Source organism: Galendromus occidentalis, unplaced genomic scaffold, assembly GCF_000255335.2.
Source record: "Galendromus occidentalis unplaced genomic scaffold, Mocc_1.1 scf7180000077501, whole genome shotgun sequence".
NCBI classification, from domain to species: Eukaryota; Metazoa; Arthropoda; class Arachnida; order Mesostigmata; family Phytoseiidae; genus Galendromus; species Galendromus occidentalis.
In genome coordinates, this window is record NW_003805489.1 from 503,045 (window position 1) to 641,871 (window position 138,827).

General features: G+C 51.8%; 7 protein-coding genes across 7 annotated transcripts; 3 read left to right on the forward strand and 4 right to left on the reverse strand.

Moving 5' to 3' along the window:
• The first annotated feature begins 3,745 nt into the window (after positions 1 to 3,745).
• Positions 3,746 to 6,195, forward strand: LOC100906859 (uncharacterized). The gene is made up of 7 exons (XM_003746752.3): positions 3,746 to 3,979; positions 4,119 to 4,232; positions 4,342 to 4,572; positions 4,683 to 4,868; positions 4,991 to 5,112; positions 5,272 to 5,428; positions 5,502 to 6,195. Exons 1-7 carry the CDS (start codon positions 3,746 to 3,748, stop codon positions 5,718 to 5,720), a joined length of 1,263 nt encoding a protein of 420 aa, XP_003746800.2. The 3' UTR covers positions 5,721 to 6,195.
• Positions 6,196 to 6,727: 532 nt separating this feature from the next.
• On the reverse strand, positions 6,728 to 13,515 carry LOC100907005 (collectin-11). Its single transcript, XM_018640818.2, has 8 exons — positions 13,501 to 13,515; positions 8,403 to 8,502; positions 8,066 to 8,262; positions 7,865 to 7,934; positions 7,612 to 7,776; positions 7,360 to 7,478; positions 7,107 to 7,223; positions 6,728 to 6,919 (listed from the first exon to the last, which is right to left on the reverse strand). Exons 1-8 carry the CDS (start codon positions 13,513 to 13,515, stop codon positions 6,728 to 6,730), a joined length of 975 nt encoding a protein of 324 aa, XP_018496334.2.
• Positions 13,516 to 20,232: 6,717 nt separating this feature from the next.
• Positions 20,233 to 20,691, forward strand: LOC108864687 (uncharacterized). Its single transcript, XM_018640795.1, has one exon. The coding sequence runs from the start codon at positions 20,233 to 20,235 to the stop codon at positions 20,689 to 20,691; it is 459 nt and encodes a 152-aa protein (XP_018496311.1).
• An 18,609-nt stretch (positions 20,692 to 39,300) lies between these two features.
• On the reverse strand, positions 39,301 to 77,326 carry LOC100907151 (potassium channel subfamily K member 18). Its single transcript, XM_029112441.1, has 8 exons — positions 76,894 to 77,326; positions 47,795 to 47,921; positions 46,670 to 46,817; positions 46,004 to 46,165; positions 45,829 to 45,858; positions 45,550 to 45,691; positions 41,464 to 41,600; positions 39,301 to 39,654 (listed from the first exon to the last, which is right to left on the reverse strand). Exons 1-8 carry the CDS (start codon positions 77,324 to 77,326, stop codon positions 39,466 to 39,468), a joined length of 1,368 nt encoding a protein of 455 aa, XP_028968274.1. The 3' UTR covers positions 39,301 to 39,465.
• A 19,853-nt stretch (positions 77,327 to 97,179) lies between these two features.
• On the reverse strand, positions 97,180 to 98,148 carry LOC100907292 (cAMP-dependent protein kinase catalytic subunit gamma-like). The gene has a single exon (XM_003746755.1). The coding sequence runs from the start codon at positions 98,146 to 98,148 to the stop codon at positions 97,180 to 97,182; it is 969 nt and encodes a 322-aa protein (XP_003746803.1).
• A 3,091-nt stretch (positions 98,149 to 101,239) lies between these two features.
• Positions 101,240 to 101,815, reverse strand: LOC100907435 (high mobility group protein DSP1-like). The gene has a single exon (XM_003746756.2). It carries the CDS (start codon positions 101,798 to 101,800, stop codon positions 101,240 to 101,242), a length of 561 nt encoding a protein of 186 aa, XP_003746804.1. The 5' UTR covers positions 101,801 to 101,815.
• A 34,277-nt stretch (positions 101,816 to 136,092) lies between these two features.
• Positions 136,093 to 137,798, forward strand: LOC100907580 (uncharacterized). Its single transcript, XM_003746757.1, has 3 exons — positions 136,093 to 136,242; positions 137,126 to 137,326; positions 137,588 to 137,798. Exons 1-3 carry the CDS (start codon positions 136,093 to 136,095, stop codon positions 137,735 to 137,737), a joined length of 501 nt encoding a protein of 166 aa, XP_003746805.1. The 3' UTR covers positions 137,738 to 137,798.
• Positions 137,799 to 138,827: the final 1,029 nt, after the last annotated feature.

The window sequence follows — 138,827 nt, forward strand, 5'->3', positions numbered from 1 at the left end:
ATCTCATCGTTCGCCGGTCTCATCCCAGCTTCTCCCTCCTCGGAGACCCCGACCGATCCGTCCGCTGACCTGTTGGTCGAGCTATCTCATCCTCGGATTTTCTCGATCGGCGATTCTCTGCGGGGGACCATTCGAATAATTCTTCCGTGCGATAGAATTATGGCTCCCCCAATGATCCCTGGAGGATTAAAGGAAGAGTAATATCGTCAGCAAGATGAGAACAAAAACAAGCGAGACTCGATGTTTTACGTGACCGCATTTAACTAGGATGCCGGCAATTAGTTCTGGCAGTCAATGCGGGTATTATGATTCTCCGTAGACGAGCTATTGATGAGAACGATCCGGACTTCTCTGTTGCCATGATGTTTTCCAATGTGCGCATCAAATACGTGGATCGGAGTCGAATGGGAACACATCGTCTTTCGACCGAACTCGTCTTCCTAGTCCGGTCCGACGGGACGGCCCAATATTGTTTACGGCTTGAGTTTCGAGGCGGCCGATCGAATAGATCCGAATGAGGGAAGAATTTCGATCGGAAGTCTAGAGAGCTTTTAATAGTTCGTATCAAGCATTCCTTGAGGGGGAACGTTTTTCCTCGCTTCGGCAAAAACACCGGTCATCAGTCCACGTTGTATTATTATTATTCAACGATCTATCATCCAGTCCTGCCAATAGGCAAAAGAATCGTTTTTGGATAGGAGACATGAATTCGATTATGAACGCTCGTGTCACGCTGGGACGGCACTGCCGACACCACTTTCTTCGCATTACGGGCCACGAACTACTTTCGAAGCTCATAGACCTGGTGGGAGGGTGGATATACATAGACAACAGAATCGGCGGTGCGCGCCCGAAAGCGTGAAGGAGGCCCTCGAAAGTCTCTGGCTCTCCGTGTATCGGACAAGTTACGCTCGGATCGGTCTGTCGGAAGGAAGGAAGCGAAGAGAAAAAGAAGGAAGAACAGGTTCGATTCAGCGAGGAGCGTTCTCTCTCAGCGGTGGCATCGCTTGGTCTCGGCCGGTCTCTCTAAATTATTGTGACACGCGACCGTCATGTGAGCCTCGAGCACAGGACGGAATGACTGCCGTAGTTGCTGGAGTTGTCACCACCGAGCTACCGTCACCGACGTCGTCATTGTTGTTGTTGTTGTTTTCATAGTCGATGTTGCCGTCGACGTAGCGACGTTCGACTGTTGTCACCCGATATCCCTCTCGGCGACCGCTACGTAGACGTCGTAGAATCGAGGAGGGCAACTCGATTGTGAGCGCTCCGTTAACCGGTTTTCCGTCTGCTGGAAGAGAACAGAAGAAGACAGTACAGGGTCTCTCGACCAATCGCCGAGTTTGTTCATTTTGTACGACGACGGAGTGACGCTCGCCCGGTGGTCGGGTTCAGCCCTTGAGCCATGGCGCCTACGATCACCTACAAAATAGGGTATGTTCTGCACCGATCCCGCATTTCAGGAGGCGGCAGACCAATCATCCGACAAAGTTCTCCTCTCGCGTGAGCGATGAATTCCGAATGTTCCGTGCGTTCGAGGACTTCCGATCTATCTAGAATCCGGTCTTGAGAGAAAATTCCTCGCTCCGGATCGAGCCGTGTCGATTTGGTTGCTCTCGGCCCGTGAATGTCAGCTGGCCGATCGATATCCGAGTCATTTCCCTCGGAGCGTATTACCTGCTACACGTGTTGGACGCTCGATCGGTTTGTTCAGGCTTCCTAAATCGTCGAAATCCATTCCTGGATCGACTCCCGAAATGGCCGATAGCATTCGTCTGACGGTCTGTCCCGGTCTCATATCGTGGGAATCCCGGAAGTTGTCTGGTTGGGGAGATCGACTTTGACTCGATCTTCACCTGTGGGAGAGACAAATTGCATGCTGCGAGCGCTTCCATCGAGTGTGACGGCAGCTCATCGAAAGTTGTCTAGATCTCGAAGATTCATAAATCGTCTGCAGAACGTTGACTCGCCGTCCGCAAGCGCTCTGAAGGTTGAAAGCTGGAACATTGTCGCACCGTTCAAGCCTGCTTATCTTTTTTGTTCGTGTTGTTCATATCTATCCTTGTTGCTCGCTAATGAGGCGGCAAGCCCTCTGCGGGCGACGTTATCGCTTGCTCTCTATGTGGCGCTTGGTGGGCGTCGCGGCGCTCGGATGACATAAAAGAGAATTAGGGTAGTTCATGATTGACCGATATGATTGGACGCGACTCGTTGTTATGGAGTGACGTGACAGCAAAGGCACGAAATGAATGGAATCGGCGATACTTGGGCGTTCCGTTTATTTCCATTCCAACTCGACCCTCATAGTGAGCAGAGTTTCCGACGGTAGATCCCGATGACCGATCCGTGAAGAAACAAATTCAAGCGGTCTCGATTCCTTCCAGCAATTGATTGCGCCGCGCCGTAAGCCAAACTACTCTTCTCCAGCCTTATCTTGAAAGTTTTCCGGCCGTGTTGTCTTGAGTTCGGAGTTGGCTTGTCGTTGGTTCTTGTCTGACTGAGAGCATCTTTCATTGTGGCTAAGACGCGTGACCTGGACTAAAAACTTAACGACATCGCCATAAAAACATTGCTCAACATCGCAACATCATATCAGGCTTCAGTACAAAAAATTGGATGAGTGGCCGGAGGCGATGAGCTATGCAGCTTCTTCATCTGCTAGGCTCCAGGAGCGTCTCCTAAGATGCATCGAATCCCTGGGGCTTTTTCAACCTCTCGATCATCATTGGCGAACTGATGAAAACCGTGCCGAAGAACTTGTCACACAGCCGGGGAAGCCGGGGAATCCACTTCTTACTCCTTCCGATGCGAACATCGTTCTGGATATCTCTTAGTTTTCTCGTCCGTCGTGGATCTCTGGTAAAGATTCTGTTGCCCCAGAGATCAGACTTCTCTCCAGCCCCAGACGGAGCGGAAGGACAGCACGCAGCTCGATGCCGTAAGATCCCGAGCGGCATCGATAAGAATCGGATGCGCTCGTTTCGCCCCGTAGTCAGGACTGGAAGATGTCGCTTCCGAAGAGAAGGAAGAGAAAGAGCGAGAGATTCCATCGAAACGAGAAAATGGAGTCGAAGTTCATGTCCTGAGTTCTGACGGAAGCTCTGCAGCGACGGAGACGACATTCGTAAACGGTCTTCTCTAGGTCCCGCGGCAGCATTTTTCTCAACGTGTTGAGAGCTTTTATGAGCGGCGCCAGTCGGACACGGACAGCGAAAGCTATAAAGATCTCGATGCTGAGTTCGTTGACCCCATAGACGAGGAATTCGGGAGATCAAACCATTCGAGGCAACATATCAGGCTCTTATACCATGCAGGCACCTCTAGGCCCTCTCGATCATCGTTGGGAAATTGAACTTCCAAACGCATTTCCTCTCCATTTTCACCCTCCGAGGACTCGGACTCGCATTGGCGGATCCCTCCCAGGGACGCCCCTGATCAGGGCTTCCTCTCTGAAGATCTAGGACCTATTCAGCGGGGGTCAGGATCTTCTCATCGAACGCAGCCCAATAATTTGAATCTTCGGCAGTTCGAGCAGTAAGCTATCGAAGGCAAAGTATGGATGACGCGCCTATGGAGCGTGAGCCCTCGCGAACGGGAAGCTGGAAAACTGCGTTCGCGACCCATGGGCTGCGAATCCTTAATCTGAGGTGCTCCGAGAGGATCTTCAATCTAAGGAGGGCTCCGCCGAAGCGAGACGACGCGACTTCGGAGGCCTCGCCGTCCTTCGTGAAGCGGAGTCATACTAATGATGATCAATCATTTATTAACGTCAATCATTCATTGCAGAGCGCGATCTGCGTCAGGATACGTTGATGACTACTATAGGGAACCAGATGAGCGATCGTTTGTCTGTTCGAAGCCTGGCTTCGTTTGCGCCGCCGCAGTCGTTTTCACCGTTTCCTTCATTGCCTTGGCTTTCTTCCTCGAATCCGGCACCGAATGGCCCGCCAAGGTTCCTGCAAACCGAAGTGACGACAGGGTGAGCTGCCAACTTCACATAAGAATCAAATTGCTTGAGTCAAATCATGCCAGTTCGTCCGCGAGGGAGCGCGGGCCGACTCGCTCCGGGAGTCGTGCTCAACCCCCATCTAGATTAATGAGATATATGAGGATTGCAGGTTGCGGGCGCCAGCGTGCTGCGCCCCCTCCTCGGGAAAAACGAAGCGCTTGGACCTTCGGGCCGGAGCACCGAGGAGCCAGGGTTGACGAGCAATCGCAGAGAACCAGAAGCCGTGAGTATTCATCCCGAGGTCTCTTGGGGGATTAGACCCGGAACGAATTCACGAAAGTTTTGAAAACCGAGTGCAAGCCAACCATATTCAAATCGTTTCTTTCATTCAGGAGGACGTCAGGGAACAGCCTCGAATACCGCCGAGTCCCGAAAAAATACCTCCGCGCAAGATTTCGGAACTCTCGGCCAGAGTTCCGAACGACACGCTCTTCATTTACGCGCCATTCGATGACAAGTCCTCGAAACAGAAGCGGATCCTCCGATTCCTCATGGACGCGCAACGATTCTCGTTGAACTGTTTCCCGAGTTTCACTTTCCAAGAAGTGGCTCAATTCCTTGAGGTCCGGGGTTTTCCGGGGCGTACCCTGAAGAATTTCCCCCCAAAAGCCCCTCATGATCGATCTCCGGAGCGGAAATTAAAAGCCTATCAATTCGTATTCTTTGTTTGCAGGTCGACCAGTCCTCCGAGAGCGAGGAGAAGAACATCCACGGCTGTGCGGATCTCAATGAAGAGACTTTCGCGGCCCTGAAAGATCATTTCAAGAATGATTTCCGCAAGAATTCGAAATATATTTTCGTCATACGGGACCCGAGATCGCTAATCCATCACGCATTCAACAAGCACGGAAACGAGTTGGTAAGGCAATGGATCGGAGACTGATGTGAGACTGTATCCGACACCACCTCTTGAGGTGTTGGAATAATTGTCGTTCTCGAGGGATGCTTAAACATTGATTCGGGAGGGCTGAATTCGCTCAGGAAAACTGCAGAGATAGTCCCTCTCATCGCTGTCTCTACAACGAAGAAATCATGAGCAACGCGAGGAAGACGGTCGAGAACTGGAATAGGACAACCACGGAAATGATTGAAGTCTGCAAAAAGTGAGTGTCTCTCAACATTCTTTCGCCTGCCGAGTCAGGAATCCGATTTTCTCGTTCACGAAAAATCAGCATCATTGATCGATTTGCCGAGAGCATACTGTCGTTGCAGACCTCTGCCTCGATTCCAGCTTGTCTCATACGTCTTCTATTGTATCGCAGGCTCAGGCGATCAACTTGTCGTCTCATCCTCATCGAACGTCTGATTCTGCGACAAACGGAGACTCTCGATGAGCTGGCGGAATTCCTCATGATGGATAAAAACAGAGACGTCTACCGGATGCTCCAAAAAATAATGCAAAAAGTGGATGACGGCAATGTAAGTTCCGTATATTGCCTCCAGATCGAATTCCGGCATGGCTCTCGTACTCACGGTATGTTCCTGTTCACAGGTTGAGAGCGAGACGCCAAAGAAAAGAGAAATAGTCGATCTCTTGACCTTCTTGCTGACGGACACGTCGAGCACGTGGCCGTGGAGTGGACAGTTACCGTTCAACGTTTTCGAAGATTTACCGAAATGGGCGCCCTTGATGGGGAAAATTGGTTACGGCTTCACTGCTGAAGTACCCGACATGAGCAAAGATTGGCTCGCCGAGTACGTGAAGATGTAGTGCCAAGACTTATTCCTCACTGGAATTTCACTCATGCCGTAACCTGATGCTAGGAACCTGGTTCCTTGATGGATCACTTGCGATATATGATACATCGAGTAATCAGATATTCCATTCGACTTGAAGAGGAGCTGGGGCGCGGGGGGCGATTTCGACAAGCCTACGCGGCACTTGCTCTCATTCTGGAAAAAAACGCGCTCGAACGATCGAGGTTTTTCTTCTTCTCCCTCTGCTCCTTCATGTTCTGTTCAATCTTTACCCCATTCTTTCACATCGCTCGGCGGGAGCCCGATCGGTCCGACATGGTGAAAAATTTCGTCCAGTGCCAAGTCGCATTTGAATAAATGAGGGCTATGAATGTATATTTCCGACGCACAGGCTGAACCACAACGACCATTGAACAGTGATTTATCAAAAGACTCTTCTGTAAATAGACTATGGGTACTTGTAAATAAGTAAGAGAAGAGGATGAACTTGTAATAAAGAAAGAAACAAGAAAGGTGATCATCGAATGAATCAGTCTAGTATTTAGCCTCCACGGAACCCTCGAACTACTCCAAGGTTGGCTGGACGCAGATACGTGGCGCGAGACTCCATTCATTTTTCCCCCCCGAGATCGACTGGGGGCTAGGAAGTTTTTCTCGGGCCCTCGGACCGAAATCTGTGACTATCTGTATCGCATGCAGCATGAGCTCATACTCGCAGCCTCAACAATCCATTCGAAGGCCCTCCCCGCCATTCTGGTCCGAGATCCCAGGCATCGAGATTCTTCATCAACTTCCGAAGTTTCTGTGAGTCCAGGTATGTGAACGTGAGGCACTAAGAGGGAACAGGCCATTCAACTTTGCTTTTTATTCAACAACTATTAACCAATCCCATAGGATCTCATGGAGGATCCACGCGAGAGGAGCTTAATGTGGATCGCTCATCGAGGATATATGGAGAATAGAATTTCCTACATTCAGAAGCGAATCCCGGCACCCGTGACGACGACACCCGACGGCTTCTCAATTGGTTTCATCTCGTTGACAGAAGAATTTCCCCGTTTTCTCGCACGGCACGTCATCCCAGCCGAAATCGATTTCATTCGTGATCATGGCACAATGCTCGATGTCGTTGAAATTATCTGGGGCTCCACTTTTCCAAAATTGCGCGGTTTTCAGCTTTTGGCCGGTGGAACTCCAAATCCAGTTGCCCTCCTTTTTCATTCCACATCGAAGATGAAAAAAGAACATTAGAACGCATACTGCCCTCCTGCGAAGCCCCGAATACTCGTGAGGGATTCCCGCCATACATACATATATGTCCCACGGCTCCTTCGCGTCACAATCGGAAACGATGAGAGCCGAACTCCGTTTCGACGAGCTTCTGCGGAAGTCATCTCACCTGAACTTGATCGGAGAGACCCAACCAGGCTGCTCGAACCTTGTTCTTCCGCATGTATTCTCTGAGGAACCGATTTGTTTCTCCATCTTCCGCGAATGCCAGATAGCCACCTTCCACCTACAAAATAGGGGCGCCCACTATATTGCGGACTTGGAAGACTATCTAGCATCCCTCGAGCCCATCGGACACCAATCGTGTCTATCGAAGGTCAGAGAGACCAATGGAGGGGGGGGAGTAATGAATGGCTTCTCACCGAGACACAGTGGTTGGATGCCTGCTCGAAGTCCAGATCGATCATTACAAGCTTGAAATAGAGACCCTTCTTGCTTTCCGACTTCAAGTTGGGGAAGATGTCGAATCCTTCCACATCCACTGAAAGAAAAATATGATCACGGCCCGCGCAGACCTGCGCCCACGTATTCTCATATATATTGTAATATCTGCGGAGCGGGAAGTCAGAATGAAGTCAGAATTTACGAAGTTTGAACCCGATAGAGGAACATACTTTTCAAGCACTGCTTCTCCTCGGATCCTGCCTTCTCAGCGATGTAGTAGCCTGTTTCACATTTACAGAGGTCCGGAGGCTTCCGACAAACGGAGTGAGGACCGATTCTCATCTGACACTCATAGTCCTCCGCGCAAATCTCATTCAGACGCGGCATGTACGCCCCTGCAGCAGTAAGAGTTTGATCGCCGATCCCTACATGTACTCTCCCAGTATCAATCGCATGCACGACCAAGGCATGCGCTCCACTCACAGGGTTCACACTCAGGGTTGCAGAAACCTTTCATTGTGCAGTAGGGGGTGCTGTACATAATTCCGCCGCGCTGGAAGAAAAGAATGTCTCGATCACCGTTGGCACAATCATCGGCGCGATAAGTCTGTATATCGGTCATTCCAAACAGCTTACGACCGAATCAATGGAACATCCTGCACCACAGGCGAGAAGTTGACCCACCTCGACAGCTGAGTCTTCGTATATGTCGTAGTAGCTGAAGGTATCACTGTGGTCAAGTTCGATCCCGGAATGATTGCACACATGGGCGCTCAGGAGTTCACAGACTCCATTGACGCTATCCAGGTTGAAGGCGGCGCACTTTGACTTCATCCTGATGCAATGCTCGAGACAGACGTATGGGCGCAGTCCGGAAAGACCTTGAATCCCAACTCTAGAGCTAGAATCTGTTCTCGAGTCTTGGGAACGGTGAAGCGAAGCGAACATTCGAAATCTTCGGCGACAAGGAGCTCCCGCGATGCCGAAATCGACTGTTTTCGAGAAGGAAATGTGCACATGCCTTTGATGACCTTGTTAACTGGGATTTGTGTGAGTCGTTTCTTCTTACGGAAGTCGTTGACAGCATATAAGGCCGGCTGGAGGATCCCTCGAGACGACGCCTGTAATCGTGCGGAGTCGTAATCAATCGAATCAAGCACTGATCAACCAACATCAAACATGAACCATCCATTCCATCCATCTGACGCCGCGTGTCCGAACCTCTACCAGCGCTCCACTTGAGGCTATGGAAGGATCAGAAAACAACGCTGCCAACCAGACACTCGTCAGGAACAACATGATGCCAGCCACAGTGGTTCACGACCGCACGATGACTGAATTCAACAAACCCCGGTTTAGGCCTAATCTGTGAGCAAGTGACTTATTTGTCCGCTTGCTTGGTCATTTATTTACTTACTTACCGAGTTGACCCATCTGCCGTTCTATGGGTTCCGCCAATTGCACATCAGACCGATGGGCTAATTCTGCCCTCCATGATCCGAATACTGCCGCGCTATGTATAGCAGTTTGTTTCCGATAAGCGATACATCTACGACGACAGTGATGGACGGGTACACCTCTTCGAATGCGGGGAGAGCTCGCGAGCAATGACTTTGATTCATACCGTGAACGTCCTTCAATATCGTCAGAGCATCGGAGAGCACTCGCTCTACAGACCATGCATCGGGCTTCCGATAACCACGGCTCAGAGGATACTGTTTTCACACAATTTTTCAGCTACATGACGAGCTCTTGGAAGGAGCTACCTAAATATGTACAATGTACAGTTCGCCGCGTGTGGCAATCTCCCAGGTGTGACACACAGCTCGAATCGAGGAGTACATCTGGTTCTTTTGAGACCGGAACACCTCGTGACTCCTCCATTGAATCATTGACAAATACCCTGACGGCTCAGAAAGTTTCTCTCGAGCGAAGGATTCAGAGCTCCCTTCCCTAACACAGCGCGACCTCACACTAGACTCCCCTCAACTTGAGTCCACCTCGTACTTGAGTCACCGATTTGTGTCTGACCCATGAAGAGCTCGATTCCGAGACCAGGCCGCGTCTCGAGCGGTAAATGGATCTTCATGAAGAGTACTTCGATGACCAATCATACTGGAGTCCGCTAAGGAACTTCCTTAAAAACCGAGAGCTCATCTTTCATAGTCTCGGATGTGGCTTACGGGGAAAAGGAGAGCCGAAGCGAGGGCGTGGACAGTCCTTCGGAAGCTGAGGGAATCGCTTTCCCTGATCGTAGAATCTCTATCCCAGTTCCGTGATATCATTCGCGATTCGCCACAGATGCCGCTTCACAAAGGAAAAGGGAATAGTCGAAGGCCCCCTTACTCCTCACTCCATTGGATTCGTGTGACTCTCCTCCGACTCAACAATTTTATCTCACAGTTTCCGTAAAATATAGTGGCTTTCCACACCTTGGCGTTCTACAAGCCAACACGGAAGTATCTCCCCCACGGAAATACTGGAGAAATCCTTTTTCGAGCAAGTGGGGGAACCCATCATCAACTCGAGTCGTTCCTCGACTTGAGTCCCAACGTAAGGCACCAATCATTGATTCAAGTTGAGGTCGCAACCTACCTCCTGATTTTTCGGCACTTCGATCTATCGCTTCCGACCGAGTCAATAGCGATCAATCGAGGCTACAATAGCGTCCGGGATCCGGTGTGGGATTGTGCGGGAGAGACGGTCCCTATTAAGGAGTATTTTCCAGAGGGCTTCGACCGGAATTCACGCCGTTGTGGTACGGGGGATATTCCGACGTCGGCCTCATTCAAGGAATGATTACGCAGGAGCTATCCGCGGGGGAAAGGATGACACGATATCCGGCAATCGTCCGGCGACTCATTCGACGTACATAACTGGACTTAATCTATTGGCTGGAAAAGGCATTCTAATGGTTTCGAATCGAGTGGCCTTGAGCCAGATGCTAGTGCTCTGTGAAGGATCGGGTCGGTATAGGACGAGTTTATCTGCAATCACTGAGGATCGAGCAGATTAGGGAAGCCGATGGAGCTGTGAGACGAAATTGTTCCCTTTGAGAATACGATGAATCTCGGGATTCCAAATGAATGCGGAACGAGGACCATCGGGTTGATGGCGTTAGTCATCACACTTATGTAAATATTAGCCTCCGTCATGAAATTCGTCACAAGATCGGACTACGCAGCTACGCCCCACATGGGGTTGGAGATTCCAGGCCAATGAAGCTAATGTCAGATTTATGTCCGTTCGATGCTCCTCGAACCGAGTTGTCCAGCCATTCGCTAGACATCAATCCAAGCCGCATGACACACGGTAGGAAGCGGAATTTCAGGCCGAATAGAACGGAGCTGCAGAACGAGTGGAGCAAAATCGACGTAGCCTACAGTGAGCGAGAAACTTGATGCGCCCGAGAAAATCTTAGCGCTGACTCGGTGCAGATATCGATTCCATCTCCCTGTCCTCCTGTGTCCACTATGCATACGCGTTGAACATCGAGTGCATCAATTTCGATACGGTACGACTCCTCGGTCTGACGCTCCTGTCCTTGAACTTCGCCCTCGATCGAGTCCCACAGATGGTCAACTCGGAGCTCCAGGAAACTAGCGACGCGACGGTCGACGCTGAGCTCGACAAGTCTGCACTATCAGTGGACCGACTGACGCCGGAGGTCTAGAATCAGGAACGCGAGGAGTAACGGAATGACCTTCGGAAACTCGAGGGCTGTCGTGTTTCCTAGTAGGCAGATCCAGAGGTTTTGCGGAGTCGATTGAGATGAACACGGAGGGCGGTATCCGTGCCTCGGGTCGGTTTCATGGGCTACGCATTCATCATCAAACTTCCGTCCGCATCGCTAAACGTGAAAGGAGGAGCCCTCGTGTAGTAGTCTGTCTGAAACGAGGCGGGGCCGGTGTTTGCGTGTTCTAATTGCATATCAATAGGTCATGCGAGTCAACGCCACAGAAGATCAAGAGTCGCCGGGAATCACCTGTCCTGGTGCTCGGCGTTTATCGTTTCCAGCTACGAGCTCTCAATCTCCCCGGGTATCAGAAGGAGAGCTGGGGGAAGCCCTCAGATCTGTTTTCCGGCTCAAAGAATGGAGTCTTTACAAAAAGCGGTTTGAATCGCTTGAGGGCTTTGTGGAATCGTCCGCACATATTCGCGAATACCGCTCAGGAATACATGATCCGGCTTAAGCTCTATAGGCAGAGTACCTACAAGAGGATTTTCGTCCAAGGTCTAGATGTTCCGCAATAATTATATCATCCCTTGCGGGAGGATCCCGCAAACTGGGTTTATCGAATCCCGCAAACTTCAGGCCCGTGTGTTTGCCGAGAGCGGAAGATCTGGATTCGAAATCACAAAAACTTCGAGTAAGCTTTCAGCATGCGTTGTCGCATCGTTATATTTAGAATCTCTCATGAGCTCATACTTGGGAACGCGAAACACATTCCATGCGGCCCTTCAGTACAGGTCTTCCAGATCCTTTCGAAATTCGAAACTAGGGGAAGGTAAGAAAGGAGAAAAGGTACATTGCGGTGAGCGTCGCTGCACGAAGAGTTCCTGTTTCCCGGAATAATCTCATCTTACAACTTCCCAGAGCGACGCGACGGTCGAAAAATGAGTTCGAGCCCGAGGAATAATCCGCGTGGGCGCCCTCGAGCCGACGTTTTACCCCGAGAGATGGCCGCGAGAGCTTTACGTAGGCAGATCGCTCGATCGAATCCTTACGAATTCCACCGTCGCGTCTCGGATCGATATAGAAGCTACCGATCAAATTACCTACAATTGAGATTGGCCGGTCGTAGTGTTCTCGAACCAATTCGATGCTCCAGCGGAACTTTCGACAAGCGCGCCTAAGACCTTGGAGGCGAGATTGATTAATTATTGACTAATCAGACTATCCTTCGGGGAGTTCTCATGAGCCAGGGAATTCCCTCTGCTTGATTCGACGGAGTTCACACCGTCCTTCTGCAAAGCGTCGACATCGAGCACGTCCTGTCGCTTTCTTTGCGACTTGTCCAATCCTGTTCGGACTCACGGAAAAGCCTTCCAGGGACTATCGATGCTTAAGGGTCCGTCGGACCAATTCCAGTCCTGACTTCAGCCCTGAAAGATTGTGAATTTGCTTTGGGGAGAGAGCGGCGAGGCTCACGGACTGGAAAGGAAGTGGCAGCTTTCCATCATCACGAATGAATTTCCGCGGTCTCATCCTCTCGAATTGTCGATGGAATTCCTTAGAAATTACAGCCACACAATCTCAAAGACGTAGACTGGGGACAGGATCGATGTTGGCGTGATTTTAGATCGGAATAGGTGTAGCGTTCCCGGCCCCGGATGCTGGTCCTTCCCAGGGAGCGAACCGTCACAGAGGAAAACTGACCACAGCCAGACAAGCGGTCCCGGTTTCAAGGGGAACCGAAGGCGACTCATGAGATGCTGTTCCATGCACACCGATGAGCCGATGGTACCGATTCTCGAACTCGCAGCCCGATTCTACTACCATGAAAACCCCCTCGCGGAAACCTTCCCGCTCGCCCCCATCTCAGAGGAACGGGGCGGGCATGAGTGATTCGTGACCCCGAAACCCCGGTCTGCGGTCGTTACATTCGAGCCCAGACCGTAGGAGCCGCCGGGGACTCCTGTTCTGAACTCCCTCTCGTTCTCTCGATAATTCCGTCGAGTTTGCGTCTGTTCCGCTGCCAGATTGGCTGAATCATGATGTCTGCTGAGCGAACTGTAGCCCTGAGCTATTTAGACTCACTCATTTTATGACATGTGTCTTATCTCGGAGAGGAGGACACGTTTCAGACGCTAATGGCCCTTGATGTCTGAGTCCGAGGGTATCCGTTCATCATGGACGTCTCGCATGGTTGTATTAACTTTATAACTCGATAAGACTTGGAAGTGCGAAGTAGAACAGAATATTCTGCCCAATAGGTGAGGGGCTCGGGGTAGCGAGTCCTTGGGTAGAGCCCAGATGTCCACTTGTGGGAGACCAGCACACGACGTTCGCTACGCATCCATGCATGGAATGCAGATATCGGCTTCGTTGCATCCAATGTTGTCGTGAAGGTCGTTGTTGTTGTCCAGCGACGGGTGAATCTTCTGCCAGTCCTTACCAGGCCTTCCAACATTATGCTTTATCTCTCGCGTTAGCTCCGCGCGTGGTCACTGTTAGCCGTCCGGCACTTCGCGCTTGGCCTCATCGTGCCTTGTATGCCCACGCTTGTTTACAGCCCGGTTGGCCGCGCCGCTGCTGTCCGACTGGACGGCTCGCTTGCATGCCATTATAAAGGCGTCACTCGCTATCGGCCCCTTTAAAAGGATATCGTACAGCGCCAAGGACTGTGCAAAGACAATGACAGGGACAACGTCGCTTCACTGAGGCTGAGTGTGCCATGAACAAGCCGAATCCCCCCACTCTCAGAGCTCAGCGACATGTGTTGACCGAATTCACGAGTATGTGTATTATGATCAATACGTTCTGGATGCTCAAGAATCAATATGTTCGCTGATGGATTCTGATCGTCGATCAGTGATCGATATGTTCTCTGATACACATATAATGATTAATGATCAATCACGCATTACGGGATTATGAGTACTATACTGATCACGAGTAATACACATAATACCAAGTGAGATAGTTTCTCGGATATACATAAGGTGTATAATGATCTAAAGGTTTTCTACCAGATTTGAAGAGTCACAGATTAGTCAGCCTGCGACATGAATTGAATTCATATACGGATCGGGTATATCAGCTTCATGCCGAGTCTCCGAGTACATTACTCAATTTCACGAGAACCGCAGAGTATACATACATCAGACTCCATGTACGGTGATCGGCCGCACGCTCTGTGTACTCAAGCTTCGCAATCCAATCGAGAGGCTCGGCTCACGATGAAGGTTTTCGAGGTTGACCTGAATCTACCGCGTCTGCAGCGAACCTCGCCAAAACCCACAGAATGCTGACGGCGCAATACTTTAGAACCGATATAAAACACGAGCGTAGATGCTCACGCCTGCTGAGCATCCAATTCTCCGGGAGAATGCTTTTGATTCCCTCAATTATTACCCTAGAACGCTCTAACTCCCCCAATCGAGGCGGTGCAACTCGTCCTCCCTAGCAATAGAGCTATTCAGGCGAACATTTGATCAATCCCGAGCCGGAGCAAAGGGAGCGAATCGCATGGCGTTCCTTAGTTTCTACTATTCATTTCCCTATCAGCTTGCGAGGCGGGTGTTTCCATCAGTGGAACGTGGAGGCGATAGGCGGCTAGTCGAGACAGCGGCGCTGTAAAAGTGTTCAGAGCCAACCCCCGAGAAGAGCCTGCGGGGCGCGAGCAAACAGACGGCTGCGTAAAAGAAGAATAGCACGATAGAGGAAACGTCGTGAGAGCTCGCAAGTGTATCGAAAGGCACGTCCGATCCGCGGACACCCAATGCCTACTCCGGGTCTTGGACCGCTGCACACAAGCCCATTCGCTTGCTCGTCCGCATCTACCAAGCAACTCTTCGGTGGAATCTTCCTACGTTACGACTTCGGAGCGGACCTTTTGAGTTTCCTTCCACCTGCTCGAAGCGATATCAAGTTTCTCAGGATCAAGGGATCCGAAAGCTGAAGAACTTCTTCGCATCAAACATCAAGTCAGACAATCAACTAGGTAATATCTTCTGTTCGAGCATTCAAAGCTATGGAAATGATCGTCGAAGGCGATATCAATTTCCCCATTAGGAGCACCGCATATCGAAGAATATACGACATTAATCGACGATTGACTTGAGCCAATGTGAACCGCGACGCGTCATAGCTAGGCTTTGCAGCGGTTACAAACCGCGGTTTTAAAACCGCGGTTAACCGCAATTTTCGGCGGTTAATAACCGCACGAAAACCGCAATTTTCGCGCGGTTTTCTGCGGTTAACCGCATCAGATGGCCTCCATGTTTCTCTGGAAAACTATCACAAATTCAGCTTCCTCTACGCAAGCGGAGCCCTCTCTGTCTTGACGAAAACGGGTGACGATTCCTTGGCGAGGAAGCGAAACCAGGGAAGTGCCAAAATTGAACTACCTATTTCGCGTTCGAATGATCTTTCGATTCCGCTTTCGAATTCGGCGCCGGAGAGCGCGCTATGACGAGATGAACGTCGCCGCGCGATATCAAAACGTGGGCTTAGGAGTTGCATCTACGCTTCATCTTTATCTACACATGTACATCCATTGTGTCGTTTTCAGAGGACAGAGCAGGGACTCTCTGAGAAAACAGGCTTTGTGAAACTCGCTCCTTGTTGTTGTATGTTCCGAAAGTCGGGGCATACGGATGAGCAGTATGTCTGGATTCCAAGGGTCGAAAAAACTGAAAAGCTGGGTCTGGAAGTGGTTCGAGAAGAAGCCCATCGGTTCCCAATGTTCTAGGTGTTCTCGAGTGAGTGAACGGCGAAATAGTTTTCCGCACTTCCAGCGGGCAGCATGGATCGACAGTATTCAGTGGTCTGATGTGTTCGTGTTTCTGTGTATATCTGACGATTCCTGCCATTGAGCCAGAGCGATGGCCTTATCCTGTCGTATTTGATGTCGTGGGGACCTTCCTTGCTTGTGGAATGCAAACTACGTAAGCTTCTTTGGCCTGTTGAGAACAATTAAGTGTTCTGTATTTCGTCGAAAAAATATCTGCATTTCGTAGTCGACCGACAACTTATCGAGATCAGCTTCTCAGACTCTGAAGAGCGACAGGACGACGGGTGCACTGATCACACATTTGAACAGACAGCACGGAATTTCCAAGAGCACGCCGATTCCCCGTCCAGGAGAAGAAGACACCGACGAATCGGAGATCGATGAAGCCTCTCGTATCAACTTCGACATGGACGAGGACGAGATGGAGACGCCTCCTTCGGTCCGAAAGAATCTCAGGGGAATGAATCCCGCAAAAAAGAGGAAGCAGCTAGCCTTGGATGAATTCTTCGTAGCTGAACATACTATCAAGAGTGAGGTGCTCAGCTTGATCTGCGAATCTAATCTGAGCATGAATCAAGTCGTGACTTCTGCTGCACTCAGGAGAACTCTGAGCCGAGCTTACCCAAAAGATCCACCGTTACCGAAATCGATCGCAAGCATAAGGAAGATTCTGACCGACGAGGCGAGCAGAGTCAGAAATCGTTTCCGGATGGAGCTCAGACGAGTCAGAGAGAAAGGTGAGGACTTTCCTCTAGAGCATTCTTTCGTTTCCCCCTATCACGGCGAGATATCTGGAGTCACTGGCTCATACTTACCCTCTCAGGCGTAAGACTGTCCCTCTCCTTCGATGAAGCGACACTCATCGGAACGGACAGATACGTAACCCTCAACGTTCACTGTTACGGCCTGATTTTCGGCGACTCGAACATTGCGCCCTTGGGCCTCATAAGGGTGAAAGAATCAGCTACAGGAGAATATTTGTGCCAAATCATCAGCGATCGACTTCGTATCTACGATCTATCCGACAAGGACATCGTGAGTGCGGGCACCGATGGAGCGAGTAACGTTCTGAAGGCCGTCAATCTTCTCGGTCTCAAGCAACAAAAGTGTTTCGCACATGGGCTGGATCTTGTCGTTAAGAAAGCTATTTACGGAGCTAGAGCGACAGCATTCGACGTGAGAATGCTCGACGAATTCGATTTGACTGATGAAGACGACGCTGACGGCTCCGACCCTGGCAACTCCGAGCAGGCGGCTCCGAAGCTCAATGCGACGCCGAAGGATATGTGACGGATGGAAGCGGAGACGGGTCCGACCAGAGCAATGCGGAAGACGACCAAGAATCGGATCAGGCTGACGAAGTCATCGATGGACCCCTTGCGGCAACTCTCGGAGGAACCCTTGAAAGCCTCCGGAAAGTGGCGCGAGATTTTCGAGAAAGCCGAATCTGATGGACGAGATAAGAAGAATACCGGCCAGACAAGAATACAACGGCAAATCTCTGAGCGTCATAATTGATTGCCGTACGCGCTGGTATTCGACGCTCGTGATGATAGAGCGAGCTCTCCAGATAATGCCGGCCATGAACAACGTACTCTCCCGCCATGGGACTCCGCTGAGTACGAACGATGTAAAGGCTCTGGAAAAAATCAAGCACGTCCTGTCGCCATTCAAGAGAGCAATTCTGATCCTCTGTAAAAACGAAGCCAACCTCTGGCACGCGGATAGGGTTTTCGCTTTGTTACTGGAGGACCTGGCGAAACTGAATACAGAGCTTGCGGACATCTTGCGAGAGAACCTGAAGGACGAGATCAAGAAGAGACGAACTACGCTGTCCAGTGTTCTGGCGGTACTCGAAGATCCGCGGTACGACTTCATCCTTGAATCCGCAATCGGACAGATCCGGCCGTCCGACGATCAAATCCTTGGAATACTTGAAGAGACGCTCGGTGCGGACGCGGAGGATTCTCCCGTAGAACATGTTTCTCTCGACGAGCCGGTCACTCAAGCATCGGTGCGTTCAACAGAAATTTATTCAATCCGGCTTTGGATGTTTCGTAGCGATGGTTCATACTTCTCCAACCAATAACTTTCAATTGCAGTCGGTGACTTGGGAGTCCGTCTTCAACGAAACGCCAGTTCCCCGCGACCTCAACAGTGCGTGCATGAGTAGAGGGGATTCTCAACGAAGCGAGGAACTAAGACGTGAATTCTGTTCCTTCAGAGCTGATGGGAGGCGCGGCCCCCTCCTCAGCATCTGTCTGGAGAGCTTGAGATCGACTCCCCCCCACTCAGTACAGCCTGAACGAGACTTCAGCGTAGTCCGTCACATGCTGGGAGAATGTCGAGCGAACATGAATCCAACAACCCTAAACGACATGTTCATAGTCCGTAAAGCCATCCAATACCGCTTATTTTAGTTTCATAAGTTAATATTGTGCGTGAACCCAGTCGGTTCTGCAAATATGTTCGGTAAGATCGGTTATCCCGTCATGGCTGTTAATATCGAGGTCATTGGTCATCTATCTCATACACAGCTTATATTGTAGTAAAGAGTTCCCTGACAAGAAAGATTTAGCATTTTTTAAATTGCGGTTAATAACCGCGAAATAACCGTAACCGCGGTTTTTTGCCCGCGAGTAACCGAAACCGCGGTTTTTCCAAAATGCGGTTATTTGCAAAGCCTAGTCATAGCAGTCCTTACGCCATTTATCTTGCATCCGTCCACATACAAGCCAGAGACTGAGCATAAGATCCCGCCGGGCAAAGGTCTTGGGGGTCTATCAAGAGAGAGCTCCCCTGCCCAGTCGCGTACGGAACTCTCAATGGAGCTCAACACGACAGGGAAGTCCGTGGCACTCTGGGAGAAACGAAACTCCAAAAACCGAATCGGTCAGATCCGGAAAACGCTTTGTCACCGCGATACTTGAGGGTGGGGGAAGGGCGGGGGAGAGTTTATCGGGAGCTCAGACAAAGACCTCTGATGATATGAGGAATTCGGGGACCGCTCGATAAGTCCCACGACACTTTGCGGATGACAAGCCGAGAGGCGGAAGGATCGATGTGGGCTACACTAGCCCTCGATAAGGTGCGGTGAATTCTCACAAGTCTCTCAGGAGAATTCGTCGGTCACGCCTCATCAGGCCATATGATCATCTTCTCAAAACGGGGAAATCGGCTTTCGACATTTCGGAATGACAGAGGCGGACGTGGCTAGGATACGCGGGATTCTACGCAAGAAGGCGAGAGAGGACAGATCGAGGTTTTCAATGAGAGAAGAAGTTTATTCCGTGAACTAGGAGTGGATCCGGGGTTCTATGCTATAACCTTTGAGCTTCGTGGGCTCGATGCGGGTTTCGATGGCTGGAATTCCCTGGGAGTGTACCCGGACGGAATCCCCGAAGGAAATCTGCTCCGGGCATCCAATGAATTCTCATAAGGAAATAAGGAGTATTTTCAAGAATGACCCTCCGTTACGTCAGACTCCAGGTCAATATGCCTCCGAGTGCCGAATCGCCCAAACCCATTCGATATTCGCCGATGGAATGGAAGTGTTCAGAGTCGGAAGCGTCGGAGAGTGTTCTGAAATTCTGCTGCGTCACATTTATGTCTTTTCTTCTGCGCCTCATTTCTGTTATGGATCCCACACAGTCACTTTCCGCCGGTTTCGACGCGGCAGCGGCACTCCAGCTCCTGGAATAAGTTATCAGGAACCATTCTCATTTGGGTACATTGTCCTTGCGATACTGGCACTCCCGGTGCTTAGAACGGGTATGGCTCCTCTAAAAGAGCTCCTCGAAAAAGGGGATGCCTAGAACCTCTCGGCCACTCACAATATCAACGATATTGTTTAGGCTGTTCGCGCGGATACTCTGCCGAGAAATCCAAAATTGGATGGAAGGGACGGAGGTAATCGGCGAAATGCAATATGGCTTCAGAAAAGACAGAAGAGGAGAAGATTGCATTTTTGCCATCGAATGTGCTAGTTAGGAGAACGCAGGTCCGATAACCTGCTTCTTGGACTGCACTCGTGCCCATGATCGGATTGACAGGGCATATTTCTGGGAAGTTCTGGAGGGGAGAGGCATGTCGGAACATATCATAGAAGTAATAAAACTTCTACATACTGATAACGGAGTAGCACTCCACTATAATGTGCACAAATCCAAGACTATACGAACAGAGAAAGGTCTACGACAGGGTTGCCCGTTGAGTCCGATCCTATTCATACTGTAGATATCCGAGCTCGAATCGAGGCTACAGCAAAGAGGAGTTGGATATAAGGTCACACTGCCGAGGAACTTGATTGACACCTAACGACAGAGCCATTTCCCTATCACGGGATTGAAATTCGCTGACGATTTGGTACTAATCTCACAGACCCGAAACGGGATGGTCGAATTACTAGAGGTCGTATCGGATTTCGGAGAACAAATGAATCTCCAATTCAATCCCATCAAAAGCGCCATAGTGGAGTTCGCGTCATGTAGAGACTCAGAAAGAAATTTCGAAATCCAAAACCTCCCGCTACGAATTCCAAACTCCTACAAGTACTTACGCATCACCTTATGTGATGGGAGAAACTACTCGGAGGAACAGCAGAAGATCTGGGAATCGAAAGCAGAAAAGGTTCTGCGACGGATGCACGCCAAATCACTTTGGAAATTCAACAGGTCCGAGGTGACTAAGATCCAGTGGAAGAGCAGGGCGGTACCGGGGCTGACATATGTTAACTCGGTAACTACGGTGTCCGCAGAATTGCAGCGGGGACTCGAAATCTTACAAGGAGAAGCTGGAAGATGGGCCCTGGGGGAACCCAACGCGAACACCGCTATAGAATTTATGGACTGAGATGGTCCACATTCGAAGCCAGAGAAGCAAAAAGTAAGCTCATTCACCAAGCCAGAATCAATGAGATGAGCGAGACGAGAAGGCCGAAGGCAATCCAGACAATGATGAAGATTGCGAATATCCCCGTTAAACTTCAGAAAAGGAGTCCAGAGCTGAAAAAGAAAGGATGTCAAAATATCTGATTGTGAGAAGTCCCAAGATGAACTCATAGAGTGAGTCTCGGTGTTGACAAGAAATACTAGAACGAAACAATAAAAAACAAAGTCGACCTAGATTGGGTCGGATGAATGTCCGAAAAGAAAACCCTTGAACGGCACAGGACTTTTAAAACGGCGCGAGGAAATATCGAGCATATCTATGACAATACTACTCGAATGCTGAGTGCATTATACGAAAGAGACTGGGCTTACACGAAGAAAGCACCCCGAAGATGATATTCGACACAAACGAAATGTTAGAAGAGTGGGAAAAGAGGAACATTGATAACCCCGACGGACAAGTCGCGAAACCGCATCCGCCAACGACCAGCTGAGCCATCGCCCCTTATACCGGGGTCTCACCCTATGTTTGAAATGTGAACACAGCTAGGGGAGGTCAATAAAAAATCAATCAATCAATCAGTTTTCAGGGTCGGAAGCGCCGGAGAGTGTTCTGAAATTCTGCTGCGTCACATTTACGTCTTTTCTTCTTCGCCTCATTTTCGCTATGGATCCCACACACTCATTTCCCACCGGCTTCGACGCGGCAGCGGCTCTCCAGCTCCTGGAATAAGTTATCAGAAACCATTCTCATTTGGGTACATTGTCCTTGCGATAGTGTCACTTCTGCTGCCGTCGTTCACGGATGAATGATATGCGCCCCGAAAGCAGTTATGAATACTGAAACCAAGCACCTGATAGTGGGCGTGTCTGGAGCTCCGGCGCGAAAGTCTCGGACGGGCCATTTTCGAACGATGGAACAGTCTTTCCAGGTTTGTATCGAGAAGGATCCCATCGGCTTCCGCGCTCACGATTTCCAGTCTGATTGCTCTCGCCACCCCGGCCGACTTCGAGCTGAGCTTATGTACGACGGGGCGAACTAATAGAAGCGGAAGTCGATAAACGCGATAGTGACGGGGATACGGTAAGTCTAACTTGTGATGAGTGGCCCCCAATAAATTGACATATGCAAATGCCCCATCGACGTCAACGTCCCAGGGAAACGCCATGGTTTGTAAGTTTCCCGAGAATTCCCCGGAGCTGCACGTAAATAGGCATATTGCAGCGTCAGACAGAGGAAGGCGATGCATGTGTTGGAAATCGGATCGAAATATCGACCGTCTGCAAATGAGTGGATTGTCAGGCCTCGTCATCCGATGTGGAGCTTCCGTTGCAGCAGAAGTCTTCATCCGATAAGTCTAATATTATTCGTTCTGTCGGTCCATCCCAGAGACTCGGTCCGTCACATCGAGAAGCTTCGAGCATCCTTACTAACTGAAATCTCGGACAGTTTCGGAAGGAGGGATGGATATCTCATTAAGAGCGGGGCTCTCACCTTACTAAGGGACCTCCTGGATGCCAATCTGCTAGTTTTCTTGTATGCAGCGAGGCCAAGGGCAGAGCGCATGCGACGCGACGCTTCGACAGCCCGTGGAAGTGAAATGGAAAAGCGTCGCGATTGTAGTCGTTCGGCAGAAGTTCAGGATCATCTCGCGGTGACCGAATTCGTTTGGAAGGAAGCGGAGGAGAGAATTAGGTCATGGATGGGGGACTCGCGGTTCGGCGAGGGAGCGCTTGATGAGATCTCCGATTCCATTCTCTTGAGATATTCGACGTTCGGAGTTGGTGGTTTCAGCGACCTACGCATATAAGAACTTTCGTAACAACTCCCGTTGAAAGTTTTAGTGATCAATGAGCGAATTATTGAGAAATTCTCGAAAGCTCCGAACTCCGCACTCGGGCATTATTGTCAGAGAGGTTGAGCGATTCAACAACGGCGAATTTCGGAGGCGAAATGAGCAGGTCTGAAATGTGCTCTGCACTATTCGGGAGGTCACTGAATTCGACAGAGGTTGAATGCAGCAAGCCATAAAGGCCCCGTGGAATGCCTTCTATGTAGAAGTCGACAAAACTCGCTTTGTCGGGACTCAACGACCACGAGGAAGACATCTCCTAGTCTCGCCGTTCGTTCGAGTAAGTATTAGTTTCGGCACAGCTCCCACTTCAATTTCCGTCCACCACTGACTTAGGGAGAGCTTTGTCTGGTCGACATCCTTTATCCGCTTCATTGTAGAGCCCGAAGGATTCTAGTCGCGAATATTATATGCTATTTTGATCCGTCTCTCTTTTTCAATCACATCATTTGTACCCTCGCCGATGATTGGGCGGCTGAAACCGAAAGTCGTGGGTAGCGTGTCCAGAACGTGCCATCCCCTATGAGAGCTCGTGGAGCTTATATATCTCCTCGACATTCCCCTCGCGGCTCGTTCGCTGGAGCGTTCAGAATACCTACTTAAAAATGGCGTGGAGGTGTTCGAGGCCCTACATGCAGAATCCCTCCGCGATCTTCTCGATTGTGTTTTCCTCTGTGTCTTTCTCCCTCGTCTCAGGAGCCACACACACTTCCCCAGCGTTCCCCGTTTTTATGAGACATCGTTCATCAAAGACACTGCGAGATGCCTACTATTTTTCTAAGGAGGGAACGGCGAGGGCTCGCCGCCCGTGTTGATTCTCGCCCCGTCTCTGTCTGCCAACAAACCATGCTCAGGAGTCGCACGCCTCAAGAAGGGGAGTGGAATCGTCGCTGCGGCGGAAAAAAGTCACTTTCTCCGCCACCCAATTTCGCAATTGTTCCGTCGCGGAGTCGCGCCGGCTCGCTCAATGAGGCCTCCGATCGCACATCTCGAGGTCTCGTGCTCTGGGAAATTCTCTCTGGGACTCAAACATTCTAGAGCTGATAAACCGAGATTGTCAAGACAGAAAATGAAGAAATTGATTGTCTTCTCTCCGGATCCTCTCGAACGGATACGTACCTGTTCGGGTCGCCTTGAAACCGGTCGCGTTGCATTCCTGAGGCTTTTCTACGTCCAACAAGACGGTCTACAATCCTTGAGCTCTCTCTTAGAGACTGAGTGTCGACATCATTTGTAAGGACTCCCGAATTTTTCGGTCACCCCGTGTCAACCGCGATATCTCACGCCTTGAATGAGACTTAGTGAGGTGTTTGTCACCGTCGTTCCGATGGGCGATGGGCTCCACCTACCTCCGGGTTTTCGGCATGGAGCATTTATCCCTTGAGAATCTTTATTTTCCGGAAAAATCGACGATACCATCACATTGATTGTCAACTCGATCCGCCGACGGTGACGCTCTGTTGCGCCTCTGACGGTGAGCTTGTCCCTCCATCGGTGAAGAAAATGTCTCTCTGCACGCTCGGACTTCGATACGATGTGACGAGGGAGGGCCTCACTTCGACTTCGCCCGCGAGCTAGTAGGGCCTTCGAGGAGAGCTCCGAGCTGTCCCGAGCCTCCAATTTCGGCCGATCAAAATTCTCGAGACTCGGAGCAATTATTTGCACCCGAACCGTGTCCCGATCCGCTCAGACACTTGACAAGTCCAACTACCCGCGGCAGTGGGAACTATCCACTGAATACGAATTATTGCGGCGACGGACGAGCTGTCCCTCTCTGATCGAATTGCTTCCGGAACTCGGGACGGACAATACAACGCAGCTCGGAGCTGAATGGTCCCGACTCCGTCCCTTTCTTGCACCGCCGCACCACGAAATGAAATATCCAACAGGCGTCTCTCTCGACGGAGTTCCGGAGTTCTAACCCTCGTCCGCGAACTTCGCGGGAAGACGACATGAATTTTGCAGCCTCCACGAATAGGCGGACAGGCGGATTGATAGATGGGTGGATAAATAGGGTCTTGCGAGGATGGTATATGGTTGGCTGGTCGACTGGCAAGTGAACTGCCGTGTTGACAGAAGCGACCCTTGGATCAACAGAGCGTTGTTTGTGCGTATCCCGGGCCTGCGGTGCGAGTCTGTGCGCGTAGCTGCGGTCGTTCTCCTATGTACGTCCGTACATTCGTACGGAGGTAGCTACTCGGAACGTCGGCTGCGCGGAGAGTCACAGGTCCTGCAGCCTCGTTTACGTCTACGCTCTCTGTTCACTTTGCGTCTGCATATCCCGTCTGCGAACGGCCACACATTGCCGCCTCGAGAGGGGAACCCGAGTCAAGTCTGAGCGGGGGAGTGAAGTCTACCCAAGCGAGCGTCCAAGCAAGCAAGCAAGTTAACGGTGGAGCGAGCGAGCGATCTCTCTAAAAGAGATCCACGCCTATTCTAGCGTATGGAACTCACGCGCGGCGAAACTTTCAGGCGGCGAAAGATGAAAAGCTCCGAGCCTGAACGTGGCGATGAGGGAACGAGCGGCGATTGATCCAGGTGGGGAACGATAGAGAAAAACTGTCGGAGGCTTTCCCCTGAGGGTTTTGCTTCGGCATAGGGAAGGCCGTCGATTGCGAACAAAGGAGCGCATTCCGCTGATTAATATTCTCGATAGAGAAATTCGAATTCCCTGTATTTCGAGAAGCTGAACATCCCGAACTTGTCGGTACTAAATTTAGCTCACCTCCAGAAGACACGAAGAGCAATCGAGCTTCGACGCCGGCGCCGAGGAGCTGAGGAACCGCCCAATGGAAGAGAGTTGTACTCGCGTGCGCGGATAAAGCCGTCGTAACAGAAATCCTGCTCCCTTTGGAAATCCTCCGCCTGCGCATCGATAGTATTTTGTATTCAACACGGAACATTCAAGGATTATATTATGCATCCGAAAAGGTCAAATTCGCTCCTCATTCTCCGGCGAGCCGCTTTCTGTGATAACAAGCAAACAGACTTCTTGACCAACTCCGCTCGTGTCAGAGCTCCCGCAAAGAATGTGGCAGAGTCTATTCTCGGGGGGACAGCTAGAATCGCAGGTTAGAGTCCGCGATATCCGGGAGCACGGGAGAAGGGAGTGAATTTTTCTGCGAAGTCTTGTCGCATTGTCATGAAGTGACCGGCCCGACGCACAGTGGTAGATTTCCACGGAAATTCAAAACTTTTGAACGGCTGGGCCGATTTTCCTGAAATTTTTTTTGGGAGTTCTGTGGACGGATAGGCAACTTTTGAGCATATTGGCAACTTTGAGCCTCGGCTCCTTCTTTCCGAAAATCGAAAATTTCCCCTTAAATCGACGATTGCGGCTAAACGGCTGAATGGATTTCGGACTGCTTGATGGCGTTGGAAAGCTCTCCCGATCCCGCATCTTTCGTTTGCTAGGCGTTTCACTCTAGGACGCCTCTTGAGGAGCTACAGGCCGATTTGTGAAAGTGCCGTTTGAGTATAGAGGCGAGAATTTTTTTCTCGAAGAAACTAGCCTTACCCGCGCTCAATAGACCCAACTCACATAAGTGAGTACTATTGGAACCATCCAGCCACAACGAATACCTTTAAAAATAAAAACATTCCGAAATTTCCATATTTTCCGAACTTTCCCATCTGAAGGTGCCGCCCTTTACGGCTCCTATTGGCACCAATGGTCTCAAGTGATGCTCCCGAGTCGTCCGCATTCTCCCAAGCTCACGGACCTTGCCGGAGACCTCCTCAGCGGGAATGAAACGGTCCAAAAACCACAATCTCCATTGAAATATTGATAATTTCACGCTTTGTTCCGCAAGAATCCGTTCATTCCACATAGAATGCTCTTGAGAAGACGAGAAGACACTAGGCTGTGCCCTCCATCCGAACTTCGCGCCAACGAAGCTATTTTGAACTCGGCGCGGCTGCAGAGGAGGAATCATCCAACAACGAGAATAGCCTATCATACATCATTATTCGGCTTTGAGAAGCCGCTTCACATCTTCGTGAATGTCCATATCCTGTGTGGATGGTTCCTTCCGTACAGTGTTCTGGAAAGGATCTGACTTAGCCATCATCCTGTGGAAGACATCGCGATTCGTGGTCTCACGATCCTTCTTCATTGCGTGAAACTGCCTGAGATTCTTGAATAGCTTGTTGTTGGCTTCCTGAGCTTCTCCGCTGAGAGCTCCCACAGGCTGGAGTGACTTCTCCACGATGATCGCGCCGTGTATCAGCAGCTTGTGGACTGTCACGGGCATGTGGTACCACGGATAGCGCATAACGAAAACGCGCAGTAGAGGCCGATGGCCTCACTATCCAATTCATGATGTGAATTCATGGCTTCTAAGATGACATGAAGTTTTTTAAATCAGCTCGTGATCCAAACGAGTAATTCGAGCAGTTGTGGTATGCTCCCTGAAGAATTTTCGGGCTGTATTGCCATCATTTGTTTTTTTGCCATCATTTGGCGGTTCTCGTTGGATGATTCCTCCTCTGCTGCCGCGCCGAGTTCAAAATGGTTTCGTTGGCGCGAAACTCGAATGGACAGCACAGCCTAGTGTCTTCTCGTCTTCTCAAGAGCATTTCATGTGGAATAAACGGATTCTTGCGGAACAAAGCGTGAAATTATCAATATTTCAATGGAGATTGTGGTTTTTTGACCGTTTCATTCCCGCTGAGGAGGTCTCCGGCAAGGTCTGTGAGCTTGGGAGAATGCGGACGACTCGGGAGCATCACTTGAGACCATTGGTGCCAATAGGAGCCGTAAAGGGCGGCACCTTCAGATGGGAAAGTTCGGAAAATATGGAAATTCCGGAATGTTTTTATTTTAAAGGTATTAGTTGTGGCTGGATGGTTTTAATAGTACTCACTTATGTGAGTTGGGTCTATTGAGACGCGGGTAAGGCTAGTTTCTTACGAGAAAAAAATTACTCGCCTCTATACTCAAACGGCACTTTCACAAATCGGCCTGTAGCTCCTCAACGAAGCGTCCTAGAGTGAAACGCCTAGCAAACGAAAGATGCGGGATCGGGAGAGCTTTCCAACGCCATCAAGCAGTCCGAAATCCATTCAGCCGTTTAGCCGCAATCGTCGATTTAAGGGGAAATTTTCGATTTTCGGAAAGAAGGAGCCGCGACTCAAAGTTGCCAATATGCTCAAAAGTTGCCTATCCGTCCACAGAACTCCCAAAAAAAATTTCAGGAAAATCGGCCCAGCCGTTCAAAAGTTATGAATTTCCGTGGAAATCTACCACTGTGCGACGGGTGTCCGCATGCTTCCCGTTCTCCCGACAGGCAGGTTCTTGTAAGTGAATGACTTATACAGGGAGTGCTTTCGAGCTCTTTTCCTCGCGCGCTCCACCGTGAGCTCCGGGTGCTCTCATTCCGGCTGAAACAACATCCCCCCATCCGTTGAGTGTATGACAAATGAGAAAAAAAACGCGCAGGCAGTATCGACGCAACTACCGTAATATTGCGTGAAAACGTCTATCCCTCATCCAACCTCGAAATCCTCGTATTTTCTACAGCTGACATCGAGAACATACCTTTAGTCTTCCGTGTTACCTTCGTGGGATTCGGTATTTCCGCGAACTGCTCCCCTCTCTTACCTACCGGGGGCTTCAGTGAAGTTTCATGCCGAAGGTCTCGACAGAACGCGGAGGATGATCGAAGTCTCACAGATTTCGGATAGAACAGCTTCAAAGTGTGGCCAGAGAGAGTAAATCCAAGCGGATTCTCGAGGAAACGAAATAGCCGACAGGAATGAGGATGCCTCCAGAGGTCGGAGACGCCCATGATCCGGACTTGGATTTGTATCCATTCGAGCGGGAGCGATTATATCGGAGCATTCGAGATGTTCAATGTTTATTGGTGAGGCCGCTCCGGAACTCCGCTGAATCGGCGGCTTGAAAAATCGGGGTATCGGGGTCGAAGCGACTCAATGGAAAGCTCCTCGCCAATAGCATCATCGATCGCGATCGCGAAATGTTCGTGAATCGCTTTTATGCGAAAGCTGAGCTCACGTTGTCCGTACATTCGAAAGGGAGCGATGCTGATTGTTCCTTGAGAGAGTCCCCCTCACTGACTCGGTAGGAATTCGAGATCGAAATAATCTCAGATACCGTGCATAGCGACTTTGATCTGATCTCCATCAATCTCAGGGAATTGCCCTCTTGATCGACTGGTCCAGCCCAATAAGTGTTATTCCACCGGCCGAGCCCATCTGAATCTTAGTAAATATATCTTAAAACTCAATATTTTCAGAGGAAATCCTGTAGTTATACACTGTCCGGGAGTATTCCAGGTGCATCCAGAATCGCTCCCGGGAACCTTCAAAACCGCCAGGCATAACCACGGAAATTGAATGGCAGATACCTCTGTAAATTCCCTTCCAATCGGTGCATTCAACAATTGGATCCGTTCTGAACAACATGAGTTATCGGGTCGCACAGTGCCTCAAATTTCGTTGCATGGAGGACGAAGTACATTGATTCTACCCCCTGAGAGAAATTAAAGACATTTCACGTCAAAACGTCACGTATGACGAATCCACCGAGGAATGGGTAACTCCGTCACGTTTCGACGGACCCTCCCGCAGAGTCCCGTTCGGGAGGGAGCTGACTTCGTTTTCGCGGGATGCCCCACAGAATTTTCGGAATCTTAACAGAGTTTCCACGGCCGATACTCCCTACGTATCCTGAAACCGCTAACCGGAATCGTACCGACGACATGTGATAACCACCCGCTTCATAAACAGGGAACGGATGGGAGATTCTAGAGGCTCAAGATTCACGAGGTTTTCGTCGCAGGGAGAGATATGAGGTCACCAGATTCCTAAACAGATGACGACGGCCGTTGCAGTGGCACGCAATTTTGAAGGGAGCGGACACGCGTAAACGTGCTGAACGTTTTGGGCACGTCGCATCCTTTCAGAGAGGCGTTCCCCTTTTCTCCTTCCCGTTTGGGCTCCTCTGGACGGAAGAAACACATTGACGACGTGAACTCATTCACAGCAAAGTAAGGCCACACCAGAGCAGCTATGGCGGAGCGAGCGGTCGAAGCTCGCCAACCAAAGTCGGGGGTCCAGCCGTTTTCTCTTGCTCCGTCGAGGCGACCTCATCATCACCCGGCAACCCGAGGCCATTCGCACTTTCGCAGCAACGGGAAAGCTCGCAGGATGGAGACTGAAGAGTCTTGGAGCGACGTCTGGCTGGCCGGCCGGAGGGAGGGAGGACCGAGTGGGTCACTCTACTTCGTCGGTTTTGCAAAAGACACCCGCAGGACCCTCTTTCCGTGTTCCGTCAGAAGGTCGGTGTTCCGCCGTGTGGACTGTCACGCTTCCGGAGATGCGATGGTTTGAGATACTATCGATGAGAGCGCCAATGAGATCATGATAATCAATGGGCGCGATGAGTGCGGATTCCCCTTCGGTCGCGCGCTAGATGTCCGCGTGGAGGCCGCGATTCCGTTTTCTGTTTCGTCCAACTCGAATTCTCGGCTGGACCTCGGGATGAGACTTCGGAGCCGGAGAAGAGTGGAGACTAGAGACAGAGAGATTCTCTCCCGGTTCCTCTCCGGGTACTTTGTGCTGTACTTTGTTGTTGAGCTTGCTCCGAAATTCGTTTTCTCTCGGGAGAACGATTGGCGAAGGGGAGGAACTAGAATGACGCAGGTTCCGGGCGGACCTTCGACCTTTTAGTTCATCGTTTATCGAATGAGTCGCTCAGTCGAGATCACTAGCAGATCAAATAAATGCCCTGGAATTGAGAACAGCACGAGCGTGACTGCGCACGACGGATTTCGCTCAGGATTGAACGCCGTGCCGTTCGTTCGGACGGTCGCTCTGATTCCTCATATCGAGCACTGCTGATCCGAATGGGATCATTACTTTCTGCTGCGGAGCCTGTATCGCGTGGAAACAGCTGATCGCGTCAGACCGAACGTGCGACGTCGCGGTCGTCCTTGCCAGAACCCAATCGGGCTCCAGTGTCAACATTGCCCGGGCGGTGTGAGGATTTTTTCTTCCTGAAGCCAATGCGACGGCATAATTCAGCGTTTTCTTGTAATTCTCGCCCGTCGGTGATGCCTTGTGAGTCTCGTCCAAGTATCATGGAGCGAGAGCATTGAATCCCAAGCGGTCGCGCGGCCATCGATCACAACAGGTGGATCCGGAACGGACGACTTTTCGCGAGATTCACCAGACTAAATTCGCGACGCATGGACACTGTTTTCTGTCGGTAGTGGAGAAAACAGAACGGGACTCCGGAGTGGCTATACGCGAAATGACCCATCACTTCTCGTTTCCCGGAATTTCCGCGAACGTGGAGTGGAATAATAGCTAATGGAAGAGACAAACCCCACGGATCGGCTACTCCGATTTGTCCTAACGCTGAAAGCCTGAGCGAGATCTTGTTGTATGTACACAAGACTCGTACGCACGAAACTTTGTACGTGTACGCCACGCATTCCTATTCATCTGCCTGCTCCTATGTGGACCGGGCAAACACGCCGAGTCGGACGAGCAGGCCGCCGAGCAAGTAGCGTTTGAATGAATGGACCGCTGCAGAGCTTCGATACCGTTCTGCTGGTCTCTCGTAGACGCTCATTCGCGCAAATACGATGAATTCCCTGATACTCGGCTCTCGCTCTGTATAGACAGCGCCGAGCGCTGCTGGCGATCATGGTGGGCGGAGGGCCGCTGAACCTTCCGGTATTGAGCGGAGCTGCAGAGCATAGTACAACGATGAATCTACGAAATGATCTTATATCTGAGATCACACGGTAAGTCTAGATCACCGATCCGCTAGGACTCTCGCGGGTTTCACTCCTACCAGAAAACCGCTCATCGGGTCGGCCTCCTTATAGAGTGCATCGAATCGAGCTTTCGATTGGCTTGAACCGAGGAATCGATCGCTGCTCGATAAGAATCATACATCTACCCCTCAGAGAAAGAAATATCTGGGGAATATTGAGCTGGAAAAAATTGTGCCTCGTGGAGAAAAACTCGTGCGCGAGCACTCGTTGAGAACACTTGTTCTCTGGATTTTTTTTCCTCCGGATCCTCCCGATGAGTCGCCACGAGAGACGGACCGCAGATCTTGATCCATCAACGACCAGTGCTTTAGAAGTCGCCGAAACATGCCCGCCGATCTCGAGGATCCCGAATTGAGAAGCGGGAGGATGCGAAAATTTTGAACCTGTTAAGGATCGCGAGTAATCAGAGCGTAACGGAGACGTCGGAGGGAGAAGGCTCCTACCCTCTTTTGAGCCGCTTTGACGCATAGAACGTTTTTTGGAAGGGATGATAGACGTCTTCTGCCCCGGGCACAGAGAGGGCCAAGCGTAGACGAGACTCATCTGCCCCGTTCTTCACTCCTTCTTCGGAGGCAGCGCCCTTTAGTAGATGACGCCGCGCGATTCCATCATCGTCCTTTATCTCTCATATCTTGTTCCAAGATAATAACATTAGTTCACTGCTGTTGGAAGAGTTTTTTCCCGTATTCCCCGGCCATGTCATCACCGAGATAGCGTCTGAATGTTGGAAGGAGCTCTCGAGATGACTTCAGAGACAATTTCTCGTGTAGTCTGAGAATGCAATCATCCGGTTGAGTCTCCGTCTGGTAGATGACGTTCATGCCCATTCCTGTCGAGATCCTCGCGAACAAATTCGATTGGAGTTCGACAGTTTTCGCCACGAGGCTATCAGAAAGCAAGACTGCATTCCCCTTCAGATTGTTCAAGATATTCCCTTTCGTATGGGAGGATCGAGCTCAGCGATTGGTCTCACCAAGGCCTGGACAATCCAAGGACGAAGTAATTGCCTCTCCTCGGAATCAACCCATAGATATGGGGTGTCGGACTTGAATTTTGGGCGGGCCACATTCAAGCACCGCGGGTGCCCGCGGGCCACATTAATAATTCACTTTCGTATAAGAGGAAAATATATGCCTATCGTCCATAAAAGTGTGCTTTTCCACCCTCCGGGGATCGACGAAAACTCGTCTGATCGGTCTTACGGAGGGATTCATTCCACCGATCTCATTCAATTTCCAAGTTGTCATTCGAAATGGTCGGGTTCGAGTACGTGGGGAAACAGTGGCGGGCCACAAAAAGAGACCTCGCGGGCCACGGATTTGACCCCCCGCCATAGGTTTATTCTCAGAGAATTCTGCGGCTTCTTCAGGTTATGTCTCCCTACCTCCCTGAGATGCCCCGCCCTCGGATGCTCATCTTGGCGAGGGTAATTTCATCCAGTCGATGGATCGGAGCCATTGGATTGATCAGTGATCTGTGGGCGTACCGATCTCCAGGCTGTTCGTCATCTCAGGCGTAGAGTGACGATTCCGGATCTGTGCGGTCTACTTCTAATCCTCGCCCGGGTCCCATCCTCTCTCCATCGGCAGAAGACCCACCGCCGATTAGCCCGGCTAGTTTGTCACGTCGTTTTCGCGGGCGTCCCGCTCCGAGAGCACCATCTCGGTCAGTTCTGCTCCTGACCTGGACCCGAGATTCGTTCGACTGCTCTGCAATGGAGACATCTCATCGCGCATATTCTCCGCAATTCGGCGAGCTGAAGGGAGTTGATTCTCAAAATTGTCTGCGACGTCCAACTATTTCCGAGTTGTCAATTCATCGAATCGAAGTCCGAGCCCGTTCCGGACAGGCGGAAACGGATTTCGCCCGCTGATGATCTCTCATTCGGTCATACGCCCCTGAGCTCACCGAGCTTAACCTGCTGGATGACGACTCCATTACCCCGGATCCAAAGTGGCCCCGATTTGTGCCTGTGGGGATTTGATGTTTCATGGACCGTCCTGTTCCATTTGTTCGCAGAGCTCTACCCTCTCGTTGTCGAAAGTGTCAATCGCTCGGCAGTGCCTTTCTTCCCTCCCTACAATGTAACACGTTCTCTGACAGCCTGTTCCAGAGCCACGTGTCAGAGCATAGGATGCATTCTGTTGGAGGTCGCATTCCAAGCTCGTCGTCAGAGAAATCTCGAATGTGCGACAGCTTTTACGGAGGGCGCCTGGGAGTGCAAAATTATTCCTCTGAAAAGTGAGGAAGAGGAGCATCTTCCGGGAGGGAGCGAGTTATCGTCGATCGGGGAGATATTTGATTACTCATCAGCAGGTATACTGGTGAAGATGCGGAGAGAATTCCTAGAGCCTCTTCCGGAAAATTCCACGAGATGATCGTCGTTGTGAGAGCCCTCAATGTTAGCCGAAAAATGCAAGTCGTAGAGTATTTTGAGCGTTTCTCCGATTCTTCTTGCAATCGATCGTCGGTTTCTCGCGCTGATTTGAGACTCTCTAATATTACGGAGGCGAGACTACAGCGGGCGACTGTCGAATCCTTGACCGGCTGCATGGCTCCCCATAATTTTCATGAGTCCCTCAGTCACTCGAATTCGAGGATTCGGATCCTGATCCGATGCTCAGGTGAAGATTGCAGACCTTATAAGAGGCATATAGCGACAAACAGAAAGAATCAGAAGTTCAAGTTTCACTCCAGCGTGTTTATCCCCGATAGTCGCTGTGATGGTGTGATTGTTCTTTTCGTGCGAAGTCCGAGCTTCAATGCTCCACGAGGCGAGGAGAACCCTATTCATTGTTCCCAAAAACGTGATTTGGGCTTACCGCGTGGCGTTACTCATTGTGTGACTCTTTGCGAAGTTTCGGCTCCAAGGTTAATAGACGACGCCCGTTACGAAGAGAATTCGGAGCGAAATTTGAGCAGACATGCAGTGTGAGCTCGAATAGCTCGTCCTGACTCGAAAATCCGAGCAAGTTTCCAAAATAGACCAGCGCATCTTTCGTCCATTACGCGGATCATAAACTCCGAGGATAATGATTAATAGAGAGACTTACCGCGGCGCTTTGGGGACTGACATACTTGTCTACTAAACCGTTGAGCTTCCCGTCTTTGTTTGAAACTTTCATCGTATCGTTCCCTTCCGAGCTAGGCTTTTTTTCGCAACTTTGTTGCCGCAATCCGTCCGATGCCTCCGCGGATACGCCAACGAAGGGATACGATTATCAGCTCGGGGGCTCCGAGTCTCGGTGTCGGGATGGCTCTGCCAGCATCGACAGAGCAACTGGATCCCTCGTCGACGCATCCGCCCCCTGCGGGTAGGTAATTAGACCAGTCCCCACGAGCACAAGCGTGTCGCTAAACTACAACGTCGCGAACAGCAAACGCAACTATCTCGAGCATAGACGCTTGTAGGCAGGGGCTGCGGGAAATCCGGGATGGAACTTTCTGTACACATGGTTATATTCCTGTTAAATGAAATAAAAAAGAACTTACTCAAGGCTCTCGAGGAATCCGCGGCCGCACCCGAGGCTATTCTCGGAATGAAGAAACCAAACAATACTCTCCGATATGCTCTCTCTAAATTTCTCTTGACAAAAGTTTTTCTCTGTCTGAACCTCGGATTGTGTACCATCGCCGTCCTTCTCCACGATTCTTATCTCCTCGGTCGGGACTGGACAAACATTTCCTAGACGCTGTTCACATTTCGGAGGATTCGTACGTTTACATTCAATCGATTCACCTCACATTCGCTTCCGGTATCCTGATTGTTTCAGCTTCGAGAGCGTACATCCTCCTGGACACACATCGATACATATGTGTATGCACCAACAGTCGATCCAGGTTAATCGGAGCTCGTCGGCAGCGGGCAATTCTGATCCGAGTGAGTTGGTGATCCAATCGGCATCATTTCATCCGCAAATTCTCTACCGGTTTGAGATGAAAGTCTCTTTTTCAGAGCCCTCAGGTTCTTCCTGTAAGAACTCCTGGGACTTCGATAATCACGACGCCGGCGGTCCAATCTAGGACTTGAATTGGCTTCGGAGGAAACTCTGGGACGCATAGAAGCGTGAGTGAGGGAATGAGGGAGAGTCGAAAAAAAGGAGTTCTGGCAGGACCTTGCGTCAGTTTCTGGTTGTTTCATTATTAGCACGACGGCGGCAGAACCTGCCCCGATGGAAAGGCCCAGTTCCCTCATGGGATTACTAGGTTGTGGGAGGGGAAACACAAGCATCATGGAAGGACTACTGAAAGTTTAGCAAAGTCACTGCTGTTAATCCAAATAGGAGCGATCGAGTAAATGGAGGGGGATCAGATGTGTCTGCCGTGTTCCACGAGCGATCTCGGATACTTCATAGATTGATTCGCCCCCTCGAATCTTGAAACAGAATTCACTGCAGACTCTGTGAGCGCGTGCACAGGTGCGGGACCAAATACCTACTTATGACCAGGTCTTCCATCGTGGGACGATGGGAAGGCAAACTATTCACATCCCCCCTCATCTAGCGAGTGAGAGGCTTCTTCAATCCCCTCGAGAACCTGACGGAGCTTATAAGTGAGTTCTTCACTTCTTTCATCTTTTTCATCCTAGGGTAGGAACCTTCTGCCCCAGCCTCACGACGATACCCCTGACAGTGCGCTCCAGTCGTTGAGAGGTGCCAGATGGTTTGCGTCCAACCAATAACGTCCCAAAATTGAGGTTCCTCTACATTTATCCGTCAGCGCTACCGTTCAGAGATTCTCGTTCATTTTCAAAATCTGATTCATATCTGCCCGGCGTCTTCTACCGCCCGGCTAGCGCTCCCTCCGTATCGAAGCAGTGTGTAGAGAAATGGAGGAAGGTGGAGTTTTGCTCTATTCCGATTAATTCAAACTTCTTGTCCGTTCGGACTTGACGGTCCCCCTCATTGGTAAGACGGCATGGTCAGTCTCATTTCTGGAAGATATGAGGATTCAAGACATTCTAATTATTCCGATCGGGAATCAGAGATCAGAATCGGGAACAGGAAGCATGCGGGGATTCTGCGTTACCTAATTGTTGGAGGTCATCATTGTATCCATGGAGTCTCGGGGCAAGCTTCATCGGTGATTGAAGTTAGTGAGTGAACTCTGGCGGGGGGAACGAGGGGTTGCTCCGGTTATAATTTTCCTGGACAACTCTCATCCCATAAACTCGGGCATTCTTCTCATCCCGAGGATGAGGCTAGAGGGATCGTGGTGGGATTTCTGCAGCGAGAGAGTGGAATTCATATGAAAGTCTCATGAGACAATTAAAAAATGGGGCCTGGGCTGTGGTTATATCGGTAGCCTCTGAGAGAGCTTATTCAGGAAGGAGCCAGTCCCGTGGTCTCAGACTCTGCTTCCTCGCCAACTGGAGTCCCGGCGAGGGGTGGACCGGTGTAGAGAAAGCGGCAGAGAAGGAACCGAGGCCGCCGCCTTTTGAGAGAATTCGAACCAAAGCTGCTCCTCTCTAAGAGAGCGTGCTAGCCTTCTCTTCTACATGCTCGGCCGCGTCAAGCGAGGCCTCCCTGCAAGTGACATTTTTTGGAATCTCAAGGTCTTGCATGGCGGATCTCTTTGCCTGGAAGCTGGTCTTGTTGAGCAGCTCTTTTCACTTCGTCCTCTCTGCATAATCATACCTTCTCAGTCACCATCATGCACTTGTAGCCGGTAGCCGGTAGCCGGTCATGCTTTCGGTCCGTGAATAATTGCTTCAGTGCACTGATTGCTCTCCGCCGTTTTCGCATTTTCTGCCCCAGGACTCGTGAGTCCTTTCCTCCTCGTTTTCTTTCAGTGAGTGGTCGTGATTGCGAGCGAAGGCCCGATATAGAGATCCATTCGCAGAGTGAAATATTTGGATTCGCAGTGTTTCACTCTGTCGGACTTCGCGTGCTCTGAGGGAAGAAAGTTGGGGGCGGATGATCCAGCTGCATTTTATTGACGGTCGAGAGATTCTCGATCGATAACCAATCGGCAATCTTCTTTCCTTCTTGGAGAGACGCTCCCAGGGAGCCAAAAGATTTCGTAAGCTCACAGTTCTCAGGCTCAGAGGAGGATCATACGCGGGAGCATCATCACAGTCGCAATATAATATATCATACGGGTAGGCAGCGATGCTGTCCTGGCCTGGTAACATTGCCTGGATGGGGCATTTCGATTGAGGACTCCCGAGCTCCAAAGAAGCAATTCACCAGAGTTGTTTATTCTGTCTTTCGAGTCTCACACGCTTCCTCTCCAGCTAATATCATCTCATTCAATATCAATTACCTCTCAACAATGACGCGAGAATTTCGGAGGCCGCACACTCCGATCTCCCCTACGCCTTTCCAAAGATTGAATGTTCCTCTCGAGATCCCTTACTAACGTCTTCTTTTTACAGTAACTTCTGACCCTCCAAGTCTATAACTGTCGAGAGCATGGGTTTCAATTAACGAATCGCTTTGCACCAAAATGTTTCCCCGAACCCTTTGGACGCCATTTTGCCCCTCACTCCCTGGCTCATACTTTCCTCCCCTTCGGTTCATCTATATTCACAATATTCGTTTATTTACATTGAATGTTGGGAGTGTTCCATCTTAAAGACACCGCAAGAGCCTCTTGCAGGTCCGGTTGATGCTGCAAGGCAGGCTGGAACCGCGACGCCCTCATGCACGTTATCAGCACGATCGATGTCTGTGCTGATCTCGCGCTGTATCATCTGCCGCTATCCGATAGAGATATTATATCGAAATCAGTATATTGGCCGCGGTCTCGTAGAAGCCGATGTGGCTTATTAGCGTAGGTTTGACAAGCTACCTTCAGGGAAGCTCCGTGTTCTCGTGCTTATCATTCGCGTGAGCCACCCGCATCCACCATCTGCTACACCTGCCTTGCTTACCCGTCTGCCTGCTTGCGTGTCGCCGCTCGTGCGGCGTGTCTGTCGAGCCACGTCTCGTACAGATGTAGGAGGAGAGCCAGTTGTGGAATATTTGCGACGCGGCAGACAGATGGGATCAACTTAGAGTCGACTCGATTCAAAACATTATTGAAACTTCTGCAATGCTCGGAAAGTCATCCGAGAAGACGGTCGATTGTGCGCAATGCTCTACGTCGGCGAACTCGTTGAGTTCTGGGCCGCTGGAAAGTCCCCGCATCCCGCGGGGCTCCTCATCGAAACGGCGTCCGTCTCTTCGATGCTCGTTTTGACATTCGGGTAGATTCTGCATGTAATTCCGGATGAGAGTATCCAGAGTCGGTCGATCATTCCATGGATAGATAGCCTGATGAACCAATTGATAGGTTCCCGTTTATTGAGCTGGATCCGACGATGGGCATCACAAACCGGCAAGAGAGATCGATACAATTTCAGACCCGGATAAAAAATAATTTCCCTCAGCCTGCCCATGATTGCTCGCGTCTGACCCTCTGTACCTAGGGGATGGCGTCGGGAGATATCCATTGGAGTGGACAGGTCGCAGTCGACGAACAGAAACACTTCATCTGATTGACTCGGCTTGTATCCAACTCGCTATCACGCAGGTTGCCGCACCGCGCGGTGGCTTCGGTGAAGAGACTTTCGCAACGACTACACATACAGATGCGGGACAGAGGTGCTGCACGATATCCCGGGTGCACGTAGAAGAGATTCCGTGGAATTCCTCAGACATTCCGTTCAGTATATACAACGGCATAGCTCCGGGAGAGCTCGTGACGGCAGTTGTCTCGCTCCGGATCTCAACCCTGCCGGATTTCCCGGTGAACCACGCTCTGGATGAAATTCGGAGCGGCTGATCTGTGCGTCATGCTCATTCCGGGATCGAACTCCCCGATGCCGAAGTGAGGGAAAGCCGGGAAACGAGGAATCCGGTTCAGGGGAGTGCGTCGCTTCTAAGGCTTCAATTCACCTCCGCAACAGTCTGTCGTTCTCATCCTTTAGCAGTAGCCGTATGAGACCTCCTGTTGGCTCTTGCATGCTCTTCTGGTCGCGTAGAACGTCAGCGGCGAGCGCGTAGCAGATGTGCAGCAGGTCTCTGAAGATCTCTAGCACAGATTTTCACAGCTGCCTGGTGCTAGTGAGCCTTTCCCGGGTTCAGCGGATGCTCACCAGGTGTAGTCGCTACCTGGTTCTCGCATCGGCGGGGGAATAGGCGCGGTGAGACCTGTGAGTTCTTGCAGATCCGCGTGCGGCAGCGGTGGAGGAGGTGGCGGGTAAACTTCGTGCAGCTGGTGACAGCTGCCGCAGCTGGTCTCCTTGCGGAACAGACCTAGACGCTTTCCAAGTCTGCGAACCTGCAACGAACGAGAAAACGAACATCAATCTCTGGTGGGTTCTGACCGCAAGGCTCGAGCCCTAGTTTGGAAAAAGTTTCAGCCCGCCGAATAAGTCTGAAGTGATGAATTCTCAGCTATACCGTTTCGTTCGTGCACTTCCAGTAAGCGATCAAGGGACTCTAGACTCCCCTGGCATAACTGCTTCAAAAAAGTCCTGAAGAGGTAGTGCTCAAGCACTACCGTTGGCGGGGCGTGAAAACGTCCCGGTTACGCAACAAACTCTTGGAAATCTGCGGAATAATTGTGTTGCTTATGAAGAAATAAACTCGCGGTGATCTAATGTGATTTATGCGGATTCTGTGATTTTTGAAGCCTTTCTGCTTCGGCATCGCCTGCCGCTTCACGGATGATTGTGTTTGTGGTTGTTGACAGTTGTCTTGTGCCGTTGTAATCTCGCACTTGGAGGTTCTGTAGAATGACTGCATCACCTTCTTTTCCATCTAATTTGCCGACAAACTCCGACCAGAGGCCAAGATTCACCATTTTCATACTGTCGTCGAGTACAGTAACCGTTTGTTTTTCGCGGTTGATACCATCTCGACTGTTGAAAGTTTGTGGTAGCCTCACGTCGAATACCACTACGAGGATATCGACCGTCGTGTTCACGGGCTTTGATAGCAGTTCAATAAGAACTGTGGTTTGCGCCTGAGTCTTCGGGAGATCGTTTCCCGCGATCGGAACGAGTTTACTCAGCTTGAGATAGAGATTTCGATTAAATGTGTCGGAAGTGTTGTGTCGCGCGCCCCCATACCTGCTCATACCTGGAGCATCGCACTATCTCCGGCTCCATTTCATGTGAAGCGCCGTGGCTTATGTCCTCAACAGATCCGAGACTCCATTCTCCCCATTGCGAGCATGGTTCGTAGCTTGAGAATGTAGCAATGAAGCCTCCCGAACTCCCGATGTCGCTTCCGATACAGAGCAGATCGCTCAGCTGCGCTCTTTGACTTCTTGGCTGGCCCACAAGCCAAACTTTGGGCTTTTCGCTTGAGACGCCTCCTACTAGCATTTTTCGGCCTCATCTGGACGGTCGCTTAATCGAAGTAGATCAGTATGCGAACGCAGGCACCGCGATGATCAAATCAGAAGGGATATCGCTGGATAACGAAGCCCGCATAAGATTTGATGAGTTCTGATGATCGCCTGAATTCTCCTGAAAATCTCTTTCGCGACGGCTCCTCAAAATGATATAAGTAGCGTCGGTGACGGCACACATCGTCGCCTTTGCCGGGCAAGCAATTCCGATCAATCCAGCGTCTGAGCACTGAGAAAAGCGATTATTTATGCAAGAATCGAGGTATCTCAGAGGGTTGCACGAATCACGCTGAACGGGAGCTCTGAGGACTCCAATCGGCTCCAAAATCGCGTGGAAGCTGGTGCCGTAAATTTTCGATACTATGGCACACACCGCGAAGATCTAGGTGTTCGGGGAACAAAGTTATGAAGCGTCAAAAGCGGATCACTTTCGTGACGCTGAGGACGAAGTACCCTTGGTCTGTATGCGCGATGAACTTAAAGACGTTTTCACGTCAAAAGGAAGCTCTAAAGTCGCTCGCATCGTCTGCCCACAGGTCCCACGTGAGCAACGTGAGCGAGCTCGCGGAACGGTGGAAATTGTCCTTTACGGATTCGATTCCCATCGAGAGCACTGACAGGAAGGAATTCATTCCATCCGGTGGACATCATCGGTAGTCTATCCAATTCCCAATGGGCTCTGCCTCCCGTCGGCGGGTTGAATGAACGCTAATTAGCGGGGGGTTCACTCACCTTATGTACCACCTCTTCCTGCATGAGCGTGAAGCACATGGCTATCAGAACCATGCCTACTAATAGATACAATGAACAGATGACGAGCTTCTCTTGACTGTCAGTGTCCGAGACTCCAGGAACAAAATCGCCAAACCCTAGAAATGGAAGCAGACCGGGTATTAGTTGGTCACGATGCGAGTTCGAGTTCCCCATCCCAAGCAACAGCGATGCAGGGGATTTCTCGCCAACACGAGTCGTATCCTGACGACGACCGGTCGGGTCACTGGGGCCCCTGTGCAACGAGGCGTCGTGGATAATAATCTTTCCGCCGATTTTTCTCGAGAGCTGAGTCCGTTTCCCATTCCGAGAACTCCGTCCGCATAGCCGTCCCCCAATCGTGAATCCTCAGCTCGTCGATCCGCAACTCGAGGATGCCTCCAAGCGGCCCGAATCAATCGAGTGGCCGAGCATGAACACGAGACCTGCCGCCGGGAACAACTTAGCGCCGCATACATTCTCGCACCGACAGACCTCTGGGCACAGACTCCCATCGAGGGAGGCCATCATTCTGACGTCAATGAACTCGTAGTCATGAGGGCGTCTGTCAGTGCGCGTGTCGTTGGAATATATGGGACGGCTCGCTGGTGAAAGTCCGGCGCCACTCGATGGTGAAAAAAGGGCCGCGTGGGATGTCAGTGCACGCGACACTTCGCACCAAGCCACGTCGAACGGGAATGATTGCAGGCTACGCTATGAGCACCTCATCGAGCGGAGCATCGACGTGTCTTCCATCGGGGAGAGCGTGCCGACTCCATGTATTCGGTCTCCGATTCCTAAATGTGACGGAGATGCTACCGATGAAGGCTTCAGATAGAATCGATACCCGAACCGTTAAAGCGTGGCAAATGGCTAAGAAGAAGCTTCATTCGGTTCCGTGCCTCTCGCTCGCGCTCGATTCCCGGGGTTAGACCTCGTGTCTCTCTCAGATAGTAGATATTGTTACTCGTGATTCTTCCGGCGTAACACTCCACTGAACACTTGAGAACGAGTGCCCCGGAGTATCAAGTTCGGGTCTTGAAGCGCTGTCTGGCCCGAGCTGCCCGGCCGCGCGAAGGAATGACGGACCCGGTTTTCATCTTCCTTCGAGGTCGAATTTCATATCCGGGGAGTCCGATAGCACTTATCGATTAATTCCACACACATTGGGAAATTCCCGGGGGAATAGGTTCACTGAGTGTTTTCGGTGACTTTGTTTCAATTAGAATCTGACGTGGAGACCAATGGACCGAGTCAGCTTGCCGGCAGCTAACCCTGAGGAGTGAAGGCCATCCGTACAGGAACGGAGTCGTTCAGAGATCACCTTGACGGAGGGTGTGTCTCCAAACCGCGAAGCGTAGCCATCTTTCACGGAGCTCCCGAAGTGAGCAAATGAGGTCTTCAGATGGATTAGGAGCAAATTAATCGCCTAATTGGGCAAAGTCGACGCGCGCATGGATGTCGGTCTAACGAGTCGTCTATTTGTTCGTTCGACCCCGGCTCGGCTAGTCAGGCCGGAACCTTTCGCGTGTTTCTTACTTCTCTGACGTCACCATGCACAATTAACGTCCACCGCCCCTCTACTCCCTCACCCCTAGAGCCTGATTGATCCGTCACCTCGTGCTCTGGAAACGATCGTGGTCAGATATTCTCCCTAGGAGAAGGTCGGCCACAGGGAATGAAGACGTTCATCTTCTGCTGCAGGACAACAGCATCCTTCTCTTCAAGTCCATATAAAATCATGGTTGTTGGAGGAAGGATGCTTCATGAACTAATCAAAAGCCATAGATATCCCGGCCCTCGAATATCGGCAGGAACGAGGCTTACGATGCAGCTGGGTTTCTCATGAGGTTTTTCGGTCAGCCTATTCGGAGGCGGCCCGAGCTCTCCAGATATCTTGATGGGGGTGCTCTGGAAGCGACCTTCATGCACATACACTGAACACGATATGGACGTCCCTCGGTTGACCTTGGACTCGTGATCGGAACGGGAGCGCGGGATGGCATTGAGAGGTATTGGGATCATGGGAAATTCGGAGTGACATCTTCAAAAATCGAGTGAGAGTTCCATCACACCATGATCAGAAAATGGTAAATTTCTTGAATTTTGAGAAGAGAGTGCGTGGAAAGACATTCATCTCGGATAAAGCCTGGGCCGATGCTCTGGCTAACTTCGTTCCATGGCGTATCTGAAAACTTGATACCACGTACCAGACCCTGGAGCGCTCGCTCTGAGTATCTCGATGATGATCGCATTTCGCCCTACCCGCTCATGAAACATCCCGCGAATAAGCCCCAACGCGACGCCTGCCATTAGTGGTTTCAGCGTCCTCGACACTTTCAACGGCAGGGTCGGCGGCGTAGGGGCGCACACCACCGCGTTCGCATATTGTATTTCGCGCACGTGCTGCTCGAGAGAAGCAGAGAAAACCCCTTCGGGATGATATTGAGCGAAGCGCCTGCTCGTTTTAGAATGCACAACGAGCGCATACGCGCGATGTACCAAGCAAACTGGCCTCAAATTCCGCTGCGGTGGACCCAATGCTGCCGCTTTCTCCTTTTTCCCCACCTTGTTAGGTGACGGATTCTTCGAACCGAAGATGGCTCCCCGAAGTTGCGGGAGAGCCGTTTTGAGGGTCCGCATGACAAGCAAAACCGACTCCATCCCCTTACAGCACAAGTTTTATCGCACCAACGGCGGAGGGACCGCGTCCCGAGCGGCGAGGAGCGATCCTGACATCACTCCCCGCCACTTCGGAAACAAGCCGACCTACACCGGCCAATCTCTGATACTGTTGAGCTCTGATATCTGTGCGAGTCTCACGTTGAATGCGTACGAGACTCATCGACTCCCTTATCGAGCATTAGGACAGTTCGCCTCAGGGAAGACATCAGGGAGCCCGCAGAGCTTTAAACTCGGCTGTTGAGGTAGTGGCGGCTCTCCGTTCTCGGCGTACTATTGTTCGTTGTCGAGGAGATGACGTACCCTGTAATTCCTGTGAAGCACAGCAGCCACGATCCTCGATGGCACAGATTGTTCAAAATCTGAGACATTTCATTTTCCTCCCACATAATACACGGTCCCCCGAATTCGTCCACGGGGACTTGAACCCTTAGATTTTGAACGATTTTTCTCAGCCAAATTTCCATAGGTGATTCCAAAGCTCTCTCCGCAGGAAAGTGGAGTTGTCGACTGAAGGTATAGTCGTGAGGGTCAATTCGATCGTCACACACTGCTCTGCATAGTCACGGTGACATTTTTCCGGAGGGAATTCGTGATGGCGCGGAGCCATTTCTGGCTTTCACATCCAGCGGAAAGCAAGGGTGAAATCCTATGGTCCCTTCACAGTTCTGACCCACAGCGCAGCGGTTCTTAGCACGGGTCAACGTCAATGAGCACGATGCTACCCTTGGAGCGACCGACGTTTGTACCGCCTCGCACGGTCATCCCCCTGATCATTCAATTCATGTGACAAACTCTGACAAGCTTGGAGAGTGTTTCCGAATGTATCGCACATCGCCACTTCTCCCGCTCGCACAGACGCCGGGCGGTCGTGCACAATTCCTTGCGGAATAATGGGGCCGCAGTGCGGTGACCCGGGCGAAGTCCCTCGTTTTGCATACAAATCTATCCGAACGTATTCCAAAACTTCTCGTCCTCGTAGCCAAGGAGTTAGCTGCTGGCAAGTGCCAGGGGAAGAAGTTTCAGAGATCATTGGGAACACGCCAATACTCGAGTGGTCACGCACTTCTGGAGGAGACGCGGCCCCCTCCGGCTGTCGATTCGACCGACGTCGAACTCGTTTATTTTCGCCGTCTTTTCTTCCTTCCTCGCAGTGAGGTTTCCGATGCCGGGCGATTCCACCGGGACTCGGACTCACCACGTCACTTTGTGTGTGCATCGGATATGCCCGATATAATTTTCATCGCCGACCGACGCGTCGCTTTCTCCTCATTGGGTGCCCAATATTTCATTACGCATCCTACTAGTTCAGCTGTTGTGCTCCAGATCCGATTGAGCTCCCAGATTTAATTCCTGAAACCCCAGAAAGCGGGCGAGGAAACTCACCGATTGTGGAGAGAGTGACGAAGCAGAAGTAGGCGGCTTCGAGGAAACCCCAATCTTCCCAGAGAGAAAACAGGACGGCGCCTCCTGAGATGTAAGCGATCATGATAAAGAGGCAGAGCGAGATCGGTATCGAGACGCGATCCATGCCAGATGGATTCGGATAACGGGTTGCGTTCAAGATTGCGTGTGAAAGAATCGGCGAAGAGAGAACAGGTCCGCTTCCTGCATTGGGAAAAAAGAAAACGAGGTCAGAATCATCAACACGCGACTCCTCTAGTGGTTTTCCTCAAACCGCACCGCAGCGGTGGACTGAGGCATCGATGGGAGAAAGCCAATACTTTTTTCTTCCGACTGGACTCCTCAAGCTCCGCGAGGTACTATACACTCCTCGGTCCATTTCACCTCGGGTCTCTTTGACGAGCTCTAAATTCTCCGGGAATTACTATCATCGAACCGGTCGGAGATGATCGAAGGCAGGGGAGCGGATGATGCACTTACTGATTCGGCATGTGTTCAAATCTTCCAAATCATCTATTTCAGCCTGCGTCAGGTTGAGGTCGAGGGGATGGAGACGTACATCTGATTTCTCAATGGGTGGTTCCGCCGAGTAATGATTCTGAAAAGCAGACAGAGATTATTATCGATTGCAACGATGTTTCCGTAGGCCGTATAAAGCTCTCTCTCTCTCCCCGTCCGGAGGAGCCCAGGCACGAAGACTAATGAAGATAGACGGGAAATCAATTCAGTCGGAAGTCTTCTGAGAAACTTTCGTGAGAATGATCTCGCCAGATAGCTGGGGTGAGATGTACGCTGGGAGAATGTTTTCTGAATGGGACAGCACAGGCAGGAAGACAATACTGCTAAAAGGAAGAGCAGAGAGGGACGCTCCATGCTCCCTGATATAAGCCATTAATCCTCTGTCTTTTCGGGTCCACCCTCATATAAGTGCTGGGGAAGGTGCTTGTCGAGGGAGGTGACCAGAGAGAATTGTGGTTTCGCTGACCTCCTTCCCGGTGGTTTTCCCCAACCTCGTCATTGGCTCGCTCGTAGAGCGTCCCGCAGAAGCCCGGGTGGAGAAAAATCAGGGGGGAAATCGTGGTGACATCCGATGGTTACTTACCATTCGGTACGAACTCGCGTAGTTGCTATTATGATTCATGCGGTGCAGAGAGCTCGAGTTGTGGGGTCCATAGCCGACGGCAGGCAGCGGAATGTCTTGTCGGTCGGGACTGCGTCGCGAACAGGTGCACATTTTTCCGTACGTGAACCTGGAAGATACGGCACTGCAATCAATGGGAAGTTTGCGCTCCGCCGAAACTTTTCCTCCAATCACGTATATTTCTACCGAGTTAGACCGCTTATTCCGCGGACAAGCAGCTAGAAGTCTGTTGCGGCGAGCGACGCGGGACTTCCCATCGATCTACCATGAGATTCTCTTCCGTCATTTCTCTTCCCCTGATTCGGACAACACAGAAAAAAAATCCAAATCGCAAACTCGGCGGAGTGAGAGGATTAATTTCGTGGAATTGCGAGAGAGTCCCAATCAGCTGGACGGCCAGCTCGCTCCTCGACAATGCACTTAAGATGCAAATATCCTGCGCGGCTCTTCTGAGTTCCCCCTCTTTTTTTCTTCTTTTCTGTTCCTCGAGTGTTGGGCAGTCCCCTCCGCGCGCCATGGCTGAAGGTGAAGCCGGCGTCGTTTCTACGGACGGTTTTTAAGCTCCGTGAATTCTAGGCGTTCCATTCATTGAGTAACTGAGGAGCTTCATCCGAAAAGCAACACCGGAAGGTGCATTAGGAATCCGTTCCCGAGAATGAGTTTCGCCTGAGTCCGTTGCGAATCTGATCACAGTCAGTCATTGATAATCATTATCATCAATTTCATTATTGTACCCTCGGATGTAAACCCGGCGGACGGGAATAGCCGCTGATGCCTCTGTCCAGAGAATCACAGATTCTCCGGCCGTGGAGCGGATTCCACCCCGTAACGAAATCCGGATAGTCTAGAATCTGGAGTGCATGGTCCGTGTCGGTTATCTCGTCGTATAACCTCAGAGAAATGCTACCGCCATTCTCGCGGATTCTGAGCATTGATTTGGCCTCGTTGCCAAGCCGTCGAAATCTGTCGGGAGATTGCGGTCAGTATGTGCGGCGCCGTCCGGCAAGGCAACACCGCCTGTCTCTCTGTACATGTACACTCAGATTCCCGCGAGAATATCATGCTTCGTCGGCGTCAGGAGCCCACCTGAATGCTCTGGCCAAGATGTCGCCGATATTCGCTAGGTAGAGCAGCATGAGCGGAATGCCAAAGATCGCGTAGAGTACGGTCACAACCTTGCCCAGTCCTGTGCGAGGAGCGATCTCTCCATAGCCTGCAAACAAGAAGGAAAAGATTAATGATACATTCATAGGACATCACTGGTATCATCATCGAATATAATCGCTTCATTAGACCGCTGAAGGCTCCGGGTCGTCGCCTTCAGGGAAACATGGTCAGGGGACCGCGAAGGCGTTCTCGTTGAGCGGCAGGGTCTGCGCTCAGCCGAACGGCTCCTGTTCGGCCGGACGGTCGGGACAGCTTCCGCCTTCTCGGGTTGTACCGATGCTCCCGCCGCCGCGCCGCTTAGACGGGTAGTGACGCTCAGATGAAGACCTTACTGTGTGTCGCTTATCGGCACGTCATCCTGAACGAAAGAAACCCCCAAAGGACGACAACGACGACGTCAGGCAGGACGACGCGGGCTGCCCGTCTCTCATATTCGTTATGTACCGCCGACGCTATATCTGTAGCGTGGCAGGACGGTATCACTGACAGCGTTGTTCAAGCTTGTACAGCGTCGGATATCTTTGGCGAGTTGAGAATTCACAACCCGCAGTAGCTCTACGTGAAAACTTCTCATTGAAGAGTTTGGGAGAGGGAGCATTCCCATAGAGATATGGCCCGTTCACAGCTCATCATCCCGTGAGTTTGTTGTAGAGCGTCAGGCCCGTGCTTTTTCTCAAATGAATTTTGAGAATCAAAGAATCTGAGAATCCTGAGCTTTTCTGCAGACGAATCTTCTCCCCTGATATTCACCGCGCGGATGTTCCGAGGGAGGGAATGATCTCTCCGATAACTGACAGTCGCTGGGTAGTTTATGAGAATAGCAGCCGGTAGCAGTAGGAAATAAGCAAAGGATTCCGAGATTACCTAGTTGGTCGAGATAAGAATCCGTTGGTCAATACAGTTATTGACGAAGAGCCGTGGAACGTGACGCGAATTCCGTATCATAGTCGGCGGACGAAAGAGCCTACATTGCTGCTGCAAACTTCACGTAGCGGAAGGATTACAAGGGCCCCAATTCCGCGCGCTCGACGGACATCTTAAATTGGGTTCTCGGTGTCTTCGTCGTCGGCGTCTCCCTTGTCCCGTCTTTCGACAGCTCGATGATTTCTGTGCGATCTCCGCCGAATCGTCTGCCTTCAGTATCCGCGCCGCCGGCGGCGCCGCCTTCATAAAGGAAGTCATCGTTTGCGATGGTCAAGTCGGTCGTCGTCGTCGTCCGGATGTGATGACGTTAATTTCCCCATCATCCTTCTCCTCAAATTCTCCGGGAATGGAAGAGGGGATGGATCGAAAGAGCCAAATGAGCGAGCCGAGGCTAAGGGGAAATACATTGGGACTGGCACGTTAGCGGCCCTTGGGCTTCTTGATCGTTAGGCTCTGGCGGCTCGATGATCTCCGTCAATAACCTCGTTAGAGTCCGATGGGGCTGTCGCGAGTTTCTGAAAGACTCTCCGACAATGATAGTGCTGATAACGTCTACCACGATATCGATGGTCGTGAGCGGCGCTCGACTGGCTTGCGATTCTTGCCCCCTGGGTCAGCAGAGGCAGGTTGCACTCTTTTTCATCGAAGTAGACACATAGACATTAATAGTGTGTTTCAAATATGGGAAAAAAATGGAAGGCGCTCGTCTCGAGGGGGTACTCCCGCTGGATAATATGACCGAAATATTATACGCTGTTCTGCTGAGCTCGACGGAGGAATATTTACGTCATCGCGTCCGAATTTATGAGAGGATTTCCATAAACCCCTCGGCCGAGCGGGAAGTCATCCTCCTGCGTAGGACGGCGCGGCGTGAGACAGGATCGATGAGTCGAAGAAAAGCGGAGGAGATATAGGGTCGCGGGGAATGAGGCGAACAAGTTTTCCAGAGGGATCCGAGTTGAGAGGAGATGGGCAGACGCGAAATAGGATGAATAATCGGAGGAAGAATAAATGAGATCATGTTTTCCGCTTCCTGCAAATACGAGCGATTGTCCAGCATGCGAGGAAGCCCGATTGCCCGAAGGGCCGTATAGATAAGCAGCGCTGATGAACAAGTAGGCGAAACGGTCAAGATAATTTCCATGGCCTGACCGATACCGTTAGAGGTTATAAATAGCCCGTCAGATCGGCTTCCGGGTCATCACGTAGACCCCCTCCCTTACGGAGTGATGAATGTGAGAGATGAGGTCAACGTGAGGAGAGGAGCTGAGAGGGGCGGCTAGAGGGTGCGACACTAGGAGCAGAGATCTGAAGAAGTAAATCTTGTCGTCCCTTCTTCGGGACACTATCTGTCCGGAGTTGGACATCTGAAGTGACATAAGGTGGAAATCAGAGAGAAAATCTCCGGCGCTGAAAGGATATCGCTCCGCGAGACCGGACGTTCCGGGTCTATTCCTCGATTCTCGTTCTTCTCCTTCTACTCCTTAAATTTCGACATCATCCTCCCCTTTTCCTTCAGATCTCTCGCTACTTATCGCCGGCCGACTTCCGAGCCCTCCTCTCGCCCCCAAACGCCACCGTTCTTTGTCGTTTCCCATTGACGACGACATGTCGACAGGAAGTGATGTCTCTGTTCAGCGGCTGTACAATGGAGGGAGGGAGATGGAGGACGAGAACGGAACTCTGTTCGAGAAGCTAAATTTCCAAGCCACATTTTAAGAGCTCTTTTCCAAAGCTCCGCATCTCTTTTTCCTGTCTCCGAGAGATCTCCGGCCTCGCCGTCTGGCAGTCTGTCGAGCAGCTCGATCCCACCGCCGTGCCGCTACATTCCGATACACTTACCTATACCTCCCGATTCTATTTCTCGCTCATGCGGACTCGTTGGGAGAATACATTGCGAGAATCCTCCAACTCCCGCTGGATACCCGAAAGATTGCTAAATCCTACAGAGCAACGTCGGTCGCTGAACTTCTCTCCGCTGATCGTCGTGGATTTATATCATGTCAACCAGGTCAGAGCTACTCGCATGGGCTCCCGGCCATCCGATTCTACTCCGGATGCTCCGAGAACAACTCATCTTACTCTTCCGGAAATCTCCGAAGCGATCGGTGGGGAACTCTCCGAGTCCGTCGTTCCGAACTCCTCGGTTTTACTCCGCTGGAAACGAAGGATCCGGGAGTTGATTCGCCAACAGACCGACGAAGCGTCAAAGGATGAACCAGGGAGCACTCGGGACTTTCGCGAGGAGCGTGCAAAGTTAATGACATCCCGTATTTGTCGTGAGCTCTATTCCCGCCAGTTGCAAGGGTGAAGAACAAACGAATCCATCATTCTTCCCATGGCTCGAAGATTTTGACGCGCGGGCGAAGTACGGGGAAAGACTACGAACCTTTCCGGAGTCGCATCCCGGTAATAGATGACGGGATATTTATCCTCCGAATTCGGATCCTCGATGTCACCCCATGTAGGGCAAGGAATCAGTCAGACGAGTGTAGGTATATATCGCTGGACCCTCCCTGAGCACTCCTTTCAGTAGCGGCGCGGCGCCTACTTGAGGTGTTTCTCGATAAGACAACCCAATACAAGCGGGTCGATGGCCCGATAAGGAAGTCGGATGGTCAGATGGTGCGAGATTTATTTGAAGGTTCGTCGAAAGCAGGAAGCCAGGATGCTCAGGAGAAGAAATGTCGTCGATGTAAAAGCTAACTCTCCAATACAGGCTCCTTGTCGTTACCTGTGGCGCCACAGGGTCCAGCTTTATTTGGGCTGTTGCACGAAAAGCTGATTATTATTTGTCCCGGGAGAAGGTCTCTATCGTCAGTACGTGCCCCGGAGACTGAGAGCGCGAATCCGCCTCAGATTCTGAAAGGACCGAACCGTCCCTCGGATCGGGGAAACATCTCACATCGTTGTAGGACATGCTTCCCTCCGAAAATTCAGTCGCACTGCTGCCGGGCAGAAAGGGACACGTAGGAGAGCAAATGCTTGATAAAAGCCTTCCGCCGACCGACCGACGACGGGAAGGACAGGAAGCTGGCTCTCGAGAACCGATGAATGACCGACGATTCGCTCTGCCACTTACGGATAGCAGCTCTGCGTCGCGCAGACTCTCATGACCTCCGAGCCGTTTGCGGCTCATTTCACATCAAGGTCAGTGGCTTTGCGGATCGGAAAAATAAAGTCGTTTGCAGAATTCCCCGCTTACCGACACCACGAAGTAAGAGCACTTTCTGAACCGTCGATCGAGCTCATTGAAGACGCGGGGCGGACCTCGACAAAAACAGAGACGAGACAACGTCTCGAATCGTAAAACCGTCGACCCGTTGATATCGACGCGAGTGGGAGCAAGGGTTCATCTCACGAATTTATAGACCCCGCCTCAGTCGGAATTGCGCGAGAGAAAATATCTCAAGAGGACGAAACTCCAACGTTTTATCCTCTCAAGGTACGCAGAGGAACTGAGTTCCAGAATGAGGTCGACTGACGAACTTTTGATTAATCCCCTTCGTAATTGCGCGATTGAAACATCCATTCGCAGAATAATGGATTCTCGGGAAGATCAGAGTGAACCCAGAACTTGATCTATGTAGACATCGCTCGAGGCGAAGCTTGTGAGAACTGTAGGAGTATCGTGAGCCTCTTGTTGCATATCCCCCCAATCCCCAATGCTGATTCATTTGTTCGCATCATTGCTCATCTATCCGTTTCCTTCATCCGAGGCCTGTCGAATAGCTGACGGTCCGTGAATGCTCGTCCGTACGCACGTACGTTAATACGAACGAGCGAGCGAGCCTCCAGACAATCTTAATTACGAGTCGCATTTATTCATTAGCGGCATTTCCGGCGAGTGCGGATGTCTCTCTTCGAGTATTTGCTTGTGTTCGTTCCTGACGTTGCAGAGGGCCAAGGCCCAGTCAGCAATGAAGATGCAATTTGCCACTCCCTTTGTTTCACGCTGTTCTTCGATGTGCCCCCCTCCAACCGACCTGAGATTCCACTCCTGATACTTATTTGCAACACTCTCTGTCCCCACTCGATATAATGTTTTTGCCATTGAGATCGATCGATCTTTCCGGCAAGAATTCATCTTACTGTCTCTCAGCTGCGGTGCAACGATCGACGTTCCATCAGTCGACGATCTTCTCTTTTTGTTCAACTTTTCCGAATGCAACAAACTCCCCCCCGACTGTGATCGCTCCCTCTATGAACAGTTCTTCCATGCTCCTCCCTTGCGGAGCCTCACGACCCCTTTATCTCAATTAAACCTCGTCTCTATGCACATGTGTCCGAGCAGTTCTCTCATTCGCAGAGTCTCGCTCTGCTTCACACTTTTGATAGTTCTTTTCCCCGCGCGCATCTCTCGCGTCCGAATCGTTTTCCTCTCAACTGTTTGCGATTCTCCATCAGAGCACTTTTCTCGCTCCTCTCACGGGAATCGCTTCCCTGGATATTTTTTTCCCGAAATATCCCAGGCTCTCTATGGGAAAAACAGTTTCATCCCTCTAATATTCCGGACTGTTCTCGGTGAGGGGACTCGATCCCCAATGTCGAAATTCCACTCCTCTGTCCGCAATTTTTCCGCTTTATCATCTCCGTCCGCGTTCCTCTACTGACTAGAAAGGAGCCGAACCCCGTGACCGATCACGGGCTCCCGTCTAGATGTGTTCCGCATTCGAAGTTCCGCAAAGTGAGCTCTTTTCTCCAATGGTGCTCCCTCTCCAGCTTCCACGCTGATCATTTGAAACGAGGGTAAAAAAGATCGCTCTTGCTTCCGATAATGATGGCCAGCGCTAAACCTCTATTGACCGAATGAGGTTTCCCCTTGCCAACCGATTCGTACGGAGGGTCAGAAATGAAAATTTCGACGCTTCGAGAGCTCATTCCCAGAGCTCTTCCGCAACGTTTCTTGCCGTTCCGATCATCGGCTTCAGCGATCCAATCGTCTCCGTCGATTTCTGAAGCCGCTAAGAAAGCCGAGGGGAGGAGAACAAGGATTCAGGCCGAGGGAGCGTTACCCGCAGGCTTTCTCGCTCGCTTTCCGTGTTCTCTTTCCTAATCTTCTTCGAGGCTCTCACTTCGTCTAATCATCAACAGAGTCTGAGCGAACTTAGCTTCGAAACTTTGGACCCCGTTTCCAGCTGACGACACGTTTCAAACTCAGCGAGCAACCCATCCGTGGATTTTTTTCCGACAGTCCATCCAACCACCGTCAAAAACGAGAAAGGAAGCCAGATAATGGCGAGAGGATCATAGTAGGGAAAAAGTCGACGAAGTTTTCGTCTCGGAATTCTTTCTGGAGGCATCATAAACAAACTCACATAATAAAATTGAATAATCACCCAGCGGAGGGAGTAGGGTCCCCTCTCGAACAGTGACGCGGCGCGGCGCGGCGTCATGAAGCTCGAGCCGTTTTTCCATTCCATACAGGAATGGAAAGGCTTAATCGTTCGAAACTTCAAGACGACTATCTGGTCGTCCCACGATTTTTTCGCGAGAAATTCTATCCCCACCGTCTCTCCTCCTCGTGTGTCCCTCTCCACTCAAATTCGTGCTCCTCGAAGAACATGTAGTACGTTTGTCCGCCGTCTATGTGTCTGTGAAGCACATCGCTATTCTCCGACACAGCAGCTATCGATAACAGACATGAGCCTCATGAGATGAAATTACACGGCTTGAATATGTATGAAGCCTTCGAAAGCGCTCCCCAGTGGGACCGCGTTCTGTTATTGTGCACTGCGGTGGTAGGAAAGCTGATTATACAGGAGGACCCCGGGCCAGCTAATACAGAGTGTTTTTGGCGACGACCATCTAAAGCAGCCGCCAGTTTTTAGATACAGGCAAAACGAGCAACTGTGGCAAGTTTTTCTTCCGTCTTCCCCGTCCTCCTTCCTCTCTTTTTTCTCACGCCGCGTGTAATCATCCGCTCCTCGAAACGGTCTTCGTAAGATGCCAGGTACTTCAGGGAGCCTGCGGCCGGTGGCGGCGTCACCGGCAAGCTGTTGACTCGCTTCTTAGCTCGGATCGATATGGAAAGTACTGGTCATTAACGAACTCAAAAACCGAGAGGGAGAGAAAGCACGCAAACAACTCTTCAGAGAGAGTCAACACACGCACACCCACCTGAAAGGACTTTGCTGGAATTGTCGCGTATCCAGTGCCCGCGGTTCGGTCTCAACTCGAGGCGAGCTGCCAGCTCGCAGCCCGTTCCTCGGGCCGTGGAGGACGTGAACTAATTTGGAGTTGGGCCCGGATTCTGAGCCGCTCCGATCTCAGCGGAATACTCGGAATCCATCTTAATAAATGCGCGAATGACGCGCGGAATCCATAACACTTAGCACTGCAGCTGAGAACCCGAGCACGGAGCTGTTCCTGGCGTGCCTACATATGGTCTCCGCTCCGGCTCGCGGGAAAAGAAGAATGAACGAGCGCCCTTCGGGGATCAAGCAGACTGAACATGAAGACGAATCTGAACAAGCGATCCGAGGGAAAAGTCGCGGGAAATCGCTGAGAATGTCTCCGCAGAGTGAGTCAAGTACGTCTACATTGCGTCGAGTGCGGTTCGGTCGAATCTTGTCGCGTTCTTTCACGGATCCATGCTATCCGAAATCCCCCGTGGGCATTCGCAGGGAAAATCTGTTTGGATACTGCCCTCCGATCTATGGACACGTAAACTCTTCTTGGATCTGGTTTGATCTCGACGAACGTGATATGAAATTAGGTGCTCGCCTATCTGTCGGATTTAGGGCTGGGAAGTCGAGCTTTGGACGCGATGTGGAAAACTGAGACATCAGCTCCGGATGAGCTCCTTTTGGTACCAGAGGTCTCGACAGTACCGGAAAGAAAAATCACCCTTGTCACGCCCTCGAGAAATTGCCCATCCGCCGCTCGTATGTAGAAGGTAATCAGAGTATATGTATACCCTGAGCGGGATTGAAAAGTTCTCAGCTATGATCCACGATCCCTGGACAACTGGAAACGACGGGGTTCCCTGATTGATTTCTGCCCTCGACGAGGAGTCCCAAGCTCCTCGGTTACAGAGCATCGGAATCCCATCGGCGCTGAACTCGTTTCGAGACAGATCCTCGCTGAATTTCCGGATATCGATCCTTCAGCAAGTTGGGTCGACACCGGACTCTCCCTCACTGCGGACAGGGTAAATTGGGCATACTGCCAATAGTAGTGTTATCCTAGATCGAATTCTGACATCGAGGCTCCTCAGAAAAATCCGCTTGTCGATATATTTCCATATCTCATTCATGGGAAGAGTCTGCCAGAAATCAAATTTCTCTACGGCGACGATGAAGCTTGCAACGTGGAGCTCATCAGGCCTACGACCGACGGCCCCGGGTATTGGGGGGCTGCCCAGGGCCTCTACCCCGCATTTATTCTGCTGTCGCCCCAGAAAGCTGCAGTTCGGAGCAAGATCCGAGAGCACATCCTGCAATCTCGAGCATCTTCGGAAAAGGTCGAGAATGATTTTAATGTCCTTCAGCCCTCAAGGGTAGTCGATGGAGCTTTCAATTCCTTCCGAACATATGTATGTACATACATCGGTCTGACTCGGAGCTGAGAGCTCCCCTTCCATTTCCTGGGGCTATTTTTCCACTCGCTGGCCGCAACTTGACAGATCGGTGTCACGGTGGAAGCCTTCTGCATTCTTCTCCCGACGGAAGTCAAAAGCGAAGAGTTTTTTTTTGTTTCTTCTGGATGCGTTCCCTCCCGTCCGTTGTGCCGACAAGTGCTAAGCATTGGGCTTGTTGTTTTCTCAGAAAACTCGGTTTGGTGTCTGCTCTTGGAATTTTTTTTATTCCCCTGTTCCCTATCGTTCCGCTGTCTTGTCTCCTTTATTGTCTGCTCCTCCTGATTCGCTGTCGCTAACAAAGCGAAACAGAAAGGAGCTCGACAGGCTCCACAAACCCTTGCAAGATACAGCGGCAAAATAGCATATATATTCGGCAGGCTAGATAAACGGGTACACAGGGAATTTTCGTATGCGGAACACGACGCAGTCGGTCGTCCAGCCGGCCAACCGACCAAGCAACCATACATCTATCCATCCATTCAGTCAGTCGCTTCATCCAGATTTGTCTCAATCTTTCCTGCCAGCAGTGCCGTTCCCCCCTCCTGCTGGAGGTGTCTTCCTCGGTGCCATCAGCTGATTGAGGCGATAGCCGATATGATTGCAGTCAGTTGCCGCAGTGTGCGTACACTGCGATGTCAGAAGACATATATTCGGTCATTTGGCACTCCAATGTTTCGGCGAAGCCTTCCCCGACGCTGTCGCTGGAACCATTTCACGTCCTGATAGAACGCACGCTTTCAAAGATTCGAGCCGCGGCTGCGCACACCTGTTCTTGTACCACGTCAAACTTCACACGCGCTCTCGAAACCGACTTGACGAAGAAACCTGCTCGGCCTCGTTTGCAATTCTCATCAAAATTAATTCGGGAACTCGTTTGAACTCCTTTCGAGAATTAGTACGGGCAAGCCCCGACAGATTCCGCGTGGAACGTCGCCTGAATAGTCGATAGAACCTTGAGGCTACCGCTTGTCCTAATCTGATCAGGCAAACCTATTGAGATTCCAGTCCAAACACGTTTGAGATTGCAGTCGTCTCACTCAGGGTCGTACGCGCACACAGATCATAATTGTAATTGCTCTCTCGGATGCAACGCCTCCAGTGCCGTGTTTGCTCGGTCAGAGACCGGGCCCGTGAGACGACCTGAATAATATCCGGGAGCGGAACCGATCGACAGGAATCGACGAAGAAATGGCTTGGCGAGATCGCATCGGGTTTGCACGTCTTCATACAGGCCATGCATCATCTACCTTTCGGATCTCGCCACGACCACGTTAGTGAAAGGCGGTCGCACGTCTCCGCGCGTTTTCGAGGAGATGATCAGTTTCGGGATCCGCGGCTCGCACGGCAAAGTATTGCTGGGAGGAACAGCCGGGCATTGATCACATGTCAACGATCCGATGCCACTATCTCGATGCTTGCAGCCTCAGCCACCTCGTCCGCTATCGATGGATGCTGCGGTTGCAACCTGCTGACGAAAGATCCCCATTTCCACCGAAATGTTTCGAAACTGATCAATCAACGACTTTGCGGCGAGGATCCGAGATGTCGCAGAGGCGGCAGGCGGAGCGTGCTCCCGAGCTCACTGCACCGCTCGGTGCGCGTGTTCATGAATTGGAAAATGCCCTGTGAACCTTTCAGTCAGATGATTGTCGCCTATATGTACGTGCGCGTTCCTCCAGATGATATCCTTGCGAATCCCTCTCGCGAATGCGTTCCCACACGGAGGGTGCCGAGCTTTCGAGCCTACGGGGCTCGATCAACAGGAAAAACGATCCCTCTACGCAGGATACGGACAGGACTGTCTTGATAGTCACGAGTCACCCATTTTTTTCGGTTAGTGTCGGTGGGGGGGGGGGGTATTTCTCGGGGGGTCGGCAACGAATTAATTGAACGCGATTCGTTGCTGGCAAAAGTGTTCACGAGGCGAGGGGAGCTGGCGATAGCATGTTTGAAAATTGGAATCGTATACCATGCTCGACGGCCCGTCGCTTTGCCGCCGCCGCCGCCGCTCCTGGGATCTCCGACCCGGGAAAACTGCGGCGCGGCGGCAGCGGGAATGACCCGTTCTTATTTGGGAGCAGGGAGAAGTGATTTCCACATTGGATTTTAAACGTACGCAGGAATGCTCTGCGATCCGTACAACCTCTTGTTGCCGATGTCGGAGCGTCGGAGCCTCTTCAATAATTCAGCAGTCAGACAGACACAGGTCGAGAGGAGAAAAGAGATTACGGCCGACGGGGTCCTCAAGCGGCACCCGGGGAGTCACCTGACAAAAGCTGTGACCGGCCCCGAGCACGATCTAATTTGTATTGAATAGCGACGGCTTCAGCCGGGAATGAGGGGGGGCTGTTGTGGGATTCTCCGAATTCCTATGAAGGTCTGAGCTTTCGAACGATTGTCGCGCCCCCCGCTCCCTTTGGCGCGCTGGACGAGGGTCACCGCTTCCCACGATTAGATGACTTTCGCCTCTCGGCCAATCCCTCGGCCGCCCGTCGGGAGGTTCCGAACTTCCGCGAGGATTGGATCATTTCTCCCGCTCTCCGTCGTTCCGAAGCTTCATTTTCTCTTCGACTCCATTTTCTGTGCGGAGCATCTTTCCGGAGCCTTCCCGAGCCACTAAGGAAGATCTTCCTCCCAATTTCTCTCTCTCCTTCCCATATCCTTCCCTTGATTGCCTCATTTCTGTGGTTGCGGCTCCTTGCAACTTTCTAGCGGTAGTAGTGGCCTCTCGCTCGGCGCCCGAGCCCCAGACAAATGGTGTCCTCTGTAGAGTTTCGGTGTGAAACTCTGATAGGAGCACGAGCAGAGGAGAAAAACGTCAGCTGCCGTGAAATCACGCGTGGAAAAAATCTCTGGCATTCTGTGGTTCAGAGAGAGAAAAAAAATGTAAGTGGGGAACACACGATGGATAGAATAGCGAAGAGCCCGGATGACACTATTTCTTGGCCGGGAAATTTATTGAACAAATTTTACATGTTTCTGCAGCGCACCAGCAAGCGGAAAGAACGAGTGAAGAAGTGAACAAATGAGCGTAGCCCGAAATGCGTTTCACGAGTCATGAGCTGTTGGATAAAAATGCTCAGGTCCTCGGAGAGACGGGGCAACGAAAGCCGCGAGACGACCGGGAGAGAGACAGGCGGCGGATCCCGGACCGCTGAACGGCTGTCGTCGGGGAGTGTACCAGATCCCGCGATTCCCCTCGATCGCCAATGGAGCGGACGGGACTCGGGCGCGCTCGAACAGAAATTACAGGATGCGCGTTTCTGAACTCGAAACCAATAACCGCTGGATTCGAATACGGCCGGATGGGCCCTCGACGGGAAGTCGCCATGGCTCAAAAAATTCCAAACAAACAATTTGCCCGCTCTCCAGGTACAGGGCAGCAGTGACGTAATCTGACGGAAGTAGGCTCGTCACGAGTCCCTCCGTTCGAGACATCGTTCGAGCGAGGTCCTGCTCCGCAAGGGAGGTTAGGAAACGCGTGTCGAAGTCTCGGTGTCCGAGCTTGCGCTTCTCATTAGGGAAAGTTTTAATCACCGATTTTGTCATCCCGAAGGCGATTCCCATCCTTCCTTTCCTGCATAACATTTCCATATCATATTACCCCTATTTTACCCTCGAACTCATCGAGCCCCAATCCCTATAAGCAGCAATCAAGAACGGAGATCCACTCTACTAGCTTCTCTTAGTCCTCGGAGCGAGAAAATCGAATTCCTCAATATTGGACCGAGTCGAGGAATGACGAATACCTAGCTAATTCATTCTCTGGATGAGACACCCTTGAAAATCAGCTGTTACGCTCAACGTGTTCCGCTAGTGCTATAGTAAACTCGATTTTGAGAATCGCAACGTGGAGCAGTCAAGGCTGGGAACCGGAGTCGAATCAACTGCCCCGCTGCATCTTGGTCATACTACTATAATGACGCCAGAGGGACTCCGAGTTCTACTCTCGGAAAGTTTGTTATCCCCAAAGCGAGCCGGCCGCGGTTGCGACTCGAGTCGACTCATCGCAAGCAGACCAGAGAACGTTTTGCGTTGAGAACATTAGCGCCTCCGGATTGTTAGACACACTCAAGAGGTCAGATGTCATTTGACGGTTTTCACTCATCTCGCTCGGTGACTCATGAAGACCGAGTTCAAATAGTTTCACTAGATGACCGTTTCGAAAGAAGAAGCGTTCTTCTCCCCGGCGACGCCACGGCCGCCGTTAACGCTCCAACAGAGCGCTTTTGGCCGTCGACGCAGTTTTCCTAATGGACTCACTAGGCGGCTGGCTCGCTGGTCTGTCGTCTGCCACCACCCTCTACCCGGTCTGTCGCTGGCTCGCGCGCGCCGGAAACTCTCTGTGGATTCGTCTGTCGTCGCAATCGTCTCTTTCGAGATCTCACATGAACCCAACATGGATGGAGTAGAGGGCTTCGGAGCGATTTCACTCCGTCAGCTTGTCGGTGCGCGTGTCGGTCCGTCAGCCAGCCAGCCAGCCAGCCAGCGAGTCAGTCAGCCCGCTTGAGCGTCGTCGCATGGTCGACGCCTTAGTCGTCACTTCATCCGCTGTTCTTCTTCCTTGCTGCTTCCATTTCCTTTGTGACTTTCTCCGCGCTCTTCCTTCCGCCTCCGTGAACCTCCGTACAAGCTTCCGAAGCTCCTGTCGCGCTCTTTGTACTCCTTTCCAACACCCCCACAGAGTTCTTGCAGAATCATTGCGCCCCATTGCCCTCATTAACTCCCCGGATTGTCTGGCTCCCAATTTTAGCTCCGATCGTACGATCCCGCTGGCAGCATCTGATCGTACACCTCAACTTCCGCAAGCGCTGTCGGAGCGTCGAGACTTGGCTCTTCACTTTCTCTCTGCGCTGAAGACCTTCCACTCTGGCGTCGCAGTCTCGCGGATACACGGGCTTACTCGAGTAAGAAGACCGGGTATTACTTTAACGCTCCGCCCTCGAAGTCAGTCCTTACACCCGCGATACTCTCGTGCAATCAATTATCACTCGTGTCCACTGTAACCTCTGAGAGAAGGATTAGGGAACGATTCATGATCCTCATCTCCTCTGCTTCATTTGACTTCGCCTGGGGACTCGATTCATCGATCCGGCGACTTCAATACCCTCCGGGAGGACGCTCAGGAAGCCGCCGAAAGGTCGACGCCGATGCCTCGATATGATTGAACCACTCGGTTGGGCCAATTCTCACCGCGCGGCGAACTATTATATCTGATCCCGTGTCTCCTGATTTCTCGCTCTTGAAAGATCAGATGTCGTTCTCCGTCACCGCGACGACGAGGATTTCCTGTAGCCTAGCTCGTAACGGAATGCTTTCAACGATTCGTACCGCAATGCATGCGCTTGTTCACGCAAACGTACGGAGGACTCGGCAATAAATTATTCTTCTGTGTTGCTCTCTGCGCGCAGAACGCCCGCAGAGGCTGAATGAGGATCGTCGACCGGTCGGCAACGAGTTAGCTCCAGGAGGAAAAAGTGGACCTCCGCTTGCCAAAAGCCGGACCCGCCATTCAAGCTTCGTACATAATTTGAAGACATTTACGAGGAACAATCCCGGATTTTTCAAGAGTGCCCCCGTTCAGCAGCAAGTTGGAGCAGCACGGACCGCGAGGTTTGTTCATATTGTTCCGGAGCTGTTCCAAAATCAAAGTCTGTGAATGGCGAGTTTCTCATTCTTTGTTAGTCGACCGCTAGTCAAACGCGGAGCTATCTCCCTTTTCACCGAGTTAAACGAAGCGTTCCATTCCGGTGCGAACAAAATGGACCGCTGTTATTTGGATGTCAGCGACGCAAGAATATAACGAATGGAGAGCAGAAGAGAATCGAGACATTTCCCCCCCGGTCGGGACCGGGACATCGTTCCGTCAGCGCGTTCCGAGCCGTACATATACACTCATGAGGAGAGTCCAATACGGAGTGGATACGATCCGGAAATCGTCCGTCTGAGTGCCGCATGCTCGATAAACTCGAACCAAGAAGTCAGGGTGTTGACGGCTTGCGGTCTTCCAGTCCCCACTTCCCGCCGAGTTCCGATCTTGATTATCGCTTTGGCCGGAGAGTCTCGGCTGCTTGTTCCAGTGATTACCCGGTCGTTGCAAAAATGTGTCTGTTATTTTTTCGTGACGACGGACGCCGACGCATAGGCGATGGTCGTTTTCTCGTTCGCTACTTCAAGCAAAACAGGGACGGCGGCCGGCGCGGTCCCGACCAAAGTTACTTGACCCTGCACTCTTCTTCAGATCGATTTTGCAGACGACTTGAAAGCGGGCGTTATCGGGATCGCGTTGCGGGCTCGCCCACAAGACGCGCCGAAAGCATCGATATCCGAGAGAGGAAAAGCATTTTAATCCTTTATGAGATTACTGCCCCACCGGAGCCCTCGAGTGGACGGAGCCGTCGTGCATTGCTGGCTCGCTGCGGCCTCGCTACGAAAAATGGAAGTCTTCATCATAAATTGAAATCGAAACCATTTGTTCTCGCTAATTGTTCCGTGTTTCTGTCAGCTCGAGGTCGTGTTCATTTTTTCACTCGCACTCTCGTGCGCCCACCACTTCTGTCATCTCGCTTCGTCATTGAGCTTATCGGGGGGCATCCTGCGGCGCGATGATGAGGTGATCCTTCCAGTTCATCTCCTCTCGATGATGAGTGATGAAGGGAATCACAGCGACCGCATACGACATCGATGAGACGATGTCTTCTATGACGTTTCCAGCGAAACGCGTCACGCCCGCGATTTACAATTAGGTACTCCCGCTCGGGAGAACTTCTCGGCAGGCTTTTTGAGGTCATTGATTTTTCCAGTCACGAACTGACCGAGATTCCGGGCTTGAGTCTGCCGCTCCGAACTTCCCGATCGAATTTCTCTTCCTCGTCTCCGACAACAATATCAAAAAACTTGTCGATGCTGAGATTGGCTCGAGAAGTTCGATTCGTGCAGTTCGGGCTTAGTTTTAAGTTTCGTATCAATCTGGGGCAAGAGCTTCCGAGGCACTTGAAGCAGTGCTCGAGGTTCGGGAGGAGAACAAAAGCCTCGAATGAGTATGATTGGAAACTCGCAACGGGATCCGTGCCTCTATTTGATCCTGAGGGATGGCGTTCTCGGAAGTTTTCAGTTTTCAAGAACGATCTTATCCGATTCGCGTTCCGGTTCCGCATGGAGTTCGAGGGCTGCGACGGCGGAAACTCCAGCGTGAATAGGGTCTGCTCCGAGTCGCGGGAATCCTTCGTAATTTCTCGGCATCCGGTGATATCGAGGCAGCAGCACGGGCGTGCGGGTGGCGATAAAGATCCCTCGAATCGATTCCCGTCCGCTTATTCCGAGCTGGAAATCCGTATCATCGGAACAATTCATCTCTCCTTCATTCCATTTCTTGGAAAATCCGGTTAAACACCGAGTATGGATCTAGGAACGCGGCCTTCGGAGCGATTGGGTTGCTGATTCGGTCTGAGGGCGGCTTTCCTATTATGAGCGCAAAAATGACGTTCGGCTTCGTAGAGGGAATTCGACTCGAGCAGAAACCGGAGGAAAAAAAGCGCTCTGCTTAAACTATTCCCCTCTTCCATTCGAAACAGTTGAACTCAGATGGATGACGACGGAGGAAGGAGCCGGAGCTGTCCCTCGGCTCATCCACTTCCTCGGCCTGACCGACTGGAACGAACGGACAAAAAACGCGTTGAGGTTTCGGATTTTTAGCAAATTACGCTAAATTAAAATTTTCCAGATCCCTCTCCCCTCCTCTTCGGGTCCATCGCATTTTCAGCGTATCGAGGTTTCCGCCGCCGGTGGCTACCCAGGTTCTTGTTCTCCACTTCTTCGCTCCTTCTCGGCTCCCTATTGCTCTCTCCTCCAGGTCCGGCTCCTTCACTGCCCCGGACGTAGAGACCTGCCCGCTCGCCTCGGAGTCTTCTCCAAGGCTCTTCCGCTTGCTCCCTGTTCTGTTTTTCCGAGGGCGTCGGTTTTCGACGATCTCCACCAGATTTTCCGCGAGCCCGACGGACGACCGAGGGGAGATGTGTTCACTTCTTTCACAGGAGGCGTAGTCTCTCCGAATTCATTGTATAATATCAAGTATAGGAATTGTCGTCACACCCTACTGCGAGACGATGTTGACCGCTCGTGCAGAGCTCTGGACACGCGAGTTTGAGTTTCCGGCGAATTCTGTTCGAGACTGGGAGGCCTCGCTTCCAGAGTATCCGCAAAGACGAGTACCCCTCATCGTCGTTGTTTAGACGTTATCCGAGCCGTAGGAATCAGAAATTCGATCTCCGCCTGAGCGTTGTGTCCCCACGAGTCATATTTCGCGAAATTGTCGAGTGCGAACGCACTCCAGGAAGGGTTCTCCCGGAGAGAATGAAAAAAAAATTCGCTCGACAATGAATGTCAGCTCGCCGAGAAGTAGGTAGGGGGGGGTCGAGAGGGGGAACAGGTTGGGTAGAGAGGAATTTAAGGATCGAGAAATGAAAAGACTTGGTGAACGTTTGTGGGAACACGCAGACGAAGAAGGCATAAAAAAGATAGGTGCATTTGATAGTGTGTCCGGAACGGCAGGTAATGGAGTAAGGATCAGTTTGCCAGGGAGATGAGCGAACGAATGTGAGAACTAAGAGTGAGCAGGAGAATCGGATGAGAGTGACTTACAGAGGGATAAAAATGGGCGTGTCCAACGTTTCGGAGTGCTGGATCTAATACGTAGTCCGGAAGACTAAACTTCCAGATATCCGTCCTCGAGGTCGCTACTGCGATATGGTAAAGGGCCTAAAGTCAAGGTATCCAGCCGATCGAGCGGTTCTCCTCGGACAAATTCCGCCTCGAGCAGGCGGCGTCATCCCGCGAGAAGAAAATTGTCTTAACAGGGAGCAGTCAACTCGTAAAGCGTCGAACAAACAGTTTCTGAAGGAGCACAGTCTCCCAGAGATGCGGTCCTTGAGTTTGTAGGAGAGACGCAACGCGCGCCAAGAGCTCCGTTTCTTGTCGGCTCAGTTAAAGCTAATAGACCCTGGAACTATCTGCACCATTCAGCTTCGAGATCGAGATCCGCTTGAGGCACAAAATTCGATGCCGACGACACCTCCCACAAGGAGCATGATGTAGTGATGCAGTGAATCGGGGCATATAACAAGGCATGAGGAAATGATCTCCAGTCTTTCGGATGACCGTGATTTCCCCTGAGATGCCAGGGAATTTAATTCCAACCATGCCCGGGTCAGTCTTCGCACATCGCCCGGGAGAATCTCGGCGGAATTGCTCGAAGACACTCAGCTGACAGTAGAGTGGACCCGAGACAGACGATGCGGATTCATCCACTTGTCGGGCAGAGCTCGCTAAGCAGTCCGACTCAGGTAACCTCCACTCGAGGAGAGATAGTGAAGTTCTCCAGCTTCCTTGAAGGCCGCTTAATTGACCTCAGGGGGTTCCCGTTCCCGTGTCCCATTCCTGCTATCCGTCGTTCCGATTGCCGCGCAAGAATATTCGCTTTTCCCTTTCCGATTCGAATCTTCGCCTGGCGTGACCGCACCCATCTGGTGATTCCGTGGACAAGTTGTACACAAGGGTCCGGGATCCCGCTACGGAGTGATCGCAGCTAGGTGAGCCGGTAAGAAACGCTCTGACTTGAGATAGGCAAGCATTTAACTCTCGACTATGGGAGGAGAAGGGAGCTGCGTAAGGAGAAGTGAAAGACCGTTGAGTTTGCCAAGTTCTCGCCTAGTAGACGAACCAACTGAACGGAGGCCATAACCGGTGATAGCCGGCCGAGGAGAGCCGTCCAGCTGCGAAGAACCCTCGAACCCGTCCTCTCTGAGGAAATACAACGAGGTCGGGAAAAATTACTGGTATGACGGCCAGCGCATGAGATGGCCAGTCAGTGACCATCTGACCGTACTGGGGAGCAAGTGCTCTGAACCAGGCCCGTGCGTGAGTGCAACCTTCGCCTCAACACCCGGGCACCCCTGTCCGTTTCATGATCCGAGCACTCCTGTTCGTTCCAAGCCTGCCTCCCCTTGCACTCCCTTTCGCACTCTTCCTCTCGAAATATCAGAACTGAGCTCCCTCCTCGCGAAGATCTCGAGCTTCACCCCCGATTGCTCTTGGATAGAGCTGCTCTAAATCGATTCGTTGGACACAAATGTCAGATGAGCGATGACGCTCCAACGGACAAATCAATGCGTGGCGGGAGCTTGTTTCCTATGTCTCGGACGACTGTGATGCTTGTTTGCTTTAGCCTGATTTCAGATTCTGTCTCGCTCCATTAAGGGAGCTGTTAAGCTGATCGTTGTGTCCTTCTATTTCCTCTTGTGTTCCCTCCTCGATGGGCATGCGAATGTCTCTTCGTAGAGTCGTCGGCTGTTGCCGTTCGCTTTGTTGCGCCGTCAAGCTGTCCGATGTTCCGCGGGTATGCCGAAGATTCTGTTCTGTTGCATTCAGTATCGGAACTCGCTGCTGTCCGGGGAGTTTCCGGAATCGAGCATTCCCTGGAAGCTCGAGCTCACCGCGACTGCACGAGCCGTTCTCTAATTCCTGTCTCTACGAAAGCGCTTTTTCCAGAGCCCTCGAGCGACATCTGAGTGCGGTCAGAACGACTCATTATCCGGAAAGCCGACAAGAAGTCGAAAGAATCTCTCGAGACCTCCCCTGCCTGAGGTGAAGCTCGGAGCGAACATGCTTCCTCTCGACTCGCGTCGGTGTTGCTCGCGCGCCTTTGTGGTTGGTCTCCGGAGATCATCCCGTTTCTACGAGACGACTCCGCTCTCTAACCACCTCGGAGTCCAGGTAGGTCGTCGCCCTCGGACACAACGGGAAATAGTGAGCTTTGAGCCTCAGAGTCCGAGTACGCTGTCGCCTTCGGACAAGAACGGGAAATAGCGAGCTTCCAGTCTTCGAATCCGGAACGATAATGCTTTCCATGAGCATCGATCGGACTTGAAGCTTGTCTCTTCCAAGAAAAGTCAAATGAATGTCATTCGTCGAAATTCCTCCCGTAGGAACTCTAACCTCGTGGCTCGGCTCCCGAGGAGCTCGCGAGCGCACCTTCGACCCCGCTCGTTGGAAGAAAGCGAAGGACAAGTGTGTTAATGAAATGAATTGCTAATCGGATAATGGTCGCATTGGTTCCTACGCTCGGTAAACACGACACCGCGATGATTCGGAGGTTCCGGTCGGGCGGATGAGAAATGCCGGAAGGTCTTCACCAGACGACTTCTAGATGGATAGCAAGACTTCATCTCGCCGGCGCCGTTGCGTCAGACGGAAAAAATCCCCGTTCCGAACTCCCGTATCCTTGGAACGGACTCCAGCTCCCTGCTCAACATTCGAAATCTCACAGGAGATCCTCCCACGCGCAATCTTTTCTTGTTGCCTTATCATCAATTCACCCCTCCCCTGCCGTGGCAAAGCCGGTCGGCCAGCCGCCCAGCCAGCCGAGGAGCTGTGTGAGGCAAATACATTCATGGATGCAGCCTGGACTTGAATGACGTAACGGGAACGAGAAAATGAACAGACAGTTAGTCAAAATGCCTCCGCTACCGCCGTACAGACGCACGACGTTGAAATATTGAAAAGTGCTTTGACGTATTGACATGATCGTTATTCGGAATATTCTGATGGTTCACAGCCCTTCCGCTGTTGCTCGTTGTCATCGAAAACAATTTTATCGTCAGTTGTTCCATTGTTGAGATGTGAAAACTTCTGATCGATCGACAAGTCTCTCTCCAGCCTTCCCCGAGCGATCATCGATCCGCCGAGTTTCGACTCGCGGTTTATTTCTAGCCACTCGGCAATCACGAGTTTCGGGGATGAACCAACGCTCGGATCCATGATTTTCATCATCCCTGATCGGTTCTCATTTCTTTTTTTCGTCTCGGATTCCTCGTGCATCTAGAACATTCGATTCACATCGTCATCCGCTTTGAATTCCATAATTCCGCCCGCTCCCCTCTCCCTAATGAGTTTTTCCGTGGTCCTCACCGATCTCAAGCCTCAACGCAAGAGGCTCTGCAGGCCTCTCGCGCAGGGTCTGGACGCCGAAGCTGCTTGGCCATCGCTCAAGGAATCTCATTCGGCATCCGGTCGGTCAAGGGCGGAGCCGGCCCGTTCCCCGCGAAATCTGAAGGAAACGGCGGACTGCCGTATTCGGCATCCTACGACGCGACGTAACGTCAAGGTAGTCAGCGCGAGTCCTTGTGAGAAGCTCACACCGCTCCAGACATACGGCGCGGCATTCCGAGAGATTCCGTGAGCCGGTGTCGAGCCCATCGCTGCGAGCGAAACGACGACGCGACGACGAAGGGGGTAACTCGTAACTCGATCCGTCAGAGGCGGCCGGAACGATCTCAGTGCGCTGCGAAAGCTCTAGGCGCAACTGTCGCTCGATGACCCTTATGTGGAGCTATCCGAGCGCGGAAACGGCAGCCTGCACGCCGTCAGGACTATACATTCAGACAGTCAGCAAGCAAACAATATAACTCAATTACCGTCGTAGAATCATGACCTCGCAGAGAGCAGAGGATGAAAAAAGACTGACTGACGGACTTCCCCGCCGGAGCGGGCGAAGGTGGAGCCGCGTCTTGGAAGCCAATTCTGAAGACTTTCAGCCGAATCCTGAGCCTCACCCTAACGTAGCACACCGCACTTTGAAGCGAAACCTAGACCGAGCAAAGTCATTTGTCGAGTAAAAACGACTTGCCCCCAGCGAGTCGGAATCGCTCGGCCGTACATAGCCGATATCGCCCCCTTATCTCCTCCCTCACGCTCTCGTGTACCTTTTCCGAATCTGTTTTTCCCCCGATGACTCATGTTCCGGGTGCGGGAGATACCTGGCCATTCACCATCGTCTAGCGGAGTCAGACTCACGCCCCGGCCTTTCTTAAGGAGATCAGGAAGGAGAAGTATACGCGTCTCATCCCATGCTGGGAAACTCTTCTCCGCTAATTCGACCGGCTTATTTCTGTGGCCCCGTCCCCGTGGTCATTTCCGTTCCTCGATTTCAACATTTCATGACGCCTCGTTCGTCTCTATGCTCCAATGCGAACGCTTAAACGTCAGGCCCGCGAAGGAGCTCGCGGGTCCAGTAGAGCGGCCACCCACAGTGCTTTCGATAGTCGTCCTTAGAGGCGTCTGTATGTTCGGGAATCCTCGCTCGAAGATTGGTAGTACTGGGAACTCTCGAACCCTCGTGAGTCTAACACACGGTACCCCGGGAAATGATCCTGCTAAAGCTCGTACACAACCGCGAGTTCTGGCTCTCGCGGCTAAACACTCGCTCGGGGGACCAGGATTGTTCTCTCAGGCAAGCGAGTCAAGGGGTAGAATGCGAGTTTGTCGGCAGTCCCTGATGTTGTTCCAACGGTAGCCTCGGATTGCCTTCCGGGCCCCTTACTCCTACATTTTACCACGGGAAGATCTAGATCAGTGGCCTTTACCGGAGGGGCGTCGCCGATGGCGCACCGGCGGGGCGTGAGACAGTTCTCAGGCGCGGAATCGGGAAAGCGCTCCCAATATGAAGCTGGCCAAGTGAATGCCCATCGGATATCAGACAGTTTATCATAATCAGCCGGCGTTGTGCTCGTTTCCGTTTCTGTATGGTCTTGCACATGACGGGGATAAGAATGCTGCCAAAAATGAACGCACTGAGTTGTTCGGGAGCTGACTCGACGACCCCCGTCGCCCCAAATCACTTGTCTCTTCGCATTATTGTCAAGTCAGAGCGCCAGCTGAGAGTTCCCTCGTGTCTTTGAAGGAGACATCAGGCCAGCGTCACGCCCATGTTGGCTTAAGCTCCTGCTGTTTCGGGAAAAGGTTTCGACATGTTCCGTGGTCACCTCCTTCATCGCGGTCGATCGTTACTAAGGCTGGGAATCATTCACGGCAATTTCCTCGAGAATTCACGGCAATTTTCACCCCCTATTGACTTCCGATGGAGGATCGCCTGAAAATGCCGTGAAGATTCACGGCTTCCGGCGCGACCGCGCCACCTTCCCAGCCCTAATCGTTACCCATGCTCGCTAGCGGGCATTTTTTCCGTGGTCGAAGGGAATTCACAGAAGATCGACCCTCCTTGTGGTATACAGTATGATTGTCAGAACTTCAGGGACTTCAGGAATTCGCTGCAGGATTCTCGCTCATATGACATAAGATACAGAAGCCTGTAGGCGGAAACAAGGATTTACGGGGAGAGAACAGTACCGGCGTTCCGCCTCCGAAATTCACGTTCAGATGGCGGGCTCATCTCGCTTGCCAGGGGAACCGCGGCAGTCGACCCCTCGGGAGCCTCATCCGGCTCAGATTCCTTGTTCTCGCTCTGCGTGACGGGTTTCGGTGGTTTCCTCTCCAATCCAGCTCTCCGCGGGAGGGGAGCATCTCACCGCAAAAAATGAGAACATACCAGCTCAGTCACCAATTTTCATTCAATGCTGCTGACGTCGTCGGCGCGATGGAGTGCGACAGAGAAGATTTCGCAGAACGAAGGCAGATTGAACTTTATGGTCGGGGGAAGATTTACGCCCTGTGATGCCCTGATCGTCCCCATCGTCCCAAGTTCCTCCGAATTTCTCCTCCACTGACGAACCGGAAAGACTGGTCACGGGGAGCAGCTGTATCCACAGCATGGATCATGAATGGAGCGGAGCTCGGGGAGAAGCGGCGAGGATAAAGAAAATTTCAACAAGGCTCCACGACCCGCCTCTCGGGCGAATGTCCGATTACGGGCTGAACTTGAGGAGCTCCGAAAACAGAGAGGGAAAAAATCGCGGATAGATGTAAGGGTTAGCGGACTCTGGGACCGGCTCACGACACTCAAGCCACCTCGTTGACTTTCCCGGATCGAATTCCCTCAAAGAGAAAATTTCGTTCCGTAGTGGTTTCAGATGGAGACCTAAAGCATCGGAAACAAAAAATGTTCCGGAATATTGTTCCCTGTGTTTCGGAGAGATGGAAGTCGAACGGCCCGAGAGGGAATAGACATGGGATCTCTAGAAGAAAAGAAAAAGCTCTCGTCCATCCTTCCATCGACTTTATCAATCTTGTTCCTGATGTAGGAAAGTTCCCGCTCCTGAATCCTTCCACCTCTCCCCTTGTTCCCCGATAGCACCGCCAGAAGTCGCAGTTGTTCGTGAACGACCGAGAGCGTCGTCGGCGAGAGCGGAGAATATATTTACAAGTCGGACAAAGTCTCCCGCCACGTCTCTCAGCTTTCTCTCATCCACCAGTCAAATACTTCCCTCCGTTCGCTTATCGTTGGTCCAGCAACGATACGGACCTTGGCGACTGCAAGAGACGAGTTGACCGAGTCGCACTTTATATTGCGGTCGGTCCGCGCGATCGAAACAAAATCTCTCAACCGCAGCTGTAGTGTCGACGATTGTGAACTTCAGACATCGTTTCAGCTAAACAGGGTCGGACTCTCTCCTCCAAATCTCTCCATTGCGTTTCCGATGGAACGAGAGTGCCTCCGCGTCCCCAGCCTACTCTCTGGTTTTCCGAGACTGATCAGCGATGAAAAATGAAAATTTATCGAGGTTTACGGCCGACGGTAATATTCACATTGAGCGAGCATGCCGCTTCGATTATCATTAATCCTGATAAGTTGCGACCCGGAACGCGAAAGTCACAGGGGATGCTTTCGAGGTACAGGATGAGTCTTTGTGCAAACAGTCGGAGGACATCGGAGTGTTTAGAGAGACCGGAACAAATGCGGGGAGAAGCGAGGCAAGGACACCGAGACCTGATTACAGAAGGCGGGGTCATTTACTTGGTGCCGTGCAGGTGTCCGGAGTCTCCCGGATCGATATCCAATAGAAATCGAATTAAACGAAGCGACTGAGTGAGCTCACTCGAGTCTGGGTTCCAACACATCAAGATCAACACGGATTACTGACTTTCTTCGGATCATTCATCAGAGATCGGCGATTCTGCATGAGACTGGCTCGGATGATGGAATGTTTTCCCACGTATTCCGTCACACATCGACGGGTTCACGATTCTGAAGGTCACCGCTCCCCCGAAGAATTCCTCCGAATCGGTGAATGCTTTATTATTGGAGCGACGCTGACGCGGGTAGGCGCGGGACTGGCGCGAATGATGCGACCGCCGGCGCAATCGCGGATCACGAAGCTCATCTCGAACCCGTAGGACTTGAAAATCTGAGAAGGATTCTCTCAGCCCGTAGGATAGCCCGAGCGAAAAGCTCCTCGAGGCGTCATTCTCGATTCTACACGATTAGGTCCCGGGAGACTTATTCCGACCCTTCAGTAACTTCGTAGAACAGGGAAAATTCTGGAGTCTAGAAGGAGCTTCTCGCTTGTTCTCGTCCTTAGTGAAGATGAACGACGTCGGAAGGGCAAGCGGACCCCGTGAAAGGCCGCCTTGTCGCTGAAGCCAACCGCCCCGAGATTCTCTAGAAGGGCGAACAATGTCGACTTCAATCCGTGATGACGTCTCCAATCTGGTCGATCGGAGAGACTTTCGTTACACTGTCCGAGTACATATACATGGGCAGTACTTGTTGTTGTGCTTTCAGCAAGATATGAAACTATTGATGTGTGGCGTCTTCTCCTCGAAGGAATATCGTCTCCGCTCATTTCTGATTGGATGGCTGCTCGCTCGGCAAGAAGCGAACGGATCGACCGGCTGCACGAGTGGCGTTCTCGTTGTTTCTTTGCTTTCCCTCCTCCCGTGTCTGACAGAAAAACATGTGCGGGTCTCGGACGAGCCGCAAACGAACAACAGATGCTCTCGTTCCGATAGACGGAAGGACAGGGAGCGACCTGGTCTTGACGGGGATGGACTTCGCTGCTTCGCCAGGCCGAGGGAAAAGCCTCTCGTAAGGTACAAGATAACATAGGCACCAGCAGAAGCGGAGCAGCTAACTTTATTGTGGTGGGAATAGGGAAGAGGAGCATCATCATCGTGCGGAAGGAAATCGCTGGTAGAATCTCCCTGTCCGGTCATCACAGAGGAAGAAGCGAATTTGATAAGAGGTTTTCCGCCACGGAATCGAGCGGTCCGGCCGAACACCCACTCCATTCCTTCCCAGATGAGAATTTTCACCGATAAATATAGAGCAAAGTTCGCCGACATCAGATTCGATGGCGGCGATGATCTTCGACGCCATCCGGCCCGGGTCAAGAACTGGAATCGCGTGTCAAACTCGGAACGTTTTCCGTTCCCCGCGTCGTCCGTGAAAGCTCTGACTTGGTCTGATCAGGAGATTTTTCCCTGCGCAGCCCCGCCCGGAAGCTCCCTCTCGCGCGGAACATATGGTATACATGCATAAACATCCGAGATAGATTTAACGCGACCGTAGAGAGTTTAGCATAAAAACGGACATGTTGAATGAAGGGATGAGAGAAATCGAACGGAAGGATAGCCCCCGTGGAACCCAGAAGCTCAGAATGAGCCCTGACTGAAGGCTCTGGGGCAATTGATCCGCTTTACGTCAACAGCTTCGTCTCATTGATACATTGTTAACAACAGCGGCGGGCTTATACCCGACTCATAATTGGCCAGATAGGAATCCCCAGAGTGTCTAGTCGCTCGATCCTGCTATTCTCGAGCTTGAGCTCCCGCCAATCGAAACATAGCAGCATCATCGCCGATACCTGGAGGTGTTCGGATCGCTGGATGGATAGTCTTCGAGATAGCGGATCCTACGACTAGCGCCACGTGGAGAGCATACGTCATGATCTATCGTCATACGGACACTGCGATCGCCGATGGCCCAGCGCAGGGGAGAATCGTGCATGAAATGTTCGGGACGATGTCCTTCATCAACGTTGTTGTGTGTTTGCGCGTGAAGCTCCGAGAGACCCGTTGAGAGAGTTCTTGCCTCCGCATCAAACTCTCGGCCATGGGATCTCGTCAGAAGCCCTCAGAAGCTGGCGAGGCACGATTCCGAATGAGAAGTCGTTTATTGCAGACATCGGCCTCCGTAGTTCGCTTCATTACTCACATGTCTTCCCGAATATTCCAGAAATTGCCATCGATCGATTACCGGAGATTGAACTCGATGATTCGCATCTCTCCTCCACTATGCTCTTTCTCGGAGCTTGCTTTAGTCCGCACGGAGCAATTGTTCGGTCGCCTCGACCGAGTACTCGCACCTCTGACCTCTGTGGATTCATTCCCTTAATCATGTGGATGGGATCATCCCAGCAGTCAACGCGGTGGAGGAGGGAGATGCAGCAGTGGAAGCGTCGTAGGATCGGCGTCGGAGAAATGAACAGCTGAAAAAGCAGCGGACCAGAAAAGGATGAACACAGTCACCGCGGACCGAGGAGGCAGACGGGAGACCACTATCTACAAAGTGGACGTGACTCGAAGAGTCGTTCACGCCACTGGGCATCCACAATACCCTCCGACCCCGTGTCCGCGGCGCGCCGCTCGGAAAACACACACCAGATTGAGCGAGTTGAGCTGTTATCGCTGAAGGGGCACGATGGAAGCATCCACCACCACCACGACCAGCACTACCACCATCATCGCCACCGATTCTACTGACTCAAGCCTCGGCATTAATACACTCGACAGCGGCTCCCATCTCCAATATTAAAACAAGGGGGAAGGACCTTCATACAGCTATCGCCGACATCAGGGACGAAAACTTACACCACTTAAATGGTGGAGAGACGCCGCGCCATATCGGAGCGCTTGGCGACAGCAAATTATTGTCTTCCGCCCGTCTTTTTCTGCTGATATGGTCCGGCACAGTTTCAAACTCGATTCTTTGCCGCCGTCGCTGATTCCCGGTAACTCGATCCCAAACTAGAGCAAAAAATCGGGATGACGAGGTCGGCAAAAAATTGCCTCACTTAGCTCGGAATCGTTCGTGCGGACCGCGTATTACTCTTGTTGTTTGTACTTGCGGCCAGCTGTTTGTTGTTCATTTGAGCGACCATCCTTTCGGTGCCATTAGCAACAAACACTCGCTTACTCACGGTCGCTCTTTCGGTCGGTCCACAGAGCACATATTTCTGTCCGTTACGCGACTTGGTTAGTTACGTGCGGCATGACTGATTCATCTATAGGACCGTCTCTGTCTGGATGGCTGCTGGGTGGGTGGCTTGCTTGGCTGGTTAGGTGCCCCCTGCCTGCTTTGGTGGTTGCGCTGAAGCTTACTTGCTTGCTTGCTCTACCGCTTGACTGACTAGCTAGATGTCCAGGTCCCTGAAGGGCTTAGCGAGTAGGCGAGCGAGTGACTGAGTTACTCTGTCCCTCATAAAGCAGGTGGCCCGGACGGTCCGAGCTTCCTTGGCCAGCTGCTAAACATCGTTAGGTGGCGTCTCGGGTTGGCTTCCAGCTTGACGGAGCTAATCCGGAAATCGGACACATCGGCGGAGGGCGCTGCTTAACGCACTAATTCCCGCACGCTCCGTACCGCGTGTATGGCGCCGGATGGGGCTTGTCCTTGAAGAGCGACCGCAGACGGGAATGACGGCAGAAAGCCCTAAGGCTCGTCGGTGGTTTCCTTGTGACCGAATCAGGAAGAGAATCCGGGCGAACGGCGCGGAAATCGGGGATTTCTCCCCGCGATCCCCTCATCGAAATCACGCCCCGGATCCCATCGATTTGTGCCACCGATCCCTCTCCTCTTCATCCTTTCACCTTCGGCGCACTCCACCACCGGCAGGTCGATCCCGTCAGCGATAAGAGTCATCGGAAGATGTCACATTATTATGGCCGGGATATTTTGACAGAAGAGATTTCGAACGGCGGACGAATTCGGCTTTGTTTTGACGGCGATAGGAGTACTCCTTCGAGGAGTGGCCGATCTCGAAGGGAGTCTCCTTGTTTTTTTAACTCCACTCCACTCCCACAACACCCCAGTCAGCCAGTCACTCGGTCGGCTGGTCCTGCCGCCAGATCTACGCCTCTCGTTCATTCGGTCGTCGATCGGTCGTGGGGAGCATGAACGGAGAGGATTATTGTGGATTGACGTGCTCTCTTTCTTCTCGGCTTCTGTTGCAAGCTGTCATCCACAGTCGTTCTGAATTATTGGATTCTTGGAGATTCCGACGAGTTATCGAATTCCCGAGCCGACTCGATTGGATCGTCGGATAGCGCAGTCACTTCCGACCGGCGGCACAGACGGAGGGTATTGTCGCGAGTGCGTAGCAGAAAGTTCACTCCGAAATTTCATCCCTTACAGTACTTACAAGCCCGAGGTCACGCGAGCGCAGCTCATTGTTTCGACGCTGAATTAGCTAAACTAATCAAGCGTGTACGAGTGTCCGGTTCGGCAACGAGTTTGCATTGGAGTGGTCATCCGAGTATAGAACACTCGTCGAAACTCGTTTGACTCCGGAGTAGAATCGGATCACAACGAACTTTTTTTGTCTGAATTCAGAACCACTCCATCAGATCCCCATCATGTGTGACAGGCACGGAAAGGTTCACCGAACGCCACACTGAGAATAATTATCATTTTGACTATGTGTCGAGGATTTGTCGATTCCCTAATTCGCAGACCGCACCGAGGAGTATAAAAACCGGAAAACGGGTCTAAGGCTCTGTCACTTACCAATTGTGGTGATGACTGTGAGCGAGTACAAAAAGGCTCCCGAAAGGGACCAGCGACGCACATTTGGTTTTCCGTCGTAGCCGTCCTTGACAGCTTCGATGAGTCGCTGTTGAAAGTGGACCATCTCCTTGCTGACTTCGACCGTCCAGTTGTCGCGGTAGAGAACGTTGTAGCGATCAGTGATCTCCCACAGACGCGAGACGGTTTCGTCCCGCAGCCGGATAACGGTGCCGGCCCTCTCGACTTCATGCGGCGCTTCGAGGAAACGGAACGTGAACGCGCCGAGGATCGAGTAGCCCACGACAAGTCCACAAAGCCCGACGTGCGAGAATAGAAAGGCCGCGAAACGTCGGAAGCACACAAAGCATCCGCCCCTCTTACGGTTGCTGTGGATGCGCGACGAGCATCGATGATTGTTGGATGCGGCCGGCATCTTGACGTTCGAGTGCTCCATCACTCGAGCCGATTGACGTAAGACTTTTTTACGCGTCCCTTCCGCGTGCTTTGTTCTCACGAACGGAAATCCTGAGGCTGCATGGCATCGGAGCGGGGGAGCTTCTTCTTTTGCTTCTGCTGCTGTCACCGTTTATAGCTCTGGAATTATCCATATCCACCGAGACACGTTCACATCGACGAACACCGCGCGAGTCGCGGCAACAACGCTTTGCTTCCGAAGTTTTACGACGAGGAGCTCCCGGTGCTTTCGATGCAGAAATTTGAAGATTCCTATCACAGCCTCAGTCGTCCCGATCCCTTGCGATCTTCCGATTCCAGCGAGAGCCGAGAACACTCCGGAGATGAGACGACAGCCCTGACGTGGATATGGGAGCGAGCTAACCGAAGTCTTGCTCCCTGCAATTTCACCGGAATCCAGGCGGGAGCATTATTTGTCAATTATGAAGGGAGTCCCGCGAACCGGGGGAAACTCCTCGACTTCTTTGTCGACGATTGGGGCCTTCACTTTCTGGAGCGATTTCGCATGATCTCGGCTAACGAGTGGCACCTCACAGAATACAACTCCGGGTATTAAATCCAAGAACCGCCGTATTACTGAACGACTCCGGCCACGTTTCCACCACAGTGACGAAATGTATATCCAGCGCTCGCTTGAAACGGTCAGCACATGTGACTCTCGGAATCCTCACATTCGGGGGACGCACGCCCAATGGAGGAATTCTCACTACTGAGCTCTTGTGATGTCCCGCGCCGTGCGGAGACTCGGAGAGGGTAGCTTGGTGCGCTCGCTTGCTTCCTTCCTTCCTGCCGGCCTGTCTGCCGACCCGCCAGCGCGCTCGGCTCGCTGGCCGGCGGGCGCACAAAGTCCGTGCTTGCCTCGGTGCCTTACGCGCTGGAAGGGAGGGTCACCGGAGCCTCACCGAGTAGCCGAATTGAGCCGAGAACCAACCCGAAGAACCAACTAAGGCTTAGACCCGGGAACGAGCTAAGTGAGCACAAAAACCTCGAGGCAAAGCAGATCAGAACAGGGCAGGTGGTCATCCCGGAGGAGTTGTAGTTACGCGTACGTCGTCGTACGCAATTACTTCTCCTCACGAGAGATGACGCAAGGGATCATGACCGAATACGGGTTGGAACTCGATACGGTGTACGATACGTTTCTTTCTCGAGCCTATTGACTTACTCCCACGTAGGGATGGAGGACATTCGTTGGTTTTGTATCCATTATGCGCTTCGAGTCTGCGACCCGACTATATAGTTCCGGAGGTGCTGTAGACCTTGCGGAAGCACACCGGGTCCAGGGAAAATTCCTTTCTCGTTCCTCGATAAGCCGTCCGATCACTACCCCTTTCTACCTGGGATATTTTTCGTCCATTCCCTTCCTGGGATGTTTTTCATTCATTCCCTCCCTTGGATATTTTTCGTATATTCCCTCCCTGCAGGCCGCATCAGGAACGAGTGCATCGGAGGCATCGACAAGGTCTGGCGGGGAGCTTCTTGGAGGCCAGCTCTCAGGGAGCGTCGCACGAGAATATTCGCAGTCGTCGTTGCTTTCTCCAACTGCGTACCTCCGCTGGAATTGGAAAGCAATCCCGTTTTTTACGCGTGACCATGAATCGCGAATCCACAAGCCCTGTCTGAAACGCGGAATTTCTCGCTGAGGCCCTCGCTCTCGCCCCCGTGAGGGAATCGAAGAGCTCTCAAATTCCTCATTCTGAAAGTTGTTATGATGAAGGAGACTGATCTCACTAACAGCAACCATCCACCATCAGTCTTAATCGAGCTCATCGCCTACTATGGTACCTAGATCAGTTTCACGCGGGATGGGCGCTCGTTCAAACGGACGAGATATTCGAGTGCTTAGCTGGCCCGACATCATATTGGAACACGTCGCGTCGCCTCACGCCCGGAAAGCCGCATGTTCCTAGCGACAGCGAAGGGCATAGGGTCTCACAACCCTCGATGATTTCGATGTCCGTCCGACAGGTGCTCTTGGGAATGGAGCTGAGGATTCACAAAGCGGGAAAACGTTTCGTTCCACGTGCATTGATTCGTCCATCCCAGTAGTCGAGGGGGCTCTAAGGACGTGATTGTGCATGTCGTTCGAAGCAGTGGATATCGGAGAGCGACAAGAGAATCGACGTCCGTCGCTATCCTCAAGAGGAACCTCTCATATTTTGGAGGCTGATTCAGATTGTGGCTCAGTTCGGAATGAGCGGAATTGCCCCACAAAACTAATGCGTTCTGAAGGTCAAAATCGACGGTCCTAGTTTCACGGTCGATGACAATGAGGAGCGTGATCGGAATATTCTACAGAGCGCCGATTATCCGGTCCTTCCCCTGACCGTATCACTCCGAAGAGTACCGCGAGAGGGAGAACAAGAAGAAATGGATCTTCGCCCCGGATTCGGACTATCTGCTTCGATTGGTTCCGTCACCTAATTGAGCTCGAACTTCTGATTTCGAGAGTAGAGTCCTTGCCGGAGTCAGTACGCTGTGCTAATTACTCACCGAGGGATTCACAATCATCCGACGTAATAGAGCAAAGTTCGTCCGATTGGTCGCCGAATCGAGTAGATCGGGCTTTGACTCGAAACGGGGTCAATAAAGAAATTCGGTAGTCCCTGAGACTCTCTTACTTCGCGACATAGTGAGAGACCTGATGAACTAAGAAAGACTCATTCGAGTGATATTTTCTGCTCTTCTGGTGATCGTCGATACCAGAAGCCTCCTTCCCGTGACTGGCCACGACTCTGCCTCCTTACTGGATCGAGGGCCGGCCCCCTCGGCATCGACCGCAATGTTTTTCTTCCGTTTGCACACCAGCTCTCCGGATCGGGAATCGGAGACGAGGAGACCAGAACAGAATGGTGAGCAGCATCCGTAATTTGTAGGAGCGAGAAGATAGGCGGCGACCACTCCCTCGCTATCAACGGGAGCGGCTGGAGAACGTAGATCAAGCGACGCAACAAGACGCCGTCACTCAGAACTCACGGTCAAAGAAAGAAATTCGCGTCTCTCAAGTAAATGACAAAATGAGTAAATGAAGGGGGAAGGGTTCAGGCGGGATGGCGGCTCCCCTCAACAGGGAGATGTGGCGAATTCCTGGTCGCTCGCCTTGGAATCAAGTGCTTAGCGTGAGCTCTCGCTCTCACTGGAGTCCTCGCGGAAAGACGAGGAATTGAGAGGAATAAGCAAGAGAGCGAGGATCCAAATGACAGAGTCCAGAGGTTCGGGCGAAACAAGCGGGAAAGCGCAAATAGCCTCCGCAAATGCCTCAGAGTCGCCGATGCGGAAGTTGCTTTCCACCAGACCGCCTCGGTGGCTGCTCTATGTATTTTGTCTTTTGGCGGACGAAGCGACAGCGCGAACGGATTCACAGCGAGGGTCTGAAATCTAATTTTTTTTCGGGAGGGGGAAGGAACTCGAAAAAAGGAAGCTAAAGCACCTCCTTCACCCATTCGGCTGCTGGTCGGGCGCTAGTGGGGGGGGGGGGTACTGTTTGAGCAGTTAGTACGATTCTTGAGAGAGGCCCGGGTCGGCCCCTGAAGCGCAGCGGCTGAAAGCTCTTGAAGCAGCGGGCATCGCGCGGAAGTCCTGACTGCGTTTGAAGCACCACTGGAAGCGCGGGTGAAGAGAGAGAGAAAAGAGCTACCAAGCTCAAGGAAAACGTGAGCAAGGAGGCGCAGATTTCAATCTCGGGAGCGCGGGCGAGGAATGACGAGGGGAGACGAAACTCTCTTTTCGTTTCCCGGCGGTCGTCGTTATTTGGGCCAAGTACTTCAAGCCTTCATCATAAAGAGAAACGGGAGAGGAGCAGCCGAAAAGAGCAGAAGGAGGCTAGGCTAATGGAGCGATGGCGTCATTACGGGGGTCTGCATTCCCGAACAAGCGTCTGCAACATTGCTATTTGACCAGAGTCAGGCCGCGAAATGTGTACCAGCTGAAAGCCGACTAGAAAAACATCTACTGCTCTCCCGACGACACGTCTCATTCTTCTAGCGGCTGTGTTCTCATACCCGTGCCTCCCCCGTCCCAGTAGGGAATTCATATTTAGCCTAAACAAATATTTCTGATCATCTGTTCTCTGAAGTACCTACTTCCTTCTTGTGTGTCGTCACTTGTTCTTGCCTATCGCTAAGAACAAAGTTCTCGGCTCAGGGTTGTTGATCTCCCTGAGCCAGCCAGTCAACAGACCGACGGACGGGGAACGCGAGGGATATGCGCGGGAAAAACGGAGGATCGCAGATACACAACTCGCGGAAAAGATAGAGAGATTTTCGGGGGAAGGCAAGCGCGCTCGGAGCAAATAGAGAAGGTCGTCTCCCTCTTGAAAGTTGGCGTCAGACATGCGTCAGAAGGTCTGCCTTCGTATCCTCTCGTCGACTTCGGTCTCGAGCCGTTCCGACATCGACGGAGGGACGGAAGCAGCTTCTGAAGCGACGAGCGACTTCACGCTACGTCGCATCGTGGATGTTCTTTCGACAGCCGACGTACGAATGCGTGTGCACCAACATGTACATACAATAGACGACAAATTCCAGAACCGGAGGGGGAGGGTCATGGAGGCAACAGAGAGACAAAGGCAAATGTTCGTAGTGCGAGATATACCGAGACAGATTCCACCAGGTATGGGGAAGAATGAGGGGTCGAACGGAGACGCGGAATAAAAATCTCGCATCCAGAAGCTCCTGCTTGGACATATATATAAATATGTCCTCTCTCCGCTCGAAGAGGGAATCTGAAGGGAGTTTCACCGATCTCCCATCCGTTATCGTACGTCTATCGTCCTTCTCCATGTCCGTTCCCGCGTCAGCTACCTCTTTCCTCCTGATGCCACCCTTTTCCGACTGCTTCATCTTCGTAGGCTAATTACGTAGGCGACAACGGAAACGACGGAGACCACGTACACTGTCACTGTGATGGGTCCTGGGACCCGGGACCTGGTGGAACAATTCAGCAAGGGGAGAATCCATTAGAGAATGTTTGGCTTCTTTCCACAGCTCCAAGATGACATCCTCGATTTCCTGACCTATTCGCTATCATCACGAGGGACATTTGCTCAAATCGCGAAGAGATGACAGAACATTTCCCGGACTCCATCCTTCCATCTGTTCTACGACCTTGCTGTTTGGACAACGGTCCCTTATTCTACCGAGCTGCCAAGTCCGAACTGTCTATTCGAGTACCCGTGGGTAAGTGAATGCGACGTGAACGAACGACCGACGCCGAGCCACTGACCGCTCGACCCCAGAGACCGCGAGTTTTCCGAGTGGGTATTTGTTGGAACATGTGTCCCGTGGAAGCAACGGAGTCCAGCTGCTCGGTTTGGTTGATTCTGGCCGAGTTGTCAGACAGAAGAGCTCGCTCGACGCTCCTCCTCAGTCACCACTCGTTCGCCGGTCCGCAAACCACGCTCGTACATCTTCATTAACTAACTCGACCGAGTACAAGCCTATAAGACATGGAGGGTGGCACCGCGTAACTCTTGATTCCTCCTGTCGTGCTCGTGAAAGAGTGAATTGATGGTCAGATGAATGTGGCGGACGAGCAGACGAGATTGTTCCGTTAAAATGATCGGCAGGGAAAAAATCGTTCTATTACCTCGATCGTCGATCCCCTCGCGCCGGAACCATTAACCCCGCTCATCATAGAGCTAGGCTCGAGCGCCATAATTTACGAGAATCGCTCTGGAAGAAAATCGGTTGCGTGCATAATAAATAGAGGAGTAATTAATTTCCGATCTCCGCTCCGGATCGTAAGAAGACATCTGATTCTTCAAACGAGCGGAGCGAAGGGATCGGAGCTCCCGAGATTCTTTACTCTCGTCGTTCTCGAACTCGCCAAGACTCGTTGTGGCGAATATTTGTTCCCCATCACCGTTTTTCGCTCAAATCTGCGACAAAATCTACGGCGGATGGCTGTGAACTCATGCGGATCGCTACCCACCGGGGGGAAACGTACGATTTGATCCAGTATCTGGCTACTTGGTTGTAAGTTGTAAGTGAGCGGTTTCAGTTTTGTTTCAGATCACAGTCGGAGGAGACTCTGTCGAATGATGGCCGCAGTCACAAAGCCCTCGTCCATGATGGAGTTCTCGATCACGATCGCCGAGAGGTCTCGTTGACCCCGGATGACACGAGACGAAATTGGTCTCCTGGGGAACGAAGACTCTAGCCCCGACGATTCTGAACCCGGCAAAACTTCGGCGACCTCATCATAAATCAACGAGGGAGTCAGCCATCCCATCGAGTGGGCGACCTACTTGCCGGTCAGCCAAATCGGGACAGAGAAGGGAAAATGCGAAACTGGGAAGGCGCATTCGCAGTACAACGCGTGTATCCGAAGTCTGTGGCTGCGGCACGAATCACACCCGTTGGGTACATGAATGGGGAGCCCGACTGGTGGCCACGGGATGGGGGAACCTCAAATCACTATCTGGCTTCTTTGCGTGTTGTATGTGTATCTCTCGTTTTCTCCGAAGACACGACCCCAACCCGCGGCGACCGATCCCGCGGTCGTTCCACACCGCCTCCAAGGGAGGGGCTTGGGGGACTATGCCCCCTCTTTCCCGGAGAATTCTCACTCTGTCTAGAGGCCGAGGGATAGGCTGCAAGGGGGCGCGTCATCGTTTCCTGGCCTGGCTTCCTTCTTAAAAATTCAGCCCGACCCGGGAAAAAGCGTTGGTTCTCACGCATCCATTTCAGGAATAAATAAAATAGATGATAGGTCCGATAATCTCAAATCTGAAGACACGGTGATCTCCACCGAAGCCCCGCGAAAAATTCCCATCCGTAAGGAAACACGACTTCAAGCGAGAGCAAGATCGAGTCTCGTCCCGTGAGAACAGAGGAAAGAGCAGGAACCCCCTCCGGAAAGGCATCGACTGAACATTCAACTTCATTGAGTAAAGCACTAGTTATGCAGACTCCATGACACGATTTGCACCGAGACGTGGTCGCGTCGGCTGTTCTGTTCGTTCTGTATTGTACTCTTGGGTGTTGCATCTCACCGGGAACTGCACAGGAGCGTTCTGGAGCAGTATGAGACTTCTGCTCGAAGAAGTCTCGAATCGAATCCTCCGGGCGTGTTGGGGCAAGAGTCACAGCCTTGTCGGGAGTTGGGGGATAGAATGAGAATTCCAATCGAGAATAAAGCTCCAGTTTCGCTGAGTCGACTCGGAGCGACTGGTTTCCTCGTACTTTTTTTTCATCGCGCACGTCCTCCCCGCTCCGTCATCCGAAAGCCAGAACTTCCCCGGTGAGGAATTCGAGTACGAGTGGCACAGTGTCGGCATCGTTCGTTCCGAGAATGGAAATCACCTCCGCCATTTTCCTCATTGATGCTCACTTCGCGTCAATAACGAGCCGAGAGGTCATATTTTGTGACGCTCAAGTGTGCGACTGATCGCGTTTCGTGCGCCGCGCCGTTCATACTCCAGGCAGGGAGACGTATCCAGGACGAACTACTACAGGGAGCGGTTTGAGATTTCCAGAGACTCAAAGATTGAGCATCATTCTCCCTGCGGAAGGTTTTTTTCTTTAACGGAGCCGAATCTGGACTAATTTTGGTGTGTCGAGGATTGTTGAAATTGCTTGATGGTCCCGAGGGTCCTGATATCGGGAATCGGTCCCCCCATCAGCTGCTGGCTCCATTCACTTTTGTCGATCGAGGGATATAGGCCAGAGGATGGTCGGTCGTCCTAGGCCACCGGATTTCGGAATGAGGTCGAGTCGATCTCTTGCTTCCTTCCATTTCTTCACTTTCCTTCCTCCCGCTCGCGAGAATCCAGTCGCGGGCCGCAACCCGAGCAACCCTGGTCCGGGATCATAGACCGGCGTCCTCGTACAGTGATCGGTCATATGTAGGTCATCTTAACAGGTTCCCGGTAATCGGAGACGTACATCGTGGAAGACGATATGCTCCATATCGCACCACCCGCTCAGCATTCGCAAGCCGTGGGATGACTTCGACACGAGCAGATCCCTAACAGACTGAGAGAGGAGCGCATCCCGATACAGCGATCTTGGGTCGGTACCTCATGATCAGAGACGCGGTTCGAGCGTTATCGGGCCGTTGACCGAACGGCTCCGGGAGTATCTGAGTGGGAATGAGCACAGAGCGAATATGCGCTCGGTGAGAGAGTCGGAATCGGTAGCCTCGGGAATTCGACGCCAGCCGCCGTCTGCCGTCTCAACCGTTCCCATGGCGTAGGGGCAACAGTGTGGCCTCTAATCGAATGAGTAACAACTTATCATCCCCTCCTACATAGGGTTTCGGGGCCTAAGGCCATGCTCAAAGCTGTTTGGTCTCATGTTTCACGTACATGATCTCCCGCAACAGTCCCACTGCGCAGCCCCCGTCATGTTTGGGCCGGCCCTCAATTTCCAAATAGAGCTGCTGGGAAGACGGAAGGAGCATTCGAGCTTCTGTTGAACAAATGACAAGCTATAGCCTGGATCTGCGGCACTTATTAATCATTGGATATACCCTCGTACGGCCGCGAGCAACCCAATTAGCTTTCATGGCGGATCGTCGGATTTCCTAGTCGTCGAGGTTCCTCCCTCGCGCCCACTCATGGGTCAATGGTCCAATGCACTGACGGCGGTGTTGAAAAAAAAAAGAATTAATGGAGGTCAACGCCCAGCAAACTAAAGCACCCACAGGAAAAGCACCCAGAAGGCTATTTCCTATATTCTCTGACTTCTAATCGCTACATTAGATATTCTCTGGCAGACGATTCACGGCGGGATCCGAGGAGCATCCAATGGGGAGCTAGAAGAGCGCGAATCTTCGGCTGTGCGCTGAACTTTGAAGATACACGCAAATTAGTCTCCTTCGATCAGATCGAGATCCGTAAGACTGGGAGACTTTTCGTCGGGGGTTCGGTTGTGGCTCCAAACGAGGCTGAAGTCATCTGACCAGCGCAACTCGTCTGTCCTCGCTCAGGTCTCGCTACAGGTTACCGGAAACGCTCTCACTCAGTTTTCAGCTCCTATTGTTCAGTAGATTTCCCGATGACCTGGATGGAATAGATCATTCTGAATGCTTTTAACCGTGAGACCGCTTCCGCTTTGAGTGAACGGAAGTGCTCTCACGGATCCTGAATGGGATCGAATGAGGTTGCTCCGGTGGATGTTGCGGAGGTACTCATTGCTCGGAGGTATCGAGTATCGTAGATCCGATGCATCTCGCCAGGAGAATCGCAAAATTTATTATTCGTCAGCAATGTTCACGGACCTCTCCAGGAAGAGCGAATCTCTGGCTGTTGTGCCCTAAAGACATTGGATTTGCCGGACTTCGGTGTTTAATGCAAAAGAGACATCTCCCCTCTTGAGGCTACCTCTTCGCCCACATGGCGAGGGAAAGCAGACGCGGAGCCGAGGACGCTCAATAGGGCAGCAACGTAGCTCTCGGAAATCGGAGGGGGTCTCACGAGACCAGATCTTCATCTGGGATCTTGTTAGGTCATCATTTGATTCATGGTAGGGTTTGGAGGCGTGATCGATTCAGAAATGTTCACGAGAACATGAAGCAAACCGGGAGCGGGGAGTTTTGTGCGTCCTGTGTTTCCATCTGATATCTCCCAGCCGGGTCAAGGACCCGAATTTCCGGAACCAGAGACTTGCAAACCGGCAGCGTTCCCAGGAATGCGTTGAAATGAGCAGTGTTGAACTTCAACCCCCCACTTCCTGCGTCCGCCTTCCCCGGCATGCGATCTCGGTTGCTGTCAACAGATGCTGACTAGTAGAGCTTTCGGAACGTTTCAATGGAGTCAGACCTACAGAGTCTTCTCTCCGAGATCATTGACGATCTAATCGCATCATAGGATAAATTGACTGATTGGAGACGCTCGACATCCGATGAAGCTCCGGAAGCATCTGCTGCGCAGCTGCACCTTGTTTCCCGAATCATACGAACGGAACAAACGGACCGAAATTTCTAACTCAATGTCCTCACTCGGGAAAGAAGGCGATTCAATGATGTGGACGATACGGACCACGGCTGATACGCCCGATGTCTCCCGGATCTTTCGAGAGCTCGGAGTGAAAGCTTTCGTCTCTTGCTCCTCAGGAGGCTCCTATGCCTCCATTCAGAAATCTCCGATTTATTCTCCCTCAAATATTCTCTATTTCAATTATTCCCATCCCATGGTGGCCTCAATTCATCTACCTTACAGTTTACAGTCGCTCGGCTCTATCATCGGGTCTCGTGTCCCTCGCTCTGTGGGATGAGAAGCCTCCTTTCATCCTTCGACGATCATTCCTGGTGTTTCCAATGCTGGCCTTGCCGCCCCGTGCCCCAGGGTGACCCATTCCTAACGGCTTGAAATCGTCTCGTATAGATCCAGTCCACGCTGACAATTCTCCGATAACCAAGCGACCAACAAGTATCGGGAAAAGTCTGATTTGCTGTGCTGCAGACGTATCCCTGCGCCCACTGTTTCGATTTACCCTTTTGTCGGGGATGACCCCCTCTTGATCTGAGCCTCAGATGCTCCGATCCATTCAGCGTAGCGGAGCTTCCGAGAATGGAGGGATACGTCTCGGAGTAGGCCTCGATCGTCGCCCGCTTTGGTCGAACATTGCTGTGACCAGAAGAGAGGGTCAGTCTTCTGATCAGGTCGGAACGACTCGCAGAGTTTAATCACGCTATCGTGAAGATGAGATAAACATTGAGCAAAGCTTGACTCGAGGAAACTTCGTCGGGTACGCGATAAAGTATGTGCTTCGATTCCGGAGGAAATCCTCACCTCCCCCCGCCGTATTCTACCTCCCTTTCGAATTATATCACGGTCTCCATCCTGCCGACTTCCGAAAAGAGCGAAGCAGAGAGCAACATTGGAGACGTTGCGACAACCGGCCACCTATCCGAAATGAACAAAACGAGGAGCTCGAAACTTGCTTGGCTGCGTGATGAGATGGAACAGGAGCAACGAGGTGCAATGGAGTGCACGAGACAATAAACTGCGAGGAGTTCCCGAGGAGTCTCTGCCGTGAATTCTCACCCGCCGTAACCTGTGCCGCAAGCGGAGCTAGAAGGGTTAGACATGTTTCGCGATTCATTCGTTCCTCTGACGGCAGAAAATATGTCCGGGAATTCTTCTCGAACAGTATATCTGAATTTGGATTAGAGTGATTCCGCAAGCGATTCAACACCGGGTTCGGTGTCGAAATCCGAGTTGGAAAAAGGATGAAAGGCGATGATTCTGCGAACGTCTGATCATGATATCTCTTGCGCGTTCTAGCGACCCGAGTCCTAATTGAGAGAAAGCTTGCGATCGCAGTCAGTATGGAGACTTCGCCATCGACTCAGAGCATTATCTCCCTCTAAGCACTAACCCGAGCTCTAGCCCCTATGACTCCTTGTCATTCTCCTCTTATCGCATTGTTTCCACTCGGCACTAGTCATACATATTCATTGGAAGCGCGGAGGCATGCGTAAGACAATGGTAGGGGCAGCAAAGAGAAAAATCGAGCTGAATGTCATTTTTCTCACGGGGCGGAGGCTGCGGTACTGGGCAGTCAGGCATAGGATTGTGATAGAGGCGACAGCGGAACCGAATGGGGTCTTCTCCGGGTATATATGTACGTGGTGAAAGTGGCGGAGCGGCGTCGACGCTTTCCCCATTCGTTACGAGCGCGTTATGCGTGGGATCCTTGTCGAAGTTGCTCTGTTCCTTCCGAGTAGAGAAGAGGTCGAGGAGATAAGCAAAAAGTAGAATAGATGGGAGTAGTCCGCGAATCTTCGCGGTGGGTATTTTTTCACCTCAAGGGTACGTTCGTTGCTTGGTATAGCGGTAGGACCAACGGTCGTATCAAGGATTGAGGTCATCTATTTTGTTTCAAGGGAGGAGGTGCTACGCTGATGCCTCTCCAGTGCGTTCTGCGGATTTCTCCTCCTCACCCATGCCACTTTGTTCCTTGCTTTTAATTCCCTCCCTCGTCCGATCACTCTTTCCGGAGCTTTCCTATACTTCTCTGAATCCATGTCTCCGATATTCGGGAGAGGAGAAGGGGTGGCGCCGGCGGCGGGATCGAGGGATTCTGCTCTGCCTGCGGAGAATCAGTTTGTAAATGGGCGCGGGCTTCTTGAGAACTCAATGGGAAACTGGAAATTAAGTAGACGAGCAAAAAGACGCTCCGAAAGCTGGGGCTGGTTCGCGAGGGGGGAATACTCATCGAAGATGGAGCAGGAACGCACGAGGGAGGGGAACTAAGTGGTGGGGTAAGCTAATCTGGGTTCTCGATGGACTCCGTCTTTTATTCAAGCGCCGTCGTTCTAACTTTTTCGCCTTCCATGCTGCGTGCTCTATCTTCTTCGAACAGCCCAGAACTTCGTGATGTGTAGTGGTACAGCGTATGCTAATTCGTAAAGCGGACAGCTGTTGCTTTTACCGCTCTCATTCACCAGAGGATAATGGGGATAGATCCGAGAGTCGCCCTCACGGTACCCGCATAATGATAGAATCGCAACCGACTCCGAATTATTGCTCTCTGGATTCGCTCCGGCGGATTTCCCCCACGCTGTGGGTGCTTACGATAATTGGGAGCTCGAAGCCCCTCACGGCTCTTCCCAGACCATTTCCTCGAGTACTCGTCATGAATTACGCTCGTCAAATACATCTGTATTGCGACATCATAGGACGAATCAAGGCGAGAGAGGGCGTTCTTCGAAAAATCTGCGAACGCGAGACGCGGATATTCTCCATCGTCATGCTGGAGGCTTGGACTCTGCTGAAGTTCCCTTCGAATCGCGATTCGAGGGAGCTGAAGGTCTCTCGCACCCTAAAGTCGTTTCCAGTCGTGAGCTCGTCTGCGAGCGCGTGGGATGAAATCATGGGAGTGAGGCACCGCGGAAAAGCTGCCCGGAATGTCACGGCATCCTTCTCCGGGGCTTCATGCAAAATATGTTCTTCCCTACTAGCCTCAAATTGATGCGATCGTCGTGTCTAGAGGATTAGGAAATAGCACCGGCTAGAAATAAAATTGTTTGCGGTCCCGTACACGCCCTCCCCGCTGGGGCGTCCAGCCACTGAATTCGATACCCTCTGTCCGAGATCGAGAATCGGAAGCAACAAATTGTGAGAGCGAGGGAAAACACTCGCTCAGCGAAACATCGTCCATGTCGGGGACCATCGACGAACTCCGAAAACTCAGCTCGGAATCAACGGTCAACCAATAGGATCAATATTCCGCATTCGATCGGCTCTCATTCGGTGTGAGGGTCAAACTCCCCGTTGAGGATACTGATTCATGACGTATGGAAGTTATTACGATGCGCTCGCAAGATAAACATAACGACCATATGTACTCGGGAAGCATGCTTTCTAAGCGCAAAATACACTTGCGAAAGGTCGAATAGCTGCGTCGTTCAGCTCCGAGTTCTGTTTTTCGTTTTCTCCCCTCTGTTCTATCTGAGGTCGGCCATAAGAAACTGAGCGTGGTCGGTGAGCCTGCCCGAAGAGTCAGGTTCATTCGCCGTGGCACTCAATGGCTCTTAAACAGTGGCTTATGAGCTCCCTTCCCTCGCATATGGCTTGCTTCTACAGAAGACTCGTGAGGCGTACTTCGTAAAAGGTACTCCGACAGGCTGCGGAGCGGAAGCATCAACAAAAAGCGCGATAGGTATACATAGCGTACGGCCGACGTCCGCTTTGGGTCCGCGTAGCGCCGAATAAGGGATCGGAGGCATCGTTCCTCAGAACGAGCTTCACCAATTCTCATGCTCAGAATTCCCTCCTCTGTTCACGCCGACAAATCAGTGTATTTTCCGTACATACACGAAAAGGAACATATTCAGTTCGACTGCGAGTGACATCGTTTCTATTGATGGATCCCTATCATACGTTCGTTCGGAAGGTTGACCATCATAGACGAAGAATCCCCAAAACATCTCCTCCAGACGGAACGGATTTCAGACGCGAAAAATGTTCCCGGAGGTTCAAGGCCGGGGACCCGCGCTTCCGTAAGGAGAGTCTGGACGGATATTCCGTGAGGAGAGCCCGGCCGGATATTCCGTGAGGAGAGTCCGGACGGATATTCCGTTAGGAGAGTCTGGACGGATATGCCGTTGGGAGATTCCGGACCGAAATTCTGTGAGGTTGAGTCAGGGGATTCGGACGGCAGCAGATACCGAGCCGATGCTCAGCTGTCTCCCGCGCACGCAGCACTCGTGGAGAGCAGGTCTGCATGAGAGGTCACAGACGCCGTAACCTTCCTTCCGTCCGTTGGGACCGGGCGTCGCGTCGCCTGGTCCGAGGAGACAAGTACGACATGCTCTTTCCTGGCACAATTGTGGATTTTTTCGAAGTCTGTCATGTTTTTGCAGCGGAAGCGACGACCTTTTCGACAGAAAGTCTTGGGATGCGTCGACTGAAAAGTGAGATCGCCGGAGGGCCAAGGGAAACGAAAACGCTATGTCTCGGCTGACCGAATCACAAGTTGAGCATTTTTTCGACAACTGCGACGGAATCCGATCGACTTGATCACGAAAGCTGCTCAAGGATGAGGAGCGATGAAAAAACCTCTATTGCTGTCAAGACCATCTGTGTGTTGCCTCGGCTTTACCCGATATTGATAGAGATTTCGCTGCTAGTCGATCCGATGCCTCAACAAGACTCGATTCCCCCGCCGTCATTCAATATGAAAAACTCCATGATCAGCTCAGACTCCACGAGCGACGGCTTTCCTTCCTCTCGTCGGAAAGGGCGTCTGTCTGGATCGCGGGAATTGAATTTTGAATTCATTTCATCATTGACCCTCTTATGAGGTCTGATAGTCGTTCTCCCGCTTCTGGAACAACCAGGCAAAAATGATTTTGAGCCTCAGATTGTGACGACTTCCGTGGAAAGCTCCGGTCGGTCGTCCAAATGAACGCTCTGGTCTTCCAATGTATCTCCGTCGACGGGAAAAGGAGCTCCGCGATGCTCGGCGATCCTTCTAGGTTCCGACACCACGGAACATTGGTACTGTACGAAATGAGTGGCCGGCGCTCCTGCGAGTCCCCTCCGCGACAAGCTCCGGATTGCTCGCGACGTGAAGTCATTATCACTGGCAGGCGCCTCCACCAAGAGAGCGCAGCTGTCCTGCCCCGAGTCGGACATGGACTCCGAAAACGGACTCATAAAGCAACATAGACTTTCGGGCATCTGCTAAGCAATCGTTCAGATGCTTGAATTCTCCGCTGAATTGGCGGCCTGAATCGCACAGCAGCCCAGGCAATCAAATTAGAATGAAACAACATCGAGATCTACACGAGAGTTTCGGGCATGCGTGAGGAGTTTCTTTCCGAAGTCAGCTCCAGTCGTTTGTTTTCACCTAGGAGGGCACTCGCCGGAGGCTATCACGTTCTGCGCCTCTCGAACGTACGGAGAGTGTGAGTCCAAGACCGATGCGACGTTCTTGGGTTCTATCAGTCCGAGGTAGATCTCCCTCGACTCCCTTTCCATCGGTCTAAATATCATGATTACTGTTGCCATCACGTCTCCGCCGCCTCCGTCATCGGGCCCCGTAACGAGCTCATCTCAGAGAGTTGTTGTTCCCTGCTCCCCGTGGAGCGAACAACAACGACGACGACAAAGACACCGAGCGGAACGGAAGGGCAGCGCAAGCCATGGATCGATGAAGCTCTGAATTCATCGGGCGGGGGGGGACGACGAAATTCAGCGAAGTCGAGCATTCGACACGTAACGCTCCGCGTCGAGCTATAACGAGCCGATCTATGCCAAGTAGATTGGCACGGGCGACGAGTCTGTGTCGCAACATTAAGTCCGCGACGATGCTGTGATCGCCAGATGACTTGGCGCTGGCTCTCTGGCCCGCCAGTCGGCTATTGATACAAATAGTATTTCTATCTGAGAAGTGCCGACATCGCAGAGCGACCCAATTAGGCGGAATGCAGAGAACGCAGCGGAAGCCGCGAACAACGCGACGAGGGACCGCTCCACCGAAGAAGGCACGGAAGAGGAGTGCGCATCGGAATAACTTCACAGCAAGCCCTTCCGTGTACAGAGGAACACGAGGAGCGACGAGCAAACGATCGGACACAATGGGAGAACTTCGAAAGCTCTGCCTCGCCGGCTACGCATTCGTGAACACTCGCCAACCTGCCCGCGTGCCTCAGACATCCTCCCCGTTTTCAAGTCTTTTCGCCTTCCCCTGACCACCCTCATCCACTCGCCGAAGCGACGTCGGGCCTACTCACGGGCCGCCTTTCGTCGGCAACGGCGCACTTAAGATTTACTGAACTACCACGCGGACACAGCTACATAGCTAGCTCTCTCTGCTCCGTTTTCTTTTGAGCACAGCATCAAGAACAACACACGTCCGACCGACCCGCTAAGAACACAGAGTTGCAAGCCACGCTCGCTGCAGTAGTTCCTACGGACGCATGTTAATGGAACCGAAGATTGATGCGCAGCCTGAACGGAGCACTGACACAAAATGCGCTCACTTCCGCGAGAACTGGTCTCCCACGCTGAACGAAAAGAACGTGTTCTGACGCTGGGACCGAAAAGGAATTGAACGGGAAACGTGGGGAAGCTCGGACCTCTGAACCATTCATCTAGTATTCACTCATCACCGGCGTCGGATGTCCCGATCCAGAGCCCAGAAAATTTTCCCTGGAGCCTAGAGTTATAGACGTTATTATGAAGTTTGTGATATATTGTATATGTATGTATTAGAGTTTGAGTTTGGGGAAGCAATATCCTCTTCCCGTCTTCGTCCGATTCCTACGGGAAGATCCTCGATATCCGGGTCTCTTACGCCTCCCTCGTTCGGATCTGATGTTCCAGAGCGAAGATTTGTTTCAGTGTGACTCTATGCGTGAGACAGGTGACGCGATGTCTACGGAGGACCGACGCAATATTTGGCGCCCAGAGCGCGTGTTGACATCGAATTGCGTCCGAGAGAGTGCCTTCCGCCGGAGGCGAAGCTCGCGGATGTTGTCGTCGAGCTAGGGATTTGCATCGACCAGCAGGAAACATATTGGTTTCGATGCGATCAATGTGGAATAATCATCCCGGTTGTCGAGTCGAGGAATAACGAAGGCGCGAGCCGGACGAGGAGGAAGATCCGAGTCAGGTGGGAATATAGCCTAGTGATTCGATTGATCATCGAATTCCCTGGCGCAACGGTCACCAGGATGAGGGAACTTCTCCGAGGAACGCGGGCACGGAGATTCCCGCGTTCCAGGACCCACTTCTCGGGCTGAAATCGGGAATCGGTTTGAGTTCGCTTGAATACCGGCGGATGTCCTCTCCGTGCATGAGGAGGCGCCTACCGTGCGCGCTGGACAGAACTTAAAGTTAAGGCTGAGTCATGGCCGACTTGGCCTGACGGACCTGGAAATTATGCATCGTGTCCCATCCGACCATTTATACGACGCGAATGGACGCTAAGCTTAAGCATACTGATACCGCAATAACGTCCGTCTGCGGAAGCTCGCATGCATTGCGAATGTCGTCGCTTGAGCCCACGCGGAATGAAAGCGAGGCGAGTATTGCGGTATCGATAAAAATGGAGCGACTGGAAGCCGTCAGTAAATCTCTACACTCAGAGCGTTCTCTACTTTCGATTCGGCGGCAGCACTAGCGACGGGGGCGGCCGCTGTCGTAGATCCGGGGAAACGTGTGTCAGGCCGCCGAAGGGGTGAGCGGGTGCGCTGCCGAGCCGAACTCGACTTGGATATTTGAAATTCCAACTTTCCTCTTCCAAGTGCTTTTCTTCTGCTTTCGACGGGAGGTTTTCGAATAATAGGAAAGAAACTCTCGGACTTCATTCAGGCCATGGGAAGCCTTTCTTCGTACGGACACGAGTCGAATACAGGTACTCGCAGTTCATTCCTCTCGAAGGTCGCTCTGGCTTCTCAATGCCAGTCAGTCGGAGCAATCACTTGCTCGGGAAATACGGTGGAAATCGCAGAAGGGAGCGACGTCCTGGATCTACATCTTGCAGGGTTTCCTTCTCTTCATTCTTCTGACATCTTCTCGATGCTTTCCGCTGGTGTCATAGAATACAGTCGAGCGGTGCCTCCCGGCGGTTCTCGGCTGGTGGAATTGAAGTAAAGCCTCCTCTGCACCGCACGAGACATCTCCGAGTCGATTGAGGGAGGCTCGAGGTTCAATAACGGGAACCTGCTGATATTGTAGGCTATAGGCTCGGCGAAAGTCTCGCTCTAGTTCTCTCGGGTATCATGCGGAAAAATATGCGCGGAAACATGTGGTCTCCGATTCCCTCGCAGAGTTCCGGGTATCCAATTGAAATGGCCGCGGTGAAACGCAGTTCTGGATATGAGCTAGGAAATCCCGGATATTCCTCTCGGAATACTCTCGTAATAGCTCCACACCCGGAGAGCCGAGTCGCTTCTCTCGATCTCGAAGGAAAACGGTCCAAAATCCGGTAATTGCCTGAGCATTCGAGCGTGGCCGAGTTGTGTCCGCTGCTTGGAAACAGTAGGAGCTCCGAAACCATGTCGAATTGCCCCCCTCAGGATCTACACGGCGCGATACGGAATGTGATTTCGCTTCCCGGGATGATATACTTCGCATTTTCTCTCCGAGCTCACGCACGTATCCCTCTACCTCTCAAAGACTAAGTCGGCTGAATCCTCTACAAGCTGATTCCCGAGATGCACCCCAAAATGCATCGTATCGTTGCAGTCTGAACGGGCGTCCGTCGATTGAAGAACACCGGACTCAAGGTTACTACTCTTGCATCGCTCGTGAGCTTGGCGAACGGAGCTGTAGAAAAACCGGTCCTGACTCTTTCGGACCGGGAGGGATAATTGCGTGCAATAGATTCGCTCTCAGTCAGAAGAAAGGTCCGGTGACGATGATTATTTATATGCTTTGTTGAAAGAGCTTGAAAGAGCCAGCACCGAGTGCACGACTCATTATTCATCATGGAATGGGCATCCGTTGGAATAAGACGCTTCGGGGATGAGGAAAAACGGAAAACGAACGATTCGCAGCACCCAGAATCGTCTTCCTTTACAGGAAGACCCGCTCCATCAATGATACTAGTTCCTAGGTCCCATCTCTCAGACGCGGGAGCTCCCAGCGGGAGACTTCGCTCCTTTGGCAGCAAGTCTTCAATCGACTCCTCGAGACAGATCGGAGATTGATTGATTGACTGAATTCATACACAACCTGACGTATTCGTTGTGAACCCGTTGAACTTGGTCGAGCTTCCAATCGCCATGAGTATAGAGGCAAAGATGTAAACAAAAACCACAATTGAGCTTGAGAAATTTTCGAGCTCTTATGATTCCGCGAGATGAGAGAATCGAGATCGTCTTCCATCTCGTCCAATGATCTCTCGGGGATTTCTGAATCAAATAATTTCGTGTCCGCTGATTGGGGTCGCAGATCGCAGATGACCGCGGGGAGAAGAATTTGAGCTCCGTTGTCACGGGGTATGGACAGGAGCTTCGGAGGCTTCGACGCTGGAGGGGCGCTTGGGGCTGGAAATCAGTTGCGGGTATAAGCAGTCTCCACAGGCGATTTCGGCAGCCGGACACTCGGCTCTCTCCAATGCTGACTGACCCATCGGGCTCGCCGACTTCACCGAAGAGAAGCCGTGCATGCGGACGGAGGCTCAATCGTTCCTATGAGATACTTCTCGCGGAATCTACAGGGGCGTGCGGCCGGGAGCACAAGCGGGTAATCCATGTTCCATATACCGTTTATTCTTCGCTCACGGGAGGGGGCGGCGAATGTACGGTGCTTTCTCGATCGGTTCCGCACGTGAGCGCTCCATCTAGTGACTATTCTCTTGATTTGACAAAGTCGCGGAGGTTTGGAAAAAGCGCAGGTTCGCTCTCATCTCACTCGCTCAAATCTGTGAGATCCACGGCGTTCGTCGGACGAATCTGAGGGTGCTCCAAACCTGGAGGCAGTTTGTCTACCATCGGAATCGTCTGGTAGAAGAGTTTCACAAAATCGACACTTCTGAACCAGGCGTGATTTTTGACTTGCGTCGCAAAGCCGATTCTGCGACTTGGATCCCGATTAGCCAATTGATTCAAGAGATCCACGCAGTCGGTACCGAATGTAGGCCTTGGGTAAGTGATCTGACTCTCTCCTCTCGGTATCAGTATATTAATGAAAGTTCCGAGTCCCGACCATTCAGGAGAGATTCTGCAGAGCTTCTCGTTTAGCTTGTCCGGCGGCAAGTGTTCATCATCTCCCTCAAACACGTAGGATTCATCGAAGACAGATTGAGTGACGCCCAGATCACAGAGCTTTATGTATCCATTCTTGAACAGAAGTACGTTATCGAGTTTCAGATCACCATGAGCGTGATTGCAGGAGTGCATATATTCGAAAGCCAGAACAACCTGAGCGGCTATGAGTCTGACTAGTTCGTCAGAGCCGAAATCGCGGATGGCCATCGAGTGCGTCTTGAGATCACCATAGTCGGCGAATTCAGACGCTACATACAATAGTTGGGCGTCCTGGAAAGCGAACAACGCTCTTACGATGAAAGGCGAATCGAACGCGTATGACAGCGTCTTCTCTCGGAGAGATTGCGCGCTCACGAGCTGCACTTTGAGTGCGCAGACCTCCGCGTCCTTGGTCCTGGCACGATAAACTCTCCCATAGCCCCCTCGTCCGATGTATCCCGTTATCTCGAAATCTGTCAGACTTGCTCCGGGGCAGTTATCAGCTCTCAATCTAGCTAAGAAGTCCACTTGAGCCCCGTTGATATAGATCTCGTAGGTGCTCGACGAATGATGCGAGATCGAGGATTCGAGCTCTGCCAAGGAATCATTGAGTCTTGCTCGGGTAGACATCGTGCGAGCGGTCTCCGGATACCCGTGGACCCGATCTTCGTTGTCGCGAATTCACGAGAGAGAATCCCTAGCCCATGGGAACACCACGGATCGGGGTCACTCACGGCATTTTTCCCTCTCTTTCGAAACGTGCTCCGCTCTCACTCAGCATTGTACTATTGCGTCTTGTTCCATGGATCATTCATGCAGGCTGATCGGAACTTGGTCGGGGGGTGTCTTCCGTCGTAACTATGAATCTGGTGGCTCAAATCGGCTCTTCGGATCGTGTAGAAGGGATGCCCAGTAGCTCTAGCAAGCGAACTTTCCTCGGAGCTCGGGAGAAGAAGCTCAGGGCGAAACGACTTCCTTCCTATGTATCTCTGTAGAGACCCCATTGCGAGAGAAGAAAAACATGCTACTGAATTTCACTTTGGATTATATGTGAAGCTTGCGAAGCACCTAGCAGACAGGAATCCGAACCATATGGGGAAGCCACCAGGAAGCTCGCGTGAATAAAAATATAATTGAAAGTACATATAATGGATAATAAGGATCGAGTTTGATCGCTGTAGGCTGTGCGAACAAACGTCGCCAACAAAGCTCGACCCATTGCTCTGTCTGAGTAGGAGCACTTGGATCTCGCGGAGTGAGCAGCATGAGAGAGTCTCCTGATTCGACAGAAAGTCCTCTGCTGTTGACCTCAATGCTTTCCGTCTCTCAATCGATCCTGATGCTGCCCCGTGCCTGCGTCCCAAGCCAAGTCCAAGGCCGAGTTGGGAAAAACGGCTTGATCCTTCCGGAAAGCGGAGCCTTGATCCCCGAGAGCAAACCCTGGGCGTGAACAAGTATTCTGATATCGGGTTGAGTGCTCGCTGCCGGCCGAATAGGACTACCAAGCCACGCTCCGTGCTCGACCTAATTTCTGAATTGAATGCTCGAACTCCGGAAAGTAACATATTTGAATGAGTTTCGGACCTGAAAGAATCGAGAAGGGATCGGCTTGGATTCTCGAATCGGGAAACCCGTCGCCGTGGTCGCATCTGTCGTCTGGACGAGAGCACGGGTGAGACGCATCAAGTGTATAAAACGAGACGCGGTGCGCTGTCTACGGCTGCCTAGGCGCCTCGAGTTTTTCCGGCGTCATAAGGAAGCGCATTCTCATGCAATGGACGCCGAGAACGGAAACGCATTCGCGCACTCTTGTAACCTCGAGCATTTCCTGAGCCCGGTCGTATTCGAAATCCCTGAATGGGCACGTGGTCGATTACTGATCGAGGTGATTCTCTCTATGTTGTCCATACGAAATCTGCGGCGATGAGAACTCTGCCCGAGCTTGCGCAATCAGTGATTCCTTTTCTGTCGTGTTGCGGCTCTCCCGCGTTCTCCGATGAGTTTGCATGAGCTGATATTCCAGATCGACTGCAGAACGGACCGATGGTGATCGACTGCAGAATCGAATCAGGCAATCTAGCTTTCCGCTGTATCGACGATTCTTTTCATGCGATTCGCTCATGTGAGCCCAGCTCATGTGAGCAATTCCGTGCAAGATAGGTTCACTCGCCTGTCTTCTATATCAATCGGAGTATTCACCCGGTGGAACCCCCTGCGGAATCAGAGCGATACTAATCAAGGTAAAAAACGGAGACAGCGTCTGAAAAACCGACCTCCGAGGGCGCTGGTAGAGCGCTGCCAGGATCTCCCCTTCTCATCCGCGTATCGCCCACCGAATTCGCGAACTGCCCTTCGATCGTCCTAGTTCCGTTTTGAACTATCTTGTTCTGAATGCGCCAATGACCTGCCATCCTATCGTCGACATTCTATATGAGTCTGTTATGGGAATTCCTACATACATATGCAATTTGGAAGAGGTACTCTATCCGTTTCTCATTCGATATGATACAATGAGCTCACCATTATCGACGTCCGTCTCGGGGACTCGAGCGAAGCTCGTCGCAGCTAAAGGGTAGCGAGACGGCGATGACGAATCTCACTCGCGAATAATCAGCGAGGGGCAGAAGATTCCGATGAACCCCAGCTCGGGGATTCAGAATTCCGGACCAGGCTAGAGGCTCAATCAGTTCTTCTGGTACCGTGACTTTTCTGACGAATACTTGATAGCGGTCCGAATACCCGAATCAGTGATCAGCGACATCTTTCATGTCGACCGCACCGTCCTTGGTGACGAAGGAGTCAGAGCCGATGGTCGAAACCGGGGAGGCATTGAGTTTCTGTGGAGTTGTCCGGTGTTAATCCTCGCGAAATGATTCGCTCAGAGGACTCTCTCGCGGACAAGATCTCAAAAGTTCCCGAGCCATCTTCATCCCTCAGAAGCTGCACATAGGGCAGCCTTCGGCAGCATTCCTCCGAGCGAGGGCCATCCTGTGGAGACTTCGTGAAGCTGGAGCGATATCAATGAAGCTGCATTTCCTATCGTAGGAATTAGGGATGAAGATGCATGCCGGGTCCAGAGAATATTTGGATAGTTTATCTGGATACTTTGAGCGAGAGCCCTGCTGCTGGTCGACTGATGACTGATGACTAAATGATCATTGAAGACCGACGAAGACGAGGCGCGGCGCATGAAGACTTGAATATTCATGTCAGAAGACTGCTCATGAGATGATGAAGATCCCTTTGCCTAATACCTATTCCAGCTCGAGGACGCCAGAATAAAACAAGACGGGAGTTCCTCTTATTAGGGTAGAGAAAGCCCCTGCTTCTCCGACGTCAGCCAGAGAGTGCGGAAAGTAGAATCCGCTCCTACTTTGATATCTAATGGTGCTCACGCCCTGGCTGTAGATGACCGAGAAAAATCCCCGATCGCTTGGTATCACCCGCGGCCTGCGATACGAGATCGACGACATGTGAGACTCGGGTATTTTGCTCTATGAAGTCTCAAAATGGCTAGAAAATTCGGTCGGATCAGCCTCAGCCGGCAATATTCAACCAAGATTCTTTTCTACATAGAATGAAGTCGGCTAAGTTTTTTCTGTAGAGAACTGAATATTTAATACGAATCAGGTATGTTTCCAAACATGAGTTTACGGGGTCTAATCCGGTCGGCAGTTTTTTCGTTGGGGTCAGCTGATGGGTCTTCACGGGTTGGAGCCAGTCACTCGCTCTCGATTTCATCGTTGTTTTCGTCCCGTTTGGGTGGCGCCGGGGGAGCGACGCCACCGTTCTTGTAGGCAGCCATCTCGAGCTCGTACCTCTGCTTGTCCTTAGCCGCCAACTGCTCGTATTTACTCTTCTGTTCTCCGGTACACTCCTGCCACTTTTTGCCGAGTTGCTTTGCGACTTCCCCGACGGTAGACTGTCCGAGCTCTGCCCTGACCTTAGGACGCTCATCTTGGCAGAAGTGGAAGAAAGCAGAAAGAGCTCTCTTCGGGGCGTTGGGGTCTTTCTCTTTACGGGCAGCTTTGCCTCGGGGAGCTTCTTTGGGGACGTAGGTCGACATCTCGTCCTCGTATCGCTTCTTGTCCTTGGCAGCCATGAGCTGGAATCTCTGCTTCTCGGGCTCGTTCATGGTCTTCCAGCGCTCGGCGCACTTCTTCGAAAACTCAGCGAACACGACATTCTCGTTCGGGTGCATCTTCTTGTACTCTTCGCGGCACGTCTGTACGAAGTAGGCATACGCCGACGTACGTCCACGAGGCTTATCTCCCTTGGCCATTTTCGCAATGAGGGTTGAGGATGCTTCAGATCGTTCAGAAGACACGAGTTGAACTGATTCTGCTCCATCAGTCTCACGGTTTTTAAGGGGCCAGAGCTCCCACACACGAGGAGAGAGCGCAGCGCGAGGCTGCACGGTCCCGACCCCGACCCCTGAATTCCAGAGTGCTCTCCGACGAGAAGATAGCATGGGGTGAACCTCGGACTGCGTGTTCGACCCGAGGGTGGACTTCAAGAGGTGCCGCTCGCGAGAATTCCGGAATCGCGATTCGAAATCACCCCGCAACGCCCATTTTGACCTCACGGATTACGAATTCCTGAGATTGCGGGACTTCGAAAACGAAGCTCACAATTGACGACTCGTATGCTCCTCATTGAAAGTCCGCAAATTTTATTTTTCTCGAGAAGCTCCCCGAGAAACTTCGACACGGGATCACAGTGTGATCCCGTGTCGAAGTTTCTCGTGTCGAAGTTCTCGCGCCGTGTCGAAGTTGTGATCATCACAGGTGGGAGTCGTGCGGCATCGATCGAGGGAATCGTACGGAAACTCTTCAACTGGACCGTAAGGGTCGAACTCGAATTGACTAACTGCGGGAACGACATGCTGCTTGACCTGAGACGTAGAGCAGCGAGTCCGTTTTCCATCTCGAAGCATTGAATCACTTGTACGGTATGCCCGCCTTGTTTCCGATATTTTCCCTGCTAGTCACGTTCGGGAGCGAGCCATTTGGACTGTATTCCGAATTGCATTTGTCTATTTCTCTAGCATAGAGAGCGGAAATGAAGGAAGAAGCTTCCGCGGAATCATGAATAATCATCGAAGACACAGGATTCAGGGGTGTACTCTGAATGCGCTCAAAATCTTACTGCGATTCGACCGCTTGTTCCGGCGACATCCGTGTTTGAGCCCAAACTATCTCTATGGATCGGGATAGTATACAATGAACTTCGGAGTACTGGAACAGGTTCTTCAATTTCCTCGCGGGTATTCCGCGTGCGCAGTCAACCTATCGATTCAGCTTTTGACCTTCATGACGAGGACGAGTGAGAGCTTCCTTAATCGCCGTCATCCTGGGCAGGACATATCTACAACGGTGACCACGCTCAGCGCTAAACGCTCGGGCACGTTTGGATTGGAGGCGTAGTCATTCATGGATAAAACTAAAAGAGAATTTGGAGACCCAGATGAGAGCTCCCACATTGAAAGTCGGGTGATTCCCGTTTAATGGGCCGCAAGAGCCTCGCGGACCGGTGGGATAGCCAGAATTTATTCACAAGGTAGAAACGTCCGGAGGAAAGTCCGTAACAAAGCAGACGAACGGAATTCCCGTGGAAACTGGATTTTTTTCCCGGTAACATTCATGATTTCGGAATTTCTTGCTTTCTCTCGCGGGAATAATTCGACCTCCATAGCATCCCCAAATGGCGGAGACAGCATTTGGGAAGCTTATGAAGGCGAGCCTACAAAAGTCGGAAGAGGAATGAGTGAAACTGAGGAAGAATGAGGGCCAATTTTTCCACCTGAATCTGAATCTCTCCGCCAACAAGGGAGTCGTGGAATCTCAGGGGGACAAGCCTCTCGGAGCTACCTCGAGCATGATTGTCATGTCTCGAAGCTCAGGGCGTACGAATGAATGACGTCACCGGAACAACGCAGGCCGGATGACGCTCGACATTTTGAAAAGCGTGAACTCATAGCTTTCGTACATATCTGAGATTCGTGAATCTCTTTCAACCCAAACAGCCAGACAGAATTGCACATCGATAGGCTTTCGGTCAGCACTGATACACTCTTCATTATCAATGCTCGCAGATCTTGGTGGGAAAACTCGCCTCGTGGAATCCGATCGATCCGTTCGAGGGATACCCGGTTTCAGTATTCAACAGCTATATCAGCTCGCTACGGCGCCGGAAATTTCATTCGAGTGGGAGGGAATCCTAGATTTTGCCAGCCGAAAAAGTGGCCTTCGAGTCTGAACTCTGTACCAAATCAGCGATACTCTGATTCGAAGATTTCTCCAAGTCTCTCAGGTCTCGGGAGAATGGCGAGCATCGATGAATCTCAGCGCGAACTTTTGCATTTGCGATCAGCTTTGACCTCTTGCAATCTCGGCAACGAGTCTCTCGTTCTTCTCGCTGCCCGCATTCTCTCCGTTCAGCTGCCCCCTCCACGTCTTCATTCTTGCAGAGGAAATTTCGCTTCTTGGTCGTTTGCGAAGGAAAACAAAAATCGGAAACCGTTAGTCGTGGTGGTGGTGGCAGTGGCGCCGGAGACGGGAAAACGTTCCCTGCTTGTTCGTTGAATAACTTGAAGCCTCCTTCCGGTGGTGGGTAAATCGCGAGCTGAACAGAGCTTTTCCCCCTCCATTCCCCGCGTGCCACACTTTTTCCCTAAGCCCATCGACCGTCTGAGATTCTTCTCCTCATTCCGATATTCCCGCGAGTTGGAGGAAACCAACGACTCCTTTTGGCCCTCAGTCCGTTTCGATGTAGGCCCTCAGCGATGATCTTCGGGAACCCCATCTCACGGAATCTTTGTCGGAAGCTCGCGAGCCAAAACCTCGGAGAGTTGAGAGAGGGGGAGCGAGAGAATCCGGGGCTATGGACAGCCGAGCGCGCTCATACGCACTGTGACCGGGCAGAGACGAGGAGTAATTCCCGTAATGGTGGAGCGTTCAGTGGCCGCTACTGCTGCTGCTGCTGCTGCAAGTTCTTCCTCCCCGAGAAAGGAAAAACATTCGAAGACGGTTCTCTGTCGCCGAATAGGTCCCTCTCCGCAGCTACGCGGGTCGAAGAGCGTCTGTAGTTTCTCCAAACATAGGAAAGCTCTTACGGTGGTCGTGTTTACGGCAAACATGTCTAAAAAATTGATTTCAGTGGGGCGCGGACCTGCCTTATTCCAAGATTCGATTTCGCTCTGGAGGAGTCCCTTGCCTAGTCGCCGGATGAATCTGCTCCGACGGCGCCGCGTTGACGAGGGAGTTCCGCAAAATTTTCTATTGACTGGATGGATCGTCGGATCGCGCTATAAATACACGAGGATGCTCGGGGAAGTCCTCACCTTCCTCGACCATGAACGTGTCCGAAAATAGTCACGTGGGTCTAAACTTTTCGATTTTCCCGGGCGTTTCGCCTTGCCAGACCCCAACGCAGAGGAAACAGGGAGCTAGACCTCCGCCGACCTTGGCCCGTAGAAAACTACCCGGCATTCGATCGAAGAAAATGGAAACCCCGAGGTTTTCGAAGCAACACCTCTCGCAGTGTCCAGAGGGACTGATCGGTAGTCGATTCACACGCGACGTCACGACGCGACGTCTCGTCTGATTCAATTAGCTTGGTCGACGCGAATCTGCACTTGGTGTGTGAATCGCTCTCAAGTTTTGCGTATCGGTCGCTTGACAGGCTGTCTGACCCCGGGGAACTGTAGTGAGGGAGCACTGTGAGAACTCTCCGGCAGTTAAGCACAAGATGGCGACTTGTTCACTCCATCAGATTGTGATGCTCAGCGAACGCAGAGCGCTCGCTGCCCTACAAGAGCGGAGATCCGCCCTATCCGTAGCGTTTCGTCATTCGGCTTATTCCTGTCCGCCAGCCGACTCGGTCATCTGTGCCGTCAAATGTCCAACATTGCTTTACGCGTACATTGGGACGAGGCGGCGGTAGCGGCGGTGGCGGTAGGAGAGCCAGAGGGCTCGGTCCAGAGCGGCCGAATTGCAGAAGCCTTCATCTGAAGTGGCCGTGTTCCCTTCCGATGGGAACAATCCATCTCCGATGGGACCTTTTGAAAGGCCTTCCTCTTTTTCTATCTGGTGCCGTCGTGGGCCGGTCGACCGGCTGACCGAGCGACCCACCCACCCACCGAGCGAACGTTCGGTCGGTTGGTCTCTTCGTCCCATTGTCCCTCGGTCCATTCGTTTCAGCGTGCAACCATCGTTTGCTAGTTTGTTCGCTTTTCGGCACTTTCCACCAAACCTCCACAATGTTTGCGGATGACGATTAATGTTTTACCGACGTCAACAAGCTTCGAAATCGCTTGCGGGACGTCAAGGTTCGCTTCACGCGCCAAGAAAAAACCGCGAGGGGGAATCAGAACGACTCAGCGTCGCGACGTTTCGTAAGTTCGGAACTATTGTATTTGTCAACGCTGTCGGTGTCGTCCCCACGCTGCTGTTGCTCCACTTGCACAAGTTGTTGGCACCAACAAAAGAAACGAGACCACTTTGAATAGATCTAACCGGGCGTATCGCCCTCGTAGTCATCGTACATAGTTACCAATGCTGTCACTGTGTGCTCAATGGGCCTCCGTGGTGCCAACACATAGGTCTCGAGGCCTTTTCCTCCCTCGTTGAGAGACTCGAGGTCCTCTGATATGGATGCCCTCCGAGCTGTAGCCCATCCATGTATGAGATTCTCCCGAGCGAGATCGACCGAGTGCTCTTGTGCGCCCACAGCTCTTCACCGTTTTCGAACGACGACCTTAACTCCTACGACGCTTATGCACCGATGCTCCTCATGGAGGTGTCCGATTCGGGGATCCGGAACAAATGGATCCGGGCACCGCGTCGGGAGCATACGCGCTCAGCTCGGGCCTCCCGGCCGACTCGCTCCTGAGACAGGGCAGCGTGTCTTGTCAGCGAAAGGCTTAGCGAGATGCCAACGCTCGTTCTGATCCGCTCTAATTACGGAGTCAATGAATCTTGTTGCACCAGCCGCAGCTGACATCCAGTCCCATGCGGAACTCGCAGGTTCTTTTTTTAGCAGGCCCCGCTAAGAGATCATGTTTCTCCATCGAATTTTTTTCGCTTGTCTGCCTGTTTGCTCGGAATTGATAATGTGAACGCAAATGAATGCTAGTAGCTCGAGGGACCTGTTTTCAATGCGAACGCGAATGGATACGAATAGGAAGCTCGACGAGCTAGGATCTTGAAGGAACGTCTTTCCGCCTCTTTTTGTTATCTCGTTCACACAGCAAGGCGGCAACGACGAGGGTCGGCGCGTGCCACGGCATATAAACGTCACGTTTCGACGTACAAGGCTCATATCGTATAAAGCGGTAGCATCGTTCGATCTGACGGCGCATGTCAGTCGTTTGAATGTAACCTATTATAATCTCGATAAATTCGCTGGCTTTCACATGAAAAGGATTATAAACTTCCCAATGATACGTAATACGTATCATCGTACGCGGATGGCATTGAGAAATCGATAAATTTGTAGAATAAGTGATACAACCGGAAGCTCAGAAGAAAAGCTAGAGGAGGGAACCTTAAAAAGGAAGTTCCAACTGACGGCGACATTCTAGCCATCCGATTCTGGCGCACGCAGCGGTGGAGGCAGCTATTGTTTTACGCTCCAAGAACGCTGGGAGAACGGCGCGTAAGAAGAGAAAGGAAGACCAGACTCGTCTACGAAACTCTTTGCTCTGATGGATGAATGCACGCTCGCACGCCTTTTTGCTTACTTGCTCGCCTGCCTGCTTACTTTCTGTCTCTCTTTTTTCCTTAATAACTTCTTGCGCAGACACTTCCGTCCGCCCACCACGGAGACTATCGTCTGCAGTGAAGGTGAGTCTCCGCGAAGTAATGTTGTTGAGCCCGCCAGGTAGTGACACACGAGCTCGCTATTCGTGTCAAGTCGGGGCTAAGTGAGCATCAACGGAGCTCGTGAGCGCCCTGTCTGGTACTCGATCGGAGCTCCGCTGCCGCAAACGAGAAGACTCACGAGGAGCCACGATTTCCGTACTCGCTAGAAATCTCGGCGAGAGTCCGTGGTCCGAAGTCCTCGATCCGCGAAAAAACGCTCGGATGTATTCTGAAGCACTGATGACTCATCCACATGACTCATGACGTCATGACTCATGCGTCATGAGAAATGAGACCTTATCACCATCCGGAAATCGTGGGCATATCAAGATGGGAGATGCTCTTCAGACGGCGAGCGGTGTTCCTGAGAGGAACTCGGGCTCGATGCGTATTTTGTGTTCCCCTCTATCTCCAGGAACAATTCATCGAAATTTTCGGTCGGCCGGAAGCGTGGCTTCGCTCCAGTGAGCTCCTCGCTCATCGAATTCTCGTTCAAAATCGAGGGCATCAACGTGAGCGCATTTCAGCGTTCAAGGTTCGGAAAAAGCGCCTTTCCCGGGATTCTTCCCGCCGAATTTTGATCCAGCAACGTCAGCGAAACCGAGGCGAGGGTTCGTTGCATAATGAGAGGGAGCGTGTGCAATGAGTGAGGTCTGAGACTGCCCCTCGGAGCGACTGTGGCTGATGCAATGGATGGTGTTTCAATTCTGCTTGATGGGACTGAGTTTTTCTGACTGAGTTTTCCGGGGCGGGGCAGGGTATTCCCCAAGTCGGGGGAGCAAGGAGCTCACTTCGGCAATCTATCTCAACTGTGAAGTGTCCGAGACGGGCAAACTTGTGAACGTAACCACAACACCGAGGGAGCTGATCTGCGGAAAGCGAGCGAGAACAACATTGGATTAGCTTAACGAGCCGTCGCGTGCTCGGTGGTCAGCCCAGAGCGGGCGATAACATCCACGTCAGACGCACCAGTGCAGTCAGCGTTCCACGTAGCTCAGGGAGCTCGAGGCAGGGCATCCGCAGAGAGCCATACCGGCCTCCGTGCGCCGTGCGTGAGCCCGGAACCGATTCCGAGAAAATCGGCGAATTCATCTTGTATCGAGAGGAGGAAGCTATGATGTATGGTGTGAATGAAAAATAATCGTGCAGCAAGTCTGGCCCCCATGACGAAGCGGGTTCATCCACGGGCTCCAGCCGAGGGCCCCATAAAGTGATTTGCATCTCTTGATATGGATCAGAAGGGAAAACTCAACTCAGCCTCGCAGAATGAATCCATGAGGGGGGTCGATCGTTCCGGAAATCCCGCTCTGGGTTTGACAGTGATCCGCGGGAGCATTTTTGAGTCATCGTACGAGTCATTCGGCAGAATCCGCCAGGGTCCGGGACTGCGGCGGAAAACAGGCACTCTGACACTTCACGGATATTCTCTTCCACAATTATTACCCCAATAGCGATGCGAGGGAGTGCAGATTGAACCAGCTGAACCAGCTGAACAAGTAATTAGTCTGGAAAAGCCCGCAAAGGAAAGGGGGTCGTGTGAGGGGACAGGTTCTGAAGGGAAACCACCGATCACACAAGACGCGCTCTGGTCAGATGACGAATTGAGTAAGTATATGGCAAATGACGGAAAGAGTTGCCGGGAAATCTTTGAACGAGCTTCCGTTGCTTTCGTTGATGGCGCGGCTAGCGAAGGCGACGATGAGAATCGTATCGAACGCCAGACTATCTCTCTTATTCTTCCATTCACCCATGTTCACCGTAGTGATATGAGTCTATTTCCTAATTGTGGAAAGCCTCGTGTCATTCGGATAGATTGTTCGAGGTCCCCGTCGATGGAGGCGACTCCGGAGGTACACTGCATGATGAATGGAGCGTATCATGTATCTTCCCTCGGAAGAAGCCGTCGCTGCACCCGTCCTGTGACGCGTGCTCGCGACCTCCCCGTCCGACTCTGCTTCCGCCTTAGAGCGACTCAAGCACATAAGGCTTATCACGCAGTTTTTCCTCGGAAGATCTATGAGTCTCCCAGGCCATGTAGAACAACGGATTTACTATTTAAGCATTCGCGATCCAGTTCAAAGCAATCACTGGAATCGGAGCGGGCGAGAGAGTATTCTCTCGCAGAGGGATTTCCAGAGATTCCACCGCGGAAATCGGGACGTTCCGCGTCTCGAGAATCGTTCTCCTTCCTCGTACATACGAATCTAACCGCAATCCTGAGCGTTCCCGTTCAGTCGGCAGCTGTCGAGAAGTCTGTCCGGGCTCACTGAAGGGGAGCCGAGGTCATGCGGCTATGTGTCTGACACGGGAATGGCGTGTGAATGCGTTTCGGCTTCGACTTTCATAGAGTGGAGGTGCGCGGGCTACGATACCGTCGAGAGAACATTATATTATGCAGGAAACACTTGTGCATATATTCACAAGACTTTGCCGTTACAGGGCATGACGTCTCCTCTTTTCGCTCTTGCGATTGCTTCAGCGGGTTCCGGCGACGACTGGGAAGCTAACAATGAAGTCGATGTGAGCTCGTCGTTGCATCAGAGCGTCGACTCAAGTTTGACAGTTGCCCTCCGAATATGATAGCAGATCAAGGGTTCGACTGCGGCTCGAAAAAATAAATTCTGCTTCCCATGCCTTCCGATGAATCTCGGACTTCGATTCAAAGACCTGTTCCTCGAACATGGAGAGCTCAATGACCGGCGGCACGACAGTGAGGAAATCCGCCGCGGTGTCGCGCCATTTTCGCCGAGGATCGGACACATCGCTCGTCGAGGGTTCTGTGCTGCCAGCATTTTTTTTTGTCCACATCCAGCGTGGAGAATCCAAAAGTCATAGCCACAGCAAATTTACCTTCCATCGGCTGAGAACCGAGGAACTGAACCTCCTATTTCTCGTAATTCGCGAGAGGAGCGAATAGAGAATGGATGCAGAACGTCATTTAATAAGTACACGTCGAAGGGATGTCAGGTTGAACTAGAAACCTCGACATGAATAATTGTCAACAGAGGGCGAGAGATCGAGCGGGAAGGAGGCGGTAGGAGTCCACGTGGAACGTCACAGCAAGAAGTGCGCTTCTACCGACCTGGCTTCCCTCAAATCTCGGTTTCCGATGCTGGTCAGAACGCCGAGGCGAACACGGATCGCTTGCGTATACGTCGAGCATATGACCACGTTATTTACCTATAATTTCGGCTGCGTTTACTAGCTTACCCCTATCAGCCCATGTGTATCCCAGCTCGCTCCTTGCTCACTCGTCCGTATGAGGAAAGCTCGCTGGAAACTTGTGAGGACATGGCACGGATTACGAGAGGAGAAGCCCGAGGACGCCTGGTGAGCTCCGGTCCTGGAGCGAGTGGCTAGCAACAGGACATTAAGGAAGTCTTCTCGCTGTGTTGATCGCTTGCTACATTAGAGATGATTAATTACTGCTGCTGTTGCTCCTGCACTGGAGCTAGAGGCGGCGGTGGGGCCGAAAATACGTTTATTGTTAATATGCTCTGGTCTTGGGCTTCTGCCGGTGTCGGGAGCGTGGCCGTCCGCCGCCGCCTCAGCAGCAGCTAGATAAATGCCGGACGACACGTTCGTTTCACAAGCGCGTTCACTCCTAATGGTTCCCTGCCCGACGTGTTCTTACGTAACGTCCCCGCTCTATCCGTCAATCTCGTCCTCTTGCTTTCATACGTGGAATGAATTCATTTTCATGAGCTCCCCGATGGGGTGTCATGAACTCGAGGTCGCTTTCCACAAAAGATGTGCTCTCGCTTCGCTCAGACCTGAGAACGGAGGGAGAAGGAATTCGTCGTTCAGCTGAAAATAGTTCATTCGACCCCTTCGGTGATGATGGACGTTCGTCGGAAGGGACCTTGGGATGATAAAGGAAAGACATTCCCCGGAGTGGACGTGGTCGGGTCCGATTCGAGCCATGTACGTATTTACGCTCATGCGGCCGCCGACTTGAAGAGCGATCCATTGTAAGTTTCCACGGTGTGGCCGGCGACTTGCCCCTTCTCTTTTTTTGAAGAGTCACAATATTTCAAGTACTGTTCGGTTTCCGCCGGAAATCCGCTTCTAGGAATGCGGCTCCTCCTGCCCCTCAGTCAGTCATCTCCACTAATTGTGAGTTGTTTGAATGCACGCCACCCCGGCCTGATGACGATCACTTGAACAACCGAATATCGGAAGCATTAGGCGAGGCGAAAGATTGTAATGACTAGGGTCCCTTGCCGCCATTTGCTAGCCAGCTCCGATGTTAGGTAATCATAGCTTTCCGATCACTGCAGGCGGGAGTGTTCCCCGGCAACTTATTCATTTCCTAGCTTGGCGGGAACGAGCGCCGTACGACGTTGTTTTTAGAACAACGTCAACGGTTTTATGCAGAAGTTTCTCCCCACCGAAGTTCCTAAGGTCTCCGACTCGTGGCTATGGCCAAGAGATGGCGAATAACACTTATTGCGCCGCGAGAGCTTCGAGCAGGATCTCGGAGCATATCTAATGCCGGCCGATTTGAAATCGAATATGCGCGGAATCGGCAATGAATTTCGAGCCAAGCCATGTGGTCTGGGATTTTTTCTTTCAGCGTTCACGCCGAAGATAGGGTGGTCTGTAGTCGGAGCTCCGAGTCTAGAAGCTAGAGCTCTGAGCCCTAGAATAAATACGTCTGTTCGAGAGGCGTTGATTGGGTCGAATGAATCTGTCTCGATCCGACCCCGATTCGGACCGGCAAGTGGCCATCAGCGGGAGTAGACGGCGATACAGTTCGATTTATTCCTCTCGTAGATTAGAAGTCTCCCGTCTCGTCGACTCCTTATCAGAGAGTAAAGATCACGCAGCCGAAAAGCTCCGGCCGACATTCCCGAGCCTTATCTGTTCCGAGCTTCCATTCTGACTGCTTCGGATTCGTCCCCGGAACCTCAACGCAGTTCCGATTCGCGGGCCTGATTGTAATGTCAGGTGGGATGATTTCGGGAGCATGATCATCGGGGTGACTGCGAATTTATATGTAAAAACGTGCGTACCGATTCCGTACTTAGGTAGGCTGGGTATTAGTCGATTCTATCCGGAATCGGAACTATTCCAATACTTCGGCAGCGTTTCCCGCGTCGCGCGTCGTTCATGCGGGAACCCTTGTACCAGAGGTGAAGCTTGTCGATGTCCGAGGTCCACAGCGAGTTTTGGCTCTCGAGGTCCGCGAAGGAATTCGACATTCGACTAGCCTTGAGAGCTCGAACAAGAACGGGAGCTCTTCTCTCTTCTTCTCTCCCTCTCTCTCACATCAGAGTGTGGTCGGACTGGGGCTAAAAAAGAACGGGGCCACGGAGCCACGAACCACGAGATGAAACTTACAAACGCTGATTGGTCCTAACAGGCAGACGAACAGAAACATATGTCGTCTGCCTTATACATCGAAGACACGTCGAGAGCAGCACTGCATACTGATTGGCGATCAAGTACTCCGGGCTTTCCCCTACGTGTTTCCCTCAGGAAGTTCATTACGAGAGCCGTGCTCAAGCTAACTGACGCGGCTTTCGACCCGGCTGCCAACCCCGCCAAAATCCCTTCCGCCGAGCGACCAACGAACCATAGGACACCAGCCGAAGACCCGTCCTCGTAGAGGTCACGCAGTTGTGTGTCACACAAAAAAAGAGATGACATCCATTGTTTCCTTGTTGTAAATGGTGTCTTTGATATCGAGCCCGGGGTCATGTTTGCACTCGACGTCGTTGCGGATGTTGTCGTTGTCGTCAACGTCGTTTTCGGTCTGCTCGCTGTTGGAGCTAAAACCGTGTACGTTTTCCCAACCATTGTGTATCTAAGCGGACAGATCCGAGCGAGTATCGGTCCGTCCTTGACTCCCTCCGTGGGCTATGCGACCCCGGTCGGCGCATATAAGCCAGATGTTATTAATCGTGTTCCAGAGAAATAGAAATCGGCGTTGTTCTTCGAAAATCGTGCCGGGAGGGATCGCGATCCGAATAAGGAGCTCCGGATGAGGCCGTTTCGAATCTTGATGTTGATGGTCCCAAATGATGGATTCTGTTTCGGCGATGCTTATTGTCCGAAAATTCGGGACAATGTTGGCGTCGATGTCGGGTGGGACCGATTGAGGCGTCGCCCTGCTCGTTCGACCCCCGTCGTCCTTTCGTCTCGACCGTATTACCAGAGCTGTCCGGTAGTTCGTCCAAATATCGTGAGGGCCTGTGATAAGGCTCCGAAGGCACTGGTCCGTAGAGGATTTCTGATAGCAAAAAGATCCTCGGCCGACTCATCTGTATACTCTGCTCGGTGTATTCAGTCGTGCCCGAAGACCCCATTGACGTGGGTGGGTGGCCGACCGACCGACCGGTCTGCCGGCTGGCCAGCGTGCATCGCCAGTCGAACGGACTGCGGCGCCGGCCAGCGGAAGCGGCTCACACGCATTGTATCTCATGCGGTGAAACTCGATGCCTATAATGACGTGTACGGATCTGACGATTGCTTCGTTGAGAGCCTAAGACTGTCCGGTTATCCGTTCTCGTTCCCTTTTCCCTGGTATCAAGAAAATGTATGTAATGAAGCACGTCTCATCACTCGTATCCGCCACCGGACCTAATAATACGAACCTACGCCCATAACAATATTTCCATCTTTCACGGCTCAGAAGCGTTTCTCTATTCCCCACGAATTCCTTGAGGATTTCCTCCTTCTTCGGCATATTTGAGTTTTCACCGAAGGTGTGCCTGATCGACTTATTTTTCGCCTTTTGATTTCTCAGGCGCGATTCCGTATATAATACGAGGACCGGATCTCGTCGTATGCCAAGTCGCAAAAGACCCCGCTGCCTCGAAAAAAAAGCGTCGGACCCGCCTGAGAACAATGGCACACGGCGCGGCGGAGAAGGAACTCCTCATCAGGCTTGTTATAATGTGATTGTGATTGTTATTATGCAAATGAGAAGGCGGTTTTCAGATGGACCCCAGCGCTGCAGGCCGAAAGCGTCCTTCGCTCGTAGATATATCGTGTGCTTCAATCTTCCGGCCGCGATATGAGAATCGCTTCCTCCTATGAGAATACGGAATCGCCGTGCTTCCCTCGGGAAATAATAAATAGTACGCATGTGCGCCGCAAATAGGAAGATGTTCCAAATCTTCGGTTTCTGAGTTGCGGTAGAGTGGGCACGGCTTGCGCCTGATGTGCACCGCATTTTCAGTCAAAGATTATTATTGGGAAATAATCTCGTTCATTCTCATCCATCCCATGCCAAATTTTGACCTACGGAGGCTCGACAAGAGTGCTCCCCGAAGCTCTCCTTTCCCATTCTAGTGATTGTGAAAGAATTATATGTACCTACTTCCTCGAGGAACCGCCTTACTACATAGATCTTACTTGCTTAGTCGACTTCTCCATGCTTGGGCAAGTCGTGATGTCCTCAGTCGGACCCAATTGCTGCGTCTCGAGTGTGTTCACAATTGCGATACACGTGCAAGTATCGTACGGAAGGTCTTTCTGAGCCGGAGATCTACAAGCCTGTCCCCCACGAGAAAGTGAAAGTCTTGCAAACATGCGATTCAGATCTAACAGTGAGATTCTGTTGAATCTTACATAACTCTCGACGTGCCCTGGTCTTTGAGCCGACGATTAGCCTGCCCGAATCCCGGAAATCCTCTCGAGCGCAAAACCGCAAGAGGCGGGCACAGTCGTGTGATGTACCCGAAGCAATTCCGTTTCTCTGGAGCCCTGTTCGAGGAAGTGGGGAGCCAAGGCTGAAGATTAGTTGCCATGACATCTCCCAGCCGTGTCAGAGTTGGAGAGCGGAGATATCCACCAGATTTGTCTCCTCGGACTAACCGCGTTACTTTGCCTTCATCCTCTTCTCTTCCGACTGGCCCTCTCGCGTATTCCCTAAAACGCGCTCTCTTTTTCTTTTAATATCCTACGGTGGAAAGGAAGCCGCTGAAGGATAAGTAGTCCCGGAGCGGTGCCGTACCCGCAATCTGCCGGAAAGCAGCTTCCTCAGATTTTTCCCGCGAGCGCTCAGCACGCCCTGCATTCCGACCGAACGCAGACGTATCCATCTGCGTTTTGCCTCAAGGAAAGATACGCGATCGTCTAGGCGGCACTCTCGGGCTCGGACTCAGAGTGTGGTGTTAGCCGCTGGATGAATAATGGAGTAGTTGAAGAGCAAGATTCCGCTGCGGTCACGTATTCCCGCGGATTTAGCTTAATAATCGCGATAATGAATTGAGGCGAATCCGAAGTCGTCTTCGGCAACGCTCGAGCTCGGAATCAGCGCGAAACGAATAATTCTTCACTGTGATGAATTGTTTCCCGTCCTTCGCCCTGAAGAGAGCTCCTACTGCCGCCTCGCCCGAGTGTGGCTCTACCCCTTGTCGGAGTGGTTTCGCAATTTCGGAGGATCTCATCCCCAGAAATCCATCTCCTCGTCCCTCTGCCGAGTCATTTTAGTCCAACTCGACGGTTCGGCTAGGAAGCGGAAGAGGAAAAAACTCGGCGCAACAAAGGCGCAATTAAGCAAACTTCAAACGAAAATGCTTTGTGGCGGAGGACCCTCCCCTCTAGATATAACTCTTGCGAGCTGGCTGTAACTTTTTCAGGCAGGGGCGCATGCGGTCTGCGGTATCTTGCTCTCGCTCTCTTTGTTCGCCGTTTCTTTGAGCATTGAGTTAATTTTTCTGCTTCCCGGTGCGTCTGTCCGTCAAGCTGACTGACTCAAATGTATTATTCTCCGAGAGTTGCATCTGCATGGAGTGGCAACCACAGGGGGTCAAGTAACTGCGGTGCCGAGCAGCTGTTTTTGATCCTCGGACTCATTGAGTTGTCATTGCTAGAAGATACTCCGCCCCTCGACATTCAGAACATAGACCCAACTCCGGCTTGGACTCGATCGGCTGTCAATTTCACTGTGAAATATTTCTCAGAGCCCGGGTGGTTACAGTATTTACCGAGCCCGAACTCCGGAACGGGCCCCGCTGTCCTGTCGCTCCCGATTGGCTCCGAATCGTCGCTGTTTTATGGCGAGTCCATTATTATTATCCCGATTAAAATTCAAAGCCGTATCGCCACGGAGAGTTTCGCTCGAGATCCTCCACGGGAGGGTCTCACCTCCTGATTCTCGTCAGCCAGCGCGACGAAATTCCGATGGGATAATCTGTCATGAGGGGTCTATTAATCGTCGGACGCTCGACCTGAATCGCCTGACCAACTCCAAAACTTCATCGATGCGGAACCTTGTCTGGATAAAACCTCGCCCGACAACTTACTCATCTCACGACCCCATAAGTTGCCCACCGCTCTCCCTGCCTCCAAACGACGCAGAGTTCAACGGAAAGACTTGACTAGGGTTGAGGGGCAAACGAGCGACCGGCGTTAAGGGAGAGGGAGCGTCGTTGGATCTGGTGAGGGGGTGGGTTGTGGCTAATGTAAACTTGATGGTAATTGCTGGCTCAATGTTTCGTACATTGCGCTTGCTAATGCAACGCACACTTCATCAAAGCCTCCCGTCCAACCGCCGTGCGGGGGCTCGCCGGCGCCTCGGTCTCCCTCATTTCTACGGCGCTCATCTCAGGGGCGACGTGACAATGAACCGCTCGACCTGATCTTCGCATGTTCCGCCGCTATGCACTGCCCCCGATTTCCTCGCGCCTACATATTTTCCCGTTCCTTGTCAAACCAAGTTGTATCTACACCAGAGGTGGGAACTCCGAGGAACGCAGTTGCAACGCTTGATCCCTCGGCTCTCGGAAACTCTCCGGACGACAGACGATGTGTGAAGAGGACACGCGGCCCGATGACGATCTATGCAGTCTCGATAAGTCGATCGATGATTCGGAGAGAAGAAGTTTTCACTCGATCCGAAGTTCCTCCGATGCCGCTGCTCGGATCTAATCATTTGAAATACTGACATCGCCTGCGGCGAATTGTGACGTACTGTTGGACTGCGTCTCGCTTCTGTTTCTCGAAACACGCAAGAAACTGGAGCCGGTCTTATTACGAAGCCCTAGTTTCTTATAGCTTCGGGCATGGGTGACGAAAGGGTTCGTTTTCAGTCCACGCGCGGGGTTCGGAGAGTGTAAATGCTCCGACGCTCTGAAAACTTCGACGCCCCGGATACCCGCGCTCCTCAAAATACTCGAACAAGAATATTGCTCCGGCGCTGCGAGGTCGATTCCGATCCCGGTACACTTGAGCAAGTAAGCTACTTGGAATCCATACTCAGACGACAAATCGGCGGAGGGCTAGTTTTTTATCATACGGACTAGAGGTCGGAATCGGTAGCTCGGAGGACCTCTTCGAGATGTGGTCGGATACGAGTCGTTCCCCTCCCCCACAACCACAAGGGAACTTCTGCCATCATTGTGATTAAGATCGGGACCCCTTCTGCTCTCAGAAGTCATTCGCGGGTAGAACTAATTCGCCTATTCGAAAATCCCCCTGATTGTTCGAGCGGTCAATTTTGGATCAAGTTATCATTATCGAGGCAATCGATGGCAAAGGAACAGGCACCCTCGGATCTCGCTGCGGGAGAAGGGGGGAAGATCAGATTGTGGAGAGCTCCTTTTGTGCCGCTCGTTGGAGCAAATCCAGCGAGCCCTCTGCGGAAGTCTCACGGACCCGGACGGCGACCAAGCTGTCGGCCGATAACTCAGCCCGTCCAAAGGTCGGCTGCGCCATCATCGGATTCAATCCTGATGTCCACTCATCTTCCCGACTGATTCCAGAGTTTGACCGTGATAATCGAGGTTTGAAATTTGTCCTTTTACCTCCCCTCATCAGCTCCTTCCTGCACTCTGAGAGTTCATGCACTGCTCAACTGCAGTCTTCGAGGAGAGCCCCGGACTGAGGTGACCGGTCTGTTCGAATCCATGCCCGCGTCATACTGACGAATGTTCCGATCGGTCCTCCGATAGTCCAGACGGGTGTGAACGAGGTCAGTGCTTCTTTCCAATTAGTGGCGACGAGGAATAGATCAGTATTGGGAGTAGTTCGAGCATGTTTGGCGGATGAGTCGATACGGCAAACGATCAACAAAGCGGTCGTCGGGGTCAACAGAAGCTGCGAGAGTGGGCTGCAAGTAGTACAGGCGCGAGAGGCAAAAGAGACGAACAGCTACCAACAGCTGCGAACATCAGCAGATGAGGAGCCTCCCGACCGTGTGCCTTCGCTACTCGAGACGTAATTCCCATCAAATGTATCGAGACATTTGTATTTTCCAGATAGGCTCCTCACAGTCGAAATTCCCTTCTTCTCTGATATCTCATTCGAATATCCTCGATTTCCAGCAAAGAATCTCTCGGACGGCTCGCTCAGACCGCTCTCGGACTACGGTATTCAATATGCGACAGATTCGTAGATAGAGTAACTCAAAGATAATTACTGACCGAGGGTTGCCAAGCGAAACCCTCTCAGTGAATTGGTTTGAGCTCGTCCATCTGTGTGTGCATGTCAGTCGGTTGGCGACTTTCGGTTAGGAGCGAGTTGAGGCACTGGAGGAAGCAAACATTAGCTCGCTCGCTACGATACGACCGACGACTGTGCATTCGTTTGCGGGCCAGTCGGAGCGAGTTGTTTGCGAAGAAAACCACGAGAGTTGTGCAAAGTTTTTCCTTGGCAAAATATGCTCCAGTGCTCACGCAACATTGTGCTCTGAAAGGCTCCGCAGATGCGCTCTCTCTCGTCTCACAGACGCTCATTCAATCTGTTGGTCGGTCGGTCGGTCATTGTGGGCACAACTCAAATGGCGAAACATTCCTCTCAACGAGGATGCTCTCCGAAAAACACCGTCAGCCAAAGCTACTGTTTCCGACAACGAATTTCTACCAAGAACGCAACGATCTGCAGGAGGTTCAAGCTGGGAATTTTGAGGAACGCAAACAACGAGTACTGTCGAATGCGTGACGCCCAATCATGTATGTACAACAATCCACGTCTCCCAAAAACAGATATCTAGAGTCGCCGGGAACGACGCGCTTGGTCGTCCTTCTCGGAGGAAGAGCTTCCCCATGCTATGCTCTCGTAAAATGGAGAGCTCGGACGTATTTCACGTATTGAGCAGCAGCTGAGGAGCAGTCTCCCAGAGCAACGTCGTCAAGCCTTCGGCGAGGATGGGTCTTTGATGTTTTCATGGATTTTTATGCACAACCTGTCCCAGGAAATCTACCGCTCCCTGCATAGAGGAGTCGCCCTCTTGAACGTTTGCGCTGAGCTTCGTTTTTACCTCGTGTGCGCCTTCTCATCGTCACGCTCCCCTTTATACAGCTCCTCCCTCCTCCCGCTAGCCCCGTCTTTGATATGTAGATCATCCAAACCCGAAGCACCCTACAATCGTATGATGATGTTGTTTTTCCATGCATACGCGTGGAACGAACCTAATAATCGTGTGAGGCAAACAGATATTATCAACTACAATCCCCGCTGTCGTTCCCCATGCATCCGGACGAAGCTCGAGCCTTGATTCCATTGTTCCTCGGGCACACTCATCTGATACGATGCAGCTGAACAAGAGTCGGAAGAGGACCGATCGCGCTTCCCCCGCCCGGGAGCCCTGATTTAGAAAATCCGCGGGAATCACCAGAATTCAATTTTCCCTGATCAAATGTCTTGGTGAAGAATCGCTCCCTCTAGCGAATTTCGGAAGGGTCCGGAGAACCTCGGAATTTCAGCTCACTGATCTCCGGGCTCGGGTGACAGGTGACGTATGACTCAACGAGAATAAAACGACAAGGTGAGCGCCGAGTCATTAATTCATAAGTGTCCCGGTCATATCTCATCTCAGCAAGCGAAAATTCACTTGACCAGAGATGGATGATTAAGCTTCGGCAGTTCCGGTGGCGCTTGACTCCTTCCTCTTGGATTCCCGCTGCTGCAATCCTCCGAGGATATCAACCATTCTCAAGTCCCAATGCAGCCCCTCAAAGCTGTGAACTGCTTTGACCCATGTCGGGACCCACCGAAGACAGACGAAGCAAGTGCCTGCGTCAGGTCAGCAGAGGATACACTGTCGTGGGAGGGGACGGGGGGGGGGGGTAGACGAAGAAAAGGTGAATTTGTCCGCCATTGTATTGCCTTGAGCTCCTGCAATATCACCTTTCATTGCCAAACAGCTCTCTGAGCTATCTGCTGCAGACCCAGGCCCCCGGTTCGCATTCAACTCCGCTCAAGGACCCCGCTCCCAAGCACATTGGCTAGCTTAGCTGCAGCCGACGGAGTAGGCTCCATTGGCGCCTCGCTCCGTTCCCCGGTCGCTGAGCGGTTTATTCACTTGGCTCCTTGGCTCACCGCTAGCCGAGTTCGCGAACAATAATCCTCTGTTAGCATCGTTATTCTGTGATACGGCACAACTCCCGTGGCAGACGGCTCGGGACGTGACTATTCGTTGTTGGCGCTCTCATACCTGATGCGTGTCCCATTCGGGCTCTCGCCCCCTCGGCATTCATGCAAACTGTCCCGGTGGCAATAACTCCCATCGGAAGGATAGCTCGATGTCTTCCTAACCGAGCGAGCGACCGGCTGACTGGGCATTCCATTTTCTTCTCGCGCCGCCGCATATCTTCTTCTATCTGGGAGTGGGCTTCCGTTCTTCGGCGCTTGGCGTCGAGAGAACTGCTCAGCTCTCGTTCGTCGTTGGAACACGAGGCGATTTTTGAAACTTCAGAAAAAATTCACGATTCCCGAACTGGGTCGAAACGCCGCAGCCTTCGCGGCAATCCTCGGCTCCGAATTCCGCATCAACGACAGTTTCGGATCGAGGGAGAAATGGAGCGAGAAAGAAAATCGTAGCGGTAGAGTGCTCCGTGAGGGAATCGAGACCGTAAGAATATTACTTCATACTACACTGCCGTGGATTCGGTGAGTGTGTCGGCCCAGGGCTCCCGCTTGACGGAGCCCCAACGGACCTCCCGTCCGCCGACTGACTGAGTTCCACTTGCTCACTCGCTGCTCGGTGGTGGTGGTGTCTTTCCCCGGTGGCCATGTCGGTAGGGACATCAATAGACGACCCCCTGGAAATTAATGAATGCATCAGCGACTCGCGGAATACTCGAGTCACTCCGCATCCAGCAGAAGTCCGAAGAGGAATCCGCTGGGAGAGGTCAGTGACAACTGGGGGAAAAACATTTGGGAGAAGTCCGTGGAGAACTGTTTCCGCCTGCGCCGCTGCTGAAGACGGAGCGACGGCGACGACTGGGCCTCCCTCAGAGTTCGCGAACCAAAACAGTCGGACAAGCTCGTGACTCTCCGGCTCGTCATTCCCGAGTTGATTACGTTGTTTCCGGGAAGTTAATTGCGTTACTGTTTACGGTACCCGTTGCTGGAGATAGACGGTGCCCCGACAAGGGACGAACAATGGTTCCGCTGTTAAAGCCACCGTAAGTAACCTGGGTCCCGTTTTACGAGTCCTGACAGAGTATCAGGGCACGTCATTTGCATCGCGTCGTTCGCACGCAACATTCATATCGGAACAATGGAAGGGACATTGTCTGGGAAGAAACACATGGAAGCGGCTTCTTTGGGAATATCGTCCGGACAATGCAAAACCGCCGGAGTCTTAATACCAACGAGTCGAATAGTCGAGCTCGTCCCGTAGTGGAGCATAGCGACGACGCATGTAGGTAGGTATGACTGGGGATGGCTAACTCACACACAACTGAGGGTGGGCAGGGGATCCCAGCGGGAGCTCCGAGTCAAGGTTTCGTTCGCTCTTCCCGACGGCGTTATCGAGCACAGATGACCCTCTCTCTCGCGAGAGCGTTTTACGCGGAAATATTTAACTCCGACTCGGCGCAATTACGGGGACAGCCTGTCAGACGAGCTACCGATGACTATATCAATGCCCGGAGCAAAAGATGGATCTCGGGCAGATCAAGTTTCCTGGAGCGCTCTGGAAAGCTCCTCGTCTCATTCGTGGAGCTGCGACAGTTCTCATGACTCATGACCGATGAACATCGGTATTGAGGTTCTTCAAGGGTTCCCTCATTCCTGGGGCGATGCCCTTCAAATGGTCGACACGTGGCGGGGCCGAGAATTCTGTTCCAAACAATTGAGCTTACGTACCAGCGATGTCGTTCATGGCACGCCTCTGAGCCCGGATGCTCTTTGGAACCTCGCATTGTAAGGGGTAAGGGGACACTTTGAATGTAAATCATTCAGCCAAAACAAGGCCAGGGCTCCGCGCCTCCTGTAGATTCTCATTGAGGACAGCATCAACATCTGAAAGGTTCAATGTACTAGCGCGTGCGACTCCTTGCAAGCTAATTGGGAGCATCACGGAGTTCTTGAAGATTTTGTATTCGGCTGCTCCAACAGTCGCTTCTCTCCAGAACGCATTCAGGGCGTTTTCCAATCTGGGAATCGTTCGGCACCGCGTGTCGATGAGTGGGTCGATAAGTTCATCAGCCAGCTTAGCTCTGAGCTCCACGCCCTGATTCGGGGGTTCGATGCCGGACTGCCTCTTACCCTTCCTTCTTTCCTTATGAAGAGGATCCTATACCTTGAGGTCGGATAAATCTGTGGAATCAGCAAGGGGAAAACACATCTCTTTGGAGCATCGGTGGGGAGTTCAAGAGTCAATGCCAAATTATTGATACCGGAGTAGGTTTCGGGAGAGACTATTCTCAGGTCAATCATTCGGGAGCCACGACTCACTTCGCAAGCGACGATTCTGATTGTGAAGCTCCTGGAGCGAATGCTGTCTCAGAAGCCTCCAGAAGTCGAGCGAAATGGGAATTGGCGTCGCTCGACGCCCATGGAGAATATCGTTTTTACGCCGATTTCTCGGTTGTGAGTTGCTGCTCCGAGCTACACTCCCATCCCTCGGGAGCATTTTCCCCGGGAATATATTGAGGTATTTCGTTCTTCCCTCCTATCAGCGCATGAAAGAACTGTCCCCACATAAATTCGTCCCCGAGGAATTTACTTCTGTTTACTCGCACAAGACTCCTTAAAAGGTGCTCGAGAGAGCTCTGGCGTGCTTGAATGAGCAGAGTGCTCTTCACATCGAAGCAGACGGATTTTCCCGGCAGCTTGTCGGTGAGCCCCTGAAGCACGCTATCCGTTGAGTACTTGATCGGTTGACGCCTTATCGGACGGAGCATTCGCGGCTTTGTCTCCGTCAAGTCTTTCCTTTTCCCATTTCCGACAGCAAGTGACAGGCATTCTCCCCTTACGGTGTTCCTCAGAACCTCTCGCGCGCCCGCCCCTTTTGCCTCACGTCTCCGGAGAGATCTACCATTTATACTCTATTACTGATCGTTTATCGTGAGGACTCCAGCGTTTTTTTCGCCGAACTACCAAGGTAGCGTTATTCCCTCACTCTATAAAGCGCTACAATGATTTAATGAGGGATCAAGTATTCCACAAATCGCTTCAAAAGGCGACAACATTGTCTACGCGCACATAGTCTACACCGCGTGTCCGCACTCCGATAGCCGACCCGTGCTCCGAGGGACAATCCTTCGAAGTGGACCCTATTTCAAGGGAGCGGTCACGAACATTACGGTGAGCTTCACTAGGCCCGCGGAATCCCGTTTCTTCCCCGCAGCTGTCTCACGGCTCCATACCGTTATCCCATCTACCTTCCTCATTATCGCAAGGCAGCGTAAGACATCTCTACACTACGGAACCCTTTCGTTCTGAGTGGGAAAAACGCACAGCATGGCCAGTGTCTCGACTCTCCACCATATACCTTTCACATGAATCTGAAGCCCCTGCGCCATAGACAACGGAGCTCCATCCATCGATAGCCACGACTGTTTACCCATCCGAGTGGTTCATGTCAGCACTCATGCAGCAATCGCTGGAAGATCCCGTCATGACGCGCGGCGTGAGGTTTCTCAGGAGATCGAAGAATCTTCCATGCGCACACTCTCTCATTCCCTGACCTATGTGACATTCTATCAACGTTCCCGTTCGAGTCTGGAATGGAGAGTCTCTAGGCCTGGTACTAGCTAAGATACCGACCGAATGAAGGGTCGTCTGACGAGCTCAAAAACGCTTCTTTTGAGAGACTCGCCCTCAAGGAGAACAGGTAGCAGACAGCTACATATGTAAACCTATGTGACTATTCGAAACATGTAATGCGGTGAAGCTCCTTCTATCCGGGCCCATCTCCCTCCTCGAAGGTGGAGCTGGTACGGAATACCCGGAAAAATAGTTCGGTTCCTTGCATGTCCCTGGCGCCATCGAGCGGATAACATCGCTTACCAAACTGCGAGATATTCGCTAATTGAAGTGACTTCCTTTATACCTAGAGTGGTTTCTTCGCCTAACTGGCGCGCTTTTGTTTAGCCGAATCGCAAAATCACATGCTCCATGCTCTTCCCAGAGTTTCTCATAAAAACCTTGCTCGATCTCGTCCTGGCTCGAGCCTCTCGGAGCGTTCTTGCGTTTGCGCATCGATGTGAACATAAAAACGCTACGGAGCAGCGTTTGTAGGGGATGATAGACATGGCGCGACTAGAGGAATAAGGCGAAAAAAATCGGCGACACAGATGTCGTCTGCGGCGCGGCGTGAGCTGCGACGGAATCATGACGCGGTATTGAAGACTCTCCGAGCCCATCACGAGAACAGTTCCTATCCACTTCAACCTCGTTCCGGCTCGAACACGGTCTCCTCTTCTCGGACAAGTGGCTAGGATGAGTGACCCCGTCGGAACGATCAGCTCTATCAACATCAGAAAGAGAGTAGAGATTTCTCTACCGATAGAACGGAAATGTTTTACGCATGCCCCTGACCTATTTCGAGCTATGTACTTTGTCGCATGGGGAACTTTCGACAGGGGGTGAATTTCCTCATCGTTCAAATCGAGCTTTCGAGGGAACGTATTGTTCTTCAACCAAGATACCCGTAACTTATCCATGTTGTGAGAGGCATTTTGGAGCTCTCCTTATTTCCGCCGACGTGTACGGCTCGATCGATGGTCGTGTGGGGTCGACTTCACTCGTGGGTCGTACTCGCCCTCCTCTCTTGCGAATAAAATGAAGATTTATCGAAGGGGAGAGATGAAGGGGAGCGACGGGAGGAAAGTAGAGAGCCACTTGCGCAACCCAAGAGCTTCTGTTCATCACCAAAGCTTCTCGCCTCCTCAGATACCACTACCGCTGCATTTGGTTCGCGGAACTGACAGAGCCCAGCCCTTCGGATACTCCACCTGCGCCCGCGGGGACACGACGACCGAGACAGGAGCTTCTTCGGGAACCGAATGTTATTATTATGGCCGCTAGAGTCGTCTATCCGCAGGAATGTCCCAAATCTCATACCGAGGAGGATTGGAATGTCGTCGATTCTGCAACAGAGTTCGTGTCTCCCTCAGACCGAGACGTGCAATATGAGGTTATTGGGCTCGCGCCCTAATGAACCCATTATGATCTGAACGTCGACGATACGAGGGAAGTTTTCTCTCGAGGGTGATTTCGGAGCGGCGGACGTCAACCAACGGGAGCCCTGATGGACGACATTGCAGAGTGCCGATCATACGCATCGAGTACGGTTAATTCGCAATGACGATTTGGCTGCTTCAAAATGAATTAACGATCGAACATATTAAACATTCTAGTTGAGGCAAATGGATCGGCAGTGTGAGTATCTAAAAGGAGATATGCACGGCATACCGTGCAGGAATAGCAGCTCGAGGCCACCACAAGAAGTATTCGGCTTGTGGGGCGAGCTGGGTGCAGACTGCTTTCGAGGAGCTCCCTAACCGGGCCCCCGGTCGCAAAAAAAGTCATCGAGAGCTCTATTTGGGAGCGGGAGCTCGAGTTCTTACAAGAGGCGGTGAGTATCGGAGCACTGACTGCTCCGTGCGGGGAATCACTTCTATCACTCCTATGCTCCCGGGAATCCAATCGATGGATTCTGCTAAGGTGCCAAGTGAGTCGATGAGTGATTCGAGCTTCGCTCTGTGCTCTCAAGGCCTCGGCCCTCCGCAGAGTTCTGGGGCTTCTATCCGAACCTACTTGAATTTCTGCGAGCTCGGAACATTCTTCGCATCCGTCGCGCGTTGTCCCAAGTCAATCGCGTTTAGACCTGTCCGATAGGCAGATATCGTCATTCTGATGCGGGTAGCTGGTCGCGCGAAGACATGCTCGTCATTGAGCTCGTTTCTCCAAAACGGGGAGCGGAAGGATGACGCTAGCAGTATCTAGTCCTGACTTCGCTACCGTGTGATGAGGGGATTCAAACAAGAAGTTACGACCTGTCACGTTTATTCTCGGACGAATTTATTTCAGAGGCGATTTGCATACGCAGTCACGAGCTTACGGACCGATGGAATAATTCAACCCAACTTTCAAAAGTCCATCAGCGACCCGTTTAGGCCGACGGCCTTATGCCCTCCTCTCCTTAGGGGATTCATCCCGTCATTCTCTATCTTGACCTCCGGACACCGTCATTCCACCGGGACCGACAACAGGAACCGCTCACCCTCTCCACTAACTTGAAGCATGAATGAAAGGCTCGAGGTCATGCTCGAGTTATGTCATACGCTATATATATGGAGGGGACAGAAGGAATGTGCTTTTATCCAGGGAGCTAAAAACTGCTGTGCCATGCTTTTCTAAGGCGAAGATATGCGTGCGAAAGTGCGATGAGGCGAATTGCGAATCAGTATACGGAACGAGTCCTTAAGGGGTGAAGATCATCCCGGACCCGGGATCGCCCCCCTTTCTTTCCTCGGCTCTCGGACGCGTTCGGTTTTCCTGGAGGGTTTGTTTTCCGCTTTCGTCACTCGGAGGCCATCTTTTCTCGTAACCGAGCTGGGACACCGCCGACTTGAGGTGGATCCCGAGAGTTGCACGATGAGGAACAAGGCCCTCTGCTCCTGGTGGAGTGTACTCGCAGCAAAGATTATGGCAGTCTCAACCTGAAGCCGCGAGAATACGGAGAACTCATGTTCCGGTGCGATTCTCCCAACCTAGGCACGAGACGGCTCATCCTTTATCTGAGGAAGGGCCGCGGGATTCTCTCCAGAAGCTAACTCCGCACCAGCGTGTGTGGCGTGTATGGGCCTAATCGCTTAGATGATTTCCTCTGCCAGCCTTCTGTATTCCCCGAATGATTGCTCCAAGTTAGTCTCCTGGTTGTTAGGCCCTCGGGGATGAAGACGGGCTCGGGCTCTCGATTCGTGGATACTCGGCGACCTCGCAAAGAGAAACGTTTATGTCTATGACTCGTCGGTAGTCCACATAAAGGTATTGTTATCGGAAGCTCAACCATTAGAAACTTTACGATTCGTCACGCTCGGATCAAGAACCTCTCATCCTTGCAAGACCGGCTCGAGAGATGAGGTCGCCGGACCCCGCTGCCTGCTTCCGAAATCCTCGGTTATCGGGTGCTTATCGCGAGTCTGCGTGCGTACCATTCCGAGAACTTGGCCGTTCGTCGATCGGAATTACCCTCGAAGCACCCAACCTCCGAAAAGTCCCGGAAACGTCGAACAAGCCATCGACGGTATTGTATCTCGAATTTGAAAATGTATCCCGTCGCAACCGACTATCAGCGCCAGCTGTACACGCATGCTGACAATGAATAATTATTTACGTATATTTCGCGGATGATCGGGGCATCTCTTCATTCTGCCCTTCTTCGCTGCACGGCCTGATGGCCCAGCAACTCGATGATGGAATCCGTCCGGCAACGGCTTACCCCAAAACCATCTTTCTCGGCCTAGGCCCCGACCTCTTGAGCTTGGCTGTAGCTTGTGTCTTGGTTTCCGATGAACGGAGCCGACTGCCAGCTTCGATGATGAATTCCTCGACACAACGTCGACATGCAAATTCGTTTGCTCTTCCGTAAGTCCCCGATGTCTTTTTAGACATATACTGAGGACTCCTGCTCAACGGAGGTTCCCGTCAACTTCCTGCGCATTTTCCGTACTCGGTCTAGCACTGCTTGTCCGATGCTATCAGAATGAATCTTTCACACGATATCGTCGATTCTGAGTGAGATATTTGCGGAAGGAAGGCGACTTCGAAATCCTCGAGGGGAATGACCCTGAAGCTCGCGGAATAAAACACTTCTATCGGTAGGCGTGGACTGATCAGGTTCCCTCAGCTGACGGAAGGCTTGTGTGACAACGCCCGCTAGGAGCGATTCGAACGGCTGTCCGATAGTTTCCCTCACGCTTCAACGTGACACCATCAGTCAGAACGTGACGTTCAATGTCTTCCTGTTCTCTCCCTGGGGAAATCTTTGGAAAACGCTCGCCACTCGAAGAGGTCAATTGCGCGGTACTTAAGTTGATGGAGCCCTTCTAGTACGGTTGTGTTCTTCCTGGACCGCTTCCCGGACCCTGGTCGACTAAGTTAGCCGATGATGGCGCAATTTTCCCGCTCAAACAATCGCCTTTACGCGCACACTTTAGAAAATTGTGTGCGCCTTCAACAATGTTTCTTGCGTCGCGTTTCCTCCGCCAAGCCTTCCCCCTCGAGGAAGACTGTTGAAATTCCTCAACTCCCGCTCATGGACCCGGATGAATTATGTCCAGTGTGGGAGTTCTCCGCATGCGGAGGGGAGACGACATATTAACAGAATGGAGATTCGGTCACTCGCAACGGATTCCTCTTTCGCGGGGCCTTCGAGAAAATGCTCTAGCTGGCAATAATTGTTCTTCGAGCGACCTTTCGAACTGAGAGAATCCCCTCTGAGAACACTCCACGAAACTCGTGTCCCGAATACCGAAGACAGGACGGGAAGACGCTGCCGCGTCCGAATCGGATCTTGGATCGCGTCTTTCCGTTGAGCCCAGGGCGGGAACGAAGAATCAGCGCAATGAGCCCAAGTGAGATGCGCGAGGAACGCAAGCGCGGACATTTTTTTAGAGCCGCGGCGACGTTATTCGGAGCTCACCGACATAATTAGATGAGCGGCGGACAAGCATGCGGAACAAGCATCGCCACGGAAGCGACAGCGGAGAATCGGACAAGCGCGCGCGCGAGAGATGACATTCCGTCTTGGAAACCAGCTAAAAATGTTCACGCGATCATTACGATCACATGGCCGTCGGTGACAGCGTTGCGGGCGGGCCTGTGTAGCAGGGTTCTCGTCCTTGGTGACCCTGATGAGGGGCTCTGACTCCGTTCCGAAGAAACAAGAAAATATTCGATCATCACAAATGATTTTCACCTCAAATCGAGTCGTCTCTCAACTCAATGAGAAGCGGCTGAAACGTGGGAGGCTCCTGCTCCTGACGCTTCGGGACGAGGCATCGACGAGAATCGACCCTCAGAATCGAGAATGCTCTCCCGATACGAAAGTATAATACGCGAGTATGAGCACTTCCTTACAACCGTCGGCGTCGGTGTGAGTCTATCTAGACCAAATCATGAGTCTCTGAAGAACTTGGAAGAAAGGACCATCAGGGGAGCAATATGTACATGCATCCTCAGGTTATGAGCACGTGGGAGCCAATGTTGTGTGACAGTTCAAGGGTCATTCATGAAGCCACAGGCGGCGAGAGAGACTTTTTCGACCCGAAAGCCGGGCGTATATATAGTCTGACATCGGAAGAGCCCGGTGACCGTCGCGAAAACCGCAGTGAGCCCTGGAAGGAAGGGAAGTGTGTATGTTCGTATGTATCTGCATCCCGAAGGTCAGCACTAATCGGTTCGGCCCCGGGAAAGGTTCCTACGCTGTACGTTGAGGAACATGGAGGATTCACGCTCGGACCGCTTGATGAAAATGCTCACCTGTCTGTAAGCATCATACCTGTCTGGGAGCGGAGGTGTCTATTTGGGAATTTACATCCGAATTTCCCGGATCGGTCCGCTTTTTTCTTCCCGTCTCGGAATTTCCCAGGTCACTTGTATCCATATTTGCAGACCGGATAAATAGTCAATATGACGATCAATTATTGACCTAGACGAGCTCGATATTCTGTGCCGGAAAACTCATGAATATTGAGCTATCTCCCTCGCATTCCCGAAGTTAATAAACAGAACAGCTTGGTCAGGTATACAGCGCATAAAACTGATGTTGTTTTCGGGCTCCTCCACTTAGGATGGGTCGTGAGGAGCGGTATTTGTGAAGGATTAGGTTGGGATAGGCCATCCTTATTTGGTTTTCCTCATCTCTGGAGGTTTTTCTCTGTCCTTTCCTCCTTGTTATAGCCTTGAGAGGATAGAACAGCGGCGAAGTCGTTGATCTGATGAAGCAATTTTCTCGCTCGAGTGGAAGCTGTTCTTTTTCCCGCCTCTGGATCTCCCTCCTCCCTCATCGTTCCCGTCTTCGCTCCTGGCGCTTTTCCGCCGTTGGATCTCGCTCTCGCTGCTGTGTCGTATCCTTTCCCGTGTCCCAAGCCCTCGCTTATGGATTTTTGCGCTTGCTTATCCTTTCGCTTCTCCTTTCTGTTCCTCACTAGCTGTAAATGTTTAACAAGCTCTACCGATGATGGAAACGCGGAGAAACTAATTTATCGGGATCCCTCACTCGGATAGATCGAAACCAAGGAGCAACGGCTCCCGGGAAGAGCTGTCTAGATGCATGTTCTTGGATGTCCATGGTCACCGATCCGGACGCCGGCATTCAGCGACGGAGACAGATCTGAGGTAAAGACCACAGAATGTTGACGACAGCCGCGAAAGTTGACGGTTTGATGGGGGTCGGCGCCCCTGGTCGTTCACCCTGTCAGCTGACCGCTCAGCTGAATCTAAGCTCGATCAGAATTGTATGTCGATCAAATGCTCAGTGAGGGGTCAGGCTGCAGCAGTATACCCGCCGATTTGGACGGGTAGTCTACCGCCCCGCAGATCAGCATGAGCTCGGACGACATGCTACTAGGGTTGGGATAATGGAGAACCGATCGTGAGTCTTGCCGTAAATTGGGACAAGAACTTGCGTGATTTTCAAGCGACAAAGGTTCGACGGACTATTTTATTCGCGATACTCAACTTCGCATCATCAGATCCCGGAGCGAGAGTTGCTTGGGGATTTTGGTGCCACCAGCTGATGACACCTATCGAAAACTTCTTCGAAGTGCTCTCTGAAGGTCATCCTCACGAAGTATTGTACGTACGAATGGGCAAGCCCCTGCAGAGCTTGAATCGTTTTGCCTTGGCTTGGTAGCCACGGTTCCCATAAGCCTGGCACACGTTCGCAGAATACTTGGGGCTTGTTCACGACCTACGTAAGGAATGAGTTGCAGTTCCTCGACACTCGTGTAATGTCGGACCCGTGAAGCAAATCCTAAAACCATGTAATGGGAGGATGAAATTTTACCTGGATGCTGATGAGTGGGATGCCTTCATTGAGGGTTTGTGGGATGGCGAGATGGACCTTGATTGTCTGTTGCGGCACCTGGCACGCAGTTGGCTGTAATCGGCGGAATTTCCAATGCCACGCAACCATCCAGAAGACTTTCGCTATCAAAAAGCAACGGACGTTTGGGACGAAATCTGTGAGGTGACAAGTCGGGTAAGTTGATGCGTCATCCTAGAAGCGATCCTCTCACTACACCCGCAAATTTACCGTAGCGACGATACGTAATGTTATGGAGATTGAATGCCTTGAGCTTCACCAGCTGAGCGCTGTGGTAATAAAACTTCGCTCTCAGCCGATCTTTGAGCTCGTTGATCGTGTATGATTTCCCGACTTTCTCGAGCAGCCTCGCATTCGTTATGTCAAGGCATGTTTTTATCATATGGTTCATGCTTTTCGTGGGAATTCCTGAAATGCCAGCGAAATATTGGGGAATCAGAGGCGCACTAGTGCCTGGACCGAGTTCGTTCCGGAGACGGACACGGTTCGCTTGAACTTACTGAAGTATGTACATTGGGGCATCGGCACGCACCTGGTTTGCTCGTTTTTGCTCCCAGATCTGAAATCACGGGTCTCATCAATGAGAATTCTTCCTGCGGTACACCTCATAGGTGGAACCGAAGCAGTGGACGCATCGATGTTTCGGAAAGACCTCCGCTCAAAGCAACGATAGTGTCTTGAGAAATATCGTATCAACGAGACGAAGGGCTTACCTATCAAGAGATCCTCTGTTACGGTGGTATTCTCTTCTAGTTGAGCTTCCCTCATGTAGATTGCAAAAACAATGAGGTACAGAAGAGATACGAAGATGTACACACTTATCCTGGATGTCGTTCGGGCTGCAGGGAAGAGTTTCCTCTGTTGCATTTGTGTACCGAATTCCTCAAGTCATTCCGAATCTACGAACGTTACTTTTCAGATATGTGGAGTCCTTCCGACTTCTGTCAATGCTTTCGCTCTCGTTGAATTCATCCCACACGCTCTCCTGGAAATCCTCGATCTGCCCCCTCTCTTGTAATTCGCATTCCGACCAACCACCGACTCTTTCTAGTATCGCGACCTGGTTGCGAAGAACACTCCCGTGTTCAGAAGCCGGTGACGCCACGGGTACATCGCAGAGGGCTCCGGTATCTCCGAATTCGGAGGGGGCTCCGTCGTGTTGGAAGACGGGAAGCGAAGGTTCTGCGAAAGGTGCGCTCAAATCAATGGCGAGTTGCTGTGCTACGCCATCCGAGTTCCTCTGCGCCTTGGCAGGGGCGGACGCCATTATCTAGCGTTGGTTTCCGATCATTCTTAGAGTTTCGTTGTTTGATCTGAGGAAATGTCTGGCACATGGGGTTAATCGAGTACGCAATACATGTGTATCCTGTACTGCGTCTCTGCCAAGCATGAGTATCGAGACACAGTGCACAGAACTATACACTTTCAATGGTTTCCGGGGTTCGGTCCGTTGTAGGGAGGCTAGCCCAAAACCACATTCGCCGCTCATGTGCGGGAAATTGTCGACAGCGCTTCCCCGATCGCAACTGATCTCGCTAGCATAAGGGACGACTTCATCTCCCTCCGACTGGTCATGAGTGTTCGGAAACTCTGTATGTAGGCTCTGCGGAAATCTATACTCTCTCCTCCACAAACTCACAATTCGATGTCCGTGTTCTAACTTGTAGACGAGTTAGTTTGAATGACCACACCAATTCAATGAACCGACCCCCCCCTTCAGCAGCCCCCTCCTTGCAGGCGAATCGTTGCGAGCTGTTTCACCGTAGGGTAGTGTCAGCTCCGTAGCTAACTTTCTCATCGATCGATCGGCGGGAAGACCTCATTCCGCCCACACTACCATGTGCCCGTGACTGCATCAAGATTTGTTCTTGCCGTTCTTTGTTGTAGGAGGAAGCTCCCGACGTCAGCTTTCTCAATGATTACGAGAACGGATCTTAACGCGACATCGAGACTCGATCATCTCAAGCCTATGGCACCCTGACTCGAATACTTCTCCGAGCTTCTCCTCCACATATATTCGGGCGAAATCATGGGAGGTACTAGGTACCCAGCGACCAACATGAGCGGGAACTTCCGCTGCCACGCTGACCAGTCCAATACCATTCAAGCTGAAGCTGAACGCGTGGGTCATCTAATAGAGGTGTTTTTTCAACAGATTCCATGGGATCCCTCCCTTACCGCCTCCCCCTATCGTGTAGGCCTTGAATCTTTCCGAACGAATCCACTATCAGACGCGATGCGCGGGAGAAATCACTCAAAGAGCCCCTGTCCTCAGGGGCAGTATAGAAAATGAATGCGAGCGCTGCGGAGCGATACCGATCCCTCCGGGGCGTCGGCGTCGACATGACGGGAATCGCCAAGCGCTCTTCGTGCTGATTCTGGCCGAATTTTAGGCGAATCAACGGATTTCTGACGGATTTTCACACTTCGAGATTTGTGATATTGCGGCACGTTGACACCCTCCTTCGCCGAAGGCGTGATGATGATAAGAATAAGTAAATGCGAAAAATCTACTCTGCCACTTCTTGTTTAGATCCCATTTTCTTAGGAAATCATTTCGTCGACTCGCTCTTCACTGACGGAGGCCTCGATCTGATGTTCCGTTGGGCCATCGCTCAAGGTTCCCGACGGAAGTCATGCCGGGATACAAGTGCCTGAATGAAAGGATTCCGGATAGCGATTTCGCGGGGTAGGTACATGACGGATTTGCGACTTGGCGCCGCTGAAAGAAGGGAACATGCGGTTGGATTCTCCGAGATTCCGCGGAGAAGCAGAGAAGTCAGTAGTTGCGACATGCCATGCATGATTAGCATAATTGAAGAGCTGTGATCGCTTTGCACCTCGGAATTACGATGAATGCTCACTCAGGAGGACAGCTCGGTAACTGAAATTCGACTCCGGACCTATGAAGGCAGAAAATGCACACGGCGATCTCGGCGCTGACTGAGTGGGTCGTGGTCGAGATACAGGAGAGACGGGACGGAGCGTGTAGGTGGTATGATAGCAGACAACATTTCATTCTCGCGAAACCACAGAAAAGAGCTTTCCCTCCTGTTTGATTCGGACAGTGTACTGGTCAGCCCCGGGGGCCCAGATGGTTCGGCGATCGGACTGACAGAAAACGAATAGGTCTGACTCAGGCCACCCATGTCCCTTGAATAATTGATTCTAGTTACCGGTCTGAGGATCTATCCGCGCGTAACCACTTTTGAGCGGAGACGCCGATCCATAACGAGACTTCGCAGTGAAAGATGACCCAGTACCGTCGCTCGAATTAGAAAACTTTCTGACTCTTTTATGCGAGAGTTGCTCCAGGAATCGATAAATCTAATCCGTGGGTTGCATCACTGTCCTGGGCTTACTCGTGGATGTCTGACGAACAGTGGATTCGGGAGAGCCCTCGAAACAGGAATGATCCCTTGGACGGACCGACGTCCCGTGTTGGCCATGCCGCTCACTGAAGCAGCTGCCATTCTCGGACCGATTCTGCGCTCGAACGACTTTTTCGGACTTGGACCCTTCAGGAGGCCGCTGGATGACCCTGTGTAAGGACCCGTGCGGGAGATCCACTTCCGTTCTAACTGCATTTTTGATTGACTCCAGACCCATCCCAGGAACGAGAAACGGCTGCGCGCTCGTCTTCGATACAATGGAGTCGCGAAATCTATCATTCGTCTTTGGTGGTTGCGTAGTTTCTGTCTGCTCGGTGTCAAATATTTCTTCGCGGAGAAGAGTTTTGGAGCCGCCATCGGCGACTTCATCAGGACCACGGTGGGGACCTTGGGCTTGATGCACGTATCGAGAAATAGAGAGAGACTGAACGAGGCTATCGAATTTCTCGATAGGCATTCGCATCGGGGTGAGCGCGACGACCTTAGGTGACCCGAGATCGGATTTTTACTTTTCTTTTCTGCATAATCTTATCAGATCTCATATTCGATACTCGACTCCGAGAAGAAGGCTACGATCTTCCGTTTTCCTTTCAGAAAGCTCGGGCCTTTGGTTGCATGGCTTAGCTTATCGAATGAATTTCTGCATCTGGGTGTACGTCTGCTTGAGACTCCTGGTCGACCTTGTCGCGTTCCACAGGGAGAATCTCTTGATTCTGTTCATACGCTCAGAGCTGTTCGTGGAGCCTTCTCAAGTTCCAGCGAGTCTGTACCCCGTAGTGTTTTTTTACGCTTTGGTGGATCTGATGCTCAATCGGCTAATAACTTCGGCCGGCCTGTGCCTTAGTCCGTGCACATACATATCGCTGAACTTTGTGCGTATTTCTGGATAATTCGTGACCTGTAACCACATCGACCCCGGATCCGAAATTCATGAAGTCTGGCGGGGAAAGTATCGATGAGCTAAGTTCAAAGAGCTTGAACTCTCGTTTTTTTACGGGAAGATCTCTCTCCACAGTTAGTCCTCATAAAATTTTTGAAGCTCGACGACGAGATTCGGCGGCTTGCGGAGGGGGCCGCGATGCCTCACAAAATCAGAGACTTGCGTCTTCTTCATGCCGATTTGTGTCAGATCATCATGTACGTGGACAGTATTTTCGCACCGCTGGCGATATTCTTCCACGGTGGAACTGTGGCAGGCTTCTGTGGCGAAACCATCAGATTGATAGAGGTGAGAGGAGAACCATGGCGGCAATTTCTTCGAATCAACATTATCGGGAAACATCCCGTGGTACCGAGAGGTACGAGAGAATAAGACTCTGGTGGCTTCTCTTGCCTTGAGCGTGACACGGACGCCCCTTCCCCCTCCCAGAAGAACCGTAAAGAGGGCAATCCCCTGTCGAAGATATGCATCTCTTTCAGGGCGAAAATGCCTCAAGAGGGAGAAGACATGCGATGGGGGGCAACATAACATAAATGGCGGAAAATCATCTCCCTCGTCACTGTTGTTCGCGCAGAAGCGAAATCTCTCAATTCCTCTCAAAGACGCATTTCGCCTCGGGATCGCCCTATCGTCTTCACAATCACATATTGCATACGGTGCCGGCAGTGTCACGGTGGTTTCGTGAGACGATCTGCGAGCTCCGATACCGTCAGACTTCCCACCACGGACGGAGGCGTTCATTCTGCCGAAATCGATCATTTGATTTCGTGGGAATCGCGGACTCAGCTTATTGAATATTGAAGCATGCTCCGAGGATGGCACGGTCGATAAGTCTGTGTCTTGAGCATTGAAGTGGCTCTGCGCTCGTCCGTCCTCAATGGGGGAAAATCGACGATATCTGCTCCAGGAGTGGACCATAGATCTGTCATTTCGCTCGCGTCTCAGAATGACCCCGTTAGATTAGTGTTCGGGCATGGTCAGCCTCCCTATAGAGGGCTTTCTACCTCCACGCGATCAATGTCCACGATCCCTATCTTTTCGGAATTTATTCTGACTTTATCGGGGAAAATCGTCTCCTTCACCCCGACTAGTGGAAGCGAGAGATTCCATTCACCGTGCTCCAACCCACCAGGTTCAACCAACTCGAGCCACAATAATTCTTATCTTTCAGCGATATTCCAAAGGAGTGGATTCCTCCGAGTCGTTGTCGTTAACGAGTGTGGTGCTCAGCTTGGCGTTCTTGGTGATTGTTATCCCTCTCGTGACCATATCAACAGCGGAGATTTGTGATTGCCCGAGGAAATCGATCCAAGCTGTCAATAAACTTCTCCAGGAACAAGGAACACTCGACGTGGCGGCTGGCACCCACCAGGTCATGGAATTTCGTTTGTCGTTTTCGTTGGTCTATCGAGAAGTATAATGAGCTCCGCGTGATGTTCCGTAACTTGAGATTTCGGCCAGTCAGTGAAGGCTACGAGGGGCTGCGTTCCCTGAAGCCTTGCGGAAGATACCCGGGAGCCAGACCCTAGAGAATTCGGTTTTCCCTTGCGGGATCAATTTAGTCCCGTGGGGAGCTCACCGAGCTCAAATAACCACCTTCGGTAATGAGGAACATCTCCTCTGCCGTTCACAGATCCGCCTCTTCCTGTCTCAAATGTACGTGAAGGATGTCCAAATGACAGCTTGGCGTTTCTACAAATTGGACCGAGCCGCCCTCATGACGACCTACGGCGCTTCGGTCAGCTACGTGAGTCTGGTTCTTCAATCGACCGGAAAAGTTTGAATTCCCCGCCGCGGTCATCAGTGGAGTGCCTATCTCCTCTGAAGATTAGATCATCCCTATTGAGGCTTCGGTGTCGGGGCGTCTTCGCTGTGGGACCAAACCTTCGAGGATGACCTAACAGATCAGTAGAAGGTCGATTCCGAAAATAAACAAATAATTAATGTTCGATAGGCACAACGAGACGTTTCCTTGAAATCTGGCAGGATCATAATGATCGCTTGAAGAAGTTCTTTTCCCATCCTGCGAATCATGAGCCGTCGATATCGTCTCTGCGCTCTGTGTGGAGCTCACCGTACGAAAGGGACCTAGTCCATTTAACACCGAGAGAGCTCGCACTCGATTCCCCCCTGCGTGAGACTGAATCTTTCCCAGAGGAATCGGATCCGATCGTCAAGTACCTCTTCATTACGAGTCGCTCTTCGCCGATCCGCGAAAGAGCCAAGCTCCAGAGATTCTAGAAATCTGATTTCGCCGTTCGCTACTTCCATCCCTGCGTTCACTAGATCTCGAAGCAGATTTTTTCTGCCGGGAAACTCGTCGATTAGGAAGTTTTTGGATACGTCGACTGGATTTCTCGTGTAGTCGCTCACTGATTTGCTCAAATCTCAGTAAAACTAAGCACGGGATTTCTCGCGTCCATCCATTTCGGAAAAGTAGTGGAGGAGCTCCACACAGTTATTTCTGTGTCGGGAGGGAATGGCTGAGCGGAGTTTTCGAGAAACTAATTCCCGGAACGCGTGCTACGACACGTCAGCTACTCGAGAAATGAAGATGGAAATTATGTCGTGGTTCGGATTTTGCTTTATATCCACCCAATTACCGAGGTCGGAAGATATTCACCCGAATCTCTGATTGCTGTGGATCGTTCCGGCTGATCGGAGACGTTCTGAGAATCGGATTGAATAGGTGCCGCGGAACCGTGGGAGGAAATTCGTTTCACGAGATCTCCGTAAGAAAGAAGTCAAGCAGAACAAATGCAGTTTCCATCCCAACCGATATCAGGACCGAGCCTGGTCAACGACCGGGCGACGAGAAGCAGACATCCCTATGAGTCATCTGCAGTAGCGTAGGTAAGGGGGGGGCGGGGGGC

Excerpts from the sequence above, each read along its gene's own strand:
- LOC100906859 (XM_003746752.3), top strand. The coding sequence starts at position 3,746 with ATGATGATCAATCATTTATTAACGTCAATCATTCATTGCAGAGCGCGA. Across the intron at positions 4,573-4,682 it reads AAGTGGCTCAATTCCTTGAG|GTCGACCAGTCCTCCGAGAG; the intron begins GTCCGGGGTTTT and ends CTTTGTTTGCAG. Across the intron at positions 4,869-4,990 it reads ACAAGCACGGAAACGAGTTG|GAAAACTGCAGAGATAGTCC; the intron begins GTAAGGCAATGG and ends GAATTCGCTCAG.
- LOC100907005 (XM_018640818.2), bottom strand. Across the intron at positions 7,777-7,864 it reads CAACCCTGAGTGTGAACCCT|GGGCGTACATGCCGCGTCTG; the intron begins GTGAGTGGAGCG and ends TTACTGCTGCAG. Across the intron at positions 6,920-7,106 it reads GTCTCTCCGATCAAGTTCAG|GAGGGCAACTGGATTTGGAG; the intron begins GTGAGATGACTT and ends GGAATGAAAAAG.
- LOC108864687 (XM_018640795.1), top strand. The coding sequence starts at position 20,233 with ATGGTCGAATTACTAGAGGTCGTATCGGATTTCGGAGAACAAATGAAT.
- LOC100907151 (XM_029112441.1), bottom strand. The coding sequence starts at position 77,326 with ATGCCGGCCGCATCCAACAATCATCGATGCTCGTCGCGCATCCACAGC. Across the intron at positions 45,859-46,003 it reads CCTTCGATCATCTCCGACCG|TCCACCGCTGCGGTGCGGTT; the intron begins GTTCGATGATAG and ends TCGATGCCTCAG. Across the intron at positions 39,655-41,463 it reads AGGAAGAGGTGGTACATAAG|GTTCGCAGACTTGGAAAGCG; the intron begins GTGAGTGAACCC and ends CGTTCGTTGCAG.
- LOC100907292 (XM_003746755.1), bottom strand. The coding sequence starts at position 98,148 with ATGTCTACCCGAGCAAGACTCAATGATTCCTTGGCAGAGCTCGAATCC.
- LOC100907435 (XM_003746756.2), bottom strand. The coding sequence starts at position 101,800 with ATGGCCAAGGGAGATAAGCCTCGTGGACGTACGTCGGCGTATGCCTAC.
- LOC100907580 (XM_003746757.1), top strand. The coding sequence starts at position 136,093 with ATGCCTCACAAAATCAGAGACTTGCGTCTTCTTCATGCCGATTTGTGT. Across the intron at positions 136,243-137,125 it reads AAACCATCAGATTGATAGAG|CGATATTCCAAAGGAGTGGA; the intron begins GTGAGAGGAGAA and ends CTTATCTTTCAG. Across the intron at positions 137,327-137,587 it reads TGGCGGCTGGCACCCACCAG|ATCCGCCTCTTCCTGTCTCA; the intron begins GTCATGGAATTT and ends TGCCGTTCACAG.